Source organism: Malania oleifera, chromosome 9 (assembly GCF_029873635.1).
Source record: "Malania oleifera isolate guangnan ecotype guangnan chromosome 9, ASM2987363v1, whole genome shotgun sequence".
Lineage (NCBI taxonomy): Eukaryota > Viridiplantae > Streptophyta > Magnoliopsida > Santalales > Ximeniaceae > Malania > Malania oleifera.
Genome location: NC_080425.1, coordinates 23,511,497 through 23,655,675, shown reverse-complemented (window position 1 = coordinate 23,655,675; position 144,179 = coordinate 23,511,497). Strand labels below are relative to the sequence as shown.

The 144,179-nt window shown below is 35.4% G+C and overlaps 1 protein-coding gene and 1 long non-coding RNA gene across 3 annotated transcripts; one reads left to right on the top strand and one right to left on the bottom strand.

Annotated features, from left to right (window-relative positions):
* The first annotated feature begins 59,970 nt into the window (after positions 1-59,970).
* Positions 59,971-107,696, top strand: LOC131163644 (methylmalonate-semialdehyde dehydrogenase [acylating], mitochondrial). 2 transcript variants are annotated; one of them, XM_058120279.1, is made up of 19 exons: positions 59,971-60,137; positions 60,227-60,324; positions 61,620-61,691; positions 61,779-61,940; positions 62,028-62,106; positions 62,190-62,344; positions 71,337-71,400; positions 73,314-73,393; positions 73,842-73,907; positions 83,190-83,240; positions 83,351-83,502; positions 89,980-90,070; positions 90,275-90,355; positions 106,332-106,409; positions 106,536-106,571; positions 106,674-106,717; positions 106,799-106,877; positions 107,241-107,331; positions 107,454-107,696. In XM_058120279.1, the coding sequence occupies exons 1-19, from the start codon at positions 60,113-60,115 to the stop codon at positions 107,564-107,566; spliced, it is 1,617 nt and encodes a 538-aa protein (XP_057976262.1). In that variant the 5' UTR covers positions 59,971-60,112; the 3' UTR covers positions 107,567-107,696. The 2 variants fall into 2 exon arrangements, with proteins under 2 accessions (XP_057976262.1, XP_057976261.1); XM_058120278.1 differs by having other exon boundaries at positions 60,001-60,137; positions 107,241-107,696.
* A 2,951-nt stretch (positions 107,697-110,647) lies between these two features.
* On the bottom strand, positions 110,648-112,788 carry LOC131164264 (uncharacterized). The gene is made up of 2 exons (XR_009139236.1): positions 112,676-112,788; positions 110,648-111,023 (listed from the first exon to the last, which is right to left on the bottom strand). It is a non-coding gene; the product is annotated as an uncharacterized LOC131164264 (long non-coding RNA).
* Positions 112,789-144,179: the final 31,391 nt, after the last annotated feature.

Here is a 144,179-nt window from a genome sequence, read left to right as displayed (position 1 = left end):
TATATCATAATGTAAAAATCATGACACCGGCGCCGGTATAACATGACATACTTGTACATGAAATTTTTGCACTTGTTAACAAAATATTCTTAAAATCATAGTTCTTGTACTATTTTTAGGGTTTTCCTAAAAACTGCTATGACATGCTTATCTTGGAAAAATCATAATATTTTAATATAACATAATTTTCATGGAAATATTATACTCATGCCACAAAAATGTAAATAACCTCATAAACTCATAATTTATTCTGAAATCATATTTCCATATAAAATGTGTTAAAATCATTTCCCTATTCAACAACAGTATTCCCAAATATAGTTCTATATCATACATATTTTCTTGAAAATAAATGTTGTATAATAATAAATAATTCCATGAAAATGCTAACTTAATTTATCCCCTTACCTAACTTACTAAGAAGCCTGCAATTTAAACCAACCTACACCCGTGTGTTCCCCAGCTCAACACCCTAAAATTGCATTTTTCCCAACAAAACTTCAATATTATTCTATCTAAAGCATTTTCCTCAGTCCAAAAATACCAAATACCTTATAAAACTTAAAATACCCAATTTACCCAGATTTTGGGATGGTGCCCAAATTGGCCTAACCAACGAACTACTCCAACAGACTTGAAGAGAATCTTCCCAGGAGTAACGTGGTGGTTTTCGATCATCGAACCGGCGAAGGACAAAGCCAGAAATTTAGAGAGAAGGAGGAGGAGATGAAACTTAGAGAGATAAAGGGTTTCATGCAAAATTTTCACCCTGAAATCCTGAGGTTTGTATATTTATAAAACACAGATTCGTCGACGAGACACATCACCTCGTCGATGAGTCCATGAAGGGAGTTCATTGACGAACACTTACTCTTCGTCGACGAGTTTCAGACCCTGAAATCAACCCTCTCGATAATGTCTCGTCGATGAGCCCAAGAAACCTGTTCGCCGACGAGCACTCTGCACTCGTCAACAAGACCCTACTGAATCCCCTTTTTGAAAAAAAATTCTTTTCTCTTTTTTATTTTATTATTTAATTTCTAAAATTCTTCAAGTCTCTACATTCTCCTCCCCTTATAAAATTTCATCCTCAAAATTTACTATCTCTGCATTGAACACCATCCTTTGAGGAAAATGCCTACTTATTTTATTACTTACCTTTACTTATGGCGAAGGAATACCATGGTTACATTCAGGATTCTAGGAGATTACAAATACATAAAAGAAAAATTCTCCCAAGCCAAAATACTACCTACTATTAGAAAATTATTACATATACTAACTAACCTGCACAAAAGAAACTTAACATACTTACCTGCATCTTTTCCTGATTACTACTAATCCCCACTAAATAGATGCGGGTATTTCTATTGTACTTCTTCCTCAAGCTCCTATGAAACTTCTTCCACCACATGATTCCTCCATAGGACTTTTACTAATGAAATTCTCTTATTACACAATTCCTGTTCCTTCCTGTCTAAGATCTGCACTGGTGTCTCCTCATATGTCAGTGATTCTTTAAGTTCTATCTCTGCATAATTGACCACATGAGAGGGATCTGAGACGTATTTCCTCAATATAGAAACATAAACACGTCATGTATTTTGGATAAAACTGGTGGTAAATCTAGCCAGTAGACAACTGACCTCACCCTCTCAAGTATCTCAAAAAGCCCAATAAACTTAGGGCTCAGCTTATCCTTCCTCCCAAACCTCATAGTACCTTTTAGATATACTATTTTCAAAAATACATGGTCTCCCACTTCAAATTCCAACTTTCGACGATGATTATCAGTGCAACTTTTCTACCGACTCTGAGCTGCAATGATTCTATCTTTAATAAGCCAGACTTTACCATATGCCTGTTGTACTATTTCTAGTCCCAAAACTTGCCTCTCACCTATCTTATCCCAGTATAAAGGAGAACAACATCTCCTACCATATAGCGCCTTGTAAGGTGCCATACTGATGCTGGTTTGATAGTTGTTATTGTATGCAACTCTACCAACCGCAGATACTGGGTCCAACTACCCACAAAATCTAGCACACATGCCTGTAGCATATCCTCTAATATCTGAATCATTCTCTCTGACTGCCCATTCTCCTGAGGATGAAATGTCGTGCTAAATGATAACTGAGACCCCAGAGCCTCTTGCAGACTCCTCCAAAATCGTGACGTGAAACGAGGGTCTCAGTCTGATACTATAGACACTGGCACACCATGTGATCGTATTATCTCTTGAATATATATTTCTACCATTCTGTCCATGGAGTAGTTTACTTTAATAGGAATAAAGTGAGCGATCTTCGTTAGTTGATCTATGACCACCAAAATAGCATTCTATCCCTACCATATAGATGGTAAACCTGTCATGAAATCCATAGAAGTGTGATCCCATTTCCACTCTAGGATGTAAAGTATTTTTAGCTGGCCTGGCGCTCCACCAAAAATACTCTCACAGATCCCTATACATTTTAATGTTGCTCGGATGAACCATGTATAAGGATCTATGAGTCTCCTCAAGGATCATCCTTTTGATATCCACATCTGCAGGCACACACAGCCTGATATGGAACCTTAGAGCTCAGTCATCAAAAATACTAAACTCCTCTCCTTGCCCGTCTTGCACCTCTCTATCAACTCCGTCAACTCTACGTCATTCTTTTGGGCTGCTTTAATCTTTTCATATAGCATAAGCTGCACCACCAGGTTGGCAATCAATGCCTGAGGATCACTCTCTACTAACTCCATGCCAAGCCTCTCCAAGTCCATCTAGATTGGGCGCTGAATTTCTGCTGCTGACAATGCTGCTATTAAGGACATACAAAATTTACCGAAAAATCGAGAACCGGACCGAAACCGAACCGTTTGAAGCTTCGGTTCGATTTTTTAGTTTCGGTCATCGATTTCGGTTTTGAATTTATAAAAACTAGATTTTCAATTTCGATTTCGGTTTCACTCAAAAACCGAACCGTTAAAACCAAAAATCGATTATAATTTTAAAATAATTATTTTTAATACTACATATATATGTCCTGTGGAATATATTATTTTTTTAATTTGAATTGTTGTCTTCTTATACTTTCTTAGGGAGTGGGGAAGGATTTTATATAGGAGGCATTAGATTCATGCTTCCCATTTTGGCCATGTGGGATGAGTGCTATTGGGAAGAAGACTGAAGACTGAAGAGACGCTCAATCCTCCTGGTCTTGGAATCCTGGTAACCTGTCGACTGCCATGCCCTCTGACGCTCATGCCCACACCAATGTCGAGTTGCCCAAGCCTTTCATCCTCGACCCCCCATAGCACCTCCCACTTCCTCCAAAGTCCCACCCCATACCAATGCAGCGACGCTCACGTCCACGCCAGTCACCAACGCCCACATCTCCACGCCGACGCAGTCACACACAGCAACGCAGCTCACGCCCACATTATCTCTAGTGCTAAATGTGTTTCTAGTTGTCCCACATCTGTTGGAAATGGGAAGAAAAAAGTTTCCCCACCCTATTTATTGAAGTTGGATCTACTCATCCTCTTCTGTGCTGGGCTTTGCAATCAAAGCCTTGGTCCAGTTAGAATAATATAGGAGGCTGTGGGCTGTGGCCTGACTTGGCTTTAAGTAATGATTTTTTTGTTTTGTTAGTTTAAAATTTGGTAAAACCGAATTAACTGAATCGAATCATAAAATAAACGGTTTGGTTTGGTTTTAAACCGATGGTATACGGTTCGGTTGCGGTTCAGTAGTTTTAAAAACTAAGAGCTTTGGTTCAGTTGACGGTTTTGGCAATAATCGAACCAAACTGAACCGTGTACACCCCTAGCTGCTATCATGGACTTTCGGTTCAACGCATCAGCCACCACATTTGCTTTACGTGGATGGTAGATGATGGTACAATTATAATCCTTAATGAGCTTTAACCATCTTCTTTGCCACATATTCAACTCCTTCTATGTGAAAAAGTACTTTAAATTTTTATGATCTAAAAATATAGATAATGCCCCAAAATCTTCAGTGCATGAACCACTACAGCCAATTCTAGATCATGAGTGGGATAATTCTTTTCATATTCTTTCAATTGTCTAGAGGTATATGCTTCTACTCTGCCCTGTTGCATCAATACACATCGAGCTCCCTCAAATACGCGTCATAGTAGATCACGTAACCATCACCTCTCAATGGAATAGTCAATACTAGTGCTGTGATGAGCCTCTACTTCAAATCCTGGAAACTCTGCTTACAACTATCATCCTATTCAAACCTGGCATTCTTTCTGGTCAGTCGTGTTAGAGACTTTGATAATGCTGAGAATCCTTCTACAAACCGACAGTAATAACCTGTTAGTCCTAAGAAACTCCTGACTTCCTGTACATTTCTCGGCCTGACCCAATTCACTGTTGCCTCTATCTTGCTGGGATCTACTGAAATTCCATCCTCCGATATAACATATCCTAGAAATGCAACTTTCTCTAACCAAAATTCACATTTGTTAAACTTGGCATACAATTTCTTTTCCCTGAGCATCTGAAGTACTAGCCTTAGGTGCATCTCACGCTCCTCAAAACTCCTCGAGTAGACCAATATGTTATCAATGAAAACCACAATGAATTGGTCTAAATACTAGTGAAAGATTCTATTCATCAAATTCATGAATACAGCAAGAGCATTCATCAGACCAAAAGGCATAACTAAAAATTCATAATACCCATACCTGGTCCTAAAAGTTGTCTTCAAAATATCTTCGATTTTTACTTTCACCTAGTGATAAATTGACCTGAGGTCGATCTTGGAATAGACTCATGTACCCTGAAGCTAATCAAATAAGTCGTAAATAAGTGTAGAGGATATCTTTTCTTAATTGTTACTTTGTTTATTTCTCTGTAATCTATGCACATTCTTATAGACCCGTCCTTCTTCTTCACAAATAACACTGGAGCTCCCTAGGGTGATACATTAGGTCTGATAAACCCTTTATTCAATAAATCATAATCTAATCCTTTAATTCTCCCAATTCTTCTAGAGCCATTCGGTGAGGAGCTTTAGAGATCGATGTTGTTCCTGGAAATAAGTTGATAGTAAAATCTATCTCACGGTCGAGAGGCAACCCAGGTAGTTCCCTTGGAAAAACATCTGAAAACTCCTTAACCACTGGAATAACCTACACTAATTGTGGTAGGGTGCACACATGTGATCTTATAAATCTGAATTTCTACTCACTCAAGGGGTCTAAAGATTACTTCTTTTTAATAGCAGCAAGGCTGGCATAATCAGCTGTCTGCAATCCATGCCCCAATATCACGTCGAACCCTCCCACAAGCCTAACACCACAAGGTCAGCCAGTGATACTTTTGTCCTAAATACCCACTGCATAATAATAATAATAATAATAATAATAATAATAATAATAATAATAATAATAATAATAATAATAATAATAATAATAATAAGTATCCTTTAACAACCCATTGCTAATCATGTCGATGTAATTACTAACAACTCTACATCTAACAACCGTGTCCCAATCCCAAATAATTAAACATATTCCAATAATACAAACAAATGAGTGGTACCCGAGTCAAATTAAAAACGATGGTTTATATGGTAAAACAATAAGAGTACCTGCCACAATGTCTCCGACAGCCTCATCATCTCTCAGTGCCAACGGGTAAACCCACACCTGATCAATATTTCGCTGCTGACCTTAATGGGGTGCCAGGGCATTACCCCAAAGTTATCTGGGAACGAATGCTATAATATGCTGCGCACAACAGACTTGTGCTATATGACCCAATCTACCACATCGATAGCAGACATTCTTCCCTGCTCGGCATTCTCCTGTATGGCTTTTCCAACATGTAAGACAAACAGGATAGGTCTGCCCGCCCTGAACCTCACAGCTCCCTGTCTCCTGCCTCTGGCTACCGCTAGGTCCACCTCTCCTCCTTCGACCTCAACTAGGCCCTGACTGAAACCTAAGAGGCGTAGGCCTCTTCCTCTGATCAATTCCATAAACTCCTCTTCCCGAGCATCTCGAATAAAAGGGAAAATGTATTGCTCACAGAAAATTTCTTTAAAACAATTCCATGTCAAGGTCACTGGTACCAGCTTTTGCTTCTCAAGTATCTTTGCTGACATCCACCAACGCTTGGCCTCCCCAGTCATCTTAAAAACAACATACAACACCTTCTGTTCGTCTGCATAGCAAAGACTTGCCAATATACCCTCCATCTCTTGGATTCACTCATTTGCAGTAATTGCATCAGCCCTTTTTATAAAAGTCGAGGGATTCATATAAGTAAATTGCTCGATAGAGCAGCTTGGATCAGTTGGTGACCAATATTGTCTCCCAGGACTTCGTACAATTCCAACCTGTACTACGCAGCATCTGTTCAGAGTAGCTGCCACCAATCCTGAAAGTCCCTACGTTGGCACTACCTCCAGCATTCATGTTGCTGCTACTAGGGTCCATCCTGAAAAGATAATAAACATGACTTACAAACCCTATCCCTATAATTTTCATATCTAACAAAAACTCTTAATATCCCTCTACCCTAACATCCCTATCTTTATTCAAGATTCAATCCTACACTTTAGAAACATAACTCGGTAATAGTTTACTATGGCTTTCTGGAAATCGTCACCCAAGAAAAACACAAAAACCACCAAGGAAGTCATGCCTCCAAACTGCATAACAAAACCTCAAATCGTTTCTCCTATACACTGGTATTGTTTCCACTGCACTCTAGAGTTTACAGAACCTAACAACTTAGGCTCTGATACCAAACTGTAATAGCCTGCCTATTTTTTTATATTTATTTTTTTTTCATATAAAAATATTTATAATAATTCTAATAACTTGCTAAACTGCCAAGGTCATGATCAACCTGGACCCATGGGTACTAGGGATATACTTGTCATACAACTTTAATACCTAAGCAACAGAAAACATAATTTATATACATGCCATACAACACCAGAAATCATACCAGAGCTTTACTAAATCTGCCATATACATATACATACATCCCAAAAAGACCAAAAAATATCCTAAGGTCATAACCCAAAAATCCATCTAACTCACCCACTTACCGTACAGATAGGGTAGCTCAGTCCACTTCTACTGCTGGGGGGCTCTATTCGCCCTCCTACCTAGATTTCTTGAAATGTTTGTATTACTAGGGTGAGACACCTCTCAGTAAGGGAGACAAATTAATATCAGTGTATGGCAACATGAGTATTTTTTCATGATATACATATAAACAATACATAATTTATATCAGGTATAAACAGTTGTATCATATTTGAATAACACATGATTTAGCATAACTAGTTTAACATACTAAATTCCTATACTAAAAAATCATCTTATATAAACATATTGTAGACACCTCATTTTTACCCAGACCCAATATTATTATTATTATTATTTTTAATATTATTCTTATTTTGCTATTATTATTTTTATTACTATCATTATTATTATTACCTTATTTTTATTATTATTATTATTTTATTTTTATTATTAGTATTTTCATTATTACTTTCTTATAATTATTTTTTATTTATTATTATTTATTACCAGTAGTATTATTAGTATTACTTTACTATTATTATTTTGGATATATTTATTATTATTATTATTATTATTATTATTATCATTATTATTATTATTATTATTATTGTCATTATTTTTAGTATTTTTTACTATTACTATTAGTATTATTATTATTATTAGTATTATTATTATTATTTTGCTGATAGTATCTTTATTATAATTATTTATTATTATTATTATTATTATTATTATTATTATTATTACCTTATTGATCCTTATATTATTATTATAATTATTATTATTATTATCATTACTATTTTCATTATTACCATAATAGTAAAAGCAGAAAAAGAAAAGAAAAAGAAAAAGAAAATAAAAAAGAAAGTTTTTTTTTAGGGTTTACAAAATTTTTTTTATATAAGGGGGCACAGCCAAGCCGAAGGGGGGCGCACGAAGCCAAAGCAAAAGGCAAAAAAAAAAAATCTGCTCCTACTTCTTCTTCTTCTCCCGGGGGAACACCTCCTACCTCCCTTTATCCTATTCTTTCACGCACACTTTCTCCCATCTCCCTCAATCTCCCGGCTTCACCTCACCTCATGCGCAGACAGCCTTGCCCATCTTTGGCCATCATATCTCCATTCCCGCAGCAACACAGCGGCGTCGTCTCCAGCAGTCACCCCGAAAGCCAAGTTCCAGCAAGCCGAAGCTTTCATCCTTCCACGCACCAGCAAATTTCTTGCGCACCAGCATATTTCTCATGGCCACAGCTGCTCATCTCAACCATCAGGCCAGCGCAGCAATTCTGGCCACAAGTCCCGACGTCGCTGGTTCCACACGCTGTCTCTGTCGCCGTTGCCGCTCCCTACACCGCAGACCAGCCTCGTCTCTGTGACCGTCACCCCAGCGCCGTCGTCGTCACCCCATCACTATCGCCGTCACCCTCCGCCACACACCGCACAGCCGGTAGCCTTCGTCCTCACCAGCTCCGGCGGCACCCGTCGTGAGTTCTCTGCTTGTGAACAAAACACACACAGCACATACAACGACACACACGCAGCACACACTGCAAAACACACACACAGCAACACACACACACAGCACACACATACTTATTTGGCACATCATTGGTTTATATATTTGTTTATTATTTACATATGATTTATTGTGGTTTTGCGCATATTGATTGCTTATGTTTATTTAGGTTTCCTTCTTCAGATTATTCTTATGTTACCATGAATTTTAGGGTATTGTTCTTTATTTTTTTTTATTGTGTTATTCTAATACTCAAGATGTTTATATTTAATATTTAGGTCATACATTTGATTTTTATCGTTTGTATATTTATTAAACGTCATGATATTATTTATGATTGTAAATTCTGGTTTATTGTATAGATTATTGTTATTGTGTAAGTTTAAGTTTTTATCATGTTCATTGCATATATAAGTTTTGGATTTATTGTCATTGTACTGATAATATATTTAGGGTTGTTGATTATTGTATTCACATCATTAGGTTAGTCTTATTGCTGTTACATTATTTATATTTATTGTTTACATTTAAGTAGGGTTCTTGATTAGTTAATTTTGAATATTATTTACATACTTATACAACTATTGTTATTAATCGCATTTTATCTTATTTCATATTAATGTTAAGGTTAATTTATTATCATACTTATCCTTGCATATCTATATACTAATTCTAAAATTGATTTGTTTCCATATTGTATAGTTTACATGTTAATTGTGGGATTGATTTGTTTCTTTACTTTCATTAATTATTTCCATATTATATGTATCATCATTAATCACATGTTAATATTAAGGCAGATATTGTATTATTTAGGTATGCCCATTATTACTAATATTATTATTGTTATAATTATATATATACATAGGTATTTTTTTTTTTTTTTAAATGTGTGTTAACATTGTATTCCCTAGTACGCGGTATTATTAGTATTATCATTTTTGTGCAAGTACATATATAGGTAAGTAAATGGTGTTATTACTATTAGTGTATGTGCATATATTTGAATTACATGTTATTTATTATTGTTATACATATGTATACATATGTCGGGATAGTGTTATTATAACCATATATTATTATTATTATTATTATTAGCTTATAATTATTATGCCATAATTATTTACCTAGTGTAATTGTGATATTATTGTATGCTATTATTATATTATAGCGTTGTACTAGTGATATGATAATATTAGAATAGGGTTATGATTATAGTAACTTGTTTTTGTAATTGTTTTTATTCTTGTTACTTCCTATTATTACTAATATTAAATATTCTTAGTATTTTTATTTCTTAGGTATATTTATATTTTATATCATATGTAAGATATTAATATTTATTTTAAATTATTACTTATTTTCGTATACGTATATCCCTATGATTTTAATGCTAGGATATTAGCCTTCTGGCTTCATATACCTTTAAGCTCTGAGGGAATATATATATGTATATATTATATTTATTTAGTTATTTATTTTCCATGTGTATTTATAAATTCATAAAAGGAGTAATTTAATGACTTTTTAAATTAACTTAGGGATAATTCTAAATTAATTAGGTACCGTTCGTAAGAACAGGCGCGTAGGGGGTGCTCGTACCTTCCCCTCGCGTAACCGAACTCCCGACCCCAACTCTGGTAACATAGACCCATTCTACCCTTAACAGGGTAGTAATCACGTGTTCTAACCACACTAAAGGTTAGCAGCGACTCCAATATTCCCTATTTTTCCTTGAAAATTAAAAGTGATTTTTATTTAGCCGCCCGGGGCACATTGCGCGCCGGGATGTCACGACACATATCATACTTGAATTATTACCCAAGATAGATAAATAGTTAGCTATCATCATGTCTTACCCCTCCCCTACATGATAGAGTTGTGCGGCCCGAAGGTGAGACCTATTAATGGTTGGTCGACCATGTTAAGTCAAATATCGGTTACAGTGTAAGTATGATGGGTCTTTTCCACCTGTTCCGAAATACCAAGGGAACTACAACACTCCCATAAAGCCACATCGACTGTCATCTCCCACGCTCTACATAAGATGTGTGGTAGCACTAACATAAACGTAAGCGTGAACATGAACATACAGCTACGGTACCGTGCTTCATGAAACTAAACTAAGCTATCCGGGTTGTGATAACATATAATACATTCCATGATATTGAACATAGCAGTTTCATATTTTAGGGTAAAACACGACATAATAATATTTTCTTGAAACTTGACATAATATGCATAAATACGACATTTTATGTCGTCATATCATAACATAAAAATAATGACACCTGTGCCAACATAACATGACGTACTTGTACATGAATTTTTTGCACTTGTTAACAAAATATTCTTAAAATCATAGTTCTTGTACTGGTTTTAGGGTTTTTCTGAAAACTGCTATGACATGCTTATCTTGGAAAAATCATAATATTTCAATATTACATAATTTTAATGAAAATATTATACTCATGCCACACAAATGTAAATAACCTCATAAACTCATAATTTATTCTGAAATCATATTTCCTTATAAAATGTGTAAAAATCATTTCTCTGTTCAACAGCAGTATTCTCAAACATAGTTCCATATCATATATATTTTCTTGAAAATAAATGTTGTATAAAAATAAATAATTCCATGAAAATACTGACTTAATTTATCCCCTTACCTGACTTGCTGAGAAGCTCACAATTTAAACCAACCTACACCCGTGTGTTCCCCAGCTCAACACTCTGAAATTGCATTTTTCCCAACAAAACTTTAGTATTATTTTATTTAAAGCATTTTCCTCAGTCCACAAACACCAAATACCTTATGGAATTTAAAATACCCAACTTATCCAGATTTTGGGATGGTGCCCAAATTGGCCTAACTAACGAACTACTCCAGTAGACTTGAAGAAAATCTTTCCAGGAGTAGCGTGGTGGTTTCTGATGGTCAAATCGATGAAGGACGAAGCTAGAAATTTAGAGAAAAGGAGGGGGAGATGAAACTTAGAGAGAGAAAGGGTTTCATGCAAAATTTTCACATTGAAATCTCGAGGTTGGTATATTTATAAAACATAGATTCGTCAATGAGGCACGTCACCTCGTCAATGAGGCACGTCACCTCGTCGACGAGTCCATGAAGGGAGTTCGTCGATGAACACTTACTCCTCATCGACGAGTTTCAAGTCCTGAAATCAACCCTCTCGGTAATGTCTCGTTGACAAAACACGCGTCCACGTCGACGAGCACAAGAAACCTGTTCATCGACAAGCACTCTGCAGTCGTTAATGAGCCTTTGCTGAATCCCCTTTTTGAAAAAAAAAAATTATTTTCTCTCTTTTCTTTAATATTTAATTTCTAAAATTCTTCGGGTCTCTACAATTACTGAAAAAATAAATTTAAATTCTTCAAAATGTATAATATCTGCCTTCAATTTGCAAACATTATTCCTTGCAATATGCTTTCTCTCCATCCCATTTAAACCCTATCGTTTCACAATATTAATTGTATTCTCTTTGTGGTAACAATTTTTCAAATAAAAAATTTCACCTATTCTCCATCCGCTCCATCTCTATTCAATTTACACACAACCCCTAAATTTCCTATCATAATTACTAAAAAAAATAATTTACTCAGCTCACTCATGTCTTTCAACATAGCTTTCAATTAAAGGTGATCTTATGATTTAGAGTTAATATTTTTTTGAATAGCCATCAACCACTTGGTTAATTAGAACTCACATTGTTGTTGATATAAATTATTTTTGACCCTATCTCACTTTAGGAAGAAGTTAATTTTCGAAATTTCTTCCAAAACTAGTTTTAGGTCAATGATAATTTCCCAAACCACAGCATGATAGTATAGAAGTAAAATTATAGTGTCAAATCATCTGCATTCTAAGGTCACCCAATCTGACTTCTAGTTTTTCTTTCTTTATTAGAACGATCTTCCCATTATTTGCACTTGCATCCCATTGCAGCAAACCCAATGTTTAGGAATAAAGAATGCAGCTTATCTCTAAACTATTTTAAAATATGGTTCTAGTTTCCAACACTTCTCAAATGTTGTTTTAGACATACAAATGTCAGACTGGGCCCTAAATTTTTATTTTATTACAAAAAAAATACAATAATAATAATAATCATAATAATAATAATAATAATAATAATAATAATAATAATAATAACGACAATAATAGTCCAGATTGAATATATTAGCAAACCAGTCTACTCAAGGCATTCAAGCTCCCACACCAAAAATAATAATAATAATAATAATAATAATAATAATAATAATAATAATAATAATAATAATAATAATAATAATAATATTACCTTTCTCAACCAACTCCATAAATAAAGACTAGACCAAAGAGGAAAAAAAAAACTCCCTAAAGCTTCAATTTACGAATCATAGCATCTTGTTGCTTCAATTTGGCGCTATTACAACAGCATAAAGCATTGGATAAGCCTCACAGCCTCCTTTTCTTCTCTTAGTTAAGCATCATAATCATATAAGAAGTAGGATTTTAATAATTAATTGACTTCTCCCTCAGTAATATAGTAGTATATCATCGACCTTACCTCCTAATTGGTAGGCAATCCAAATATGAGAGGGAACTAGAAGAATGAGGATCCCACCAACAATCACTTCAAAAAGAAACCGAGGAACCTTCCTCTATATCTATTGTGTAGCACACCTTCAGATTATATCTGCAACATTCAAAATGCCTCCCTAGAAAATAGCAAGATGAGATCTTATCAAAAAAATGCAAGCCTCTTACACCTAAATCCAAGGGTAGTCACTAATATTCTTTTAGTTGCTCTCAATTTTAGGCGCACTAAATCGTAAGGAACCTTAGAGAACTAGGAGTACACTCTAATGTGTAAAGGTGCGCACATTCCAAATATGCAAAAAATTCTATTTCAAATTTTCTAGTATTGCAAATGGTATCTCATTCCTTGCAGTGACTATTTACACAAGAAAATATCATAATGCAGCATTCCTGGAGAAAAATGTCAATGGTTTACCATGACTTTTCTAGAACCGTCGACTGTTTTAGAAAAATCATAGAAAACCCTCGATGAATTTATGCTTTCGAATGCGAAACAAAACTCTAAAATTCCAATTTACTTGTAATAGTCATCCCTAGAGTCTATAGAACCTATTTCTTAAGCTCTAATACCACTCTAAAACGCCCCAAACTTGAAACTGGGGTCCAGAGTGTTATAAAAAAATAAATCTCTAATACCAAATAATTACACAACGGAAGACCTAAATATTCATATACCAAAGTACTAAAAACCTTTTATTACAAGAATATCTCCAATAACAAATTTAATATATCCTTGGAAATTCTAAGATAAACCACAAATAACAAATTTAACAATTAATCTAAACCTCTCTATCTAGTCCCACCCACGCTTGCACTGCACTACTCAGATTCCTGTCATACTTCATAGGGCATCTGAAAAATATTTGATAATGATAGGGTGAGACACTTCTCAGTAAGGATGGAGTAAATTATCATCAGTGCGTGGCCAATAAGTTTAGTGTATACAAAATATAATCATTTGTTAATCAACAATAACAATTGTTAATGCATTTATAAACTATACTCACACATACATCATTATTTATAAGTGAGAGTTCCCGAGAATTGGGGAGATTACAAGCTTATAACATGTAGTGCCCCTTTTCTATGATACCTTATATAACCTTAACCATTTAGCTTGGGCGTGGCTACAACTGATACCTATCAGAGCACTCGCCTTACTCAGCAAACCCTCGGGCAGAGAGTTTACTTTGCCCCAATCACAGGTAATGCTATAATATAAAATACATATAATACTTTTCTGAAAATAACTTTCATATGCAAACTATAACTCACACCTATACAGTTGAAAATACGTATTTTCTGCGTAATATAATCAGTTCAGTAAATAATATCATTAATATAAATTTACATATAAGCATAGAAAAAGCCCCATTTTGGACATACAACATCATCATGTATAAACCCCCATGATCGGATTGTGCGGTTCGAAGACTGGACCTAGCCCTGGCTAGCCTACCGCTAGGCTAAGTCAAACCTCATGTCTACAAGTCCGATTTGCCTACCCAGCCTGGTCTAGACTCCAGGGGGGGTACACAACCCTTCTGTGGCCAAATCGACTTTTCATTACCAATACTTCTATCTAGAATAGTGCGGTTGCATTATCTCAAATACTAGCTACAGTACCGTACTCTCATCACAATTGGTCTTTAGGGTTCTTAAACCATATAATGCAATTTAAGTAATAAAAATTGTTATATAAACTCATTTCGTAATTCCGTATAAAACCTGTCATATAAAAACCTAACATTTAGTCATCATAGCAAACCCCGACATACATCTATCACATCAAACCCGGCATATAAGCGTCATACCAAAACCCGGCACATAATTGTCATATCAATCTCGGCATTTAGCCGTCATTTCAAATTTTCACCATTTTCACCATATTTCTAGTATTTCCATCAAATAGTCCAAATCACATTTTCACGATAATACCACAAAAATATTCAGATTCAATTATACAGTAAAATATAATTAAATCTCATGTCACACAATTTATTCAATAATTATAATTATATAAACTATTGGAAAACATGTCATTTTATACCAAATGTCTGTTTTACTGAAAAAACCTGTTTAATTATCTCTACCATTTATTTAACTCAAAATATGTATTTAAAGGAAAAACGGAGATAACCAACCCTACTCACTTTAATTCTTTACAAAATACGTATAATAAATCAAACCAATAATTTTAACCGGTCAAATCATTCAAAAAATTTACTACAATAATCCAAAAATTAAATACTTTAATTCAATTGGTTCAACTTTAAAATAACAATTATTATAAAATCCCTAGGCTCACAAACACCAATTTAATTAACTCATAATAATAATAATAATAATAATAATAATAATAATAATAATAATCCAAAATCCAATTCCCATATACTAGAATATTCAGAAAAACGTGTATATAATTCATGTAATCTCATATTACAATTTAATCAGTTAAATTATAAAAATTCCTGATATAATTTATTTCCCTTACCTTATCCTAGGAGAAGTCCCTACAATTCCCAAATCACGAATTTGCTCCAATTAAAATGACAAGGATTGAAGCTAGGACCTTGGGGTGGTGTCCGATAGTCAATTTGGCTAAAGATTTGAGAGAAATTAAGGGGAGAGAGAGAGAGAGAGAGAGAGAGAGAGAGAGAGAGAGAGAGAGAGAGTTTACCTTATCTTAGGAGTAGTACCTACGACGCCCTAATCACGAATCCACTAAGGTCAAAATGTTGGTGGCCGGAATGAAACCCAGTGGTATTTTCTATTCTTCAATTGACTGAGAATTCGTCGAGAAAATGAGGAGAGAGAGAGAGAGAGAGAGTGCCTAAGAACTCTCAAGATTGCAATTTTCTTCACTTTTCTTACATTATAATATATTATATTATATTATTTAATTAATAATAATAATTTAATTAATTATTATTTTAGTTTAATTTTTAATTTCAATTTTAATTTTAATTTTTTTTTTTTTTTTGGAATCACTACTTATTCACTTAATGCACAAATGAGATGCTTGTGATTTGTCATTATTAAAATGGAATAGGACTCATGAAGTCAACAATCTACTTTTTTTTATGATGACAAACAGAGGAGCAAAATGAGGTTAGCCTAACAAGACTCCCCTTTATAATATGCATAAGTTCAATACAATAGTCAATGTAATACAAGCATATTCAAATTAAAGACTTCTAAATTTTTAAGTTGAACAATTTGAGTTCAGTTTGGTTCAATTTGCATTTTGCATTGAAACTGACTTTGAAAGAATATTTAGGTAAAACAAAGTTACATGATAGTAATATTTTATGTGTATCATTTCTGTATTTTAGCATTTACTGCGAGTTTTAAAAAATAAAGTTAAGAGCAAATAGTCACAGTAACTTCTTGCTTAAAATCATTTCCAATTTTGAAATACAAAAGGCAGTAGGATACAAGTTATGAATTATAAGAATTTTCCTCAAAAACTTCTCCCCCTTTTGTCATCAACAACATGACTAAACTTTTCCCATGTCAATAATAGCATTTAAACAACAAAGTCCTTGAGATTTTTTAACTTCATGACAAAAATTTGAGTTTTATAACATTCCTAATATCACATGTCATAAATGTCTTTAATATTACAACTTGTGCAAGAGAAAAATAAATTATATTTGTGCTTTAAGTTGGTTTCTTGCCATAACAAAGTACATTTTGTTGTAAAAATTTCCCCCTTTTGATATCAGCAAAAGGTGCTAGGAGCAATATAAACAGTTTATTTCAAAAATAATTTTAATACAAAGTTCAATCAGGCTTCATTTTTCTGGTAAGCATTTAAACATAGATCAAATCAATTTGATACTTCAACTAGAATGAACAACCATTTTGATCCTAAATATCAGAAAATTTAATGCTAGATCATATGGCGAAGTTTAGAACAATTGTGCCTAAGCAACATATTTTCACCTAAGATTATTGTGAGTAAAAAGAAAAATCATTATGCTTAACAACACATGCCACGGTAAGCTCTAAAAGGAATCAAAGCCAAAAGATGGGTGAGCATAAAAAATGGAATTCTATTCAAAATCTCCCCTTTTTAATCTAAAGGCTAGCCTAGATATAATTAATCACTTATACTCATCAAGGATCGATTTCATGAAGTGTGTCAATCAATATAAGCAACCAGTTTAAGTCTTTAAAACAATTCTACTGGATATTGATTAAGTCATTTTTATCACCCAGTTAGTATAATTATTCCTAAAGAACACACATGCACCAGAAAACTAATATTAAGTCATGTATAGTGTTCATAAATCCTAAAAACAATCCATATCTATTCATAGATCCATAAAGACAGGATATGATGTTCATGATTTTCGAAAGAGCCTCCATACTCAAAAAAAAAACGATAATGATATGATGCATATGAATCCACATGAGAAACAATTTAAAACTTTTTCTCCTAGGATGTAGCTCATGCTCTCCTGTATGTTCTCATGCACACATATATGCATTTTCAATCAAGGATGAAGTTCATTTATTAATCCATTCATCATGCAACCATCATTCATAGTAAAGTTCAACATGCAGTGAATTATTAACATTTAGCACATAGTCACCTGCATATTACTTTCCATCCAGCATACGATAGCCAACAAGGCTATACTCAATCATTATGCATGCAATAACTATGTAGTTGGGGTTCACTATGAGAACGACCCCACTCAAATGACTCAATGATTGTGTGTCAAATGAAACTTCCCCTATGTTATGCACTTACTCATAGTTTATGGACTATAATCAAGGTATGTGATATTGAATTTAAATCAAGATGAATAACCATTTAGGTCCTAAATGAAGTTCAGAATCTAAAGCTTAGACCAAATGGTGTCCATGAACTAGATTTTCCTAAGATCGGAGAACATGTATATGATTTAAAGTGTTTTAAGAAAAAATCAATGAATTTGGATACTGCAATGATTATACATAAGACTTTTAAAGATATTCGTTTATGAAGAAGAAGGCTTATGTAGTGTTGTGTGTCGGTATGTGTACATGTTTTCAATTTATGCCAAGCATTTAGTATTTAGGAATCACATGCAAAAGCCTAATTATTTATACAGTATGCAATTCACAGAGTTTTGCATCAACCATGCAGATGACATTAAATTTAGTCAGCATGCAATCACACATTCTGCATCAGCCATGCAGATGACATTCAATTCAATTAGCATACAAATATCTTAATCTACTACTAGAATACAATTTCAAGTTCTACATCAGCCATGGAGATGGCATCAATCACTTCAGTATAGCCCAAAAATAGTTCATGCTATAATCAAAAGATAAACCATCCATCAAATGAATTTAGCAAGTTATGGATAGTGATTTTCAATGCTATACAAAGGCATAAAACATACACAAAAAAATAATGTTTTGAAAATAAGTACAATACCATAAAGTGTTTATCAAATGAATTTTAAAATTGCTGCTCCCCCCTCAGTTATGTAGCATACTCATCACCATCATAATGTTCTTCTTTTTCACCTTCTTTATGCATTACATTCTTAGCCAAGAGTTTTAAATTTTCAATAACTTAATTTTGGCTTTGAATGCTTAGACTTAAATGACCAAAAAGTCTAAACAATATCCCTTCAAAGAAGAAAGCCTATTTTGCCTCTTTTATTATAAATTGCAACATATGAAAGGCTTAAGTTTGAATGACTGTCCATTTTAATTGCTTGTACATAGGTCTCTTGGAATTGAAACTTATTACAACCATCCTAGCTCAGTCAACACAATTCTAAAGCTCTAATTGATTTGATTTATAGTCAAGAGCTTATGAAAGGAGTATGCATAAATCCTCTTAAAGAATAATTCAATAATGAATTCAGAAGAGTATTTAGAAGTGATTATGAAAATCAATGCTTATGATTAAGAAGGATTAACCAATAGATCTTGAATTCTAGTGATGACTAAATTATCCAATCATGGTGATGAGATTCGAATGCCCTTGAATATGATAAAGCATTAAAGCTCCAAGATGAGTTTTAGGGGTGGATGATATATAGTATAATGATGAATTCCCTAAAGCTCAAACTTGTGCAATGGATAGAGTATGCTTAACTTTAGATTTTCATATTTAAGCATGAATTAAGCATTAAGAAACATTTACCAAGTAAAGATACCTTTGTCCATTTGGAAGTGGATTAACTCAAGCATGCTTCTCAGATTTTTATTCAAGAGTTGATGATTTATGTTTTTCATCTCAAAAATATAAGATTCCAAATATTGTAACCAGTTATGTCCTTAACCTTTACTTAGAACAATTCAGAGGAATGAAATGGATTGTGTGGAGACCAATATCCCATTCGAGCATATATTAACTCATTCCTTTTCAGTTCAAGGTTAGCATGCAATAGCCAATATTTTCATATTTTAACCAATCATTATGATATATATATATGTTAAGCGATCAAATTGGATATGTCACATGAATTTTCATATTGGCTTGTTTCTCTAAGGTTCTTAGTATAGTAAATGTGTATACAAAGATTTGACATTTTAAGCACAAACCACCTCCCAAGCATTTTGTCATCACTGTCCCTTTTTCATTTAGTTCTCAATCCTAAGATCTAAGGAAGGGTCATTGTGGTTCATTTTGGTAACCATTTTTCTTTGAGTCTCGATGGGTTAGAACCCAAGGATTTTTTGACTCTTCAAATTTTTTTGATTTTCACACCTTTCTTTTTAAATGAGCAATCAAATTTGATGTGGCCCTTCTTTTTACACAAGATGCACGTAGTGTGAGCATATGCACTTGAGAAGGTACTAGCATAGAATTTGGAAGCTTTTACAAAGTACTCCATGTAGAGTTTCTTATTCTTCTTATTTTCAATTCCATTAAATTATATGCCCTCCTTGTCTAAGGTCATCTTTTGTGAGCCTATTAGCTTATCAAAGTTTTCTTTACCTTTTGTGAATGTATATATGATCTTAGATTGGTCTTCTATTTTACTTTCGAAGCTAAGTATTTCTGGATTTTTTATATCTTTGCAATTGGCTTGTAACCTCACTAGTTCTTTGGCCATCTTGTTAATTTTACTATCAAGTTTAGAAGTATACAGATCCTTCTCATTTTCAATAGAAGTTTGGGATCTTAGATCTTCCAGTTCTTTCATCACCTTTTCATTCTTGCTTTCTCATCTCTTAATTGTTAAGTCCTTTCTTTATCAACAATAATTTAGGGTTCTAATTCTTTCATTAAGGCTTCATTCTTGTTTTTCAATGAAGTATATCGTTTATTCATTTTAATAAGAACCTTATAACTCCTAATATATTCATTTTGAAGTTCCTTATAGGATGACATGTTTTCATCACATGATTCACCACTAGATTTATCATAGGATATATCACAAGAATCATTACATGAATCATTAATTGAAGTGGAAAGAGAAGAATGTACCTCTTTGTTAGTTAAAGCTATAAAGCAACAATTTTCTCCTTCTTGATCACTTGAACTCGAATCATCCCAAGTAGTAGCTTTCTTTTCCTCAGTTTCTCCATACCTTTTATCAAGTTCTTCCTAAATTTCCTTAGTACTTCGACATGCCAAGATTTTATAAAAAACATTAGTATCTAAAGCACAATATAACATGTTCATGGCTCTAGAATTTATTTGCATTAAATTTATATCATGCTCATTCATTTCATTTTCTAGTTTGGGAAACTCTTTACTATGAATGATTTTCATAGGGATATAGTCCCCTTGAACAATCACTTTCCAAGCCCTCCAATCAATTGTTTTCGATAAAAATGCTTATTCTTTGTTTCCAAGAGGTGTAATCTATTTGTTGGGTTTTTGTGGAGCCTAGTTGTGTTTTAATTTGGATGACAACCCGACCTCTATTAAATTAGAGATTTCTATCCTAAGGCTTAGTCCATGAGTGTTGTGGCTTGCTGCACTCGTGGGGGTCTGGGGGCAACGCCCCCGGGAAAATTTTGGAGCCCATTCAAAACGAAACCCTAGGTGCAACATATAGAAAAGGATTGCTTTCGAGTGATGTGGGTTCGCGTGGTTGTACCTGCGAGAGAGCGAGAGGGAGAGCATTGTATCGCCACACTCTCTATGTTTTCTTCCTAATAATATTGAAATCCCTACAACTCCGTGGACGTAGGCAAAATTGCTGAACCACGTAAATATTGTCTTGTGCGTGTGATTGATTTTTCTTTGGTATTATTTTTTTTCTCTATTCTGTTTCTCACACGTTTCGGGAATTTGTTCTTTATTCCCAACAATCTACACCACAAAACATTGAAGGCTTTGTAAAGGATTTACCCTTACAAAACGGTGATACAGCAATATGAGCCAAGCGATCTTTATACAAATACAGTTAAGATTATTGCATCTAGGCTCTGATACCAATTGTGATGATTGGTGTTATCCCAAGAGGAGGGGGGGATGAATTGGATATTTAAATATTTTGGTCAATATTTAGCCGATTCACAAATGATATTATCATCAAAATTAAAGTGTGTATGTAAAACAATCACAACAACATATATACATCCATACACGAGCGGAAATATAAAAGGTGTTGGGTTAGAGAGAATGACACCAAGATTTATAAGGTTCGGCTCTACCCGCCTACATCCTTGCCTCAAGCAAATCACTCAAGGATTTCCATTATCTTGCTCCTTTAAACCAGGGCGAAGCTGCCACTACAATCCCTCTTTACAGGCGAAGAAGCCTCTCCAAGTGATATCCCCTCGCTCGGTACGGTACACGCCGTAATCCCTCCTTATAGGCGAAGACACCTCTCCAAGTTATATACTCTCACTTGGCACAGTTCAAAACCCGAACCATAAAGAATACGAATGAGAATAAACTTTTTGTGTGTATAAAGAATGCCCCTTAAAAAGCTGACAAGTATAATGAAAATCTTTCTAAAAGGAACTCTCAAATGATTTGAAATATGAAACTCAATAGAGTGTGGTGGAAATGATTTTCTCAAAATGAACCTTTGAAATATCAAATGTAAGAAGCCTTTGATGCAATATATGTGAGTGTGAAAATGTGCTCAAAGCTTTCAAGAATGCCTCAAAATATTTTCTCCAAAAATGTTTTCAAAAAAAGAGTAGGAGAATTTTGAATTTGATGTTCAAAAAGAGTATAAAATATGTTTAAGAATCCAAAGGATAATCAAATAAGCTTTCAAGATGTTTTTCTAACCTTCTCCAAGTGTTTAAGCTTGATATATATAAGCAAAACCAAGATATATCCGTTATACGACCGTTGGGGCTTTAAAATATATGTTTATTTTGAAAATTAGCCATTTTTCTGACTGTTACGGAGCTTTTTAGAGAGGTTTGATCAACTGGGGCGTAGATCCGGTCGACCAGATGTCAAATTCACGAGCTTCAGTCAACTAGAGTGAAGATCAGGTCGACAAGATTCTAGGTTTTTGCTGTGGACACCCTTTAGTTGTTCGGGCATAACATTTTATATGCAACTCTAAATTGGACGTTCTTGATATCAAAATAAAGCTAAGATAAAATCTCACAACTTTCATGTTGAACACCATTTAATATGAGAAGTGATTAATTGAGAAAATCGCTTATCAATGCGACGACAAAAACATGAAGGAAATTTTCTACTAAGGACACCTTTTAGTATTTTGGGCATTACGTTTTCTAGGAAACTCCAAATGGGACTTTATTGGTATCAAAAGAAAGCTAGGAGAGAATCCCACAATTTTCATGGTGAATATATTTTACGATGAGAACTGATTGATCAAGAAAATTACTCATCAATGAGACAACAGAAACATGAAGGGGATCTTCAAAATCTTGTTTTGGAATTTTTCATTCCAAAAATGATTTTTACACTTGAAATAATTTTTGCACATTTGTAAAATGATTTTCCATGAAATATAAAGTGCTTAGGGTCAGTCGAAGGTCATATGAGAGCTTCACATCAAATCAAATGATATATGCATGCACAATTGAAACATAAGTATATTACAACTGAAAAATACAAGTCTTCAAGCTTTGCTCTTCAAATTTCTATGGAATGTGCCAAGATATGTGCTCGTTTAAGTGTTTCATGACTTCCATTTTACATCGGTCATTTGTGCTTTCTAGAACTTAAACCTGTTCATTCACTTAACGCACAAATGAGATGCTTGTGATTTGTCATTATCAAAACGGGATAGGACTCAAAAAGTCAACAAATACCTCCAAAACGAAAGAATATTGCAAGATAAACCCCCCTCAGAGCTAATACAGATGAGGTCTGAAATATCTCTTTACCCTTTTTAAAATCATTGGGACGCATGCACACACAAAAATCAAGTAAATTTATCAAATTTTAAGCAAAAAGAATCTTTAAAAACATTCCCATATTTCTAAAAAATTTTGTAGAATTCTTCTAAAATTTTTCAACATTTTTCTAAAACTTTCTAGGTTTTTTTAAAGACTTTTCATTATTTTTTGGTATTTTTATTTTTCAATTTGAGCCAAAATACCTAAAATATTTTTCCCCTGATTTTTACAATATTTTCCCTGATTTTTTGGTATTTTTATTATTTTTATTAATTTTTAAAAATTAAAAATCAATTAAAAAAACAACGGTTCTAGAAAATGGATCGTTCAGCCAGTTTGAAACGAGTCAATCAGTTCAATTTAGTGGGTTTAGGTTCGGCCCATAGTTGGGCTAAAGAATTGGGTCTAACATTTTATTTAAAACAAATTTGGGCTTGGCCCATAATTCGCATAAGGATTTGGGTTGGACCTTTTACTTAAGACAAATTTTGGCCTTAAACAAATTCTAGGTTAACGGACATGGGTCTCGAGTCTTTGGGTTCGCAAGTCAAATGGGTTTAGTCAACCGCGTTCAATGGGTCAGGTCAACAGACCCATTTTAATGGGTCGAATCCACCAATCGGATCCGAATCATCAGTTCATTTTCAGAACAATTTCCTTTACTAGATTGAATATGAATACATAACAAAAAGTGTATAAACAACCTTTGGTCTTCAACTCCTCCAATCTTCAATCTAGGTGTTGGTGAAGCTTTCTAATTTCTCCCACCGTATGCTTTTCCCTACGTGTGACTTCCCTTTCTGTGTTTGCTTCAGAATGTCTGAAACTCTTTCAGGTTTTCCTAAATTCCCTCTTTAGATCCTCAATTCCTCAATTCCTCAATTCTTCAGCAAATCAAACTCGCAGCCCACTTAGAATTATTGAAACCATAACTCTCTAGCTGTCGTCACGATTGCCTTCTGTGTCATTTCCTCTCATCCTAGCCCACTATTTATAGGCTTGAAGAATCAATCTAGATTAAATTTGATTTGATCAATCAATTTTTTAACTGATCAATCAAACTTAACACAAATTGATAATTTAATCAATAATGTCAATCAATTTTATTTTTGTTTTTTAACACATGTTAAACCCTCTTTTTTTCCTTTCTACTAAATAATATCCTATATATTATAATATTTTAGTTAAGAGGTACTTTAGTCTTTGTATCATCATTAAGGTTAGGTTCAATGGAATTCAATTCATATATATGTAATGTATAAAGGCAAAGGCTCTCTTTTTGGCCTCTTGTGTGGCCACTCTATCTCTCTCTCTCTCTCTCTCTCTCTCTCTCTCTCTCTCTCTCTCTCTCTCTCTCTCTCTCTCTTCATTGGATCATGAATGTTTTCACTTTCTTTTCAAGTTCAAAATTGTTGCATATTTAAAAATTATTGGGTCCCCCACTCTTTTATTCTTTTTTTTTTTTTGTGTAAAATTTAAATCTCTGCATTTCCCTTTTTTATTTTTATGTATTTTTTTTTTGTATTTGTATTTTTTTCATAAAATAAATAAACATTTTTATTAAGGTCTGTTTTGGGTGTTTACACTATTCTATTATATTATTGTAACTATATTCCAACTTATTATTTTATTATATTATTTTCCTACTTTTTTTAAAATATTAATATAAAATCATAAATGCGTTAATCACATTTCTTGAAATATATCCATTTTAATTATTTTAAACATTTTTTATCTATCACACTTAGATTTGACTTTTTCTTTCCAACAACATTTTTTTTTTTGGCAGGCAACAATTTTTACATTCCTTTCCATAGGTTTTTTTTTTTTTTTTAAAAGAAAGTTATAGAAGGTCAAACTAAACTTTAATTTGTTCATAAAATTATTTAATCACTTGTTTAAAGTAGCTAGGTACCAAAAAAGTAATCATAGGTAACTATATATAAATTAATTATAGATATTTATGAGTTAAATATAAATACATAGCTAGAAATTAATATAAAATATATACATTTTTTATATTGCCACATGGGGTCCCTTTATTAAATTAGTACTTTTACATAGATAATTTAGGAAAATAATGAGTGGATAGTAGAAATTTATTAATATTTTTATAATACTAGTAAACAAAATTTTAGGATTTAAATGTGGCCGCAACTTTAAAAAATAAATTCTAACAAATTATATATATATATATATATATATATATATATATATTGTAACGACATACTTTCTTTACTACATAATCAACCATATTAAATATCATTAGCTTAAAATGTATATTCAAGTTTAAACAATTGGCAAGCAAAAGACATAATCATCATAAATTTGTTAAACAATAAGCTTTCTTAGATTTAAAGGATGACTAATAGTCCGCTGGAGGGACGTGCTACTATGTTAGAATAACTGGCCGAGCCAGGCTTGACTGATAACCCTTGAACAATCTTGAGAAATGAATAAATACTAATTAAAACAGTTTTCTGATGCACAAGATCAATCGAAGTCGCAAGTGCAAAGCATACTTAAGAAATGATATACGCAAATACACCAACACTTTTATTGAAAGCTTGATTAAATATTTTACATAAGAGAAATGACTCACAGAAAAGAGGGATAGAATAGGGAGAAGAGAGAAGTTGAGTGGAGCTCGAGGACTCAGGCTTTCCCTAATGGAAATTAAACCCTCAACTTGGTGCGAGTTGTGAAGAAGGCAGACTACCTTATTTATAGATAGAAGGGCTCGGACATGAAAATGTTTGGAATCCGGGGAAATTAGTGTGGGTGCTCAATGGGCCCCATCGACCACTAAAGACCTCATAGGTTCCTTACAGAACACTCGAGCCGACACAAACGACAACAGAAAAGTAGGGTTACTGTAGATGGACGGCAGCAATTCTGAGGCAGAGCGACAACCCCAACTTTAAAAAAAAAAATAATAATAATAATAATTACAACCCTAGCCAAAAGGTGGATAGGTGTAAAAGGAAATACAAAGCTGGGCCAAGTGGCTAGACAGATGTAAAACTAACATGATAAGCTTTGAGAAGATGACAGAAAGATATTTGACAATCTTGAATAAACCGCAACTTTTGACAAGTTTGCAAACAGACAATCTTTATGCTTCTTTTGAGGAGCTTTCAGCTGGATCATGAATAAATTTATACTAGGCGTCAGAATCTAAACCTAGTAGATTGAACTTTGGGGCGATTGGTGAGTCAGGCTCGGAACCAGAACCATCCGAGTTGAGCTGACCAATCATCTTGAGTAATTTCAATTTTATTGGAGATTTTGAATTTCTTGATGATAGTGTTGACAAAGTATCATTCTCTTCAAAAGTTTTCTTCTTATCCTTTTGAGCTTGACAAGGAACATCTGGACTGAGGGACTGAGAAAGCCATGCACGGACTTTTCCTTTCGGCATAGAGAATTTATCCCACCATCGGAATTTAAAAATTCTTCGTAATGTTCTCGAGTGTCTGAAAGAACTTTCAGGTGGAGAAACCAGAACATAGTCCCAACAGAAGATCCAAGTAATCATAAAAATTGAACAGAAGAAGAGAAGACTGGTTGAATCTTCTACTCCTTTTGAAAAACCAAGAGGAAGCTTGAAATTCTTTTTGAATAAATCAAAATCATTTCGAATTTGTTTCTGGGAACAAATCAACTTCAGGTCCGAAGAAATTGAACCATGTAACAAACCATTTTGAAAAATGTTTGATAATTTTTTGATCAAAGTGAATAAACCATGAGTGGGTAAAGTTTCTTACAAAAAAAGCATAAAACCAGGCCTTTTGAGAATCTTGATAATCATAGGTTTGAGGAACATAAACTCCTTTAAATTCTTTTGAAGTTCGAGGATGTTGACCCCATTCAGAAGGAGAAATAATTTTTAAAATCTTAATTTTTGAGAAATTAATTTTCGTGGCATCTTGAAGATCATAAGTATGATCAATGGCAACAGAATGAGTTTCAATAAGAATTAATTCATAAAAACGTCTATCTTTGAGAATGTCAGGAGTATCAAAATGATATCCCCTGAAAAAGCATTTTTTGATAATTTCAAAAGATTGAGATGCCTCCCATTCAGGTTCAACGGGGAACAAATCTTCATATAGATTTTTGGTAAAGTATCCTTTTGATGTAGGTTTTGAAGGATGAGGAGAAGAAACTTGTCCTTCCATAATCTTTCTGAAACTAGGGGTTTAAGGTCTTGAAGGTCTAGTAAGGGGAGAATACCTGTTTGAAACAGGAATTCCTTCTAAAGGTTTTGAAGAAGGAGCTTTTGAATAAAAGTCACTGGTGGTTTGTCTTCTGGCCATGATAACCCTGTAAGAATTCTCTTGTTAAAAAATCTGGGATTGAATTTGATGTTACTTTTAAAAATTCAATTTGAAAATCGAAAACTGAAAGGATTGCTTGCCATCTTGCAAAAATCTGTTTTGAAACAAGATTTTTAACATCTTTTTTAATAATATTTTTCGCACTTGCACAATCAATTCGAAGTAAAAATTCTTTATTAATTAAATCATCTTGAAATTTTTGAATGCATAAAACAATTGAAAGCATTTCTTTTTTAATAGTTGAATAATTAATTTGAGGGCCAAACCATGCTCCTGAATGAAACCTAATCAGGGTTTCTTTTGAATCAATTCTTTGTTTAAGGATGCCTCCAAATCCAACATCAGAAGCATCTGTTTCTACTATCATAAAGGCTTTAGGATCTGGAGGACTAAGGCAAGGAAGAGTCTTGACTAAAGCTTTGATTTTAATGATAATTTGAGTACATTCATCATTCCAGGCTGGAGGATTCTTTCTAAGTCTTTTAAATAATGGTTTGATTAAAATTCTGATGTTTGGAATAAAATCTGCAACATAGTTGAGACATCCCAAAAATCTTTGTAATTGAATTTTATTGATAATTTCATTTGGGAATTTATCAGCGAATTCAATAGATCTTTGTATTAGGGTAATCTTGTTTTGATAAATTTGATGACCAAGAAATCTGATATTCGTTTGAAACAATTTAATTTTGGGTTTAGAAACAACCAAACCATTTTTCTTTACAATATTGTAAAAAATATTAAGATGTTTAAAATGTTGACTAATTGACTCAAAGTATACAAGGACATAGTCAATGTATACAATGGTAAAGTTTGTATAATTATTAAAAATTTCATTCATAATATTTTGAAATTCTGAAGGGGCATTTTTAAGTCCAAAAGGCATTACATTCCATTCGTAGTGACCAAATGGTACTGTAAAAGCAGTTTTGTACTTATCCTCTTCAGCAATCTGTATTTGCCAAAATCTAAATTTTATATCAAATTTTGAATATATTGAGGCAGTATTAAGTCTGTTGAGTAAATCTCTTTTGTTTGGTATTGGATACCTAATCCATTGCAAAGTTTTATTTAAAGGTTTGTCATTGATAACAAGTCTTGGAGCACCTCTTTTTATTTCAACTTGATTTTGAACATAAAAAGTAGCACAACTCCAGGGAGATTTACTTTTCCTAATAAGCTTTTTATTGAGTAATTCTTGAATTTCTTTTTTACAATATTCAAGTAGTTCTTTATTCATTTGTATTGGCCTTGCTTTTGTGGGTATTTTTTTTTCATTAAATTCTTTTGTATAAGGTAATTTAACAAAATGTCTTTTTCTATCCCAAAAGGCATTTGGTAGGTCTGAGCAAACTTCCTTTTCAAGTTTTTCTTTGAATAAATATATTTGTTTTTGGATTTCTGAAGTTTGAATTTGTTCTTCTATTTTCTTATGATAAATTTCTCTTGATAAAGATTTAATATGTTTTTGTTTATTTTGGATAAGATTTATTTTACTTATTCCAAGATTTTTGAGTAAATTAATTTCTTTTTCTTGCATTTTATCAATAAATTCAAACGTAATATCTTGACTACCGATTGAGGTATGAACACTACTTTCATTGACTGTGAATGGGTAGATCATTGTAAAGAAGGGTGTACCAGGTATGATTTCTTGTTGCATATTTTTAACGAGTACAAAAGTAGTTTTGAAATAGATATCTTGTTTGCAAATATGAGCATTTGAAATTTTGTATTGTATTTTGAGCGCAGAATTTGTTGCACTAAATAATTGTACTTTGGTTTTTTCGTAATAACAGGAGGGTATGAGACCTTCTTGGATACAATTAAGATCTGCTCCTGTGTCAAGAAGAGCACAGGCTTTGAGAACAAAGTCTTTATTGATAACAATCTTGATTTCTAAATACCATTTATGGATGTTTACTTTGGATAAATAATGAAGAAATCCTTAATTAATTTGAAAATCATCTTCATTATCAGAATTAATTTTCTCCTTTCCTTTATAATTAATTTTATCAATTTTTGAATTTAATTGAAACATCCCTTGCTTAAATTCTTCACTTTGTTCCTTTAATTTTTTGATTTCTTCTTTAGTTTGATTAACTTCTCTTTGTATATCTTGAATACTTAATTCTTCTTTTGGTAAAGATTCTTTATCTTTAAATCTATTAAAGATTTCTTCAAGATTGTAACCTTTGTTAATTTTGGGAAAATTTTCTTTTTCTAAATTCTTTTTTAATTTTTGCAAGTATTTATTTTTAATTTCTGGTTCTTGAATATGTTCGATCATTTCGAACATAATTTTATTTTCTTTCGAGATAACATTAATAGTTTTCAAACATTTATTGCATGAACAAAATCCTAAGTCTTTTTGGCAAGATTCTTCTGAAGAAATACTTTGTTCTGAAGATTCAGAGTTTGAATCAATTTTATTGATAAATTCTTTATCAAAAGATGAAGATAAGTTTGAATCTTCAGACTCTTCTGATTCACTATTTATGATTAAATTAAGCATTTGCTTTTTTAATTTCTTTCCAATATTAAGTTCTTTAATTTCTTGCTTAACTCTGCATTCTCTTATATAATGACCTTTCTTTCCACATTTGAAGCAAGTTTTTTGATTTTTAAATTTTTTAGGTTTTGAGGTTTCTTCAGATTTCTTTTTCTTATAATGTTTTTTGTTATATTTTTTGTAATAACCTTTCAAAGGTTTATGTTTTTTATAAATTTTCTTTTGATGTTTTCTTGATGGTGCTTGAATTTTTTCATAATCATATTGGGCACAAAAGTCACCAAGTTCGCCTTTATTTTTCTTAAATTCAGCTTTCATTTGAGATTGAATCTTAAGTTCATTGCATAATTTTAATCCTTCATGATTAATTGTACAAACAATTTGACCATATGTGATAGATTCATAATTTGTTCCTAATGTTTCCTTAACATGATCTCTAACTCTTTGAGCAAAAAGTTTAGGTAATCCGCTAATAAATTTTTCTTTCCAAAAGCCAGATCTTTCATCTGGTCTGCTCATAACTTTAGTAATAAAAACTTCTTTGTACCATTGAAAATCTGATAATTTTGGACAAGTAAGATTAAGAAGGATAACACTATTTTTCTCGCGTTGACTACTTTGTTCTCCAATAAATTGTCTAAAGATTGACCAAATAAGTGCTGCAACAGCATCACTTTCTTGAGTAGGAATTCCATTTTCATCTTTAACTTTCTTGGATTCGTAAACTTGTCTTTTTTCAAAGGGAGTGAGGTAATGATCCCACCATTCTCTTAGAGTTCCAGTAAACCCATGAACAAGAAGAGAAACAATCTGATCTTCACTAACTTTGTTTGAATGAAGTCTATAGGCAGTTGCTGCCATAACCATTTGATGTAGAAATGAATGAAGTTGGTGTTCGGTTAAACTGTCAATTCTCCATTCATGAATTTCATTACCTTGAAAATTTCTTTGTGGAAGTAAATCATATGATTCTTCTTATAAAAGGCTTAGAGGTGTGGGTTTCTGGTAATAAGTTCTTTGGCTCTGACTTTTCCAATCCTTAATCTTGTTAATATCAAAACTTTCTTCTATAAAGTTTGACTCAAGGGTATTAATTGCTTCTTTTGTTATTGTGTTAATTTTGAGATTTGAAGTTTCACTAACTAATTCATCAATTTTCATTATGAGTAAATCATTTTGTTTGTCAAAATTAAAATTCTTTAAGTTATGATCCAATATGTTAAATCTGATAGGTTCTTCAAGTCTTTCTTTAGACTTACTTGATTCTCCTTTTTCATAAGTACTATTCTTTTTTTTTTTTCAAGAAGATTCTCAAGTTGTTCTTCAATCCTTGTTGACTGAGTGGCCATTGATCTTAACATTGGATTTGTATAATTATTTTGGCTAATTAATTGATCAATATCTGTCTTTCCTTTTGATTCTTTGAAGGGAGAAACTAAGATTTATGTTCCTTTGTAATTAAATTTTATTGAATTTTCTGGAGGATGAACTGATTTGATAAAATATTTATCAATAGTTTTCAAGTTTTTAGAAGGGTCTTGAATAACATTAACCGTTCTTCTTTCTTTGATAAATTTGAAGAGAGGAATATTTTCTTGTATTTGTTCCATCTTGTTAAACCATTCCAATTTAATTTGTTCTCTTTCTTCGTGATTATATTTTTTGAAAAATAACTTCCTATTTTTTTCGTTAAGTTCATGATAATAATCTCTTTTGATCATTTCCATATTTGGCTTAAATTCTTTATTGATTACCATGATATTCTTTCTTTGATTTTCTTCGTAAAGAAATTCTTTTTGTTCTTCTGTTAAAATTTGTGATTCAGTTAGAGAGTTTGATTCAGGAATTTCTTGATAATATCCCTGAGGTATTTTAGGACCAAAATCAACTCTTTTAAGCTTAAGATTTGTTTGATTTGGCTCAATATAAGTGTATAGACTTGAAATACTTTTTCTTCCTAAATCAATTGTTTGTTTTGAAGTCTGTCCTAGACTATGACTTCTTGTGAGTAAAGGTTGAAAGTTAATTTTAACATTTCCTTCTTGATCTTGAATAACTTTTGTGGCAACTGTTTTTTGTGTTTCAGGAATAATTTGATGATCTGTTTCGTTTAAATTTGTGAATTCCCAATCTCCCCCGGCCTGAATCTCATGCCATAGAAGTTTCTTGGGATGAGAGGCAAAAGATTTTCTATTATAATTGGCTTGCAACAGAAGAGTTTCTCCTTTTTCACTTGTTTGAATTGAATTTGGTAAGATTGTTGAAGTTGTTGCTTTATAATAAACTTGATAAATTAGTTCAAGATTTGAACTTCTCGAGTCCATATTGTATCCTTTAGTTTGAATATCAAGTGTTAATAATTTGTATAATGATTCATCGTTAAGATTTGCTCTAATATTTGGATAACATTCAAAATAAATTGGGCCTTCAGCAATGTTTGATTCTAACATTCCTAAAAGGGAATCATTGAATTCATGATGCCTGGCATCACAAAAGACAACACAAACTTGTTTGTTGAGTTCTGCTCTTGTTAAAGGAAATAATCCTACTTGGACCTTTCCAATATGAAGTCTATCATATTTTGATCTAAGGGACTCTAGATCTTCTAGACTAAAGAGTCTTTTCTGTTGTCTTGCTTCATTAGTTGTTAATGAAACTGATTTGTTAATAATTTTGATAAAATATTCTTCATCTTTTCCAATTGATCCTTTATATTTAATAACTTGACTTTCATATCTGCTCATCTTCCAAATCTTATTTGAATCTTGACTTGGTAGACTCTTACTATTCCAATTTGATAATCTTCTTTCAATTTTGCCAAGTGATATTTGTAACTCTTTCTTATCAGATCTTTTGCTTGTTTCTTCTTGTTTATTCCTAACTTCTTTTAAGAATTTTCCTTTGTTCATGATACTTTGAACTAACTTATCCATCTTCTTTCTAAGTTTTCGCAATGTTATGTTTTTAGATTTTCCTAATCGGGAACGGCACCGGGACCACCCTATACGCTCTCCTCGCTTCGATGGGCTAACCAACTGATTTTCACTGCCTTACCAACGCTTAGCAAAAATCAAAAACATATAATTAAATGAAAACTGTTGAAAGAGCAATGAATAAAACTGGCTCTGATACCATTCACGCCCAAATCCTTCTTAGAACAAGGAAAGTTTAAACAAATGGCAAGCAAAAGACATAATCATCATAAATTTGTTAAACAATAAGGTTTCTCATATTTAAGGGATGACTAATAGTCTGCTGGAGGGACGTGCTATTATGTCAGAATAACTGGCCGAGTCAGGCTTGACAGACAACCCTTTAGTCTTTGTATCATCATTAAGGTTAGGTTCAATGGAATTCAATATATATATATATATATATATATATATATATATATGTAATGTATAAAGGCAAAGGCTCTCTTTTTGGCCTCTTGTGTGGCAACTCTCTCTCTCTCTCTCTCTCTCTCTCTCTCTCTCTCTCTCTCTCTCTCTTTCTCTCTTTCTTTGTCTCTTCATGGGATCATGAATGTTTTCACTTTCTTTTCAGGTTCAAAATTGTTGCAGATTTAAAAATTATTGGGTCCCCCACTCTTTTATTCTTTTTATTTTTATATTTTATTTTTTTTGTTGTGTAAAATTTAAATCTCTGCATTTCCCTTTTTTATTTTTATGTATTTCTTTTTTTTGTATTTGTATTTTTTTCATAAAAAAATAAAATGTTTTTATTAAGGTCTATTTTGGGTGTTTACACTATTCTATTATATTATTGTAACTATATTCCAACTTATTATTTTATTATATTATTTTCCTACTTTTTTTAAAATATTAATATAAAATCATAAATGCGTTAATCACATTTCTTGAAATATATCCATTTTAATTATTTTAAAAATTTTTTATCTATCACACTTAAAATTGACTTTTTCTTTCCAACAACATTTTTTTTTGGCACGGAGGGCAACAATTTTTACATTCCTTTCCATAGGATTTTTTTTTTTTTAAAAGAAAGTTATAGAAGGTCAAACTAAACTTTAATTTGTTCATAAAATTATTTAATCACTTGTTTAAAGTAGCTAGGTACCAAAAATGTAATCATAGGTAACTATATATAAATTAATTATAGATATTTATGAGTTAAATATAAATACATAGCTAGAAATTAATATAAAATATATACATTTTTTATATCGCCACATGAGGTCCCTTTATTAAATTAGTACTTTTACATAGATAATTTAGGAAAATAATGAGTGGATAGTAGAAATTTATTAATATTTTTGTAATACTAATAAACAAAATTTTAGGATTTAAATGTGGCCGCAACTTTAAAAAATAAATTCTAACAAATTATATATATATATATATATATATATATATATATTGTAACGACCTGCTTACTTTACTACATAATCAACCATATTAAATATCATTAGCTTAAAACGTAGTAAAGTCAACCCGAACCTGTGGTATCGGGGACACACCTGTCATATATAGCGGAAACCTAAGCAGCAGTAAACATAAATTCCATTTACCAAACCATAAAAATACAATATACCAAAGTTATCTACATTCCACCACAATATTGTATATGTACATTCCCCAAAACATCGCAAGATATATCTAACATCCTCCAACAAAAATTTACTGATCCTAGTTCAAAAAGTCACCCTCTTAACGGGGTAGCAATAACTGTTTCAATAGCGGGCTCGGTCCGCCTGTCTTTTTGGGTCCCCTAAAATGGTTTAAGTTAGGGTGAGACACTTCTAAGTAAGCGAAATAAACTAAATACAGCTGTGTGACAATATGAATATTGATGTGCTATAATAAATACATAGTACATGTCATAGGTTTGAAATACTGATAATAACATAACTGAGTAAACATACACTTTCATAGAATTAATAAATCATACTGCATCACACTGTTTATAAAACCATCTAATATAACTAATAATTCTAAAATTTACCCAAGATGAATAGTTAGTTGATGTCATGTATTACCTCCCATGATGGATTGTGTAACCCGAAAGCGGGACCCGACAATGGCTGGCCAACCACTGCCGAGTCAAAAATGTCAGTAAGTACAATGGGCCTGCCACACCCGGGTCCGGACTATCAGGTGGACGTCTACAACTCTACACTGAAAGCCACATTGACTATCCATCTCCCACCCCCTCTACTAGCAAGGGCAGTTAGCACAAGTCTGAACTGAACTAAACTGTATAGCTACGGTACCGTGCTCCTGGAATTGATCTGAATTATCATTTGGGTTCTGAAAACATATAGTACATGATAATATATTGTTTGAACATAAATAGATTGATAGCATTTTTCTAAATTCTGTAATAACATAAATAATTACGACCTTACGCCGAATACATTCAAAACTGCAGCCTCCCACCAAAAACATGCATAACTACGGCCTTACGCCAGCTGTCAATCACAGCCTTGCACTGAGCATAACATACATACTGATCTGAATAAATGTATTGTTTATCATATATTCTGAAATCATAGTTTAGTATATTATCAAGTTATTCTTAAAATAACTGCAAATATGTTTTTCTTCTAAAATTGACTTAACATAATACAATTTGTGTAAAATAATATTCATGTCATACAATGTGACGACGTGCTTATTTTCCACATTTTTTTTAAAACATAATAATAATAAAATCAATATCTCATATTCCAGCTCAGCAGATCATAATCCACCTGGACCCGTGTGTACTAGGGATACATCAGACCACAATACGAAATCCTAAGCAGCAGAAAACAAACAATCATACACATCTCAATACCATATATCACAATATACCAGAGTTACTACAATCACTGTATCTCAGTATATACATCCCAAAAATCATATCTAGGGACATTTCCCCTAAAATCTAACTGTCCCTACAAAAACTTACTCTTCACAGAGGGCAGATAAACAACTCTAGATCAGCGGGGCTTTTCCCGCTCTCTTATCAGGGGCTCCTGAAAAGTTTATAAAATTTAGGGGTGAGACACCTCTCAGTAAGGGAAATAAATTAATATCAGTGTGTGAATACATGAGTATTCTGTGTTTTACATATACCATACATAACATATTCAGTAACTATTTGTCAAAATCTAGGAAACATATATATATATATATATATATATATATCAAAACATGGCAGAACATACTACATTTTCATAATCATATCTCATCTCATATCATAATAATAATAACACAAAATATTCCTGGTAGGTTAGCTGGTTGTTGTCATGTATTACCCCCACATGACTGGGTTGTGTGGCCCAAAAGCGGGACCTGACAATGGTTGGTCGACCACTGTCAAGTCAAACATACAATCTGTAAGTCCGATGGGTCTGCCTGACCTGGTCCATACACTAGGGGCGATCACACACACTTCTTAATAACCACATCGACCATCCAATCTCACACCACTCCGTACAGCGGCGTTAACACAAATATCATGATCACGAAGACCATGCACACATAGCAACGGTATCGTGCAAGTGTTAGCTTAGACTAAGCCAACCAGGTTCTGATATCATATAACATATACTAAAACTGTGATACGTAGATATCTTATATCATTTATTTTCACATCAATCATATCATTTTGTATATATACATGTATCATGAAAATCATCGACCCATACGCCAGTATTACACATTTTATCATAGCTCGGCCCGTACGCTGGCAAATCATACCATAGCTCAGCCCATACGCTGGAAAATCACATCCATAGCATGGCTCGTACGCCGGCAAATCATATCATAGCCCAGCTCGTACACTGGAAAATCATACACATAGCACGGCCCGTAGGCCGGCAAAATATATGTATATAAAATCTCGGCCCATACGCCGGTTTTCCATCATAAAAATCTGTATCATAATCACATTTCCATAAAACAGTATCTTATACATTTAATACTCATTCCACACTAACAGATTTGCCGCATATTCAATCATACGATCATTTTCACAGTATTTTTCCCAAATATAAATCATATATAAATATATTTATTTTCCTGAAACCAAATGTTATACATATGTACATACATTTTCTCAAAAAGAACTAGCTTAGTTTATCCCCTTACCTGGCTATTGAGAAAGCCCTCAAAACAATCTAGTCTAACTCCCATAGGATTTCCTGACCAATACCCTAAAAATGAAAACTTCAGTATTAAATTTCAGTATTTTCATGCGTACATCATTTCTTATAACTACCCTGAGGCCAAATTTGGCTTAAAAAGTCTTACCACAACTCTGGGATGATTCCCAACTTGCTTCAACCAACGATCCGCTCTAGTAGATTTGGAGAGAACTTTCCTAAGAGCATCATGGTGGCTTCAAACTGTCGATCCGGCGAAGATTTGGCCTAGAATCGAAGAGAGAGAGAGAGAGAGAAAACTGAAGAGGAGAGAGAAAGGGAAAACTTAGCTTCTTTAAAAAGTCAAAATCCAAATTTCCATATTTATAGAACAGGGGAATTCATCGACGAGCCACGTCGTTGACGAATCCTTCAATAATCTCATCGACGAAATTCAGTCTTCGTCGATGAAATTTAGTTGGCTCAAACCCCCTCTTGGTATTTCTTCGTCAACAAGTCCCCTGTATTTGTCGATGAATTCTCTTATACCTTCGTCGACGAGTCCTCTATATTCGTCAACGAGGAGCTAAGAATTCCTTAGGATTTTTCCTTTCCAAAATGCAATATCGTCGACGAAGTCGACTTCCTCTTTTTGTTTCCAGTTTCCATTCCCCTTTCTTTTATTATTTAAATACCATTACTCTTCAGGTCGTTACATTCTCCCCTCCTTATAAAATTTCATCATCAAAATTTACTATTCACTTAACTCGTCATCCCTTAACAAGAAAAAAAAAAAGGGTCTACTTATTTTATTACTTACCCTCACTTATGGCGGAAGAATACCATGGTTACATTCCGAGTCTTGGGAGATTACATATACAAAAGAAAACTTCTCCCAATACTAAAATGCTATACTATTTAAACCATTACATGTACCTGCAAAAGAAAATATTACCTAACTACTTACATTTTACCCAATCAAACTTCTTGGAATAGATGTGGGTACCTCTGTTTCATCTGTTCCTCAGATTCCCATGAAGCTTCTTTAATTGCATGATTCTTTCACAAAACTTTTACCTGAGGAATCTTCTTGTTACGTAGCTCCTGTACCTTCCTGTCCAGAATCTGTACTGGTACCTCCGTATACCCCAGTGAATCACTAAGCTCCAACTCATCATAACTGATAATATGAGAAGGATCTAGGACATATTTCCTCAACATAGCAACATGGAATACGTCGTGAATCCTGGATAACACAGGTGGTAAAGTTATCCTGTAGGCTATCGGCCCCACCTTATCTAGAATCTCAAATGGACTGATAAACCTAGGACTAAGTTTACCCTTCTTCCCAAATCGCATAACACCTTTCATCGGAGCTATCTTCAAAAACACATGATTACCCACATCAAATTCCAGATTCCTGCAGCAATTATCAGCATAACTTTTCTGTCAGCTCTGAGTTGCACTGATCCTGTCTCTGATAAGCCGAACCTTATCACAGGCATGTTGTACCAGTTCTAGCCCCACTACTTGCCGCTCACCCACTTCATCCCAAAACAAAGGAGATCAACATATCCTACCATATAGAGCCTCAAATGGTGTCATGCCAATGCTGGACTGGTAACTATTATTATACGCGAACTCTATCAATGGTATGAATTGATTCCAACTACCCCCAAAGTCTAATACACACGCTCAGAGCATATCCTCTAGTATCTATATCGTTCTCTTAGTCTGCCTGTCTGACTGGGGATGGAATGTCATACTAAACGATAACTGAGACCCCAGAGCCTCCTGCAAAGTCCTTCAAAATCGTGACATGAAACGCGGGTCTCAATCTGACACAATCGATACTGGCACCCCATGAAAACGAACTATCTACTAAATATAGATCTCCACTAAACGGTTGAGGGAGTAGCTGATTTTGATAGGTATAAAGTGCGCGGTCTTAGTCAAATGGTCAACAATCACCCAAATGGCATTTTGGCCATGTAATGTCGTTGGCAGTCCTGACACGAAGTCCATAGATATATAATCCCACTTCCACTCCGGGATAAATAACGGTTGCAACTGCCCTACCAACCTCTGGTGCTCAGCTTTTACCTACTGACACGTCAAACACTAGACTACATACTCGGCGATTTCTTTCTTCATGCCACTCCACCAGTATGAATCTCGCAGATCTCTGTACATCTTTGTATTACCGGGATGAACTGTATACAAAGATATGTGAGCCTCCTCTAAAATAGTCTTCCTGATCTCAGTATCGGCAGGAACGCATAATCTGGAACGGAATCGCAAAGTTCCGTCGCTCCGTCATCTACAATACTGAACTCCTCCCCTTGACCACTATGTACTCTATTCATCACCTCTTCTAATTCTGGGTCTTCCTTCTGGGCAGCTTTATTTCTTTCTTGCAGAGTAGGCTATACTACTAAGGTGGCAATACACACTAGAAGATCACTCTCCACCAATTCTATACCAAGCCTCTCCAGATCCATTATGATTGGATGCTGGATTTCCATAGCTGCCAACACTAGTTCTTTGGATTTCCTACTCAACGCATCAACTACCACGTTTGCTTTCCCCGGGTGATAACTGATGGTACAATCAAAATCCTTTATCAGTTCCAACCACCTTCTTTGCCTCATATTCAGTTCCTTCTACGTGAAGAAATACTTTAAACTCTTGTGGTCAGAGAAAATCTCACACTGCTCACTGTACAAGTAATGCCTCCAAATTTTTAATGCATGTACCACTGCAGCCAATTCAAGATCATGTGTAGGATAGTTCTTTTCATATTCTTTCAACTGCCTGGACGCATACGCCACTACCCTGCCATACTGCATTAATACACAGCCAAGTCCCTTCAAGGACACATCACTGTAAATGACATACCCCTCACCCCCTGATGGGATAACCAATATTGGTGTTGTGACCAATCTTTGCTTCAGTTCTTGAAAACTCTGCTCACAGCTGTCATCCCACTCAAATCTGACATTCTTCCTCGTCAGTCATGTCAAAGGTCCTGACAAGGCTGAGAATCCCTCAACGAAATGGCAATAATAGCCAGCTAGCCCCAAGAAACTCCTGATCTCCTAGACATTTCTTGGTCTAGCCTAATTTACTACCACCTCAATCTTGCTAGGATCCACAGAAATACCATCTCCAAATACAACATGCCCCAATAACACGACCTTCTCAAGCCAAAATTCACATTTACTGAACTTGGCGTACAACTTTTTTTCCCGAAGTGTCTGCAAAACCTGCCTCAGATGCGTCTCATGCTCCTCATAACTCTTCGAACCAGTACATCATCAATAAAAACAACAACAAACTGGTCTAGGTATTGGTGAAAGGCTCTGTTCATCAAATCCAATACAGCAGGAGCATTCGTCAGACCAAATGGCATAATAAGAAACTCGTAATGCCCGTACCTAATCCTAAAGGCCGTCTTCGAGACGTCTTATGCGTTCACTTTTATTTGATGGTAGCCGAATTTGAGGTCAATCTTCAAATATACCCGTGTACCCTGAAGCTGGTCAAACAAATCGTCAATACAGGGTAGAAGATACTTGTTCTTGATTGTCGCTTTATTAATCTCCCTATAGTCTATACACAACCTCATAGTCCCATCTTTCTTCTTTATAAATAAAATTGGAGCTCCCCACGGAGATACACTGGGTCGTATGAAGCTTTTATCAAGTAGATCTTGTAACTGATTCTTTAATTCTGCCAATTCTGCGGGCACCATCCGGTATGGTACTTTAGAAATCGGCGCTATACTTGGAAGTAGATCAATAGGGAAATCTACCTCACAATCGGGTGGCAAGCCTGGTAACTCATCTGGGAAAACATCTGTAAACTCCTTTACTACAGGCGTGCTAGCAAGTTTCAATTCATTCCCTGACATCTCCTTCACAATAGCCACGAACCCTTGACAACCACTCAACAGTAGTCTTCCGGCCTGGATAGTTGAAACTAGCTTAGGCGGGGATCGCACCCGTGACCCTACGAACTTGAATTCTGTTTTCCACGGAGGTCTAAATATCAATTCTCATGCTCGGCAATCTATGCTGGAAAAATTAGCTGCTAGCCAATCCATGCCAAAGATAACATCAAACCCGTGCATGTCCAGCACTATCAAATCAACCAACAAAGTCTTTCCTTGAATATCAACTGGACAACCCTGGAGCACCATATTACACCTCACTGCTAACCCAGTTGGTGTAGATACCAACAATTTAACATTCAATGATCGTGTTTCAGCCCCACATAATTTAACACACCTCGAAGACACGAACGAGTTCGTAGCTCCTGAATCAAACAATGCTATAATTTTAAAAGAAAACATAACAACCATACCTATCACCACGTCACCCGCCGTCTCAACCTCACCTGGCGTCAAAGTAAACAATCTGGCTGTAGTCGTATTTCTCTACTGGCCCCCACATGGCACCTGATAACCTCCCCGGTATGGTCTGGGAGCTGGAACTGCATCTAGTGGGGTAGGGCAATCTCGCACCATGTGCCCCGATCTACCGCAGCGATAACACACCATACCACCATCTGGTGAGGTAGGACAGTCTCGCACCATATGCCCCGATCTACAGCAGTGATAGCACACCATACCACCAGCTCGACACTCTCCTCAGTGCCTCCTACCACAAGTCTGACAGACTGTAGGACCCTGCTCTACCTGCACCTCACGTCCTCTTGTCTCCTGCCTCCGTCCCCTGCCATGATTTCCTCTCCTCCATTGACCTGGTCTATGACCCTGCTGGTAACTGGTAGATGCAGATCTCTTCCTCTGTCACTGCTCCTCTGCATCAAGACGCTCACCAATCTCTGCCAAGGCTGCCCTGTCAACTAACTCAGCAAAGTCTTGGATCCGCAGCACTACCACCTGCGTGAATATACTCCGCCTCAAGCCTCTCTCAAACTGCCTCGCCTTCTTTACCTCATCAGGACCAATGTATGGGGCAAAAAAGGAGAGCTCAATGAAACGCGCCGCATACTACTAGACAGATAGTTGTCCCTGCTTCAGACTCAAGAACTCTTCTACCTTAGTCTCCCTGACAGTAGCTGGAAAATACCTATCAAAGAACAATTTTTTAAACCGATCCCATGTCATGGCTATAAGGGTCGCCCTCTACTGCTCCAATAGTCTCATTGCAGTCCACCACCTCTCGGCCTCTCCTGCCAATCTATAGGTGGCGAAGAGGACCCTCTGTTCCTCAGTACACTGCAACACGGCCAAGACTTTCTCGGTCTCCTACATCCAATTCTCAGTGACTACAGGATCAACTCCACCCAAGAATGTCGGAGGATTCATCTTCGTAAACTTCTCTATAGTGCACCCATGGCCTGTAGATGGACCACTCTACTCCCTCGAGCTCCTAGCGATCTCAACCATAACCTGCTGAGCTACGCTACGTAATACCGTGTCAGAGTCGGTCCCAGCTGCACCTGATGGTCCTACCCCATCACTGCCACTCGCATGGGCACTATTTCCTTCTAGATCCATCTTGAAAACAACAACTGCAACTTAGGAATTCTATCTTTATAATTTACCCACCTATCCTCACCACTTATCTCAACATTTCTAGCTCATTTCTAATCCCCTATTCTACATTCTAGGGACACAACCCGACAATAGCTTACTATGGTTTTCCTGAAATTGTTACCCTAGGAAAAACATAGAAACTACCACGGAAGTCCTACCTCTAGACTGTAGAACAATCCTAAATCTTTTCCGAAACTCTGATATCATTTCCGCTGCATTCTAACCTTGCAACCTAGGCTTTAATACCACACTGTGATGACCTGCTTATTTTTCACATTTTTTTTAAAACATAATAATAATAAAATCAATATCTCATATTCTAGCTCAGCAGATCATAATCCACCTGGACCCATGCGTACCAGGGATACATCAGACCATAATACAAAAGTCTAAACAGCAGAAAACATACAATCATACACATCTCAATACCATATATCACAATATACCAGAGTTACTACAATCACTGTATCTTAGTATATACATCCCAAAAATCATATCTAGGGACATTTCCCCCAAAATCTAATTGTCCCTACAAAAACTTACCCTTCACAGAGGGCAGATAAACAACTCTAGATCAGCGGGGCTTTTCTCGCTCTCTTATCAGGGGCTCTTGAAAAGTTTATAAAATTTAGGGGTGAGACACCTCTCAGTAAGAGAAATAAACTAATACCAGTGTATGACAACATGAGTATTCCGTGTTCTACATATACCATACATAACATATTCAGTAACTATTTGTCAAAATCTGGGAAACATATATATATCAAAACATGGCAGAACATACTACATTTTTATAATCATATCTCATCTCATGTCATAATAATAATAACACAAAACATCCCTGGTAGGTTAGCTAGCTGCTGTCATGTATTACCCCCATATGACTAGGTTGTGTGGCCCGAAGGCGGGACCTGACAATGGTTGGCCGACCACTGCCAAGTCAAACATACAGTCTGTAAATCCGATAAGTCTGCCTGACCTGGTCCGTACACCAGGGCCGATCACGCACACTTCTTAATAACCACATCGACCATCCAATCTCACACCACTCCGTACAGCGACGTTAACACAAATATCATGATCACGAAGACCATGGACACATAGCAACGGTACCGTGCAAGTGCTAGCCTAGACCAAGCCAACCATGTTCTGATATCATATAACATATACTAAAATTGTGATACATAGATATCTCATATCATTTATTTTCACATCAATCATATCATTTTGCATATATACGTGTATCATGAAAATCATCGGCCCATACGCCGGTATTACACATTTTATTATAGCTCGGCCCGTATGCCGGTAAATCATAGCACAGCCTGTACGCTGGAAAATCACATCCATAGCTCGGCTCATACGCCATAAAATCATACCATAGCCCAGGCCGTACGCTGGCAAATCACATCTATAGCACGGCCCATACGCCGGCAAATCATATCATAGCCCAACCCGTACGCTGGCAAATCATACATATAGCACGGCCCGAACGCCTGCAATATATATATATAAAATCTCGGCCCATACGCCGGTTTTCCATCATAAAAATCTGTATCATAATCACATTTCCAGAAAACAGTATCTCATACATTTAATACTTATGCCACACTAACATATTTTCCGCATATTCAATCATACGATCATTTTCACAGTATTTTCCCAAGTATAAATCATATATAAATATATTTATTTTCCTGAAACCAAATGTTATACATATATACATACATTTTCTCAAAAAGAACTAACTTAGTTTATCCCCTTACAAGACTACTGAGAAAGCCCCCAAAACAATCTAGTCTAACTCCCGTAGGATTTCCTGACCAATACCCTGAAAATGAAAACTGCCAGTATTAAACTTCAGTATTTTCATGCGTACATCATTTCTTATAACTACCCTGAGGCCAAATTTGGCTTAAAAAGCCTTACCTCAACTCTAGGATGATTCCCAACTTGCTTCCACCAACGATCCGCTTCGACAGATTTGGAGAGAACTTCCCCAAGAGCGTCGTAGTGGCTTCAAACTTTGATCCGGCGAAGATTTGGCCTGAAATCGAAGAGAGAGAGAATCAAATAGGAGAGAGAGAGAGAGGGAAAACTTAGCTTCTTTAGGAAGTCAAAATCCGGATTTCCATAATTATAGAACAGGGGAATTCATCGACGAGCCGTCATTCGTCGACGAATCCTTCAATAATCTCATCGACGAAATTCAGTCGGCTCAAACCCCCTTTTGGTATTTCTTCATTGACAAGTCCCCTGTATTCGTCGACGAATTCTCTCATACCTTCGTCGACGAGTCCCCTGTATTTGTCGATGAATTATCTTATACCTTCGTCAACGAGTCCCCTATATTCGTCGACGAGGAGCTGAGAATTCCTTGGGATTTTTCCTTTCAAAAATGCAATGTCGTTGACGAAGTCGACTTCCTTCTTTTGTTTCTAGTTTCCATTCCCCTTTCTTTTATTATTTAAATATCGTTACTCTTTCGGTCGTTACATACAAACTCAATAAAATCATGAATTCTGTTCTGAAATCATATTTCCTAACATTTCATATTAAAAATACATATTTCTGTGTAACAGCAGTATTTTCCCAAATATGCATTTTCTTAGATATACTCATATATAATACATGTTTTCTAAACATAATTCTACTATTAAATAATAATAGTTTTCATAGAAAATTACTGTTTTAGTTTACTCCCTTACCTGACTTTTGAAAGGCCCCTACAATGTCTAGTCCTACACCCGCAGGGTTCCCCATTCAATACCCTGAAAATAATATCTCCCTGCACAAAACTTCAACATTTCTTCGAGTATTACATTTCCTACAACTGTAGGAAAGCCAAATACTAAATAAAAAGTCTTACCTTGAATTTGGGATGCCACCAACGATCCACTCCAACAAACTTGAAGAGAACTTTCTCAGGAGTATCTTGGTGGCCTCGGATCGTCGAACCGACAAGAATTTGGCCCAAAATCCTAGAGAGAAGGGGGAAGGGACAAATAGGAGAGAGAGAGAGAGAGAGAGAGAGAGAGAGAGAGAGAGTTTCTACGCATAATTCTGCAAAAAAATTTGAGTTTAGGCTATTTATAAACCTGCACTCATCGACGAGCCACGTCACTTCGTTGACAAGGCCACGAAGGAAGTTTGTCGACGAATGGCTATTCCTTGTCGACAAAATTCAGAGCTGAAAATAGCCTCTCGGTAACTTCTTATCCACGAGATGCATGTCCCCGTCAATGATCCCAATAAGCGGCTTCATCGACAAACGCTGCACGTTCGTCAACGAGGACCTGCTGTAATCCCCTTTACAATTTTCTTTTTCTCCCACTTTATTATTTAATCATTATAATTTCTTCAAGTCTCTACATTCTCCCCTCCTTATAAAATTTCGTCCTCGAAATTTACTATCCATATGATTCCCCATCCCTGAAAGATAACCAGTCTACTTATCTTATTACTTATCCTCACTTATGGCGGAGGAATACCATGGTTACGTTCAAAGTTCTGGGAGATTACATATACAAAATAAAATTCTCCCAAAACTAAAGTACTACTTATTATAAACTACTACATATACTGACTAACCTGCAAAAGAAACATTACACAATTATCTACACTTTATCTGATTATAATTGAACTTCATGGAACAATTGTGGGTATTTCTATCTTATCTGTTTCTCAAGCTCCCAAGAAGCTTCTTCTATTGCTTGATTCCTCCACAGGACTTCTACTAGAGAAATCTTCTTATTACGTAATTCCTATTCTTTCTTGTCCAAAATCTGTACCGGTACCTCCTCATAAACTAGTGAATCACTGAACTCTGATTCACCATAACTAATTGCATGAGAAGGGTCTGGGACGTATTTCCTTAACATGAAAACATGAAATACTTCATATATCCTGGACAACACAGGTGGTAAAGCTAACCTGTAGGCAACTGGCCCCACTTTCTCTAGAATCTCAAATGGGCCAATAAACCTAGGGCTAAGTTTACCTTTCCTTCTAAATCTCATAACCCCTTTCAACAAAACTATTTTCAAAAACACATGATCACCGATATCAAACTCTAATTTCCTGCGGCGGTTATCGGCGTAACTTTTTTGTCGACTCTGAGCTGCACTAATTCTATCTCTGATGAGCTGAACCTTATCATATGCTTGTTGTACTAATTCTGGTCCCACAACTCGCCACTCACCCATATCGTCCAAATATAAAGGAGAACGATATCTCCTACTGTAAAGTGCCTCAAACGATGTCATGCCAATGCTGCCCTAATAATTGTTATTATACGTAAACTCCACCAGCGGCATGAATGGAGTCCAACTACCCCCAAAATTCAGCATGCATGCTTGAAACATATTCTAATATCTGAATCATCCTCTCAGTCTACCCATTTGATTGAGAATGGAATGTTGTGCTAAAAGATAACTGAGACCTTAGAGCTTTCTACAAGCTTCTCCAAAATCGTGACGTGAAATGTGGGTCTCGATCTGACACTATAGACACTGACACTCCATAAGAACAGACTATTTTCTGAATATAAATCTTTGCCAGGTGGTTAAGGGAGTAGCTGATCTTGATAAGAAGGAAATGGGCGGTCTTAGTCAAATGATCTACAATCACCTAGATTGCATTCTAGCTATGCAATGCTGATGGCAACCCTGAAACAAATCCCATAGATATATGATCCTATTTCCACTCTGGGATAAAAAGTGGCTGCAACTAACCTACAAACCTCTAGTGCTTAGCTTTGACTTCCTGGCATGTCAAACACTGTGCTACATACTCAGCAATCTCCTTCTTCATACCACTCCACCAATAAGACTCTTGTAAATCCCTATACATTTTCGTGCTACCAGGATGAACCTTGTACAAAGATTTGTGAGCCTCTTCCAAATGGTCTTTTTGATATTAGTATCTGCACGAATACATAATCTAGAACGGAATCACAGAGCTCTATCATCTGTAATACAAAATTCCTCTCCCTAACCATTCTGTACTCTGACCATTACTTCTGCTAACTCTGGATCCTCCTTCTAAGCAGCTTTAATCCTTCCCTACAGAGTAGGCCGCACCACTAAACTAATAATACATACCTAAGGATCACTCTCGATCAACTCTATGCCGAATCTTTCCAGATCCACATGATCGGATACTGAATCTCCATAGCTGCCAGCACTGTCCCACAAACTTCCTACTCAATACGTCAGCTACCACGTTTGCTTTTCCTAGGTGGTAACTGATAGTACAATCAAAATCTTTTATGAACTCCAACCACCTTCTCTGCCTCATGTTCAATTCCTTTTAAGTGAAGAAATACTTTAAACTCTTATAGTCGGAGAAGATTTCACATCGCTCGTCATACAGGTAATGCTTCCAAATCTTCAGTGCATGTACTACTACATCCAATTCAAAATCATGGGTAGGGTAGTTCTTTTCATATTCTTTCAACTTCCTGGAAGCATACGCTACCACCCTATCATGCCGCATCAATATACAGCCAAGTTCCTTTAAGGATGTATCACTGTAGATAACATAACCTTCACCCCCTGACAGGATGATCAACACTGGTGCCATGACAAGCCTTTACTTTAATTCATGGAAACTCTACTCACAAATGTCGTCCCATTCAAATATGACGTTCTTCCTAGTCAGTCGCGTCAGAGGCCCTGATAACGTTAAGAATCCGTCAACAAAACGACTGTAATAACCATCCAACCCCAAGAAACTCGTGATCTCTTAGACGTTCCTTGGTCTAGCCCAATTCACTACCCCGCCAATTTTACTAGGATTTATAGAAATTCCATCCCCTGAGATAACATGCTAAAAAAAAACAACCTTCTCAAGCCAGAATTCACATTTACTGAACTTGGCGTACAACTTCTTTTCCCTGAGCGTCTGTAAGACCTGCCTCAAATGCATCTCATGCTCCTCATAGCTCCTCGAATAGACCATTACATCATCAATAAAAACAGCAACAAACTGGTCTAAATATTGTTGGAAGATTCTATTCATCAAATCCAAAAATATTGCAGAAGCATTCGTTAGACCAAAAGGCATAACAAGAAATTCATAATATCCATACCTAGTCCGAAAAGCCGTCTTCGATACATCTTCTGCCTTTACCTTTACTTGATGGTAGCCTGATCTGAGATCAATCTTAGAATACACCCGTGTACCCTGGAGCTGATCAAATAAATCATTTATATGGGGTAGAGGATACTTGTTCTTGATTGTCACCTAATTAATTTCCCTATAATCTATACACATCCTCATGGTCCCGTATTTCTTTTTCACAAATAACACTGGAGCTCCCCACGGAGATACATTAGGTTGTATAAAACCCTTATTAAGCAAATCTTACAACTGATTCTTTAATTATGCCAACTCTGCTGGCACCATTCGGTAAGGTGCCTTAGAGATCGGCGCTGTACCTAGAAGCAGATTAATAGGAAAATCTACCTTACGATTAGGTGGTAAGCCTAGTAGCTCATCTGGAAACACATCTATAAACTCTTTTACTACTAGCATACTATTGAGCTTCAATTCATTCCCTGACATTTCTTTCACAAAGGCCACGAATCCTTGAAAACCACTCAGGAGCAGTCTCCTTGCTTGAATAGCTGAAACTAACTAAGGCGGTGATTGCACTCATGACCCTATAAACTTGAATTCTAATATTCCCGAAGGTCTGAATATCACTTCTCTTTAACGACAATCTATACTGGCAAAGTTAGCTACTAGCCAATTAATGCCGAATATGACATCAAACCCATGCATGTCTTGCACTATCAAATCAGCAGGCAAAATTTTCCCCTATATATCCATTGGACAGCCCCGAAGCACCCTACTACACCTCACTGCTGACCCAGTTGGTATAGTCACTAACAGTTCAATGTCTAATAACTGTTTTTTTGCCCCACATAATTTGATACATCCCATAGACACGAACTAGTGTGTGACCCCTGAATCAAATAATACAATAACTTTAAAGGAAAGCATGCTAACCATACTTATCACCACGTCGTCAGCTGTCTCAACATCACTCGGTGTCAAAGCAAAAACTCTAGCTGGAGTCATATTCCTCTGCTGGCCTCCACGTGGTGCTTGATAGCCTCCCTGAGCAGGTTTAGGAGCAGGAGCAGCACCAATCTGAGCCTAAAAGTCTCTCATCATATGCCCTAACTCCCCACAGTGGTAGTAGATACCTCGCCCGGCATGACACTCGCCCGGATGTCTCTTTCCACAAGTCAAGGAAGCTGGAAATGGCTGCATAGCTTGAAACCCACGACTCCCCGACTCCTGCCTCCAATATCTGTAGTAGCCACCTCTTTTCCATGAACCCCGACTGGACCCCTACTGGGAACAAAACTACGTGGATCTCTTCCTCTGTCTCTGCTCCTCAGCCTCCAACCACTCTCCAACTTCTGCTATAGTTGCTCTATCTACTAGTTTGGCGAAATCTTGCAACTTCAGTATCAACACTTGCTTATATAATTCTCTCCTCATACCTTTTTCAAACTATCTTACCTTTTTTGTCTCATCTACAATAATGTACGAGGCAAAGCAAGATAACTCAATGAACCTCGCCGCGTACTGCTGCACTGTCTGTTGTCCTTGCTTCAAATTTAGGAACTTCTCAATCTTGGCTTCCCTGGATGAGGCTAGAAAATATCTATCAAAAAATATCTCCTTAAATCACTCCCATGTCATCTCTATAGGCACTGTCGTCTACTGCTCTAAGAGTTTCACTACCGTCCACTATCTCTCAGCCTCTTCAGTCAGTTTATACATAGCGAACAGCACCCTCTGCTCCTCAGTACACTGTAGAACTGCAAATACTTTTTCAATCTCTTACACCCAGTTTTCAGCGACTGCAGAATCAATTCCTCCCGAGAAGGCCTGAAGATTCATCTTGATAAACTTCTCAATCGAACTGCCGTGGCCTGCAGACGGACCACTCTGCTCTCTGGAGTTCCTTGCAATTTCAAACATGACTTGCTAAGTCACGCTACGCAATACTGCATCTGAATCACCACCTACAGTGCCTGAGGGCCCAACACCCTCATTACCACTAACATGGGCGCTATTACCTCCAAATCTATCCTAAAAAGACAATAAACTTAACTTAGGACCCTACTACCATAACATATCATCTAACTAGTATATTATATCCGTAACTAATTCATCATCCCTGATCTTAATTCAAGGTTCAATCTTGCAACCTAGATACCCAACCCGACGATAGTTTACTATGACTTTCCTGAAATCGTCACCCCTGGAAAGACACACAAATCATCACAGAAGTCCTGTATCTAGACTACAAAACCAGACCTCAAATTCCCCTATCCTATACTTTGGTATTGTTACTGTAACAACCTAAAAATATATATATATTAATTAATTAATTTAAAAAAATTAATAATAATAATAATTAATTAAATTAAGAAATTTAAGGATTTTGGATATACATATATATATATATATATATAAGTATATATAAAAGTAAAGTATGGATAAAGGAGAACAAAAAAAAGGACTTAGTGGTTAAGTCTTTGATGGAAGCACCTGGAACAAGCAGAAGCAGGAACTCACGCTGGAGCAGATAGAAAGAGAAAAAAAAAAATTCTCTCAGCTCACGTTCTCCACTCCTCTTCTCTCTATAATTTTGCGGCAGATTCTCGCCCAATTAAAAATCTGAAAATACCACTAGACTTCATTCTTCGCCACCAACATATCTACCGAAGTGGATTTGTCGTAGGAATAACGTGGGCATATCTCTTAGGGTAAGGCAAATTTTTATTCTTACCTCAATTTTTCTTAAATTTTAAGCCAAATTGACGATCAAACACCACCACGAGAGTCTAGGGATGATTCTCTACAAATCTAGCGGAGGAGATTTCTCGTGGGGTCATTATGGAAATAGCCCCAAAACTAGAATAAATGGGTTATTTAGAAATTAATTGGTATTTAATTATTGTAAATTAGGAAATGTTAAAATAATATTTTATTGGGGTTGATTTGATTGAATCAGGGTTCGGGTGAGTGCTGCGGGTATAATTTTGGGAACCCTATAGGCGTGGTTCAGGAAATTAGGTAAGGGGGTGTAACAACCCGGAGAATAATGGTATTTATATAATAAAGAGAAGGGGAAATGGAAATCAGAAGTAGAAGGAAGCAGTTGACTTCGTCGACGAATATAGGGGATTCATCGACGAAGGCTTAAGAGAATTCGTCAACAAATACATGGGATTCGTCGACGAAGAAATACCGAGAGTAGTTTCTGAGCCGCCTGAATTTCATTGACGAGGAATGAATTTCGTCGATGAAATTAATGAAGGATTTGTCGATGAAGGACGTGGCTCGTCGACGAATCCAGTTATATATATATATATATATATATATATATACATATATGTAAAAATCCATATTTTTAACTTACAAACGAAGCTACCTCTTCTCTCTCTCTCTCTCCCCTTCGGTTTTCTTTCTCTCTCTCTCTCTCTCTCTCTCTCTCTCTCTCTCTTTCTCTCTCTCTCTCTCTTTGATTCTAGGCCAAATTTACGCCGGATCGACAATCCGAAGTCACCACGACTCTCCTGGGGAAGTTCTCTCCAAATCTGTCAGAGCGGATCATTGGTGGAAGTAAGTTGGAAACCATCCCAAATCCAGGGTAAGGCTTTTTACTCAATATTTGGACTTTTGACAATTGAAGGAATTGTTATACGCGTAGAAATACTGAACTTTAATACTGGGTATTTTCATTTTCAAGGTATTGGTCAGGAAATCCTACGGGGGTTAAACCAGATTGTTTTGGAGGCTTTCTCAGTAGTTAGGTAAGGGGATAAACTAAGTTAGTACTTTTTGAAAAATGTTTGTATATTATTATAGAACTCGATTTCAGGGAAATGAATATATATTTATATATGAATTATATTTGGGAAAATTCTGTTAAAATGACGGTATGTTGAATATGTGAAAATTTGTTAGTGTGATATGAGTATAGAATGCTATGAAATACTGTTTTTGGAATTGTGTTTATGATATGGATTGTTATAATGGGAAAACCGGTGTACGAGCTGAGATTTTTATATGTGATATGTTTGTCGGCGTACGAGCCGTGCTATGATGTGATTCGTCAGCGTACGGGCTGTGCTGTGATGTGTTTGCCGACGTACGGGCTGTACTATGATGTGATTTGCCAGCGTACGAGCCATGCTATGATATGATTTTCTGGCATACGGGCTATGCTATGATGTGGTTTGCCAGTATACGGGCCATACTATGATGTGATTTGCCAGCTTACAGGCTGTGCTATGATGTGGTTTGCCGGCGTATGCGCCGTGCTATGATAAAATGTGTAATACCGACGTACGGGCCAATGATTTTCATAATATACGTATATATGCGAAATGATATGATTAATGTGAAAATATATGATATGAGATATCTATGTATCACGGTTTCAGTATATATTATATGATATCAGAACCTGGTTGGCTTGGTTTAGGCTAGCACTTGCACGGTACTGTTGCTATGTGTCCATGGTCTTCGTGATCATGATATTTGTGTTAACGCCGCTGTACGGAGTGGTGTGAGATTGGATGGTCGATGTGGCTTTTAAGAAGTGTGTGTGATCGCCCCTAGTGTACGGACCAGGTCAGGCAGGCCCATCGGACTTACAGGCTGTATGTTTGACTTGGCAGTGGTCAGCCAACCATTGTCAGCTCCCGCCTTCGGGCCACATAACCCAGTCATGTGGGGGTAATACATGACAACAGCCAGCTAACCTACCAGGAATGTTTTTGTGATATTATTATTGTATGAGATGAGATATGTTTATAAAATGTAGTATGTTCTGCCATGTGTTGATATATATATATATATATATATATGTTTTCTAGACTTGACGAAACAGTACTAAATATGATATGTATGGTATATGTAGAACACAAAATACTTATGTTACCACACACTGTTATTAGTTTATTTCCCTTACTGAGAGGTGTCTCACCCCTGAATTTTATAAACTTTTCAGGAGCCCCGGATAGGAGAGCGGGAAAAGCCCCGCAAAATTAGTGTTGTTTATTTGCCCTCTGTGAAGGGTAAGTTTTTGTAGGGACAGTTAAATTTTGGGGAAAATGTCTCTAGATATGATTTTTGGGATGTATATTATGAGATACAATGATTGTAGTAACTCTGGTATATTGTGATGTATGACATGATGATATGTATATGATTGTATAATTTCTGCTGCTTAGGCTTTCGTTTTGTATTCTGATGTATCCTTAGTACCCACGGGTCCAGGTGGATTGTGATCTGCTGAGCTGGAATGTATGATGTTGATATTATTATATATAAAAAAATGAGGAAAATAAGCAGGTCGTCACAGGGGGAATAAAATTATATCAGTATTTTATTAAGGTGAACCGGTTATTTACGAGCGTATGAAATTTATTATTTATCGATGTGATTTTTAGAACCGCCTGAGTACTAAAAAATGATAATTTTGTTTAAGGTTTATATTTGGGATAATTGCATATGATATTAAATTTGTGTGACATGGGAGTAATTTTTCTTAATAAATTGAATATGAATTACTATGGTATTTGGGTTTGCATGTGGGGATGTTTGGAATGATTATGACATGATGAATGAATTGTTATACTTGACTCTTGTGTGGAAATGTATTGATCTGTTGGGATACTGTGTGGGAAATGAATTGATCTATTGGATTCCTGTGTGAAAATGCATTGATGCATCTGTGTGAACTAACTGGTTTAGTTATTCGTATGCGTCTCAATATAACATTGGCATGAAGAGGTTGTTATATTGCTTAGATATAAATCATGATATGGCGTTGGCAGGTCGAGGAGCTTGTCATATTATCATTTATATGGGGTAGGACATTGGCAGGTCGAGGAGCTTGTTCTATTGATATATGACGGGTAAATCATAGGGATTGGATACTAGTAAATAGTGGTGGCTGTGTGGGCCACATTATATCCTATGTGGATAATGACACCTGTGTGGGCCATGTTTTGTATCCTGTGTGGGTAGTGGTGCTTATGTGGGCCACATTATATCCTGTGTGGATAATGACGCCTATATGGGCCATGTTTTGTATCCTGTGTGGGTAGTGGTGCCTGTGTGGGCCATGTTATATCCTGTGTGGATAATGGCGCTTATGTGGGCTATGTTATGTACCTTGTGTGGGTAGTGGTGCCTGTGTGGATAGTGGCGCTTGTGTGGGTCATGTTATGTACCCTGTGTGGGTAGTGGTGCCTATGTGGGCGACGTTATATCTTGTGTGGATAATGGCGCATGTGTGAGCCATGTTATGTACCCTGTGTGGATAGTGGAGCCTGTATGGGCCACGTTATATCTTGTGTGGATGATGGCGCCTGTGTGGGCCATGTTATATACCCTGTATGGGTAGTGGTGCCTGTGTGGGCCATGTTATATCCTGTGTGGATAGTGACGCCTGTGTGGGCCATGTTATGTACCCTGTGTGGGTAGTGGTGCCTGTGTGGACCACGTTATATCTTGTGTGGATAATGCGCCTATGTGGGCCATGTTATGTACCTTGTGTGGGTAGTGGTGCCTGTGTGGGCCACGTTATATTCTGTGTGGATAATGGCGCCTGTGTGGGCCATGTTATATACCTTGTGTGGGTGGTGGTGTTTGTGTGGGCCACGTGTAGATAAAAAGTACTTAGGTGCCTGTGTGGGCCACGTATTGACATGTACGCAGTTGCTCTGTGTGGGCCACGTACTAAGGACATTGGAAGATGAAGTATGAGATGCATGATTCCTGTGTGAATGTGTTGTGCGCATGTGAATTTAATTATAACATAAAAATAATGGTATATCATATTGTGAATGCATATGTGTGCATACGGTGAGGTAAACATACCACCGGGGACTTGCTGAGAAAGGCGAGTGCTCTACTAGGTAGTTTTTTTGTATCAGTGCAAAGGGATGCTACTTGTATGGGCGGATAGACATCTCGATCCTCGGAAACCTTCGCCTTTAAAATAATAAAGATGTGTGTACTGACGGCGAGGTAATACTTCACTTGAGGGCTTACTGAGTAAAGTGAGTGTTCTGGTAGGTAGTTTTTAGTACTAGAGCAGAGGGAAGTTACTTGTATGGGCGGGTAATCTTCCCTATCCTTGGGAACTTTTTCCTGCATAAAAATTATGTACTTATGCATATTGGATGTGTGTATGATATTAGATGTCGGGGATGTTATTAATGGTACATTTTCTCAGTTATTATTGATACTATGTGAGAAACAGTTTATTTTGATATGTAGATATTAAAACTCATGTGTCACACACTGTTATAATTTATTCCACCCTTACTGAGAAGTGTCTCACCCTAGTGGATTAACAATTTTTTAGGTTCTTCTGGAGATTGGGTTTGAAGGCCTAAGCTGGGACTGTTTTTGCTAGTTTCTTTTTGGGGTATTGTGAGATACTGATATATGTATAGATATATTTGTACGAGATTATGTTTTAAATACTGGTTGTGGATATAGATATCTGGATGTTGTAGTGTTTGTTTTTGAGTTGTTATATGGAACTCTGGTATTTATTTGAGACTATTTATTTATGTTTCACTACGTGCATGATAATTATGGTATCAGATGCAGGTGATTGGAATATGTGGCACCCGGGCCCCACTTGGTGGGTTCGGGGCGTCACAGTTACTGCTGCATTTTAGAGTCTACAAAACCTAACAATCTAGGCTCTGATACTAAATTGTAACGACTTGCTTACTTTACTACATAATCAACTATATTAAATATCATTAGCTTAAAACGTAGTAAAGTCAACCCGAACCCGTGGTATCGGGGACACACTTGTCATACACAGTGGAAACCTAAGCAGCAGTAAACATAAATTCCATTTACCAAACCATAAAAATACAATATACCAGAGTTATCTACATTCCACCACAATACTGTATATGTATATTCCCCAAAACATCAAAAGATATATCTAGGATCTTACAACAAAAATCTACTGATCTTAGTTCATAAACTCACCCTCCTAGCGGGGTAGCAATAACTATTTCAACGGTGGGCTCGGTTCACCTATCTTTCTAGGTCCCCTGAAATGGTTTAAGTTGGGGTGAGACACTTCTTAGTAAGGGAAATAAACTAAATACAATTGTGTGGTAACATGAATATTTATGTGCTATAATAAATACACAGTACATGTCATAGGTTTGAAATACTGATAATAACATAACTGAGTAAACATACACTTTCATAGTATTACTAAATCATACTGCATTACACTGTTCATAAAACCATCTGATATAACTAATAATTCTGAAATTTACCTAGGATGAATAGCTAACTGATGTCATGTATTACCCCCCATAATGGTTGTGTAGCTCGAAAGCGGGACTCGACAATGGTTGGCTGACCACTGTCGAGTCAAAAATGTCTATAAGTACGATGGGTCCGCCACACCCTGATCCAGATTGTTAGGTGGATGTCTACAACTCTACACTGAAAGCCACATCAACTATCCATCTCCCACCCCCTCTACTAGTAGGGGCAGTTAGCACAAGTCTGAACTGAACTAAACTGTATAGCTACGGTACCGTGCTTTTAGAACTGATCTGAACTATCATTCGGGTTCTGATAACATATAGTACATGATAATATACTATTTGAACATAAATAGATTGATAGCATTTTTTTGAATTTTGTAATAACATAAATAATTACGGTCTTGCGTCGAATACATTCATAACTGCGACCTTGCGCCGAAAACATGCATAACTACGACCTTGCGCCGAATATCAATCACGTCCTTGCACCGAGCATAACATACATACTGATCTGAATAAATGTATTGTTTATCATATATTCTGAAATCATAGTTTACTATATTATCAAGTTATTCTTGCAATAACTGCAAATATGTTTTTCTTGTTAAATTGACTTAACATAATACAGTTTGTATAAAATAATATTCATGCCACACATGCTGAATAAAATCATGAATTCTGTTCTGAAATCATATTTCCTGACATTTCATATTAAAAATACATATTCATGAGTACCAACAGTATTTTCCCAAATATACATTTTCTCAGATATACTGATGTATAATACATGCTTTCTAAACATATTTATGCTATTAAATAATAATAGTTTTCATGAAAAATTATTGCCTTAGTTTACTCCCTTACCTGACTACTGAAAAGCCCTTACAATGTCTAATCTTACACCCATAGGGTTTCCCATTCAACATCTTGAAAATAATATCTCCCTGAACAAAATTTCAGTATTTTTTCGAGTACTATATTTCCTACAACTGTAGGAAAACCAAATACTAAATAAAAAACCTTACTTTGAATTTGGGATGGAGTTTAAGTCAGCCATACTAACGATTCACTCCAGCAACCTTGAAGAAAACTTTCCCAGGAGTGTCGTGGTGGCCTTGGATCGTCGAACCGGCAAGAATCCGGCCCAGAATCTTAGAGAGAAGAGGGAAGGGACGAACAGGAGAGAGAGAGAGAGAGAGAGAGAGAGAGAGAGAGAGAGAGAGAGAGAGAGAGAGAGAGAGAGAGAGTTTCTGTGCGTAATTCTGCAGAAAAATTCGAGTTCAGGCTATTTATAAACCTGCACTCGTCGACCAGTCACGTCACTTTGTCGATAAGGCCATGAAGGAAGTTTGTCGACGAATGACTATTCCTCGTTGACGAAATTTAGAACTGAAAATAGCCTCTTGGTAATTTTTCGTCGACGAGACACGTGTCCCCGTCGACGATCTCATTTACAATTTTCTTTTTCTCCCTCTTTATTATTTAATCATTATAATTTCTTCGGGTCTCTACATATATATATAGAAGTATATATATATACAATATACATGACTAAATATAATATTGTAACGAGTTATATGATGCTAGCAATCTAGTTTTTAATTTATAGGGTTTATGACGATAAATACATATTGCGAAGGCATGTGGAAATAACATATCATACCAAGCAATAATTGTTAAGTTTAATGAATTACCATAGGCTTAATAATAATTTAAACCATAAAAAAATGCAATAAGATAGAGGAGCAAAATTTGGAATGAAAGGATCTTATTATTATTATAATTATTAAATTTTTTTTTTTGAAAAAAGAAGAATGGTAATGAGAAACAGATGGTTTAAGGTTGTAGAAAAAAAATATATATATAACGATGTATGCGAAAATTATACACAAAACAACTTATACTTTATTTTTTTAGGCTTCTCTGTATTTGATACTATATTTTATATCTTGTTATATGTTACCGAACACAATGGAGCATAAAAAATAGAATTGTTTGATCCATCTTCCAATTATTTTGCTCTAAATAGTAAGTAAGGTGAATTAATACTAACTTTAGTATAAAAACCAATAAAAATATAAAAAATAGAAATATACCAATCTTTAAAAAAAAAAAAAAAAGGAGCTTTAGGAACCGTAGAAGGCAAAAAATTCACAACTATATCAAATAAGAAGCTAAAATGGGTAATTAAAATTATAAAAAAAATTGTTTCTTTCTGCCATCTAAAAGTAATCAATAAAATAATTTACATGTAATGTTAATATCAAATAGGTACCTTGGATAAATTTGTTTGGATGTGGATTGAAATTTGACTAATTAGGTCTAAATTCTATTATATTTATTATATCTTATAAATTTTTACTATTAATTAGGAAAAGTTTAAGTAATTTTTTTAATTTTTTTCCTTCAATCATCTCTCTAAAAATATCCTGTATTTTAAGTAATATTGTAATTACGATATTTGCAAATCATGAAATATAAATGATTTAATAAGATATTTTTATTTTAAAATTTTAATAAATTTTTATTAAAGATAATAATAAAATTTTAAAATGCGGGCCATACCAGAAGGATAAACTTGATGAGCTGTAAATACAAATCCCATACGTCTATACATATATATATTTTCTGGACTTACGTGCCAGATTAATAAGTTGTTCCAATCGCAGACCCACGATGCTTGCCAGAAATTAATATACCTCCTCACCTCCAGCTCCACTAGAAGACACTCGGGGGCTTGCAGAGCGAGGAAGGATGATCCAGGTCGCACTGCAGCAAGGTGAAGATGTTAATTCTCAAAATCACTAGAAGTTCAAGCTCAAACTCTAACTTGATTTCTTCTTCTTTTGTTTTCTATCGCGTTTGCAGGAAAACGCTTTCAGAATTTCAGGCTACAGATCTTTGCTTTGCGTGGTGCTTTGTTCTCAACTGCTGCCGAGCCGTCCTCCAAGCAGCAGAAGCCTCTGGTGGGCTTCTTCTTCCTTGGTTATCGTGATGCAAAATGATTCCAAAGAAAATGATGGGAATAGACTGATATTGGATACACGAATTTTCTGCGAATAGTTATGAACTGTTTGGACGCCGAGAAAACTGAGGGAAAGAAAGAAACGTTAAAATTTTCAAGTTTGCAGATTCTAAATTTTTTATGGCCGGCGGGCATAGTTTGTGGATGCGTGGGCCGTGAAAGTTAAAAGTACTTTTGAAACGAAAGCAACATTTTGATTTTGAAAGATTGGAATTTCAAAGCTGCTCCCAGAAGCAAAAGCTACTTCCAAAGTAGTTGCTAATTTCACTAGCGACGTTTAATTTGAAACTTGCTTTTGATTTGTCATTATTGTCATTCCAGTAACTTGTGCTCATGAATCATGCTCCTTCCTCCATTAATGATGTGGTCGCCAGTAAACATTATTTGCAAGACCATCCGAGTTTTGCAGATGATTTTTATTGAATCCAGTTCCATCTTTAAAATAACAAGTTGTTATCCCCATTTCCAATATGTACTTTGTGCTGGAAGCAACGAGAATGTTAATCATCTGTCTTTTGTTTTTGCATATGGTTTTTCAAATAAAAGTCTGGAAGAAATTCTCAGTTCTGTATTATTTATAGAAATATGGGTGAATAAGAGCTAGAGAGGATTTGGCGTCCAGAATCTTAATGGTTAGAGCATTGATGCATTATTGAAAAATCCGGCTATTGCAGCTGTAATCTATAGCGTTTGGCAGGAGAGGAATGGCAAGATTATCTGGCCAAGTAGTAACCAGTAATGCTGTTCAACAGTTTGTGCTCCTAATAAAAAGGGATGTTCAAGTAAATTTTCTGGGTTCATTAGATTTTAAAGAGCTAATGGCATGCAGATCTTGATTGATAGGAAGTTATCTGTGAAGAATGAGTGCTTGTATAGCTGGTAGTAGAATTGTTAGCAACTGTGAGTTTCTGCCTGCCATGTTCTTTTAGCTGTATTTTCTCTGTTAGATGTATGAGTGTTGTATTCTATTGGTTATCTCCTCAGGGGAGATTATTTCTGTTTGACCTGATTTGTCTAACATATTTACCTATTGCCAAAAAATTTTGTTTTGAGAAGTGGAAAGCATTGTTAAATAAGTGATAGCCTTGAACATGGAATTTTGAATGTTTACTTTCTTTATCTTCTTTTATTTCCTTGGTGGCTATATAGGACGTGCTGATTATGGGTTTTAGAGTTTGGCTATTTTTTTTTGGTTGTTGAAGTTGACTGAAGCACTCCATTGTTGAATTGTATCAGAGGGTTCCCAATCTCATTGGTGGTAGCTTTGTAGATTCACACTCAGTTGAATCTATTAATGTTATAAACCCTGTAAGTTCAGATAAGACCCTTCACTGATTGTAATAAATTGAGCCATTCATTTATCTTGTGGTGATTTATTTCTCCTTTTGATCGTAGGCAACACAAGAAGTTGTTTCCCAAGTTCCTTTAACTACCAATGATGAGTTTAAAGCTGCAGTGTCTGCAGCAAAACTAGCTTTTCCATTGTGGCGTAACACACCAATTCCTACCCGCCAACATGTTATGTTCAAGCTCCAAGAGCTTATTCGGAGAGACATTGTAAGTGTGTCTAGTCTTTAATTATATGAACTTTTCAATTCAACATATAACTTTGCTTAATGAACAGTCATTGTAATCTTGTTTCAGGATAAGCTTGCGTTGAACATTTCTATTGAGCAAGGAAAAACATTGAAGGATGCACAAGGCGATGTATTCCGTGGATTAGGTTAGTATTATCTTCACTTTTCTGCATCTTCAAGGAGTTTTGGTTGATTATTAGGTATGCAAATACCTGGGTTTTTCTTTTAGAGGTGGTGGAACTTGCTTGCGGTATGGCAACTCTGCAAATGGGAGAGTTCGTTCCCAATGTATCTACTGGAATTGATACATACAGCATTAGAGAGCCACTCGGTGTTTGCGCTGGGATATGCCCTTTTAACTTTCCAGCCATGATTCCCTTATGGGTAATCAGCTTTTCTCCATTTCTTTAGTGGTCCTTCCTTCATTTGGTTTTTTTGCAAGTTGTATTAGCAGAGTGCTGTTTGATATTTTAATGTTTGCTTGAGTGTTGAGTCACTGATTATATTTTTTAAAAAGCCCATATAGAAGCCTGTAGGGTTAATGCTTCACTTTTCTTATAGTCTTGCCATTAACAGATCCAATGCAATATATGAGGGAGAAAAAATCAAGAATATGTTAAAGAAAAACTGAGTCAATCAAAGTCCCAATTTCAGGAATTGAGAATTGAATCAAATTGCAAGATTCAGTGGAAATTTTTAATTCGATTCCACAATATATGCATTTACTGAAATTAATGATAAAAAAATCATTTTTCATGCATGTGTATGCTTTCTCTAACAATAGAAGTAGCAGAAGGAATAAAGAAAAAGTAATAGAAAAACTAAACCTTACTTTGTTTGAGGGAAGAAATCAAGAAAAAATAATTAAAAAAATTAAATTTTTTGTGTTTGTCAACAATAAAGAAAATCATATTTCATGCATACACTTTCTTTAAAAGAAAAGAGGAAAAAAAGAAGTAACTTTAAACAAAATTGATAAATAATTGAACAAATCATTTGAAAAACCAATCTTTGAATCTTAACAACACAACCACCTCAGCAATTCTGCCCGTCTTCTCAATACCAGAACACTATACTCCTCTAACAGTGAAGAATGGTTTTGTAAGGTAGTAGAAGGCCTACAGTTATGTTTTTTTTTTGGCTCAGTTTTAGCATAAAACTGGTGCAGAGAAGGAATGGAACGCGATTCTAAAAAAAGCAATAAAAAGGCTCTTTTAGGGTTTCAAACCAGTCAGGTTTTACTCGATCTGACTGATAGGTTCAGAATTATATGTATTGATTGATCAGATAGATGAAATTATAGTTTTGTTGAATAATTCAGTTGTTTTTTGATTCTCTAGCTATATTTGAATCTATTTCATGTGGAGTTGATTTGAATAATTCAGTTCGTGATTCTAACTATGTGTACATGTATGTAGAGCACTGCTGGTCTGCTGCCTCAAGGAATCACATTAGACGTTTTGACTTTCAACTCTGAAGCATGCGTATGATATAATAAATTTTTTTTTTTCAATGGAAAAAGAAAAAATATTAAGAAAAGGGAGAGATACAAAGAGGAGGATAATAAATCTTCCTAGGGAAAACAAAACAAAAGAAAAAACAATGAAGAAGCAATGAAAAAGATACAACAGACACTCAGCCTAGCAAAGCCATCCTATCCTGCTGAAAATCCTAGAAGTAAATTCCAAAGCAACTTGTTCATAGAGAAGGAAAATGATTATGTCGTAAAGCAACTGTTAAGTTATAGAATGACCACTTGAAATACAAGCACTTTCTGAACCAAATGCCCCATAACACTGAGTGTGCAACCATAACCTGCTATAATCCTTATGCCTCCCAAGCCTACAAAGAAGTCAACAGAATGGTCTCCAAGGAGCTTGAATGAACCCAACATTCACCCAAGAAGCCCAAAAACTTATTACATAAGTTCATAGCTAAGTAGAGATGAGAATCTGACTCCACTGTTAGTGTTGACTCTATTAACTATTGGTGTTCAGAGGTCTCCTAATCTGCAGCAGATTGTTGGTGTTAATTCTATTAACGGCTGGTGTTTGCACTACTAACTATTGGTGTTGCCCTTACAATTAGTCAAGAAAGCAGCGGCATTCACGTTCTCAGAGATCGAACAACTGGGGACTCTTCCCACCAGGAATTTAATATGGGGAATGAAGACGGGATAACTCTGAGTGATAGCTTTCTACAGACCCTATGAAGAACATGTAAATCTCAAATTGTTATCCATACTTACTTTTAACAACTAAATGCCACAAGGAAGAATTCTCTAGTAGAAACAGCCAAAGCCATTTAGCCAAAAGAGCTGTGTTTTTAGACACCAAATTTCCAATTCCCAAACCACCCTCCTGTTTAGACTTCCCCACCACTCAAATTATCAAATGATCCCTAAGACGCCCTACCCTTGACCATGAGAAATCCCTCATGATCTTCTCAATCTTATTAGCAACCTCGACTAGAATCTTGAAAAATGAAAGAAAATATAAAGGGATACTTGAAAGACAAGCCTGGATAAGCGTTATTCCACCACCAAGAGAAAAAAAGGTGGCTTTCCACCCATCTAGTTTCTTGGAAACCCTTTCTACTACAGGATCCCAAAAGCTAATAGATCTAGGGTTACCCCCCAAAGGAACCCCAGCATAGGACAGCAGCCAATCCAAAACACTGCATCCCACCTTTGCAGAGAACTCCCTAACACTCTCAACAGGCATATTGATAGCTGTGATACCGCCTCTTCCCCATATTAATCTTAAGCCTAGATACCTTCTCGAAAATGTGGAGACCCAAAATATTCATAGAGGTTTTATGATCCTCTAAACAGAAGATAGTTTCATTGAAAAAATAAGGGTGCAACAACCTAACCCCCTCTCTCCCTACCTCCAGACTTTTCACCAAAACTCTAACCACTGCTCTATCCACCTTACTACTCGAAGTATTAGCCACAAAACCAAACAAAAATAGGGAGAGAGGGTCACCTTGCCTAATCCCTCTCATTGCCTTAAACCATGGTTTAGGCTCGCTGTTCACTAAAACCGAGTAATTCACATTATGCAAACAGCTTGTAATCCAACGCCTCCATCTCTCACCAAACCCCTTCCTCTCAAAAATCCTATCCAGGAATTTCTAGTTCACTCTATCATAAGCTTTCTTAAAACCCAACCTAAAGATGATTCCCCCCTTCTTTGTTCTCTAAATAGTCTTTTTTATTTTTATTATTTTTTTGATATTCTTTTGATTTAAAAGCAAAAGTGAGCATTTGTTCAATCAAATTTTTAATTTGCTTTTGTTTTAGAAATATTAACATAACAAGTTGTTGGTTTCGAGTTTTTAGGGTCTATTTGGTATCATTTGTTGAGAATTTCACTTGTGAGTTTGTCGCACATTGGAAAAATTGAGTGGATGGTGGGTGTTTATATACATGGTTGGGCCCAAGACCCAATAGGCTTAAGCTTTTGGGTTAGGTTGGTGCTCACCCATGTGTATCAAGTTCACCCATGAACTTCTCTGGTACTAACAAGTGGTATCAAAGCCAATGGTTCGTAACTCTAGGTAAGCGACATCGTAAAAATAAAAGTCAAGGATTGAAGCTAATTCTCCTGATGTGTTAACAGTTGGATGACCAAGTGTGTGACTGAGACCAATAAGGATCATTTTGGCTAGGAAGATGAATCCGAATAGGGTCAAGACGTGGGAGATATGATTGGTTCGGAGGCACGTGGAATGCAATCCGAGGCACGTAAGTCACCAGTGGTAAGGCTCACTTGAGCAACTGTTGGAGAATTGTGCTTACTCCCATAAGGGAGATGGATTCTGTTCAAGGGGGAGCAGTTGGAACTCACAAGTGAATGAGAGATTGTTGAGAATTTCACTTGTGAGTTTGTCCCACATTGGAAAAATTGAGTGGATGGTGGGTGCTTATATGTATGGTTGGGCTGAAGACTCAATAGGCTTAAACTTTTGGGTCAGGTTGGTACTCACCCATGTGTATCAAGCTTACCCATGGACTCCTTCGGTGCTAACATCATTTCTGTTTTCTGTTTCTTGTTTTCATTTTTGGAGATAGATTATGAAAATAAGTTTGTTTACATTCTCAATTTTTTGTTTTTGTTGTCGGTTTTCAGCTATTCTTGAAAAAATTGAAAACTAGATTTGTGATTTTCAGCTGTCATAGCAACTAGCTACTATAATAACTTAATATCTAGAATTATCTTTTGTGTATTAAATCATTTATTTCATACATAATTTTTAATTAAAAATAAAATAAAATGATTAGATGAATTTAAAATATAATTAAAGTAAAAATACCAATAAATTTTAAAAAATATCAAAACTAATAAAAGATATTTAAAAAATGTTATCACTAGTTCTCAATTGTCATGTACAATAAGATTATTTTTTAAAGTGAATTTTGAAATATAATAATTAACTAGAATAATTATAATAAGTTTTATTTCTATTATAATATTTTTTTTTCGTGAATTAAGTTCCATTACATTAATAAAAGAGGCAAAATAGGCTAAATAATCGAAGGAGAAATCAAAAGAACATATCAAATGGCCGGATTAGTAAAAACAAAACTCTAACCCCCTGATTGGTTTGTTGAACCAGAACAGGAATGGAATCACATTCTTGTATTTGGTTTGTGGAATCTATGATTCCACCTGGAATACTAATTCCTTCATTTGAGGGAATTGTGATTCCTGTCCAAATGGGCTTGAATCATTTCTCATTCCATGGAATCAACCCATTTCCCATAATACCCTCCCATCTCCATTTCTTCTTCTTCTTCTTCTTCTTCTTCTTTTGCAGTGAGTAACCAAAACAATGACAACATCTCCAGCGATGTTGCTCCCCAAATACCCTTACCCATTTGGACTCCATTCCCCTCCTCATTACAAACCTTCAATCCTCAGCTGTGGTCGGAAATGGTAGCCATGATCTGCAGCCGGCAGCCATGGTCGGAGCAACAGGCTTCTCAAACAGATTACCTGAAGAAATTTTGAAGCAAAAAATGAATCCAAAATAAAAAAAGTCATTTTAAAACTTGAAAGGGTATTTTTGGAAAATATTTTATTCTTTAGTCCATTCCCATCTCTATTCTATGTGAGAATCCAAATGCAGTAATGGAATTTTTATGTTGATTCCATTCCCATCTCTATTCTATGTGAGAAACCAAATGCAGTAATGAAATTTTTATGTTGATTCCATTCTAGTCCTGATTCCATTCCCATTCTCATTCCATTCCTATGTATTTTCATTTGCAAACCAAACGGGGGGTAAAGATCAGGCAGGGAGTCAAAACTTTTAAGGCTTATGCATCTACCTTTAACATAAAAAAGTACTTGGCTAATGACTCCATCAGTATTTACAGCCCCCCCTTAAAAAATGAGTAAGTTTCTTGCTTTCCAACTGTAGTATATGGAAGTAGTCCATGTTAGTCTGCAAAGATCATCAAAACATGAGCAACTTAAAGAAGTAATCCAATTTAGGCTAACTTCCTAGAATTGTGAAGCCGCAAGCTTATTAAACTCAGCAGTAGCAGCCATATAAAATTTCCCAAAACATTGACATCTGAAAAATATATGATCTTTTGTTTCTTTATCAACTGAACAAGCTCTGTAATTTGAAATTGTTCCATCCCACTATTAAGTCTATTGGGCACTGCCAACCTGGAAATGAATGAGAATCTGGGAACATAATATTTAAACCATGTAGACTTAGACCAAATAACAGTGTTACCTCCCAAGCATATGTAATTGAAAACTTTTCACTTGAAGTTAGGTTCCAACTGATTCTATCCTCAACCCCTATGTTAGGAGGAAAACCAATATTCATATTGAGGTTGTCACATTAGCTGAGGATCTTCTAGGCCATTTCCGTAAGCCTTCAGTTATTATAGAACTAACAGTGGCATTAGTTGAAAGGCCAAGTTCAACTAACAAATGCTCACCATAATGATGAATGAGAGGACTGAAGGAGTGCCAGTTATCAAAGAATAAATATGTAGATCTGCCATTGCCAATTTTATGTTTAATATGTGGGTAAATCTGGAGGGCGGGCCTTGGATCAATGGTAAGGTTGCTCCTTTGTCACTGGTTGAACACTGGTTCGAGTCGAAGCAAACAGCCTCTCTGCATTGAAGCAGGGGTGAGGTTGCATACACTGTGACAACACTCCCCCTACCCTTGCAAAGCGGGGAACCTTGTGGCTCAGGGACACCCTTTATGTGGGTAAATCTGGATCCTGCCTTTCAGAGTTTGCTTACATGACCAAGAACTCCCAGCTGTAGCCTTAATAACACATGAAGTTCTGCCTTTTAATTTATACTTTTGAGCTGCATATATGTCATAGCATTTTCATTACTGAAACTGTTCTCTGTATATTATTATTATTTGAGTCAAGGACAAAATGGACATTTGTTCAATCAAATTTAAAATTTGTTTTAGTTTTAGAAATATTAACCAAACAGGTTTGTTTTTAGTTTTCGCTTTTAGTTTTTGTTTTCATAATTTATAGCAGTGATACCAAATGACCGCTTAGTTTATGTTTCTGGTTTTTTCATAATTTTTGACAGCAAGCAGACCCTAAGACTTTAAAGGGTACCCTCGAATCCTAGTAATATTATGCTTGAAAAGTTCAAAATCATGCAGTTGGCCATCAACCTTGACAGAAATTATTAGAAGATGAGAGGTCCTTATTTGAACCCTCCTCATGGATGGATTATGCATAATGGTGAAGGGCATGCTAATGGCAACCTGGCCCAGCGGGAACTGGAGGGCATTTCAGAAATAAAGAAGGGTAATGGGTGTTTGGTTTCATGTCCCATGCGATGTGCCTGTCATAATGACCAAGTGGAGTTGTGGGCCCTTTGTAATGGTCCAAATATTGCATGGGGTTTTGGTCTTAAACATTTGATTTTAGAATCTGATGCTGCTACTATCCTTTATTTTCTAGCCAACAGCCAACTGAGTTACTGATATGGCAATACCCATCTAGTTTCAGTCTAATCTCAGAGTGCCAGCGCAATATCAGCAGAGGTTGGTGTTGCTGACTTCAATACATGTGCAGAGAAGGCAGCAGAAGCGCCGACTGGCTAGCGAATCTCAGTATTCACACTGCCTTGCATCCTTTTCCTTTTCACAAAACCCGTCCTGATTAAACCCTAGAATCTTTTCTGGAAGAAGGCTGAAACGATACATGCAAACTGAGTAACAAAGAATGCTCACCGGCCTCCATATCATTGAAGTTTCTATGAAAATGAAAAATCTTGAGAAAAAATTCCCTGTCAAGAACCAAGAAAAAGATATGGGCATATTTTTCCTTTTTTGATAAACGAAGATATTTGTTAGAGAGAGAGAGAGGGGGGGGGGGGAGAGGGTACAATAATAAAAAGAAGGAAAACAGGGAGGATAAGATATCCTCCAGAAACAACAGAAAAAGAACAAACTAGAAAACCATAGAACAAAGGTTACATATCAGCTTTACTCGAGCGAAGCAACTCAGCCCTGCTGTAAATCTTCCAGAGGTAAGAACATTGCTTTTGTGAGACAGTGGTTGTCACACTTTCCCTTGGAAGCTAAATTTTTTGGCATAAGGTGATCAAGAATAAATATGGTGTGTGGGAGAATGGTGGGACTCAGGATGCTAATATTCTTATAAAGGTACCTCGAAAGCCCTTGGAAATTCATTTTGCAAGCTTCATCCAAATTCTTTTCATTTGTTAATAATAAAGTGAGAGATGGTTTCTCAGGTAAGGTTTTATTTTGGGAGGTTTTATGGTTATGGGGGCATCCTTTTGGTAGTTGCATTCCCCTGCCTTCCATAGCCGCAAGGCCTACAAATAATCCTCCCAACTCACTAAGTGATTCCTCAACCAACACAAAAGCAATGGAATTCCCAAATCACAAGTACTAACACGGACATAGGGACACTTCAAATTCTGAAAATGGACGATGTGAGATGGCAAGGGCATGACAATATACGCCCTTCGACTGATAGATGAGTTTTGAGGACTATTAATGTCCATCACTCAGATGTGCCTGGCATGGACATGGTGGTCAACTAAGAGATGAGAAAAGCACTTGAGATATCAAAAAATAAGTAAAAGAAATAATCTTTAATATTCAGCTTAACTAACACCTAAAGAACTGTACGAGCCACCTAAAAAATTGTAATGTTGTGTAGCTTGTTGAGGACGTGCCAGAAGTCCAGTTCACACGATTCTTAAAATGGATATGCAAGTAAACTCATTCTTTCTCGACCTGCCCTTTCAATTGTCCTTCTAGATGGGCAGTATAGCGGCTAAACATGTTCAATCAGTACTAAAGCTGCTGACCTACAAATCCAAAGCTCCCTTGGAGAAAACCCAAGCAGTTCCTGCCTCACAGATTACAAAGTGCGTGCGCTAAAGAAATTGTAGAAAATATTTTCCATTGTCTCTTCTACATGCACACAGAAAATTTCAAGGAAAATGGCTTTATTTTCTTCTGAGACGAGGTAGAAGGTATTGATCTTAGTAAGAATATCAGTCCTGGTGGAAGTCTTTGCTTTGGGAGGACTCTTGGGTGCTAGCTTAGATGGTGAAGTTAATGTTATGGGAATTGGAAAACATAAAATCATGATGTGAGATTTTGTTTATCCTCGGAAGCGAATGCCAAAATTAGTGACCTGGAGAAAGCACATTATCATGCTTAAAGCCACTTGGCAGGACAAATGAAATAACATCAACCAAGGATGCAAGCAGAAGGATGATGGTTTAATCTAAGTGAATGGGATGGTTCAAGTTAAGCGTTTGATGTACACTGAAGTCTGGTCAGTTTGGACAGAGGGAGAATAAGAGACTGACTATTACTGTTAATACTGGCTAAAGTGACTTGAATCCCATTTGAAGAAAAAAAAGGCTAGTTGGGTAATGTCGAGTTGTTCACAAGCCCATGGAAAGGCTAGAAAGGAAGGCAGACCGGTGGCAGCATAAATGTTAAGAAATTACTTACTGCTGTGACTAGTTGCATGTTTTGAGTAGTTACTAGAGGAAGTGGAAGCATCTAAGTGGTCTAAGGAAAATTGAAAAAACTCACCAAACTGAATGGAGGCATTTTTTAATTGTTTTTTTTTTGATTTGGACGAACCATAGAGGGCAAACTGAACTGAAACTGTATTATATTATTTAAAAGTGCTTTCATCTACATAAAATAACTGACAACCATGGACTTGGAAAATTTATAGGAGTGACATCTAGAGGGGCTCTCTGTATGCCATATTGTTGAATAATGTTACTGTACCAACTGTCTTGGTCTTTATAGTACTTGACCAACTTTCGTTTTGCTCAATGTTAGACACTTATTTATTTATTTATTTTCTGCAGATGTTCCCGCTTGCAGTAACATGTGGTAATACCTTCATTCTAAAACCATCAGAGAAAGATCCAGGTGATGCATATCTCGTACCCTGTAATTTAATGTGTAAAATTCTAGATCATTAGCTTCATTCTTCTTTTCGATGCTTAAAACTCTGGAACAAAAAAAAGAGAAAATTTTTTTTTTTTTCTGTTATTTTGGTCAAGGATAACAAGTTAATACCTCAGTGTGTCTATCCATAAAGTTGTGCCATCGCAACAGGTCACACCAGTTGTGACAATTTTCATATTTCAAAAGGGCTTATTCTGTTTATTTTTTATATTTTAAAACTAGACCATCTAGTTCTTAATTTGAACTTAACCGGCCAGGCATAATTTTAACAAGTTGTTGTGAACAAATGTTGGTTATGTGGAAGAAGCAAATCAATAATTTGTTGGGCTTTTGTGGAGCCTAGTTATGTTTTGATTTGGATGACGACCCGACCTCTATTTAATTAGAGATTTCTATCCTAAGGCTTAGTCCATGGAGCGAAGGCTTGGGCCGTGAGGTACAAGCTGTACTTGTGGGGGTCCGGGGGCAACGTCCCCAGGGAAAATTTTTGGAGCCCATTTGGAACGGAACCCTAGGCGCAACATATAAAAGGGTGCTTTCGGATGATTAGGGTTTCGGTGGTTGTATCCGCGAGAGAGAACGAGAGCGAGAGAATTGTATCGCCACACTCTCTGTGCTTTCTTCCTGATAATATTGAAATCCCTGCAACTCCGTGGACGTAGGCAAAGTTGCCGAACCACGTAAATATTGTCTTGTGCGTGTGATTGAATTTTTCTTTGGCGTTATTCTTTCTCTATTTGTTTCTCACAGGTTTCAGGAATTTGTTCGTATATTCCTAACATAATTTGCACATCTTTTCTCTTTTAGTGGTAAAGAGTCTTTTTCTGTAAGTCTTTTTTCTTTTTGGGTTTTATTTTTGGTTTATTTTTCTTTTTCAGATTGCTGATTTCCAAATTGATTTATTAGAGATTTTCCAATGCTGACTTTAAGTTAGCTTTCTAGTTAAAGGGTTTTGATGTTACTAAAGATTCTGTTTCGTAATATATTGGTCAGAATGTTTAAAAGGATTCTTTGACCAAAGCAAGAGACATTTTAGTTTTCTACCACAACCTCTTGCGTAAACTCTATATATATTTAGGTTATGTTTGGTTTGTGTAACACCTATTCCTAAGAATAGACATTCCATCAACCAAATGTTACCCAGTTTTTAATCTGCAACAAGTGGTTGATCGAGTGATTCACCTGCGCCTGCATTTCTTAATCCAAATTCTCAGAGTCAGACATGCTAAAGTGTGAAGTTACAGAGCCTGGTTGCTGTAATCCTGCAATAGGCTGACTTATATTGCTTGTCAGGTTCTGAAAAATAGAACTACTGAAATTTTAAACTGCCTGCTAGTGTTAATGTAATTCTACACTGTTTAGACGTGATTTTTGGTACCCAGTTGCAAGCTCACTCTCCCCTAATTGCATATCAGCCATTGGGTGGATTATCTTTGTTTTTGGTATTTTGAGCATGTGTTTTTTTTTTTTTTTTCCCTCCTATTTAGTTGGCTGCGGAGGCATTCTTTGATTTTTCAAGGTGATTTGAAGGATGCAATGTTTTTGCATTTTTGTGATTGCTTGGAATATCATGAGGATGCTTTTAAACGAAGACTTTGTGTTCTATCAAAAAATGAAGACCTTGTGTACAACATTGAGATGAAATGTTTATTCAAACGTCAGTCTGCCTTTCATTTATTCCTTGAAGGCCATCTCACAAATGGTTGCTTGCTGGGTTCCTCTGTTCTATGTAGATGCTGTGCATTCTGTTTTAAGATCCAGTTTTTATTCCTTTTTTTTAATTGTTTATGCCAAGCTGTTACAACTTACATGTGGATAAGACATTGAAATTTCATAATTGCAATTAGGAGTGATAATCTGTTTTTTGTGTTCAGGTGCTTCTATGATGCTTGCAGAGTTGGCATTGGAAGCTGGTTTGCCAAATGGTGTCTTAAATATAGTTCATGGGACCAATGTATTGTAGCTATAATAACTGTTTATGATTTTTTCTTTTAATATCTTACCTAATTCCATTTAATGGACACAAGGATAGTGCGTGAATTTTATTGAACTTCACTTGTAACCTGTGAAGTCTTTATTTAAATTTGTTACCATTAACCTAGGAGCTTGTAGTTCCAACCTTGGATTTGGATTTGTATGGATTTAGACTAAAAACTTAGTTAAGTATATAATTAATTTTGTCCCAACCTGTCCCAACTCCAAATCTGAGGCTTAAAACCCATGCACCCAGACACTTCTGGAAGTATTTCCACTGGACTGTGCAGCCGTAGCTTATGCATATGCACATTTTGTCATGGTCTACAATCTACAGTTTAATTCTCTTTAATTGTTTGATCAAATATATAAACTTGTGAGGTTTTTTGATACTTTGAAGTTACTAACTTGTGCATCAACTGGGGCAGGACATAGTTAATGCTATTTGTGATGATGAGGACATCAGAGCCATATCATTTGTTGGTTCAAATACAGTAAGTTTACTTAGTTTATATTCTTCTTCTTTCAATATATATATATATATATATATATATATATATATTATAACACTTGCATGCGAAGTTAAGATATCCATAATCTTTGGTTACTTTTTAAGCAATAGGAATAAATTTTTTTTCACAAGTTGTTTCTTGTTGTGTGATGCATCTGCTTTCACGAAAGTTTATTGTGGTATAAGTTACTGCAGTGAATGATAAATTATCTTCATGATCTATACCTGAAAACTGAAATTTTTAGAAGTTAAATTCACAGATTTAATTGATTCATGTCTTAGAACATCCATTTTTTTTTTATTATGATTTATGAATTTATTTTTTTGCATGTTTTGTTGCAATAGATTTATTTTTTACTAGTTTAGGATGCAAATTTGAGTTGGTCAGTTAAGAAGTATTAGTTGGAGGGAATGGGATGTTAAAATGGTGAACTGATACTGGAGTGTGATGTGGTTGTAGAGTAATGTTAGGTTGTAAAATTCAATGTGATGGTTGTAAGGCCCATTATTTTATATGGATTCAAATATTTTGCAATTACCAGAAAAATGACATTCAGATGAGTTTAGTTGAATCAGATGTTGAGATGGATGGTTCTAATATGAGTAAATATTGAATAAGGAATGGTTGCATATGTGAGAATTTAGGGTTGCATTAGTTGGGGATAGGATGAGAGAACTGGTTAAAGATGGTTCACACATAATGAAGACAGGATGAGAAAAACTGGTGAAGATGGGCAGCAAAGACACTACACAGGAAGAGTGATTTGATTGAGATATAAAATCCCACTAGCACGACAGGATGATTAAGAAGAATGTGTGTTGAGGTGGTTTAAAAAAATTATTTAGTTTCTATTCGTGCTCGAGAAAAATCCTTCTTGGAATAGATGTGGATTAAACTTCCGAAAGAGGTAGTTCTCTGGTTTGCCAATGGTCTGCCAGATTTTGTTCTATTGGTTAGGGGTTCTCGAATGGTCTGAATAAGGAATATGCTGTTTTGGAGTTCAATTAAGTGGACTAGGGTGGGAATTTTTTGGACTTAGTGTTGGGTTGGAATGGTAAGATGTTCTCTGTGTTTATCCCTGGTGGAGCAAAAGGGGTTGGTTGGTACAACTTCGCAAGAAAGTTCTGCGAATTAGCCAAAGAGGTTGGGTTTCAATTGTGAGGTGCAGGCGTGGGTAGACCTTCAGAGCCCAGATATGTGGAGTCACGTATGAAAAGGAAGGCAGGTGAAGGAGAAGTCTGTGAAAGCAAGTACCAACAAGGAAAGCAGGATGCTGCGAATGGGATAGATGATAAGTGCATTTGATGTGGGGCTAACCTCGAGTTGAACATTGCAGGGTAGCCGATGCTAGAAGATTCCCGACCAAAGGCGCATGTTCATATTGCTCAGGCAGTTGGGCGTGCTGATAGGGCAATGGCGGCTAGGGTTTTGGATGAGGGTGCAGCTCCAGTTGAGGTGGCTAGGGTTACAGTAGGGGAAGAGGAAGATAAAAAATCTGGGCTGGGCTTGGCTATTGTATTGGACCTGGGCAAGTTAATGGAAATAGGAGGGGCCTCATTTTTATATAAAATGGGCTTATTAATTGGACAAGCCCATAATTTGGAAGGCCCTATTTTGGATGGCCAGTCTAAGGGAAAGGATGATTGGGCCATTCATAAGGGGCTGGCCGAAGATTTTCAGGGGCCTATTTTGGATAGCCAGTCTAAGAGAATATACAGGTGGAGAATATAGGGAAGAAGGATTGTCACCCATCTGTAATTGAAGGCCTAAATCTCTCTCCAATTCCCTAAGATTCAAGTGGAACTGATCATCTCATGGAGTAATCACAGGAAATCGGCAGTTCGATTTCGGAAAAGTTTCTTGACAACAATAAGGGAATAACTAAAAGTGTTAAAAAGTGGTTGAAGATTCTGGTTTTGCAGAGGGACAAGCGGATGCTGCAGCAAAGGTTTATAAAGATGATGGTGTTTTGGGTAGTTTATCTGATGCCTAAGACATTAAGGCAAAGCCGCAAAAGGATCTAAGGTCCCAACATTTATACTTGTTGGAAGTTTGTGCAGATGGGTGTGGAAATGAAAAAAATGTTCAAAGATAAGAGAAGGCACTCTGGTGAGGTTGTGCCAAAGATTTTAAAGAGGAATTTAGGAGAGTTAGGTATTGTGGAAGGCAAAAATGCTAAGAAAAAATGGAAATTCTTGTAATAGGGTTAACAAAGGAAAGAAGGTAATGAAATGGGGGGATTTATTAGATAATGAAAGTGATGGTCTCAATGAGTTTGATTGTGGGGGTTTACTGTTGGATGAAATTAGGCAAAAATGTGGATATGTTTCTGATTCCAGTGACGTTTTAGGGGACTGATCATACGTACATCCATTCCCTTTGGAAGGATTGGAGGGGGTTTCTATATTTGAAAATGATGATTTGGTTAATGAGATGCAGTGCAAGGACGGTGTTTGACCAACACCTGTGGAGGAGATTTCAAGGAAGGATTTAGAAGTTCTAGATCTCATGGATAAATTGAATCTAAAGTTTTGTCGTCTTGGGAGAAATGAAGCATGTATTGATGGGTGTAAAAATAGAAGCTAAAAAAGGGTCAAAGGGAATTAGCTAACTTGAAATGTTTGGTGAATTATGAAGGAAAAGGATTGGAGAGTGGGTTCCTTGTTTAATTATTAATTTTATTTATTATTTTTTCATTTTATTTTATTTTATTTTTATGAGGTGGACTTGTCCTCTTTCGTGGTAATTTCTCTCTCTATCTAATGTACCTTCCTTTATTATCCGAAAGAACGGACAAATAATTTATTTTAAGTTTTAACTGAAAGGGTAGACTTGAATTATGCTGAATGGAGAAAAAGGAGTCATGTGGCCAACCCCAAATAATCGGGAATTAGGCTTTATTCTTGTATTTAATTTCAATATAGATTTATTCGGCCATCAAAACAGGATGTGGTGCAAAGAGGAGTTATTCTCTTCTCAGACCTGGTCTTAGCTTTATAACAAGTTTCTCACTTTTGACATCCACCCTTAGATGTATAATCCCCTGTACATCATGTACATATAAGCTTACTTTTCTGTGGTAATTTCTATATCTGAGGGGCTTCAATTTATTTAATGCTTATTTCACAGTCAGTCTCAATTTGAAGGCTGTACTTGTCAAATGTTAATTTAAATGTCTTTTTTAGTCATCTTGCATCATCATTATCATTTAACCTGCTTGTAATTTTAGCAAATAAAATTTATCAGGTTTCCTGCATGAATGATTCTCTATCAGTTATTATATAAACAATATCAACAGCTAGAGGCGGATCTACATCGTGTGAGCTATAGCCCTCACTCATCTTATAGAAAACCACCAATATATATATATATATGTATAATGTGATAGGCTTAGAAAAAAGGTTTAGGGGGATTGCACCCACTCAGCATGGGATCTAAGTCCAAATGAACAAGATTTGGGGGCTGATTTAATTTTGTTCAGTTTATTTTATTTTATTTGGGATCTAATTCAAAAATAAACAAGTTTAGATTCCTAAATTCTAGCAATATCTTCTAAAAATTTCATTAGAAAATTTAGAGCATTGAGTGAACCCTAAATTGTTATTTTTTCCATATGGACCCCAAATTGTTGGATGAATGATTGCTAGCCAGTTAAATTGAGAGAGAGATTTTCAATAGCACTACAATTTACGAATAAGTTGATTATGGAGCGATTCAAAAACATGAAACCTATTGAGGGTATAAGGTGTATGTTTTTTCAAAATGAATGTGAAAAATTGACCCTTTTTTTTAAAAAAAAAATAAAAAATAATAATTAGTACTTCAATGCTATGTCAAAATTAATAATGTAATAATTTACGATTAAAGGGCATCCCTTGGCCACAAGGCCTCACGCTTTGCGAGGGTAGGGAGAGGGTCATCATAGTGTAGATAGTCTTATCTTGTTTTTTATTTTATTTTATTTATTTATTTAATGTAGAGAGGTTGCCCCCTTGGACTCAAATCCATGATCAGCTGGTCACAAAGGACCATTATTCCAAGTAGGGGTGTACTCGGTTCTTATCGGTTCGGTTTTGACTGAAATCGATAGCCGAACCGAAAAAATCCTTTTTCAAAATCTAAAACCGAAACCGAACTGTACACCAATGGTTTAGTGTAACCGTAAACCGAATTTTTATGGTTCTGTTCGGTTTCACTCGGTTTTAAATATAAAATTTATATTTGAAAAAACAATGAAAAAGATTTGCAAGCCCAAAATAGCCCAAACCGAAATCAAGCCCTTCTGAATGTAGACAAGGCCCAAGGGTAGCCCACCCACACAACTAGAGTGAAGGGCCTTACTCAATGCAATGATAGGAAGGCTAGATGGGCTTTTATATGGGAAGGGAGGGAGCTTCTATTCTTCCTCCAACCAATGTGGACAAAGGTTCCCCTAGGCCAAGTCCCCAACCCAACTTCCACTCCACTACACTTGTCCCACATCGCCAAAATGAGAATTTTGAGAGTCATGCATCTTGTATAAATCCCTTTCCCACTCCTTCTTTATCCTTGAGCAAGGTCAACAACCCAGATTTAATTAGTTAAAAAAATTAATTAATTAAATAATTTATTAAATGGTTTCAATTATATAATTAAAGAAATAATATATTTTATAGTGCACATATATACAATATTAAAAATAATCATTTTAAAATTTTGTACACCCCTACATAGTCCCCCACTCCTTAGCTAGATATATGATATATATATCAAGTAATTATATTAATTTATATATTTATTTTTTATTTAAATCAGTTTTGTGGTTTGGTTATGTTTTGAAACTGAAACCGAAATTGAAAATTTATTTTTTGAGAACCGAAACCGAAATGGAAACTGGGAACCGAAAAACCGAACTGCTTTTGATTTCGGTCCGGTTTTTGATTTTTCTGTAATTTTTATACGCCCCTAATTCCAAGGCCTGCTCTTAATAGTTAATGATTATGAAGAGTAATTGTAAAAACATAAATCTTATAAAATAAATAAAAATATTTTAAAAGGTGAGCTTTCACACACTAAAACTTACCACCTTGCTCTCTCTCTCTCTCCCGTGGTATTCTTTTTTCTCATTGGCCATGAAATTGTTCGACAATTTCATTCGACAACCATGATGGAGAAGAATCTCTAGCAATTAGTACAAGTCGAAGGTAAATCCTTTGATTTGAGAATAGGAAAAGTCAAGGATAGGATATTTCGTGGTTTCAATTGAAAGGAACATGAAAAGAAATTGATGGGTGAGGGCCCCTATGTCGTTGATGCAATGGATTTGCAGAATGTGACTTCGGTGTGGTCTCGATTGAGTAGGTTCGTTGAAAGAAAGAGATTTGGATGCTTCAAGTGTGGTGGCGATTAGGCTGACTTGGCTTGGCATATTTCTTGAGTTAGAGGTCTAGAAATCTTCGATTTTTGTTCCTAAAGGGTTGAAAGGTGGTAGTTGGAGAAGCTCTGTAGGAGGGCTACATGATTTGGTTGGGAGAATTGTATTGATTGATTCTAAGCTTGAGAGGTTGATATGGAAGAGGCAAAAACAAAGGAAGATTTTGTGGAGCAAGGTCGTTAAGGGAAAATCTCCTTTGGAGTCGTTAGCGCATGGATGGAGGTGTGCAAATTGTGGGAACAAAGAAGGCTTCCTCGGTGAAGGTAGTCTAGTAGCCACGGTATAGTGTGATTGAGAAGAAAAGATGATGACAGCAGTTTGGTGAGATACGAAACTAGGGTTTCCCATGAGTGAACAATCAACCAAGGATGTGAAGATTGGGTCAGAGAGTAGTGGACCTTCTCTTCCTTGTACTATTGATTTAGTGGGTAATGGATCTCATCAAGTTACTGGGCCTAAGAATGATGGGCTTCAAATTAGTGGATTTTTGAGCACATGTCGCTTCATGGGCTTGTTGGGAGAGAGTACAACATGTTTTAAAGATTTCAATAGATTTGGCCAATGATTGTGGTCTTTTTACTAAAGGGGCCCAGGTTAATTTGATGGATGTGATTAAAGAGGTAGCTTTCTCTTTTATCAAAACAAGCGGAGAGTCCCAGACACGACTTGTAGGGGACTCGCATATAGATAAAGTGGTTTTCCCCCATGATAATATGGATGCCATGCAAGTGGATAAGAGGAGAAATTATGAATAGAAACTTCTTATTCAATTGTTACTAGTCTTTTTCTAGAAACATGGGATAAACAAATTGTCAAGAATTCTCATGAGAAGCGGAAGATGCAATCAGATGGAAGACTGAATGAAGAAAGCTTGGGCAATGGGTCATGCGCAGAGGTGGCAAGTGCTTCTGGGGATAGAAAGAATGAAAAAAAATGTTCAAAGGCAGTGGAAATGAAGGTGTATAAGCATCGATCAGCGAGGAAGGAATGGAAAGGTATTGAAAATTTGTTTGATAACAGTTGTAATAACTCAAGTTTGCAGGGAGGAAAATATTTAAAAAATGATGATGCCAGAAAGTTTTGTCTTCAGGAATCTCAGAATTGTTGGTAGTCTGTCTTAGACAATGGAGGTAATTATTCTCATTGCATGGGCCATTCACACCTAGGCCCTTGTGTGACCACTTTTTATAAATGATTTCAATGAGATGGCATATTGGAGCATAGGAAACTCAATGGCAATGGCAGTGAACAAGAATTTGTGGAAGACAAAGGTCAAGGACTGGTTGAGGCAGGGAGGATGGCATAGGGTGGTGGTTTGTGGTGGCGCATTGGAGAGACAATAAGGTTTGGTGCATTGTGTTTGGGCCAAACAAGGGATTCTGATTTTTATGGTGACAGTGGTTGAAGCACAAGCAATCAGATGTGGTGTAACAGGAAGCAGTAATGAAAGATGCTCTATGGCAGTGTGGCCACTTTGACTGAGGTTTGGTTTCGAGGGATTTTGAAAGATGAATGGACCTGACCACAAATAATAACTCATGGGGAGAAAAACTGAAATTTAGGAAACTAGGACCAAACATCTTACTAATCAAAATAGAACCCCTAAAACTAACTGACTAAAAATAAACCACCTTACAAAAATAATCCCAACTACTTAATTATGCCTAAATTTATAGGCACAGAACCCAACTAGATGTTGACCTTATTCTTTAGAGATGGCCTACAAAGAGGGTTGACTCCATTTCTGGATTTCTATCCTACATTGTTGGGGTATTTTTGTGTTTTAGGAAATATGTCAAGGGCATTACACAAAGAACAGAAGAAATGTTGATTTCCATAATCACTTTTTGTCAAAGTAGCATTGGAGTTCTGAAACATGATTTTGGCTATTTTTCATGATTGAAATTTTGGTTTCATAATCAATTATTTCTAATTAAATAGTCCGCAGAAGCGATTTTGGGTCTCACTAGGACATCAATCATGGTTCCCAAAACACCCCTGTTAGATATCACTTCACGTAAAAGCTTAATTTGTTAGATTGTAGGCAAACAATATATATTAAGCCTTTAATTCTCCCCTGCATGTGCAGCCTGATAGCACGTCGAGAGACAAAACAAATGATAAATTACACCTATTACAGGGAATACAATAGTTTTTAGACACCACAAAATAAATGCGGTCAACAAGACTAGACCCATACCTAACAGCTTAAGCTTTTAGGTAAAAAATGAATTTGTGTTGGAATCATTCCCGTTTGATCAAATGCAAAGTTTGGTCAGATTGAATTATTCTGTGATTTGCAACGTCCATCAATTCCATTGCCTCTGGTTGAATTTCTCTGGGGCTTATCCTTCATTATATCAACCACTTTATGGCATCCTATGTCTTGTGGTCACATAATCAGTTACTTTAATTTTTATCTCCAAAATGGAGGGAGATTCGAACCTGGAAGAAAAATAAATAAAAAACCTCATTGAGGAAAATAAAATAGATCAAAAGTGCTTCCGCTGGCTTGGCTGCCATTGTAAAATTCAGTGACTCACCACTAGCAGCAGATGTGTTTCTGTTTGTTAGATTGGTTGTTTGTTTATATGGTCTCTATTGGTTTTGATTTTGTGTAGATGCTCCTTCAAGCAGCAATTTTGAATGCCGGTGAATCTGTGTAAATGGTGGATTTTGTTGGTGTTGTTCTGTTGAATTGGGTGGTGATATCAGGAGTATAGTTGTTGGAACCAGCTAAAGATGGCAATGTTGGTGGCGAGGAAAGATTGAACCAGTGGAGGACAAGTATTTTTTTCTGAGAGGTGAACATTAGAGTAATCAAAGACCAAAATCTTTTATGGCTATGGCCTAATCAGAGTTGAATAGTGGTTGGAGACCAAAATCTTAGTTTAGAAGTGGTTGGAGATTGAATAGTGGTTAGGCAAGGGCTAGCTTTTGCTCACTTTGGATGCTGTTTTTTTCAGCTGAGTTGCAAACCTGATTGCATGTTTTTAGGATGCTGTATATTTGGGATTTATGGATTGTCCCTACTGAAATTTAACTTCTATGCAATACTAAAAATTGGTGCGTGTCTAGATGGATGCAGGCTGATGGTAATTTGAAACAGTTAAAAGGGACATTTTTGTTTGCAGTTCGACATTAATATATGTAGACCTGTTATTGCCATGTGTCACGATCCCACATCGTATGTGTACTAGAGAGATCTTGGGCTTATAAGAATGATTCAGTCTCCAACTATGTGAAGCGCCTTTTATTGGACGAACCTATGAAGGCAGTGGGCCAATGCAGAAAATACTTCATTGGAGTTGGGTCCAAAACTGTTACATTTGGTATCAGAGCTACCCTTGAAGTACTATCATGTGGGTGGATCCTACACTGAGGTGTAAACCACTCTAAAGAGGGTGTCGAAGATCGGACTGGAGAGCATGTCACGATTTCACATCGGATGTGTATTAGGGAGATCTTAGGCTTATAAGGATGGTTTGGGCTCCAACTATGTGAGACATCTTTTCTAAGACAAACCCATGAGGCCAATGGGCTAAAGCAGACAATGCCTCACTAGAGTTGGGCCCAAGACCCTTACACCATGCTTCAAGTTTATTCTCTTTCTTCTATGGTTGCTTGGTAATGTTTCAACTAGCTTCATTTTATAAAACTACATGTGTGCACATGCATACTTTTCCACACAAGTCTTGGCAACATAATTGTTGCTAAACAACTTTGATTTTCTTATCATTAAACTTCTCATTGGAATTATTATCCATTTAATTATTGGTATTTCTTTTCATATGTTGATTATACATGACATGCTCAATTGATTTATATATTTTATTTGTTTAATTTTAAAGGCTGGCATGCATATATATTCGAGGGCATCGTCCAAAGGGAAACGCGTTCAGGTTAAGTTCAGTCTGTTTCTGTTTGCAGCAAAATGCAGATTAATCTATGAGCAGTATTTTTATTTTATGCACACTAGTTGAAATAACTGCCAATGGCTTTCTGTATCCAGTCCAATATGGGAGCGAAAAATCATGCAATTGTCATGCCTGATGCAGATGTGGGTGCTACTTTGAATGCTTTAGTTGCCGCTGGTTTTGGTGCTGCCGGACAACGATGCATGGCTCTTAGCACAGTAGTTTTTGTTGGAGATTCAAAATCTTGGTACCATTTTTCTTCCTTGTTTACCATATTTTATTTGTAGTTCTATACTTTCTATCTCTATTGTTTTTGCTGAGTTCTTTTTATCCTTTGTTCGTTGATAAAAAACTTTTAGATCTTTAATATGATTTAAAGCGTGAGTAGTCTTGACCATAACTAAGTGCATCTTATTAATATGAGCTATTTGAAGAACTTCATTTACTAGATTTTATTTCCTGTCTGCGTGGAAGTCTTCACATGTTATGTGTTGTAAGTGCCGCTTATTGCATATATTTTTACATTTCCTTTTTAACCAACGTGGATAAACAGTCAAATCATGTTGCATTATAATATCATTTTTTATTTGGTGTTAGAGTTTTTACTCTTTTTGTTGCATTGGCCTTTGGCTGGCCCCCTGAAGTTGATGGATGTATAGCATGTTACCATGTATTTAATCAGCAGTTGCTTAAAAACATTTCATTAATTATTTAGTGCTTAAAATTAATGAACTTAGTATGATTTCTATGTCAAAATGTTGGATTCTATGCTTCATGAAAAGTTTTACATTTCATCTCCTTTATATGAACCAAAATTGCATCAGGACTAGCTTCTTATTAAGGGTGAATCTCTGCAGGATATTCATACGGTTAATTTGAATAATTTGAGTTCAATCTGGGAAATAGAAGAATAATGAATCAAAAAGTTGTGCAAGTCTCAACTGCAGCTTTACACTTTGCACACTTGATGGTAGTCATCCATCCTGCACAATTTCCTTTGTTATTATCCTATTCAAAGAATATTACCATTGAGAAAGCATTCTTCATGGTGACTAGAGTCTCACAAGTTCCTTTCATGTGTTTGAGATATTAAAATCCATTCCACCTAGCAGCTTAAGCTTTTTGGTGATGTCAGAGCCTCTCTGGCTAAAAGCTCTAGAGGTTGATCGTCGCTAACCTCATTTTTATTAATTAGAATTGAAAATTTTAGCACATGGTATAGTGGGCCTATGCTTTCTTACTCTTAAAGCCCATTGGCTAGCATGTGTGAGGTTGTCTAGAAGGTGTTAAAAACTATGCCTAGGAATGATCAATTTTTATCATTGACACATAAAATAACCCTATATTTATTTACTGGAGTAGCCATACCCTCATATTCACTTTGCCAAGGCCATTAGGCTATTTAGTAGTCAATTTCCTAACTTGGCATGTTTCCGAGTTACATAAGGACTAGAAGTGTGACAAATAATTTTTTCCTTCTTGTATTTTTTCAATAAATTATATGGGTTGGCCAAGAAATGGTAATGATGAGAGAGTCTTTTATGGAGAAGTGGGTCTACTTGAAAGCCATATGCTCCTCCATTCACCACTCAATTGCTACTTTCAACCATTGCTAATATTTGCATGCCAACTCCCTTCACATGAATGCATAGTTTCTTCACTTGCTTTCTGTAGTGCCTTAACATTGATGACCTTGAGTCACTCTTCCTCCTAGATTCAAAGATTTATTTTGACCTTGAGGCCCCTTTTTTGAGTCTTCACCTTTCTATTTTTGAGTCTTTTGAGTTCTGTTGACCTTGATGAGTCCTTTTCTTTGCCTAGCCCTCCAAATCCTAACCTATTTTCATCTAGGTTGGCCTTTCTTGTTGCTTGGATTAATCCCAATTTACAGGTGTGCACATGGTGACTTAAAGGAGGAGAGCCTCTAACTTCTACTTCCACCTCTTGTTCCCTCATCTAACGGTCTTATTTCACAAGATGTTGATCCTCCTATTGATGTTTGGAAAATTAAGCACATTTGTACATGACATCCAATCCTTATTTTTGTTTGTAATGATTTCTTGTCACCCTTATATTACTATTTTTTCAATACTCTTATCTTCTGTTGCTATTTTAAAATATATTTATAAAGCCCTATCCCATCTTGTGTGGAGCATCGCAATGGTTGAAGAGTTGTGTGCACTATAGGATAATGATACTTGGGAGTTGCCTTGTCCTCTTGATAAGTCTGTGATTGGTTGTTGCTAGGTTTATACCATGAAGATCAATCCAAATGGTTTGTGGCTCATTTGATGACTTGTCTTGTTGCTAAGGGATATACTTTGGTGTATGGTTTGGATTATTCAAACACATTCTCCCTAGTTGCTAGCTTATATTCTTAGCCACCCCTAGTCACTTGCCTCTACATCAGTTAGATATAAAGAATGCTTTCCTACATGGCGATCTTTAAGAAATCATTATATGGTTTAAAACAGTCACTCAGAGCATGGTTTGGTTGATTCATTCTTGTAGTATTTGAGTTTGGCTTCTGATGGTGTGTAGTAGATCACTTTATATTTTATCATCATACTCCATTCAACATAAATTTTCTTATTGTGCTTTTGGATGATATTGTGATTACTAGTGATGATCATATGTGCTAGCAGTAGGGGAGGGTTTAAGAGAGGAATTCGTTTAGATAGCTTCTTAGGTACAATCGATGGTGTTGAAGGTGATGTTGTTGGCTAAGCAGTTGGAGTCAAAGGTGGCTAGGGTTCTTCGTGTGGACCATGGGAAGACAAAAACAAAGGTGGGTAGGGTTCCTTGTGTGAAGATGGGATGACGAAGTTTGAGTGGGTAGGGCCTGCTTATTGTGTATTAACATTGATTTGGGCTAGTTGTTCGAAAATAATAAGAGTTCAGTAAACTCTTTGTTGCGCTTTTGGGTTAAGGAGGCCCAAAAGCAGTCTTTTGAGTTAAAAATGGGCTTGGGCAGTGGGGAAACTTCTACAGAAGAGCAAATGGGTCACTTATTTGGGAAGGCCCAAGAGTCTTTACAGCCCCTTGAACATAAGAGAGCCTCTTTGTCCATGATGTGGGATTATATGGGGGTTTACCATCCTTCAGAGCAGCAACAAGTTGAATAATGTCCATTTTCAAATGAAGTGCAAGGAGATTCGATTATGTGCTCTTCTTCGAATAACATATTTGATGGTCATGATGAGGGATGCTCTAATAACAGTAAGATGCAAGAGACAAAAAGAGGAGGAAGGCCTGATTGGTCTTATGCTTCTCGGCTGGACGAAATTGACATTAGGGGGAGCTTAAGAAATGTTAGGGGGGAGTCTGGTTTTATAATTTTATTTCTTGTGAGTTGTAAAATCAAGATTTCATCTATGGTTCGGCGGTAACTCAAGTAGGAGAGGGAGTCTATTCTAATAATAGAGGAGTAGTAAGGTGTATGCCCGTCGGAAGAAAATGTAGGCATGTTTTGAAGGGAGGAAACTCAATGAAAATAAGCAAAAATTATGTTGTGAAAAAACACATAAAATTATAAAGAGGGATTCCAAAGGTGTATTAAGTATAGTGGAAGAGCCAATCGTTGAGAGGGCAAAGTTGAGTAAGGAAAGCAATAGATGGGGAGATGTTTCGAATGAGGACAACATGGGGAGTAGTGATTTTGAATGTGAGAAAAGGTATACTTTTGGACCATATTTGGGAACAGTGTGGATATTCCTCCAATTCTGCTATTGATCGTCTCGGGGATCTATCTTATGTGCTGCCACCTCCCCTAGAAGGTTTAGAAGGTATTAGTATGTTTGAAGATGAGGTCCCCAAAAATGATGAAAAGGTTAAATATGGAAATTTTCCTACTCCTATTCAAAAAAAATTCCTAGGAAGGACATTGATACTCATAGGTTGTTGGATGACTTGGGTCTCGTGTATCAAGGAAGTAATGAAGTTAGACTTGATGGTGGCAAATCCCAGGTGAAGAAGTGTTAGAAAGAATTAGCTAATTTGAAGTGTTTGGCGAACTATGATGAGAAGGGCTCAAAGAGGCGATTTCTTGGCTGATCATAGTAGTTTTTGTTTTTTTTTGTTATTCTTTTATTTCTTTTTTATTTTTTCATTTTGAGTTTTCTTTTGATTTTATTTTTAATTTCTTTTTTGAGGATTTAGTGTCCTTGATTTGATTGTACATTTTCTACCTTAATACATTTTATTTTATTATAAAAAAAGGTGTCCATGTCCTAGAGCATTTCCTACAAACTAAGTTTCAGACCAAAGATTTGGGGACCATTTTAAGTGCTTTTAGTATCTAAATCTCATATGAGAGCTGTCTTGTCATAGCTGAAGTATGTTCTTAATCTTTTAGATGAGACTGGGCTCTTGGGAACCAAATCTGTTGATACATCCATGGATCCTAATAATAAGTTAGTGCAAATATGGGTGATTTGTTGCCCGACTTAGTAAGGTACTAGAGCCTTGTTGGAAAATTGACTTATCTCATAGTCACTTGATCGGATATATGTTTCACAAGCGTTGTGAGTTAGTTTCTTGGTTCATTGAAAACAAGTCATTAGGGTGCAATATTCACATCTTAAGATCTCTCAAAGGTGTACTTGGAGATATGACTTTGAGCATTCAGTCGGTACGGATAATTCCGTTAACTGAATTAACCAAAAAATTTTAATTAAATAACTTGTCTCAACAAACTGAACCAAATTGTGGATGGTACCAAATGGTTAACCAATCAAATTAAAATTCAGTTGAATAAGTTAACTGATTTTAACTGAACTAAACTAGACTTAGAATTCCTTTTGCAATTATTTAATTAGCTAATTTCCCAAACATTCATTGCCAAGGCATGTCGGCAGTGATTGGCAACAACTGTGATGGCAAGGAGGGTGTCCCCAGCAAGAACTGTGACGTCCATGCTGAAAATCTGTTGGTTGCTGGACTTTCCTTGCCGGAGATTGTCATTGTCTGTGTAGGAGCAATGCGTGGATTCATGCTGCCACTTCTGGTGAATGTATGCAATCCATTCACTGGATTCCTGTGTAGTACTGAAGGAGGGGAGCTGGGGATTGGGTAATAGCATAATACATGTATGTATACATACATGTATATTGGAAGTTAACTTTTAAATATTTTATGCATGCATATTTATTCGGTTAATTTGGTTAACCAAATACATTAAGGCCTATACTGAACTGAAAGTCAAACAATTGAAAATTCACAAAATTCATACCATACTGACCAAATTAAAAAAAAAAAAAAAAAACCCGAATTGGTTTAACTAAATTCAGTTGGTTTGGCCAGTTATTTGGTTTTTACTGAATAGTGCTCAACTCAATGTTACCTAGAAAATGAAATGTTTTGGTTTGTGGAATGAGAACAGGATTGTGGTACGACACATGCTCTAAAATGCGGAACGCTAGGGGTATACTTAATTTGATATATTGGTGAAAAAGTGTAATGGTACTTGTATATGTTGAAGAGGATGTTGAGCTGTTTCTAAATCTAGAAGAGATTTTTTTTTTTTTTTTTGCTGTGGGATAGATTAGAAGTAATAAAAATAGAATTAAAATGTGATGATTCCCCACTTAGGTACCTAACAAAAAGTGTGTTAGCGTGTTAGCGTACCAATATGTGGTTCACTAGGGTGTTAGCATTTTCTAGTAACTGTGGCTCAGCCCTACCTAGAGAGGTCTCTTATATTAGGATCAGGGTCACACTTGTATTCAGGGATATACAGATGTAGATTGGGCTGGATACCTTACGATAGAAGATCCACAACCGGATATTGTATCTTTATTGGGGTAATTTAGTTTTTGGAAGAGCAAGAAGCAAACTGTGGTAGCTCGGTGTTACATGTAAACTTGTTTAATTGAAGAACATAGATGAACTGGGTTTTACACATTCTTAGTCTATGGAGTTGATGTGTGATAATTTATTTTGCTATTTGTATTGCCTCCAACCCAGCCTTCCATGAGTGGACAAAACACATTGAAGTTGATTGCCACTTTGTATAGGAGAAACTTGTGCAGAAGCTCATTACAGCCACTCATGTGAAGTCTGATTTGTAGCTTGCTGATTTACTTACTAAGGCCTCGGGGGGATGCTCGTGTTAAGTTCATTTGTAACAAGTTAGGACATGTGATATCTTTGCTCCAGCTTGGGGGGGGGGGGGGGAGTGTTAATGGTTAGTTTGGTCATTTAGCATTGTTAGCATGTGCTAATGTTCTGTTGGTAAGCGTGAGTCAGTAAGGGTACTTGACATATATTATAAATAGAGGGAGAGACCTATTGTTGTGATTAGGCTTTCCATTTTACGCAATTATTCAACGGTGAAAAAGTTCCTGATTCTTCAACAGTGAAAAAGTTTACAGAAGAATGATTGAACAATGTCATTCTGTTAGGGAATCCAATTTGAAGTTATTGATGCTGTTACTTCACCACTGTATTCTCTCTAAGATTCTTTATCATACACTGAGGATGTCAATGTAGATTCACAATCACAACAGATTATGCTCAATAGTTTTTTCTAGACTTTGAGGAACAGCTGTTTTCTCCAAGCTCATGCCATATCAGGATGCGAGACTGGAGTGTGGCATTTTATTTTTTGGATGCCTTTTTATAAGTGGACGTATAATTTACAAGCTACTTAATAAGTCATGTTAGTGCATTGAAATTGGATTTTATGATGAATATGAAGTACACCTGGTCTGGTAATCTTTCTCAGGGAAAATAAATTAGTGGAGCGTGCTAAATCACTCAAAGTAAATGCTGGAACAGAACCAGATGCTGACCTTGGCCCAGTTATTAGCAAACAGGTGCATACAATTACCTAAATTCTAATATTTTTTTTAATAGAAAATATGATAAAATATACTTAAAGAAAAAGCATTTCATGCGATTTGACATATCCACAGAAACCAGTGAAGAATTCATTTTACTTCTATGAGAGTATTCATGTAGCTGTGTCTCAAGACCTTCATATGATCTTGTGTGAATTAAGATTCTTCCTTCATTCACAGGCAAAGGAAAGGATATTAAGGTTGATTCAAACTGGTATTGAAAGTGGTGCTGGACTTTTGCTTGATGGGAGAACCATAACGGTACCTGTTCATAATTTCCTGTTTTACTGCAAACTAGTAATGGATTTGTCTCATTATTTTGTACTTTGTTTATGCCATTTCCTCATCTATCTTAGATGGCCTAGTCTCTGTAGATCCACTTGATTCAACATGTTTTTGACTGGTCAGGGTTGCTGTATTTTTTTTAAAGAAATTTATTTATAGAAAAAGGAATTCATTACAGAAAAGGAAAGAATTGGAAATGGTGGAGAACAAGACATCCTCCCAATGCACAGCTAAAAGCAGTTACAGAAGGATGGCCATCCAATTGCTTTGGCTATTAGACCATGAAGTCCCCAAAAAAATCCAAAAAAGTGTGTCCAAATGATGAGAGGAAAACAACTCTATCCCATAACTAGTGGGACAGTGCTGTTTTGGAATGGAAAATCCTTGCATTCATAAGACATAAAGTCCAAAAAACAGCATACACTGAACAACTCCATCCAGCCATCCTGTTTTTATTCCTTCCCAAAACTGCACCAGTATAAAGTCATAAATGGTTTGTGGTGTTTGCCACACACTACCTAAAACCAAGAAAAGATCAGTCTAAAGCTGTCTAGCTGACGATGTAGAAAGAGATGCACATTGATCTAATTGGATTCTAGACATCACTTAAAAAAATTTAGATACATCACTCTCCATACCAAGTTATGAGTATCACAATACCCTTTAAAAGTCTAGCATTCATAAACAGCCAAATAAACAATAGCAAGGACGCTAAATCACGACAAAGCTTTCCTCTCCTCCCCCCTCCCAGAACCCCTGAAAAGAATAACATAGAAATCCTCCAAGATGGGGGACAGACCCAATTCTCACCAAGAATACCAAACAAATTATTCCAAAGAATCCTTTTGAAAGGGCATTGTGAGAACAATTGAGAGCAAGTCTCTCAATTCATAAAGCAGAGGACAGAAACACCAAGAGACTGAGCATAAGAATGGAGTAGGAATTGTTATAGACAAAAACTTAAAAGATAGCATTGTTGATATAAATAAAGTAGGGGATATAATTATAAAAATCAAGATGGTATTAGGACGAGATAATAAATATCATTAGTTCTTATGCTCCTCAAGTCGACTTAGCAGAAAATCTTAAGAGACAATTTTGGGAAGATATGGATAGTATTATACAAGGCATATCAGGGACTGAGAAAATATTTATATGAGGAGATCTGAATGCATATGTTGGAAGGGATAATAAAAATTATGAGAGGATACATAGAGGATATGGATATGGAGACAAAAATGAGCTTGGGGAGATGATCTTAGACTTCACTATGTCATATGATTTTAGTATAATGAATACTTGCTTTAAGAAGTAAGAAGAACACTTAATAACCTTTAAAAGTGAACAAATAGAAGTCAAATAGGAGGGTAGATCGTTTATCATGCAAGGATTGTAAAGTTATTCTAGGTGAAAGCCTAACCACACAACTTAAAGTCTTAGTGTTAGATATATGTATTAAAAAATGGAAGAAAAATGGTAAAATAAACCAGTATAAGAGAACTAGGTGGTGGAACCTAAAAGGAGAAAATATAATAAAATTTGAAGATAAAATGATCAAAGATGGGGATTGGACTATAGAGGATGTGATAGATACAAATACTCTTTAGAGTAGATTTTCTAGCTCTATTAAAATAATAGCAAAATAGATTTTAGGTGAATCAAGGGAAAGATTCTCAAATAGAAAATAAAGTTGGTGGTGGGATAAAATGTACAAAAATCTATAAAGACAGAAGAATTTGGTATAAAACGTGGCAAAAATGTAGAAACATGGATAACTTTGAAAAGTATAAGGAGACAAGAAAAGATGCAAAAAAGGCCATTAGTGAAGCTAAATACAGATCATTTAATAGTTTGTATGATAGATTAGATACAAAAGAAGGCGAAAAAGATATATTTAAACTTGCTAAAACTAGTGAAAGGAAGAATAAGAACTTAGGAAATGTAAAATGTATAAAAAGTGAGGATGATATTGTCTTGGTTAAGGACGAAGAAATTAAAAAAAGATGACGAAGTTACTTTAGTAAGTTGTTTAATGAAAACCAAATAGAAGACTTAAATTTAGAATTGTCAAATGAGGAAAAGACTAAAAATATGATATTTATACGCAAAATTAGAGTTAATGAAGTTAAGTTTGCACTGAAAAAATGAAAAATGGGAAAGTTATGGGACCAGATAACATCTCAATTGAAATTTGGAAATGCTTAGGTGATAACGGAATTCTGTGGTTAACTAATTTATTTAATACAATTATAAAAACTAAGAAAATGCTAGATGAATAGAGGAAAAACACTTTAATACCTATATACAAAAATAAAGAAGATATTCAAAATTGTAATAACTATTGTGGAATTAAACTTATGAGTCATATGATGAAACTATGGGAGAGGGTAGTTGAACAAAGATTAAGGTTAGAACGAAGGTCTCAGAAAATGAATTTGGTTTTATGTTTGGGAGATCTACCACAGAAGCTATATATCTTTTAAGAAGATTAATGGAAAAGTTTAGGGAAAAGAAGAGGAACTTGCATATGATATTTATTGACCTTGAGAAAGCATATGATAGGATACCCTAGGGAAGTTCTAAGGTGGGTTTTAGAAAAAAAGGGTGCATGTAGTGGGTATATTGATGTCATTAAGGATATGTACGATGGAGTAATGACTAGTGTAAGAACTATAGATGGAGAAACTAGAGAATTTCCAATCACCATAGGTGTATATAAAGGATCTGCTTTGAGTCTTTATCTTTTTGATTTAGTGATGGACCAATTGACTAAGAGTATTCAAAAGGAGATTTCATGATGTATGTTGTTTGCAGATGATATTGTATTAATTGATAAAACTAGGGATGGACTAAAGGCTGAGTTAGAATTATGAAGAGAAGTTTTGAAATCTAGAGGCTTTAGGATTAGTAATAATAAGACAGAATATATGAAATGTAATTTTAGAAATTATAGGAGGAATATGAGAGACAAAGTTAAACTTGATGATGAAGAAATAAATAGCACTTGTAGATTTTGATACCTTGGATCTATTATGCAAGCTGAAGGAGGAATTGAAGATGATGTAATGCATAGAGTCAAAGCAAGTTGGGTAAAATGGAGGAGTGCTTCAAGTGTGCTCTGTGATCGTAGAATATCCTTAAAATTGAAAGGGAATTTTTATAGGACAGCTATAAGACCAGCTATGCTATATGGATCAGAATGTTGGGCAACGAAGAAACATAATATCCAAAAAGTAAAAGTTGTTGAGATGAGAATGCTTAGATGGATGAATGGTATAACATTGAAAGATAAATTAAGGAATGAACATATTCGCGGTAAGTTAGGTGTAACTCCTGTAGAAGATAAGATAAGAGAGGGACGACTCAGATGGTATGAACACTTGCAACTTAGGCTGCATAGTGCACCAATGAGGAATAGTGAGTTAGTTACTGTGGGGGGTAGTAGAAGGGGTAGGGGTAGACCTAAAATAACTTGGGAGGAGATAGTGAATAAGGATTTAATATCCCTGAATATGTCAAAAGAAATGGTCTATGATCGCAAAATTGGCGGAAAATGATTTTATAGCCGACCCCACCTAGTGGAACTTAAGGCTTGATTTTGTTGTTGTTGCTGTTGTTGTCTTTTCAGACATTGAACCCATTCAACAGTTGTCAGAGAATTCTAATTCATGACTGAGACTTCTTGGATGTTTTAAATGCTAATTAGCGGGTATTTACCCATGTCTTACAAAAATCATTTTCCTTTTTCCATTTACTTTGTGATGAGCGCAGTCCTTGTATGAATAGTTGTTTCTTATATTGACATCCTTTTAAAATCTATGAGGCCTGGACTGTTAAAGTGAACTGTTGTTCCTGGTCTCTAACATGATTTGATCATGGGTATGGTCCATCTTAGATTTATTTCTAAACATTTAAACTTTGCCCTTTTTATGGTATGGAATTCTTCTTACTATTAATTATGCAAAGATATGACCATCATTAAGTTTCCAGTATAAAGATTGAACTTGTATTTCGCTGTATAACTTATGCATACCTCTCTCTAAACCTTGATTTTTTTTTTTGTTGGGATAAACAAATAACTGTATTAAAGAAAGAAACTATGAAAAAAGAAAAAAAAAAACGAGAAGAAAAAGCCAGGGAGAACAAGATATCCTCCCATAACAAAAGGAAAGCAACTAAACAAAAAAGTAATACAAGACAAATCAATAGAGGAACACCAACCAATCCTGCTGCATGTTTTGTAAAGAAACATGCTAAAAGAATCTATTTTCTGAACACCAAGGGATTCCAAGAAGAATGCTTAGCTCCAAACTCCAAAGTATATCACTAGAAGTGGCTACCCCTTTAAGGATTCAAGCGCTTCTTTCCAACCAAATGCACCAAATAATAGTCAGAACAATACACTGCCACTTAACTTTCCTCTCTTTCCTCTTACCAATACCTCCATACATAATACACAAAAGCGCTCCAAAGAAGTTGGGCGCTCCCAATTTTCCAAATATCCTCTGCAAATTATTCCAGTCCCCAAGAGAAGGGACAGTATAAAAACAAGTGAGAGCAAGTTTCCCCATGCCTAAAGCAAAGACACACAAACATTGAGAGATTATTTGTTAAGTCTTTTCTTCTCAAATAAATCATTAGTATTGATTTTCTCTGGAATGGCAGTCCAAGAAAAGGCCTTGATCTATGAAGGAACTTCATCTTTCCAAATTAGAGAATAAAGGCCAAAGGGGCTGACGTTAGGTGCATCAATCAAATGATAGAAGAAAGATTTGCATGAGAAATCTCAAGAAGAATCAACATTCAAACATGTTTATCACTTCCCACCTAGACACAAAAAGAATCAAGTACAATAGTCAAAGAAGAAAGCTCATTGGTTTCTCTCTCATTGAGATTCCTTCCAAAATGAAAATCTCAAGAAAGGCCACCCTCTTGCAAAATGAAGAAGGCAGCAATAGAGGACTCATGAAGATTAGATAAATGAAAGAAATGCAGAAAATCAATAGCCAAAGGCACATTCCTAGTCCAATTGTCCTCCTGTAATGGTCTAAAAAATAATAATAGTAGAGTTATAATTTATACAATGAGAATTTTTTTAATTAACAAAAGTAATGTAGCATAGTAGTATTGACTTATGAGCTAAAGATTTACATAAACGGGTTCTCTCCCCATTATCCACTTTATAACTGACGTTATGAAAGAAAGACCAATAGATTTGAGACACAAATTTCCAAGGGCTTAATTAATATTAACTCCTGTGATAGCATCCTGCCCATTTTGTGAAGATCAAATTTACTATGAATAACCTTCTGCTAGAGAGAATTAGGTTTTGAAGGGTAACTCCATAACTGCTTCCCCACCTAGGAAATGTTTTAAGAAACCAAATTACCTAGACTCAAGCCTCCCTCCCTTTTAGACATACTCATAGTTTCCCGCCCTACTAAATGATCTCTTTCCTCCTCCACGTTGCTCGACTACAAGAAATCCCTCGTCAATTTCTATAGTCTCTTGGAAACTGTCACAAGAGTTCTAATAAGGGATAAATAATACAAGGGGATAGAGAAATGACAAGCATGATATGAGTAATGTGACCCCTTAAAGTGAAAAACGCTCCTTTCTTCCCATCCAACCTCCTAGCGATTTTCTTAAATTCTAGGTTCCATAATGAATTGGAGGATTGCCCTGGAATAGGCCAACTCAAAACACCGAAATCACCTAGCAAAGAGGCTCAAGTCCTTGCCTAATCTCACCAAACCACTTTTAAAAAAAGTTAATTTTTAGGCCTGATACCTCAAAAACTTGTAGGGTTAGAACATTAGAGAAGTTGTTCCCATCATTTGAAAGAAAGAGAATGGTATTGTTCGCAAACTAAAGGTGAGAGACAATTACGCACCTTAATCCCTTCCACAAAATCTCTTTCAACCCCTCTATCAATCAACTTGCTTAAAGCACCGACCACAATAGCAAAAAGGGCAGGGGATCACCCTGCCTCAGACCCCTAGAAATTCAAAACCAAGACTTGGCCTCCCCGTTAACTTAAGATAGAAAAGTCCATAGGGGAGAGACACCCATGGATCCACTTCTCCAAAACCTTATTTTATGATAACTCCATCCAAGAAACACCAACTAACTCAATCATGACCTTTATTAAAGTCCAATATGAAAACTAAGCCCCTCTTCTTTCTACTATCCATGTTCTCAACCACCTCATTAGCCATGAACGTGAACCTAAAGTCTTTCATTTACCAATAAAAAACTTTGATTATATTAGATGGTATCCACCAAAACTGTTGCTAATCTCTTATATAAGACTTGAAAAATCTTATAAACGCGTGCAACCAAACTAACTGGTCCAAAGTCAATTAACTTTAGTAGCAGTCTTTTTAGGGGCTGGAGTAATAAATGTTAAGGCTCCTGCCCATCACCCCACTATCAAAAAAATCATCAAAGACTCCGTAAAGATTAACTTTCATAGAATCCCAATAATCTTGAAAACAAGCCATTGTAGAACCACTTGGACTTGGTGCTTTCTCTCTATCCATCTCAAACAAAGAACCTCTACTCTCCTCCTCTTTGAAAGGCGTCACAGGCCACTTTGCATTGTCACTTGAGATAGGACCTCTATCCAACTACTCAATTACAGCTCTTCCTAGATCCTCCTCTAGAATACGTTCTTGTAGAAGTTTGTAATCATACATGCAATGCGAATAGGATTGCTAGTAACCAACATTTTATCATCCTCAAGTTTAATGAAATTCCTTTTCCTCTTGTCACTCACCATCCTATGAGACAATCTTGTGTTGCAATCCCCATCTTTACCCTCTTCATTCTAGATTTTTGCCTTCAACTTTTATTTTCCTTGAGAAGAAGTTGTTCAAACTCATTAGTCAACTAAATTCTTCTTCTAAGACATACACCCCTTCTGTTGGACTTGTATTCTTAGATTTAATTGATATGATTTTCCTTGGATCTAATCAACTAAATTATTCTTCTGAGACATGCAACCCTTATGTTGGACTTGTATTCTTAGATTTAATTGATATGATTTTCCTTGGATCTCTCACTCCAATCCTTTGCCTCCCAGCCACGCCTTAGGAGCCTAATGTGAGAAACTTGAATCCTTCATGTGTGAAGAATTTTGCAATTATAACCATTGGGCTACATATTATTATTTATTTTCTGTTGGAAAGGACTTAAATAAGAATGCACAGACACAAATTATACGAGTTGTCGGTATAGTTGTCAAATTTTATTTTGAATCGTGAAATGAAATCCCAATTTCATGAATTAGGAGTCGAATCGAATCACAAGATTTGGTACAAAATTTGAAAAATCGATTACAACAAATAAATTAGTAAAATATATTGAAATTTAAAATATGGATCAATCATGTTGATAATTGGAATGACCTTTGCCTTTGAAGCAAGTTGTCGGTCTAAATCCGACCATGACCAATTTAACTTGTACATATATCGGTATAAAAGGAAAATTATAGCATTTTATCTTTATCAAGTATCAAGTTAAGCTAGTTTCTATGAAACTATAGCACGTGTTATGGGACTCAAAACTAAAGCACTAACTGTAAGAGTTCAAGATACACCAAAATGTAAGATAGGGACCACAAAAAAAATTCTAAAAAATTAAACTTCATGTTTATGGTGTAAGTTTACGTGTTTAACAATAAAAAATTCACGTTTATGCTTTCTTTAAAAAAAAAAATAAGGAGAGGAATCAAGAAAAATTTAATAAAAAATTGAACGTTATGATTTTTAAGGGAATGAATCAATAAAGCAATAAAAATTGAACTGTATGGTGTTTAATAAATATAGTCATTTTTAATTCACGGGCTTGCTCTAACAGATATAAAAAAAAGAAAAAGAAAAGAAAAAGTAAACAAAAAGGAAAGTATATGATGTGAAGAGAGTCTTCTGGTGAGATAAGGTCAAAAAATTTAAGAAGAGATTTTGTAGGTGATTTGAGTATTGTGGAAGATGCACTTGCTATGAAGGATATAGGAAATATGGAATTAGCAAAGCAAATGAGGTAAAGAAATGGGGAGATTTTCAGATAATGACAGTGATGACATTAGTGAGTTTGAGTGTGATGGGGGTTTGCTGTTAGATGATATTCGGGAACAATATGCTTATGTTTCTGAATCATGTGATGATCTTGGGGACCTTCATATGTTCATATTGCACCATTGGAAGGATTGGAGGGGGTTTCTATTTTTGATAATGAGGGGTTGGAGAACAAAATGCAGTGCAATGATGGTATTTTACCTACACCAAAGGTGATTTCTAGGAAGGTTTTAGAAGCCCAAGAGAAACCCTTTTGAAACATCCTGCTGCAAAAGCTCACAAGGAGGCCAGATGCTAATTGGATTCCAAAATATAATTAAATATATCCTCTTTCCTGTAAAAATACGAACATTCTGCTCCAACCAAATCCTGCACAAAATTGCAAAAACTGCACACCTACACAACACCAAACCATCTTTACCCCTGCTAAAACCTGAAAATGATATAGCCTAAAATCCTCCATCGACTCTGGAGACACCCAACTCTCTCCAAAAAAAAGATTATTCTACACCCTCCATGAAAAGGAGCAAATGAAGGAATAGGTGGGAAACTGTTGGAAAGTTTCAAATCTGTTTAGTCAACTTTCCTATTTTTCCAAGAGAATATCGGCTGTAAATGTGTGAATATCCTAGAATATTTAGTTTTCTTAGAAGTTAGCATCTTTGGTTCTTTCCTTCTTGGTTCTTTCCTTCTATTCTTCTGCTGTACTTCTATTTATACAGACCTGTACCTATATTACGATTAATGAGAATTATTTCCACAAGAAGCTATCTCATTCTAGATGGTATTAGAGCCTGGTCCGGCTCTTGGCCTTGTGTAAACCCTAGTTTCTCTTGGCGGCTCCCATCTGACCCTAATCTGTATAGGGTTTTCTTCCCTTTTCAACTCTACTCTAATCTCTTCCGTTGCTACAATGAGAAGATTGTCGAAGGAGTGTGATGATGAAGAAAAAGGAGGATGAGACTGGAAAATCCTGCTCTGCTTGCTACCAATAATCCTGCTCCTCATGCTACTAGTAACACAGATTTGGCTACTGCCAATATTTCTGCACAGCAGCTTTACTCTAATCAAAGGAGATTGGAAGATAAGCCTTGAGTATGGTGTGACTATTGCAATAAGCCACGCCACACTTGAGAAAATTGCTAGAAACTCCATGGAAAGCCAGCAAACTGGAAGAGCAACAAATCTGGACCCTCTGGTAGCAATCATGCAGTCCCTAAAGCCAATGAAGTTAATTTCCTAAGTGTTGAGAAGGTGGATCATCTTCTTCAACTGCTGAAATCTACTTCGACCTCTTCTCTTCCTACTGGTTCATTGGCCCAAACAGGCGATAACTCTAGTGCTTGCCTTTGTTGCTTAAATCTTGCACCATGGATTATTGATTTTAGTGCATCTGATCACATGACCAGTACCTCACAATTGTTTCAATTTTATTCTCCTTGTTCTGGTAATAAAAAGATTAGAATTGCAGATGGAAGTTTTTCATCCATTGCTGGAACAGGTTCTGTCCAAATCTCTGAAAAAATAGAACTCAAATCTGTCCTTCACGTCCCTAAACTTGCTCGTAACTTGCTGTCTGTTAGTAAACTCTTACGGGATTCTAATTGTTACGTCATTTTCTTTGATTCCCATTGTGAATTTCAGGACCAACTCTCGGGGAGGATGATTGGCAATGCTAAGATGATGGATGGACTCTACTACTTCGATGAGACTTTATTCAACAATAAACAAGCTTAGGGTTTGAGTAGTAGTACTAGTTCTATTTTTGTACGTGAACAAATACTGCTTTGGCATCTTAGACTAGGACATCCTAGTTTTCTCTATTTAAGACATTTGTTTCCTAGCTTATTTAAAAAATTGGATTGCAATTCTTTTCATTGTGATGTTTGCCATATATCCAAGTCACCAGAGCACCTATCAATCAAAAGATTATCATTCTTCCAAACCTTTTTATTTAATTCATAGTGATGTTTGGGGTCCCTCAAAAATCACTTCTACTTCTGGTAAGAAATGGTTTGTTACGTTTATTGATGATCATACACGTTTGTGTTGGGTGTACTTATTGAGTGACAAATCTGAGGTTGCAAAATATTTTCAGGATTTTTATAATATTGTTGAAACCCAATTCCAAACGAAAATCAGTATCCTTAGAATTGATAATGGTACTGAATATTTTAACAAATGTTTAGGAACGTTTATTTCAACAAAGGGTATTCAACATCAATCTACTTGTCGTGATACCCCATAACAAAATGGCATTGCCGAGGGGAAAAATCGCCATTTGTTAGAGGTTGCACGGGCCCTAATGTTTTCAATGCAAGTTCCTAAATATCTATGGGGTGATGCTTTTTTAACTGCATGTTATCTTATTAATAGGATGCTTGCTCGAGTGCTAAAATTCATCACTCCCTTAGATTGCCTAAAAAAACTGTTTCCTACATGTCGGATAACATTAGACTTGCCACTAAAAGTGTTTGGATGCACTATTTTTGTTCATATACCTACCAATCTTCGATCCAAGCTTGATCTTAGGGCAGAGAAAATGTGTTTTCCTTGGATATGCTCCTAATAAAAAAGGATACAAATGTTTTAACCCTCTGACCAGAAAAATTCATATCAATATGAATGTTTTTTTTTTATTGAAAACCAGCCCTTTTTTGGCCATAACTATCTTCAGGGGGAGAAAAAGGAAACTGAAGATGAGTTCTGGAAAACCTGTAAGCCTCTTCCAAATGTTTTCCTTAACATTGACATTCACTCTTTAAAGGGTCAGGAAACCGATACATTAACTAGCGAAAATAATGGAAATCCTAGTCTACCTATACAAGGCATACATGATTCACAAACTGGGGGAGAAGTACTATCATATATTCCCTCATTTGAGCTTTGTATTTATACCAGTAGAAGAAATCATCAGAATAATAGAGCTCTTTCTTCAAATCCAGAGCAAGGCCATCATCACCTGCACAAGTTGATCCTCCTTCACATACTTCAAGTACTTTTTCTTCTTCAGATCCTTGTTTTGATAATTCTTCTGATCTTGACCTGTTCATTGCCCTTAGGAAAGGAGTTAGAACCTGTACCACACATTCTATTTCCAACCATCTATCCTATCATAGACTTTCCGATTCTCATAAGACCTTTACTTCAAATGTTTCTCATCTGTTTATTCCAAGAACCATTCAGGAAGCACTAGATCACCCGGAATGGAGATTGACTATTCAAGAAGAGATGGATGCACTAATTGCTAATGACACTTGGGAAATTGGTGACCTATCGGAGGGGAAGAAGACTGTTGGCTGTAAATGGGTATTTACACTAAAATTCAAGGCTGATGGGAGTATAGAAAGGTACAAAGTAAGACTTGTGGCGAAGGGGTTCACTCAAACATATGGAATTGACTACCAGGAAACTTTTGCTCCTGTAACCAAGATAAACTCAATCCGTGTGTTGCGCTCTCTAGCAACTCACTCTAATTGGTCCTTATATCAACTAGATGTGAAGAATGCCTTCTTAAATGGAGACTTAGAGGAGGAAGTCTTTATGGATCTACTGCCAGAATTTGAAGGGAAAGGTGGCAAAGGCAAGGTGTGCAGATTGAGGAAATCATTGTATGGACTCAAACAATCTCCTAGAGCTTGGTTTGAACGCTTTGGGAAGCTAGTAAAGAGTCATGGCTACAGCCAAGGTCAAGCTGATCATACTATGTTCTATAGACACACGAGTGAAGGTAAAATGGCTATCCTTATTATCTATGTAGATGATATAATTCTGATAGGTGATGATAGCAATGAGCTTAAGAGGTTAAAGAAGATCCTTGCTCCGGAATTTGAGATCAAAGACTTAGAAAACTTGAAGTAATTTCTTGGTATGGAATTTTCGAGGTCAAAGAAAGGAATTTTTGTTTCCCAACGCAAGTATGTGCTTGATTTACTTGGAGAAATAGGTCTGCTAGGGTGCAAAGCAGCAAAAACACCTATAGATCCGAACATAAAACTCCAGCCATCTAAGGCTGAAGAAGTGATCAATAGAGAGCAATACCAAAGATTGGTAGAGAAACTCCTTTATCTCTCTCATACACGTCCTAACAGCCTTTGCAACAAGTGTGGTAAGTCAATTTATGCACTCACCAGGACCCGAGCATTTTGATGCTCTGTACAAGATTCTAAGGTACCTAAAATGGACTCCAGGTAAAGGTTTATTATTTGAAGGACATGAGAATTTACAGGTTGAAGTATACACTGATGCAAATTGGCTTGGAAGTATCACTGATAGAAGATCAACTTCTGGCTATTACACCTTTGTTTTAGGAAACCTAGTAACATGGCGCAGCAAGAAACAAAATGTGGTGGCAAGGAGTAGTGTAGAGGCAGAATTTAGGGTTGTTGCTCATGGAATTTGTGAAGCACTATGGATCAAAAGGTTGCTAGAAGGATTAAAGATTACTAATTCACTACCAGTGAAACTCTATTCTGACAATAAAGCTGCAATAGCTATCACTCACAATCTAGTTCTTCATGATAGAACTAAACATGTGGAGGTAGACAAGCATTTTATCAAGGAGAAAATAGATGACTGAGTAATCTGTTTGCAATATTTTTCGACAATTGAGCAAGTAGCAAACATACTGACAAAGGGACTGCTAAAGAAACAATTTGAAAACTTCATTAGCAAGCTGGCCATGGAAGATATCTTCAAGCCAACTTGAGGGGGAGTGTTGGAAAGTTTCAAATATATGTTTAGTCAACTTTCCTATTTAGTTTCCTTAGAAGTTAGCATCTTTGGTTCTTTCCTTCTTGATTCTTTCCTTCTATTTATACAGACCTGTACTTGTGTTACGATTAATGGGAATTATTTCCACAAGAAGCTATCTCATTCTAGAGAAACATTCTAACCTTTCAAAGAAAAGAGAATAAATATTTGGAGATAAAACTTTAGAAGGCCACCTACTCTACAACAAATTGTTATTGTTAATTCTATGAAGACCAAATAAAAGGCTTAATCTTTAGGGGACAGAAGAATCAAGAACACACAAACCTACTCCCTCATTTAAAAAAGAAGCCTATCTTCCCACAAACTCAATAAGGAGGTGAGCTACAACATCTCCCTATCATTAGAAGCCCTATGAAAATGGAAATTCGAAGAGAATCCCACCCCATTTAACGCATACACACATGCATGATACATGTAAAAAAAGAGAGTATAAAATGCTGCAGAACCGAAAACGCTTCCAGGCACGTTACAATGTCGTTTTTATTAAAGCGTTATTTGCCCCCACTAGATTGGTGTATATTGGGGGAGCAAATGCGTTTCCAGGATATAGTGATGCCCAGAATATAATCTGATATCAGTTTGCATTATACACAAACGAAAAACTGATCACAACACCATTAGAAAAATCTGAACAAATTTCTGGAATTTTGTTTCTGCAGAAAACAGAACCTAGAATTGACGAAAAAATGATTTGTGAAAGCCTTATGTGAAAAAGAGAATGAGAGAATGATTGAATATTCTATGTAATTCTTGGAGTTAATTTTGTCTTTAAATAGACAGAATTATGCCTTTTCTGAAAAGTTACATCTGTTCAAATTTAAAATCTAACTGTTAGATTATTTATATGGTTCATATCGCACCACTTGATCTTATAAATAATATAAGATTAATTTTAAGCCATCCGATCATAATCAAACGATCACGATCAAGCAACGATGCAACCGTGCAAAGTGCTTGTGCGCCATCTAAATGCGCCACTGACACTCTAGAGCCCATGCCACGCGTGCGTGCGTGCGGACGGTGCAAAGCACCGTTCTAAGGTGCACTAGAGTACACACTAGCACCATCTCTTAACCAATTTTAAGAGAATTTTTCACATTATCATTTATTAATGACTTTTCTTTTTTCACTTTTTCCAATGTGGGACAATTTCACATAGCATTAAATGCTCCGCATGATTATTTTAGAAAATATTTCAAAAATACATTGCATATTGTTGTGTATTGTACAAAATACCGAGCAATCAATCAATCGAGTGAGCTTGTTTAGTATTTTGTACAATACACAACAATATACAGTGTATCATGCGAAAGAGTTCATCTTAGTCTAGATGGACCTGAAAGACTTTTGCTAAGTGACACTTTTTTTAATTTTTAATTTTTTAATTTTTGGTGTCATATACTTTTTCTTTCTTTGACATAAAGGTTTCTTAGAATTATTTTTTGACCTTGCAACTTTAAAGAATTATGTTTTGGAGTTTTTTTTTTTTTGTTTTTGTTTTTGTTTTTTTAAACCCATTTTAGTTTAACCATTTTACAGCCTTGTTTTATGCTTTGAAGCTTCCAAATCCAATCCAGTTTTCTTCGTCATGTTTCTATATTGATGTTTTACGACTTTCTTTTACTAGGTTTAATATCTTTTGCAGGATTTCTTCATATTGAGTTTCTACATAGCAGGGTTTTGTAACTTCTTCCTCTTTTATTCAAGGACAGGAAAAAGAAAGGAAAATTTCCCCCTTTTTTTTGTTTGGGGGGGGGGGGGGGGGGGGGTGTTCGGGGAGGAAGTGAGGGGGTACTAGTTTCTGTACTTTATGGGACAATGTGTGTTGTCAATTACATGTTCCAAGTCCATATAAGGGTATTGTTAAATGTGTACATGCTTAGTGGTTTCTTTTCATTATGTTGGTAGGAACTATGTAGAACTTTTAGGTTTGCAGAATGTGTATTCCTAGGAAATCAATGATCATATATACGGATGTGATAACTTATAAAAGAAGACTTAGCATGTTATTTTAAGGCAGATGACAATGCAAAATTTTTTATTAAACTATTACTTGGAATAGACAAGGAATGACCATTTCAAATTTCATGATGGGAATTTCTATTCCTATCTTTTTCTAGCGCAACAACAACCACACTTTTAAGTCACACTAGGTGCTTTCGGCCGCATGAATCCTTTTTCCTCAAATCTATATTTTCCTTTGACAAATGGAGGGCTGAAAAATCTATGTTTACTATTTCATTCCAAGTTATTCTAGGTCTATCCCTACTCCTCCTATTGCCACTAACATAACTAGCTCACTCCTCACTAGGTGCATTTTTGGCCTATGTTGCAGGTGGCCAGACTTCCTTAGCTGCCTTTTTTCTTATATTCTACAAGCACTATGCCAAGTTTACTATGAATTTGTACATTCTTAATTTATCTTTTAGAGTACCATTCATCCACCTTAGCATTCTTATGTTTGATAACTTTTGCCTTTTGGATATGTTTCTTGGTTGCCTGACACTCTAATTTATAAAGCATAACTGTACTTTTAATTTTAGGGGTATCCTTTTCCTTTTAATTTTAATTTTACATTAATGACTTTTTTTTAAAAAATAAATTATAAATCCCTATATCATTTTTATTACATTTTCATTTTATTCGATTATATTCCTTGGAGTAGGCATTCCATGAACCAAATGTGGCCTGACTGCTTCTATTGGAATATTAAATTACTTTTTTTAAATATATATATATATATATATATTTATTTATTTATTTATAGTGATGAGGGTTGCATTCTGAACATTCAAGCATCTTGGAGATGGCTACTTTTGAACAGATATTTGTTTTGCAATATACTAATGCTTTCTTCTTACACCATCTATATTCTATACCTATTTTATTCTATATATGTATTTATTCTAAATGTATCTCAACAATGCTTATCGCGTCATAGAAGGTGGAAGTACTATGATTAAAATTTTACGCAGGATTTATGGTTAATACTGCCTTACACAAGCATTTATAGGGAGTGTGTTGGTTGCGTGTTTAAGTCTTCTACTCAGAAATCCAAATGGACTCACTAACCTTAGTTTTTTTTCATTGATCCCAAATAGGTTCCAGGATATGAGCATGGCAACTTCATTGGTCCCACCATCTTAACTGACGTCACAGCCAACATGGAGTGCTACAAGGTATATCCCATTTCATGTTCCCAGAAAGTTTGGCTCATTTCTGGGGCAGACATGGATATTTTATAATTAAAGTGGAAGAACGTTTTTATGCATAAACTTGATAACATCCATCTTGGTTTTGCATAGGAGGAAATTTTTGGTCCAGTTCTTCTTTGCATGCAGGTATGTTGAACATCCACACTCCTGTTTCTCTTGTTATTATGTTGGTCCTTTACATGGGGTTCTTTTAACATACCCTTCTTTCATTACCCATGTTTAGTTCAGGCTGATAGCTTAGAAGAGGGCATAAGCATCATCAACAGGAACAAGTAATGTCGGCAGCTATGGTCCTATATGATAGTTATCTAATTATCTTGATGTTTTACATTTGAGTTATCCTATTGTGGCAGATACGGAAATGGAGCTTGTATATTTACCTCTTCTGGTGTAGCTGCAAGGAAGTTCCAGACTGAGATCGAAGCTGGGCAGGTACAACAAAATTTCTGTCTTTGGGTTGTTGTGGAGCAAGATTTCTTGAGTCAATAGAAACTAGTTCATAACCTTGGTCTGAAAATGTGTTATTAACTAACTCAACAGGCCCACTTTTAGGGATGTGTTCTTGTCCACAGCCTGTTGAAATTTGAGAATTGGTTCATTTGGCGGACCTTGGCTCAGTAGTTTCATGAACAGATTGTATATTCTTGTTTTTGTTCCAAATGATTTGCCTGCTGTACCTTTTGAATTCCTATACTGTTACTGTGCATGAGACTAAATCATCTGCGCTTGGAACTGACTGTATAACACTATCTAACCGACTATACCCTAACATATACTGTGTTATACAATACCCAGGTTGGAATCAATGTGCCCATTCCAGTTCCTTTACCCTTCTTCTCATTTACTGGATCCAAGGCATCATTTGCTGGCGATCTAAATTTCTACGGTATGAGCTACACATCAAAAGCTCTGTTTAGTTCCATCTTTTTAATTTTTTGGCTTCACAATTATATAGAACAGACCGGGAGTAGATTTCTGGATTGTAAATTGGTTATTTCTGATTTTCAGGTAAGGCCGGAGTTAATTTCTACACCCAGATAAAGACGGTGACTCAACAGTGGAAATATGCTCATGGTGGCAAGACAGTTTCCCTGGCTATGCCAACTTCTCAGAAGTCATAATGTATGCATACAAAATGTCTGAAGCCTTTGGGCAGAATGTTATGACCTTCTGTAGCCCCAATGGGTCAAAATAATAATGATAATAATAAAATAATTATAATTATAATAATATCAAGGTTTTTCCCCTGCATTCTACTTTTGTCATCAACATCTTTTGATAATGGTGTCATCCTTCAGGTGTGTTGTAACGATTTATTAACATTGGGTGCTGTGCTAACCAAAATTTTACAATTTTTTTTTAAATGGAAAGAGTGTAGTCTGATCATGTTAGTTTTTTTTTTCCTGAGGCAGTTTAAATGTAAAATATCTTGATTGGGTATTTGCAAGAATTTTTACTAAAGTAATTACTTTGCATGAAATGGAACCCAGAAATCTTTATTTTATTAGTTCAATTGAAATTGAAATTTTCGGTTTCATGGTTCTTTTGAACAACAAATTCGAACTTTCCAATTTTTACTTTGAGATGAACTCAAATTTCGATTTTGCTGAAGTTAAAAGAAGTTTTAGCCCTTAAAATAAAATATTTTACATTTATTTTTAAATAAAATTGAATTTTTTAAGTCCAATTCATATTAAATTAGACACCCTTCTCGTTTCAAACTTCAAAGCTGGCACGAAGGGAATGAGACCAAAGCCCTTTCTAGAGCGCATCTCCAGCTAATTTTTCAATTTTGGTCAACGAATGTTAGACATAAATTTGTATGTTGACACTGAAATAGAATCAAATGAAAATGAAATGTAATAAAAATTTATATGGTGAATGGATAAAAGTATAAACATTAATTTCATTTTATTTCATTTAATTTTTAAGTGCTAAATAAATTGTGTAGTGTGTTGATGGTCCTAGGAGCATGGTTTCTAAGATTCTTAAAAATATAAGATGCTAGAATATAATTTGGGCATTCTAAAATCAATTCAATAGTAATACTAGAATAATCCTAAAGCTCTAATGATAATAATACTAAACCAAGAAGTCTGGTAACTGAGGTTGAGCATAGGAGAGGTCTGTGAGCAAGATGGAGAGACCAAGGAAAAATAGAAGGTAGTCGAGGTCTAAATCTACTGGCGTAAGAACATTGAATGCTTCATAAGTGTAAGCAAAATGAACATTGGACACATGATTATTCTCTCTAGAAGAAAGAGGAAGACGAGAAGGTGTGACCATTAGACTTAGGGTGTGGTCACATGTAGTTTAAATGATAAGAACTTTACTTTAAATGCTTTAAGTAACTAGAATAAACAATAGAACAAAAACTTGTATTGATTATTAAGTTTAGTGTAGTCATGGACAAAATAGTCCGAGATGCCAAATTTCGGCCTCTTTAGGCAAATTCTCCTTTTTCTTTTATGGGTCTCGGTATAATTTTACCATAATGAAGAGACTTTATTGCAAAATGATATGGTGGTAATTTTCAAGGAATAATATGGATTTTTTTTGGAGCAAGGCATTTAATGACTGAAGCCTGACCATACTTGGCTTAAACCTTAAATAGTAAGAGCGAGGGGAAAAATAAACCAAAAAATTTACCTTTGATGACAACACCACATAAGATTTGAAATTTACTAATAACAAGATTCTACATTACAATTTGTACTTGCATAATTAGAGACATGGTTTGGTGTGAGTCCCAATGGTGCAAGCTCAACATGAGTTTAATGGGTCCAAATATTAATACAATATATTATGATTAGTAAGTTTCAAATTTGTGTACCCCTTACAAATATTTCTTCACTTGACAATACCCATATGGTACCTTTGGTAACTTTTTCTCATTTCTAAGGCCTTACTTCCTTTCCTACCTTTTCTTCCTTGAAGGCCTAGAAACAAGACCCTTGGAGCCAAAAAAATAAAAATAAAGGAGAAAATTCTGCCGTAAGGTCAACTCAAGGAGTGTAGTGCCCTTGGAATATTAAAGAAAAGTTGGAACATTGGAAATCAATCAACAATTCTCGTGGCGGGATTGAAAAATTCTCTAAGTGAGATTTTAGGCAAGGTAAGTCTTCCTAAACCTCATCTAACCTAATTTTATGTAATGTAGTCCCGCACAATAATACAATAATTACAAATTTGCAATAATGTGAATTGTTCTTTGTATCAGGTTGTGTTCATACTATAAAACATTACTTTCACGAGAGGACAAATTACTTTGGATTTGATTCCCAATTCTAAATCGGAATTAGTGGGAAACACAAGGCTTAATCCCTAATCCCAAATTCATAAGCAAATGAGTCTTTAGGGTGATTTCTTAATCTAATTTATTCTCATTGTATCCTCCTCATGACTAGCTAAATTAACTCAAGTGCTCATAGGTTGGAGGGTCATGGTCCAAAACATATAATTTTAGTCTCGTGTTTTTGAATTGCAATGTCCTGTTTTACTATGAAATGTGCTTCCTGTTGAAATATTGGGTTGATCTTGTAATTGACTTAATTTGGAATTCTTTCCTGAAATTAGGAATAACTTCCCAAGAGGGGGGATGAATTGACTTTTTAAAACTTTCTCTTTAGTTCTTTTATAGTTCTTAAATTTTAATATTTAACAATTCTTTGACTTGTTTATTTATTTTGTCAATCAAACGAGAACTTGATTTCTTTTGAACAATCAATCAACAACACAATTAAAAATTCAATCTTCAACCACACTTCGAAAATAAAAACAATCAAACAATTAATCACAATTTCCAGACCAATACAACCACAATTTATTTACCAAATATAAGTTCACTGCACCATTATTAGATTGATGAAATCATTCAAGATTTAAGACTCTTGGAATATAAAACAAATCTTTATACCATCCAATCACAATCAATATAATATATGTAACTTTCAACTTTTGATGTTTTCAGCCTTGTGGTGAATGTGAGTTTTGAACAAAGTCTTGTATATATATATATGAAATTTCTTCTTCAATATGATGTTCAATATAAAATCCAATTACTTTTTTCAAACTTTGAAATTGAAATAAACTCTAAAGTTAATTTATCTTTGGAATGTTTAGCCAAGTAACGTACTTCCGTATGGTTTTCGCAAAGAATGGTTCAACCAACGTACTCCCTTTCGGATTCTGCAACCCAAATCAAAATCAAACTTTAAGATTTACTTGATTTCCAAATTCACGTAGTTTATATGATTTTAAATTTAATCCATCCACGTAATTTAAACATGTACTGAAAATAAAGAATAGGGAAAGAGAGAGTGAGATGGAGAATTTTACGAGGTTTGGCTTATACCCAGCCTACGTCCTTGCCTTTGGCAAACCACCAAAGGATTCACTAAACCTGTTCCTTTAACTAGCGGAACAAACCTTTACAACACTCCTTAGTTAAGGCTAGAGCTCGCCTTCTCTAAAAGATGTCCCCTCATTCGGTCACTCCTTAACTAGGATAGAGCCCGCCTCTCTAAGCAATATCCCCTTGCTTAGCCAACGATCCAAACAATCATTAGAATCGTCAATCTACAAGATACGAATCAAATATTTGTGTACAAAGAATTTGCTCCTAAAAGAGCTGATTAGTACAACAATTCAAAACTATAATATACTTCAAAGTAAATAACAATATGAAAATTAACTTGAAACTCAATGAAGTATATCACCGATTAATTCTTTCAATGATTGAAAGATTTAGAATTTGTAGCATAATTCCAGTGGAAGAAGATCAGCAAAATCTCAGTTGAATTCGTGCAAATTGAAAGCAAGATATAGCCTTGAGAATTTGAGAGCGATTGAGAGAGATTTTGAATTTTTGCTGAATTTGAATTCTTAGTGTCTTGATTCAATAATATTTGAGGCTTATTTATAGACTTTAAAAGGTATGTAACTTGGTCCCCAAGTGACTTGGAGTATCCCCCAAGTTCTCACAAAGTTTGAGCCCCAAGCAAACCATTTAAAAAATGTTTCCGTTGAGGTCCTTTTAAAAATTTGTTCGTGGCGGTTTGCCTGCCCCAACCCACTAGTCGCCTGCCACGTTATTTTTAAAGGAGCAGTAGGGGTAGTAGGGTGGCAGTCGCCTGCTAGGACATAGCCAGTCACCTGACTTGACCACCCAGGCGTCTGTCCTGGTTCAGGCAGTCTACTGGTTGTTGTCAGCTTCGAGTATCTTTCTATTTTTTAGTCATAAATTTTTTTGTGTAACTCCAAATTTGATGATCTTGGTGTCAAATGAAAGTTAAGAGAAAATCATACAACTTTCATGTTAAAAACTTTTTAAAATAAAGAGTTTTTGATAAATAAAAAAACACCTCAATGCAGATGTAGAAAAATTAACAGCATTTTGAAAATCTTCTTTTTGATGTTTTTCATTACAAAAATGATTCTAACTTTTTTGAAATAATTTTTGAACTTATAAAATATTTTCTAAGTATGTTAAAAGGTATTTAGGTCCAATAAATTAATCTAAGAGTTTCATGTATCCATATTAAAATTATTTGAAATACTTACATGAAATTTCCTATAGATTCTTTCAAATTTGCAATTTTTGAATTCCTTAAGGTCTTTATGCTTGCTTCATCTTTCTTTAAGCTTTCATCAAGTTTTATTTAATCCTCATGCTCTCATGATCTTCAAGCCTTATATTTAAATTCATTTTTGAATCCATACTTCAAACTTTATATAAATCATCATTCTTTGAAATATAAACTTTCTTGAATTTTTTAACTTTGCATTCATTATTGAGTCTTAAAAATATATCACTTAAACAAAACATGTTAAATTCTACTTGTTTGTTAGCATCAAAATAAGATGTTAAACTTTGTAAGACCAACATTTCCTATTCTAGAGATAATATAACTGTCCAGTCATTATATATATATATATATATATATATAGATGGGTCTCCTGTAATCAAGCTATAATGACTGGACAGCTATATATATTCATTGAGATATAAAAAACAAAAATATTGTTCTTACACTCTGATTTTCAAGTTGGTATCAGAGCCTTGTAAGACCAACATTTCCTATTATAGAGATAATATAGCTGGCCAGTCATTATAGCTTGATTACAGGAGACCCATCTATATATATATATATATATATATATATATATATATATATATATATATATATATATATTCATTGACATATAAAAAACAAAAATATTGTTCTTACACTCTGATTTTCAAGTTGGTATCAGAGCCTTGTGCATAAACAGCCCTCGTCGTCACCCAGTTCGTTGCTTGCCCTTTCCCTCCTCCCAATCCTCAGTTTTTTCTCGTTTTCCGAGGGCCATCAGGTGCCAAATCTCCAAGTGGCAACAACGGCCCTATGACAAACTGCACGGCTTTGAATCGAAATAACAGCACGACGACCCGGTCGATTTTATCGTCACCGGCAAGAAGCCCAGAAATTTTGCAATCCAACTCGATCTGCAAAATCTAAATCTGCAAAATCTGAAAAATCCATGAGGTTTGAATCTCTGCAAATCCAAGATCCCTATTTTTGAATCCACTAGGTTTGAATCTCGGCCTAGAACACGCTGATTCCTCCGAAACATTGATTGCCGATCGTTAATCACAAAGCCACCTGCGACTCTCTCTCTGTAATTGCAACCGCCGCGAACAGTTGTCGCGCTCTAGCGGCTCCCTCTTATTCCTCGTGCTCCGGCCCTTCTCTGCTCGAAGCCCCATTCGATACCTGATAGAAGGCCAGTACCAGCAGGTTCATCAGCTCATACGGACAACAACGTTACAACAGCATACCACCGCACACTCAACATATGTGGCGTATTCGAACCAACATTGGGTCGGTTTGCCACAACTTGGGTTGTCGAGATCTCGGCTAGAACCAGAGAATATGTATATATATAAAATATCCCATCAGACATCAAAGCCGGTTCCCAAAGGCTCTCTATTTCTTTTTTTATCTTGATAGTGTACATTGATGCTACACCAGAAAAAATATCAAAACTTGCTCATGTTATCATGAGCAAGTCAGATTCTTAAGCATCTTGGAACAAATATGCTCCTATCATTGTTCAAATCGAAGGTTCATCCTTCAACATGGTAGCTCAACACCAGCCTCCTTAAAAGCAATGGATTCGAATAAAGTCCAGCCATCACAAGACAAATAATGGAGCAGACAAATCCACCTATAAATTCACTCATTGTAATCAAATTGGTCATACCAAAATTCAATGCTTTGAACTTATGGGGTATCCAGAATGGTGGGATCATAGCCATGATCCACGGAAGAGGAATCCTAAGAAGACCACTATTACTGCGATTGTTGAAGCAAAGGCGGCGAATGAGGTTACTGAAAGGGTCTTAGCATTGGTAGCAGTTGCAAGTAATGGTGGTAAGGTTTTAAATATGTCTACACCTATTTCTAATAGTGCATGGATAATTGATTTTGGTGCTACAGATCATATGACATTTGATTCTAGATAGGTCTCAACCCTTAAACCGTCTTCACAAATGTCTGTTTCCACTTCCAATGGTACTTCGACCCCAATTATTAAGGAAGGATCCTTGCCCCTCACTGACACTTTGAATTTAGATTCTTTTTTAGTTGTTCCATCTTTGAATTATAATCTTTTATTAGTTTCCGAAATAACCACTGCCTTATTTTGTGTTGTAATTTTTTGGCCTGAATCTTGTGTGTTTAAGGACATCCGAATGTGGCAGACGATTGGTTGTGGTGTTAAGCGAGGGAAGTTGAATTACCTGGACTTGGTGTCAAAGGGTTTAGGCAGGTTGGGTCAAGCTAGGAAGGTGGATGGTTCTAAGGGGGGAAAGAAAAGATCTGACATCTGGTTATGACATCGACGTCTGGGGCATACTTATTTTGGTTACCTTAAGAAATTATTTCCTAATTTATTTGCAAAATTTGATGTTGCTAGCTTCAAATGTGATGTTTTTGAACTTGCAAAGAGTCGTCGTGCTTCATTTCCATTAACTTTGATTAATAGTTCAGTTCCTTTTAAAGTTATATAGTCTAATGTTTGGGATCCATCCAAAGACACTACCTTAGGTGGATAATGTTGGTTAGTTACTTTTATTGACGATTGTACCAGGATGATGTGGGTGTGCTTGATGAAGTCCAAAGGGGAAGTGAACTTGTTATTTCAAAATTTTCATAAAATGGTTCATACTCAATACAATGCACAAGTTAAAGTCCTCTATAGTGACAATAGAGGAGAATATCTAAGTTTTGAATTGTAGGAATATTTGGAAGCACACAGAATTATTCATCGAACTACTTGTTCCTATACACCCCAACAGAATAGGGTAGTTAAGCGAAAAAATCGTCACTTGTTGGAGGTTGTCCGTGCTTTATTGATAGAAGCTCAAATGTTGTTATCTTATTGGGGCGAAGTACTTACTTCTGCAATGTATTTGATCAATTGAGTACCTTTGAGCACTATTGATTTCCAAACACCATCCCGAGCTCTTTCTAAAGCGATTGTTGCTCCAACTGTTCCAAACCTACCTCCTCATGTCTTTGGTTGTGTAGCATTCATACATCTTCATACACATTAGCACACCAAGTTGACACCTCGAGCATTGATATGTGTCTTTCTTGGGTACGCTACTCATCAAAAGGGGTACCGATGTTATCATCCTCAAACTCAAAGAATGTTTATTACTTTGGATGTTGTTTTTCATGAAGACTCCATGTATTTTCCCTCTAAGCCTAAACTTCAGGGGGAGTATCAGGAGGATGTTCAAACTCTAGATCATGATGTTCATATTTATAAAGACGAGAAACTCCCTAAACATGACAACCATGATGTGGGTAACTTGGATACAAGTGGTATAAATTTGGACGCTAGTGGGGATGAACATCCACAACTTGGGTCGACCAATCAAGAAGTTGGTGAAATGGATTTAAGTGGTATAACTTTGGACCAAAGTGGTGATGCACACCTAGAAATTGAAGTTGTGGCTCCACCTTCATCCGAGTCCCTCTCACCATAGGCAGCTAATACACCAAACCAATCGCTAGCCGAGGATGTTTCCGAACTATTTAGAAAACAACTATCACAGCGTCACACAAGAGGTATTCCTAAATCCACATATGAATCCAATCCTTCTAGTAAAGTTAAATATCCTATGAGTCACTATATGTCTAACCATCGTTTGTCAGAATCAAATTAGTCATTTGTGAATCAATTATCTACTGTATCTATTGCTAACAGTATGCAGGAAGCCTTAGTTGACTGAAGGTGGAAAACTGCTATGAATGGGGAAATGAAATCCTTGCAGAAGAATAAAACTTGGAAATTTGTTGATTGTCCACTAGGAAAGAAACTAGTTGGATGCCAATGGATTTTTATTGTGAAGTACAAGGCATATGGTACAATTAAATGATTTAAAGTAAGATTGGTTGCAAAAGGATACACTCAAACCTATGGGATCGATTATACATATACTTTTGCACCCGTAGCTAAAATCAACATAGTTCGAGTATTGTTGTCTCTAGTTGCAAACTTGGATTGGACATTACAACAATTTGATGTGAAGAATGCCTTTCTACATGGCGAGTTCTTCGAAGAAGTCTACATGGATCTCCCACCAGGAAGCATGATACTACAAATACATAGTTAGAAGGTGTGCAAATTAAAGAAATCATTGTATGAGTTGAAACAATCTCCAAGAGCATGGTTTGGAATTTTTACAAAGGCTATGATAACCTTTAGCTACCATCAGAGCAATTCATACCACACTATATTCCTGAAGAAACAACAAGATAAAATCACTGCACTTATCGTATGTGTAGATGACATGGTAGTCACAAGAAATGATCCTGAAGAAAGGAAAATACTGCAGAGGTACTTGTCCAAAGAATTCGAAATGAAAGATCTTGAACCCTTGAAACTTTTTCTTGGAATTGAATTGTTCCGATCTGATAAAGGGATCTTTCTCTCTCAAAGGAAATATACCTTAGATTTGTTATAAGAAACTGGTATGTCAACATGTCAACCAACTAGTACACCAGTGGAAGAAGGTTTGAAATTATGTGCTGAGTCTAATCAGATACCAGTTGATAAAGGGAGATACCAGAGACTTGTAGGAAGATTGATGTACTTAGCACACACAAGGCCTGACCTTGCTTATGCATTGAGTATTGTCAGCCAATTTGTGCATGATCCTGGAGAACAACATATGAATGTTGTTATGCGTATTTTGAGATATCTAAAGTTGGCTCTTGGAAAGGGAATTTTGTTCACTAAAAATAGAGATTATCAAAGCATGGAAGCATATACTGATGCTGACTAGGCTGGAGCAGTTAGAGTTTGTGAAGTGTTATGGCTAAAGCTTCTCTTGAGGGATGTGGGCTATCCGCCTTGGCAATCAATTCAACTATATGTGACGATAAAGTAACGTATGATATTGCTCATAATCCGGTTCAACATGATCATATAAAGCATGTAGAGGTAGACAAATTTTTCGTTAAGGAGAAGTTGGATGAGCGAATTGATCAGCTGGCTGATATCCTCACCAAAGCAGTTTCAAATCGAGTTTTCTCAAAATTTTTGAGCAAGTTGGGCATGTGTGACATCTATGCACCAAGGGGGAGTGTTGAAATATTGGGTTGATTTGTAATTAACTCAATTTGGAATTCTTTCCTATTCTAGAGATAATATAGTTGTCCAGTCATTATAGCTTGACTATAGGAGACCCATCTATATATGTGTACATATGAATTCATTGAGATATACAAAACAAAAATATTATTCTTACACTTTGATTTTCAAGTCTTCCCACATTAAAAAAATGCAGTAAAAATTCCGAGGATATTGTCATTGCCAATTTTCAAAAAAGAAGACTGATAGGGTAGATTTCTACCATCCATGAAAAGGATGGAAGTCTAGTCCAAATACTAGGCTAAAAGAGTTTGTATTATCCAAAATTCTTGGTGGTGGCTTGAGACTCACAAATAGAAGTTCCCATCACTTGATTACTGTGACTAGAGTACGGTGGTTCACTTATCTCACAATATATATATACATACTTACATACATACATACATACATATATACATACATATGTGCATATATATATATATGAGAGGAATCCAAGAAATTTCCTCCCCCCCTAAATTCTACATTTCACAAAAAATTCTCATTTTCCTTAAAAAAAAAAAAAGCATTTCCTATTTTTATTTTTTAAAAAACATATAAAGGTGTAGTTTTCATGGGTATCTACCAAATTATTTTGAGTGAGTTTAATGGAATTCGACTAAAGGAAGTTGTTGACTTCTACAAGTACTTTATGCTAGTAAAATAGTGCAGGGTGATACAATGAGGTCTTGCAAAGGTACTGGCAAGGAATAGAGCTTGTAGACACCCCATTTTGTCCAACCCATGTAGAACAAAACTTTAAGGATTTTCAAAATTTATTTATACTTTTTAATTTAATTTTAATTCTTTCCAACCATCGGTACGTTAAAGGTGTCATCATAGGTCTTCACATAGTCAGATATCTCATTTTGACTCTCTTTCTCTTACATCTTTGAAATAAGATTTCATCCATTAGGATTTTTGTGCAAAATTATTTTTACATTCATTCATATGCATTACAAGTACAACATTCAAAAGGAAAAGGAAAATTTAAAACAGAAAAGAAAATTGATCTTCATCCTTAGGGATGCTTGCATTGGGTTTTCTTCATCCATGATCACCTGTCAAAGCATTTTGGGCTGATTTTAGGTCAGTTTTGTGATTAAAGGCCCATTGAGGGGCTTGATGTGAAATAGTGGGCCCATTTCTTGCATTGTAGCCCAATTTGGGCTAATTGAGTGATTAAGGCCCATTGTGGGTCTTTCTTTTAAATTGCATCCTTATTTGGGCTAAGAGCATTCAAAGGCCCAATTGAGGGCCTTTTGTTGGAATTAGCAACCAGTCTCACATGACTATTCCACATGAGTAGCCTTGCCTTGCCTTCCCCTTCCCTATGCAGCATTTTCCCATATGGCTAGTTCCCATAGCTAGCTATAATCTGCATTTCCTATTGGCTGGTTCCCATGCCAACTTTGCCCATAAAAGAAGGATTGGGATTGACACAGAGGAGGAGACTTTAGAGACTTTTGGGATTGTAGAAGTTAGAGAAAGCAAGAGAGGAAGGACTTTATAGAAGGTTATTGAGGGGGATTATGGCTCAAAATATTCAGAGAGATTGAGGAGAGAATGCTTGGCTAGAGTAATTTAGAAGAGACCAAGGAATGAATCATATGAAGAGAACATATAGGAAACACATAGAATAAATAGAGAAAAGGGAAAACAAAATTTAGAGAGTTGAAGTAAATAATTCAGAGGAGTCGTAGAGGTAGAAGCAAGAAAAGAAAATCCCAAGATGTAAGTACCCTAATGTTCTCTCTTTTTCAACTAGTGCATAATTTGTTTTGATTGTATGATTGGGATGAATGCTATAGTATGTTAGGATTTGATGCACGATTGGGTAGAAATTATGACTTAATTAAATGAACATTTCAATTTGAAAAGTGAAGCTAATTTTTCAATTCAACTTTGTATTTTTTTAAGACAGCCCTAACATGTAATAAACCCTAAAATCCGTCAGAACTTGAGCCCAAAACCAAAATTCGAAGGCTCCCTAAAATCAAAATAGGCATTCAAACCTAAAACTATAACCCAAAATCAAACTCATATCCACCAAAATTCAACCAAAAACCTTGCAAAAATTTCAAAGAATCCAAATAAAATGATTCTGAAATTTAGATTAACTTGACCTAAACACTTGGGTCAAACCACGCATGACCTTGGTCAAAGACCTGAAAACCCCATACCCAAATGCTTAGGTTCAATGACCCACTCTAACCCAAGCTAACACAACCCGTTAACCTAGGTCAGTTTGAATTGAGTCAAGCTAAGCCCAACCTAACATGATTTAATACCCAATAAGCCCATTCCTAGCCCAGTTTAGGCCCATCCTAAACAAACCTAAGGCCCAACTAACTCAAGTCCAAATCCCCTAAAAGAGCCCAAACCTAGGCCAAGCCTAATCCTAACCCAATCTAGCCCTCTACCCACAACCCAAAGCAACCCAAATTGAAAACCTACCCATTTACTTGATGTAATATCCCGTGGAAGAAATGCTTAAAAAGGATTTGATGTTACTACCCATATCAACAAGGTGCACATTTCTTTTCCGGAGCCTTCCCATAAGAACTCCATTGTTAAGCGTGCTTGACTTGGAGTAATCTTGGGATGGGTGACATTTTGTGACGTTTTCTAAGGAAGTGTGTGAGTGAGGACAAAACACACTGAAAGCCTTCCCATAAGAACTCCATGGTTAAGCGTGCTTAACTTGGAGTAATCCTGGGATGGGTGACCTTCTGTAAAGTTTTCTAAGGAAGTGTGTGAGTGGGGACAAAACACACTGAAAAAGACATATGTTGATCTATGGGGCTAGTCATTAGTCCAATAAGGCCCGCCCCCTGTTGTTCTTTTCAGGTGGAGGAGGAGAGACGTGGTGCTCCTTGGCAGACCTAGGTTGGGGGTGTTACACCTGAGCCCAAAACCTAACCCTCACTCGAGCCTAAACCTAGCCTTGGTTAACCAATCCTAATCTCCACGTTTGGCTCACAAAAATATGTGAGAAAATCCAAGAAAATGAAAAGAAAATAAACGAAATAGGGAAAAAAGATTGAGAAGGGGAGAGATCAAAGGGAGCAAGGTGGATAGAGAAAGGGAAGAGGGGTATACTTGGATCTAAGCTTGGTAAACAAAAAGCATAGGGCTCTTTGTTCTTATGTCCCAAAATCAAAACCTGTAAAAGAAATAAAAAACAGGATCATAGAGAGATGTGAGATTGAGAGAGAGTAATTAAGAAAGAGATAAAATAAAGAAATTTTTGATAAAGAGAAAATGAGGGTTTACCTAGGGAAAGTGCCTCCAGTTGCGGCAGCCATGGTAGTAGTGGCAATTGTTGCTGTTGTGGTGCGGCAAAAGAGACAGAGGAGAAAGGAGGAGGATGAATAGTGTTTGAGAAAGAATGAGGAAGAAGAAAGAAATAAAAATAATAAATATATATATTTAAGATTTTTTTTTTTAAAAATTCATAGTGGGCCATGTCTCATAATCGGTGGTGACACGAAGTGTGCTCTAGTCCTCGCGTTCTAAGGCATTGCACATCAACAATCCATATGTAATTGTGTTAGGTCACTAGCATGGTGTCATGTGGTAGATGACATGCCATTAACGCCACCCTATCGCTTGTAGCTTCCTATTTTCCTAAGAAAAAAAAAAAACTCAAGTAGTTGATGAGTGGCCATATGTCACTATGGGCAAGTAACACATGGCAAGACCCATCGTCTGTCTCTCTCTCCCTTGATCAAATTTACTCGATTTGACTTAGGTTAACGTGGTTGACCCTAGTTGACTTGGTCAAATTGGTTTAGTCTTTTGAACTGCTATCCTCATGTTCTTAATTAAAAAATTAATTTTAAAATTAATTTTTAATTTATTAAAAATCCAAAAAATTGAGAAACAAATACAGAAAAATCACTAAAAAACAAGGACAAATAGGAAAAATTCGCCAATTATTTTTTGACTTAGAGAGACCAAAAAGTAAATAAAGTAAATAAAAAATGGAAAATTACTCAAAATTTTTTAAAAAATTGTAGAAAAATCCTAGAAAATAGAGAAAAATAGTGGGAAAATTCTAGGACCCTTTATGCTCACTTATGATCATTCCCTAGTAGTTTGCATTGTGTGGCTTGCTTATTATGAGTTTTCCTTGTCACACGAATGCATGCTTTCTTCTTTTTTTATGCGTGTGTGTGCCGACTTACTTGTGTTCATGTGTGCACTACCCGTATGAGGAATGTATATAAATTGGTTTTCTTTGGTCCTCAATAATCTTCTAAGTATGAGATATTCTAATAAAATCACTTTGAATCTTGACATTAGTGATTCTATTGGAATCTATGAATTTTGAGTGCACACCTTGCATGTAATTTTTGCATGAATTTTAATATTAGTTGTGTGTTGTAATTTTCTTATTTATATATCTTTTCCTTGCCTATGTTTATATAGTATTGAATAAAAGCTATAAGGAATTTTTTTCCTCTAGTCTTGAAGGCTATTTTTTTATATGCCTTTGAGGATTGGAGGTGGGAGGTCTTTGTCTTATACAAGTCCTCCTAGCTAGTAAAGGTTAGGAAAATTGCACTTTAAAAGTAAGGAAAAATATATTAAGTAAATAATCCTTGAAAGGATCATTAGGAGTTGTGTCTTTTGCACGCTTTTGAGGATCCTTAGGTGTGGATAGTCTATGTCTTTCACAGGGCTATCCAATATTTAAAGGTCTAGTAAATGAATAAATAGAAGAATTGATGTCTTAATCTATAAAATTTAAAGGTATTAAGTTAATCAAGTATTATTTGATGGATGGGTGTGAAGGGGCGCTAATACCTTCCATTTGCATAACTGCACTCTCGAATCCAACATGGTGACGAGGACCATGGGCTATTGGTTTCCTTGGACCAAGATGCGGTTTAGTGCTCAATGAACTAGTGGTATGTTAAATAGGTGTTCTAACTGCACGTAGAATAAATAGATTGGTGGTGACTCCATTGGATTTTAAATAACCCATTTCTTAGTCGCATAATTTACACCAAGCTTTATATAATATCAAGTTCGCCACTTAGTTGAAGTGAGCCATAGATTCGATCCCATCCCTTTTAGGAGTTAGCCCTACGATATGTCGTGACAATTTGGTGACTTTGCTGGGGAATGCAGAGAGTCGAGTGAGTGATTAGCCTTTGATTACCTTAGAATCAACCAATCAAGACTTGCTAGTTCTTCTTAATGGAAATTGTTTATGGTGCGCATAAATGAAGTAGTTGTGTGTTATTCTTTAATTGATTGACGGGTTTTTGGGGTTTTCCTAAGCTTTTCTTCACGCACATTTACATAAGCTCTGCAACTGAGTTATGGGATTAGTTCGGAATAAAGTATTGTTAGGCTTTGAAGCAGGATGTGTCCTATCCAATATTGCCTATATTGGGTAAGGATGGGAGTTCTACTAACCTTTTGGGTTCACAGGAGTAAATTGGGGACCTTTTTATCCTTGTGCTTATAGCTAGGCCTCATATAGTGTTGTATGAATTGTATTTGCACAGTGGAATATCAATGCAATAGTCAATGAAAAATCCAATTACAAAACACAACCATGTAGTAAATATCTGAAAGCAATAGAAACTGTTGACTCTACGAATCCAATCCAGTTTTGATAATGACAAATCACTTGGTATTTGATCTGTGCATTGAGTTTGTGAACAGGAATTATAGTAAGCATGCATGGAAGGATAACAAGTCATGGAAGCCTTAAAGTAAAGCATACATATCTGGGCAAGATCCATGGAACTCAAAGAGTACGAGAATCAAGATGCAAGCGGCAAAGTTCAAGCACATCTTGGGAATGGGTTCTTAGACCTCATGTATTTACATTTTCGTATAATTTAATTTGAGGCTCAACATATACCTTAGAATGACTTTAGGACTCATGCATTACATGAACATCATTAGGGGACATTAATGGACTTAGAATTAATGTCAAAACCTTGAAAAATGTTTTTATAAAAGAGCCAAGAAAGAAAGCAAAACAGATTTTTGAACTGGAAAGTAAATATGCAAAAATTGGGAACTTCAGATGACTGAACCTTAAGTTTTGTTGACTGAAGAATTTCCTCAGACGTATGAAGAATAAGCTTAGTCGTCTGAAAATTTTTGGATAAAAAATAGAATATGGCAGAAGCACCTCAGATGACTAAACCTTGACCTTGGTCGTTTGAACTCGACACTTCGGTCATTTGACCCTTGACCTCGGTCATCTGACCCTGTGTCAAGGCTATTTTTTCAAAGGATAAAAATGACTTCAGTCATTTGGGCCCTTGACCTCAGTCGTCTGACCTTGCGGGAAAGATTAAAAATGTAATTTTTATTGGGCAAAGACGCGAGCTATCTTATGATCCAACAGTTGAGATCAATTCTAAAGGTAAGACACTATATATACTGAATATCTAAATCCTAGTTCATATGCCAAGAAAAACAAGAAGAAAAGAGAACACCTTTTGAAAGCGAATTGAGAACGTTGTGCACTTTGCTATACCATTGCCTGCACTTCAACTTACGATTATCAAGCTTAGGCAAATCTACTCCGGAAATCAAAGGGGTTTCATTCACACAATTTTATTTCCTCTTGGTATTGAGGTTTGGTTGATTCTTTTAGCTTTTTCAAGAGACTCTCATATCAACTTCTATCATTGAATATCGTTAGAGAAATTTGACTTCGAGTATTTTTTTCATATTCATATAATGATTGTTTTTGACTAGTTGAATACTTGAGAAAGTTTTTATTTGGCCATTGTTTAAAGAGTAATCATTCAAGTGTTTTCAAAGTTAAAGACGCGATATTTTGATTACTTCTAAACTAGTTGATTAGATATCCTAAGAAGTGCATAACTAGATCTATACATATTGAAGGATATTTTATGAAAATCATATATTAAGTATTTGAAACTTGGTATTCTCATCACATAGATTCATATATATATATTAGGTCAAATACTACCAATATCACATTGAGATTGAACTTTTGAGAGAAATATTGTTTTCACAAAGTGTGAGTCAAATCTTTGCAATCATCAAAGCTATTTTTGTATTCAAAGATTTAACCTAAGTTTCTCCAAAGTATTGATTCATACAAACATTTTTGGAGATTTGATAGAAATAGAATTGTGTATTGAAGCATATCATACATAAATGATTGTATCGTTTCATTCATTCTGAGCTTCAAGTTATATCATATGGTAAATGTATTAGGAATTTGAATTGTACTCACAAGATTTTGTTTGGAAGCATTTTTGAGTGTTTTTATAGATTCTATTGTATTCACGGTTCGGTGTGTGAACCAGTGTTTGAGGAGAGAGATGTATCTCTTGTAAGTAGCGGAGTAGGAGGGAGTTGTACCTCTTGTAAGAGTGGATTGTAAGGGAAGATCCGTCCCAATTTAAGGAGCAGGGATTTTAGTGAAATCCTTGAACGTTCAAGGCGAGGACGTTGGACGAGTCAGCTGAACCTCATAAAAACTGCGTTTATCTTCTCTCTTCCATTTACTCTTTACTTTCAGCACTCATTTAAATTATTCGTATTGAATGTGTAGGTTGAATAACATTGCATACAAGTAATTAGGTAATAAGAACTCATTGGTAAATTGAATTCGTAGGGATTAAATATACAAGTAGGGATCAAGTGGTAAATAGATTCAAAGAATTTTAAAATACCCAATTCACCCCCCATTTTGGGATTACACCTAATTCAACAATTAGTATTAGAGCTGGTATACATAGGCTTAATAGTTTATTTGTAAAAAGATCACATGACACATATTGGTGTAACTCCGTTCGGTGAGGGACACTCATCCATTAGACCACCAATTTTCTGTGGTGTAAACTACACCTATTGGAATGTAGGATGAGCATATATTTATTGAACGTAGATTGGAAGGTTTGGAAAATAGTGACTAAGGGAAATCATATTCCCATGAGAGTAATTGATAAGATAAATGTACCTAAAACTGAAAATGAGTATATAGGGGAAGACTGGAAATTAGTACAAATCAATGCTACTGCCATGAACTTGTTTTTCTGTGCATTAGATGTAAATGAATTTAATAGGGTAATGACATGTAATTCGACTAAAGAAATTTGGGAAAAATTAGAAGTTACATATGAAGGTACTAAGGAAGTCAAGGATAGTAGGATAGACATGCTCATCAGTGAATATGAAGCATTTAAAATGACAGTTGATGAATTTATACAATCCTTGTACACGAGATTTACACACATTATTAATTCCTTAAATGCACTTGGAAAGACTTACCCTACTTATGAGTTGATCAGGAAAATACTCAGGGGATTACCACCAGTGTGGGAAGCGAAAGCTACTGCAATAGCAGAAGGGAGGAATCTCAAGGAGATGTCAGTGGACGAACTCATTGGATCACTCATCACCTATGAGCTGGCAATAAACAAGAGGAAGATTGAGCAAAGCAAAGTAAAGAAGGTTACTGCACTTAAGGCATCATAAAGCTACTCAAGTGAAGGAAGTGATTTCGAAATGGATGATGACATGGCCTTGCTAACAAAGAAGTTCAGAAAGTTCTTGAAGAAGAACAAGAAGTTCAATAGAAAATTCCGGAACTCTAAATCAGAAAGAGGAGAGTCTAGCATGAAGAAAAAGAACGAGGATCCACCAACATGCTACAACTGCTGACAAGTTGGACACATCAAGCCTGAGTGCCCCAAACTAGTGAAAGCCTCAAAGAAAAAGAAGAAGGTGCTGAAATTTGGTTGGGATACTCACAGCACTAGCGGGTCAGAATCTGAATCCAGTGACGACGAAATTGCAAATCTGTGTCTAGTGGCACATGAATACCTTGAGGTACAATCATCATTTTCATCATCTTCGTATTATTCTAGTGATTCTAAAAATGAAAATGATATGATTTCATATGATGAATTGAAACAAGAATACCTATATTCTATTAAAATGCTTGAGAAGAAAACAAAGAAAATCTCTAAGTTGAAAAGAAAAGTCAAAGAACTTTTTAAATTTGGTTGAACGCCAAAATGAATCTCATGCATCTTTCATAAAAGATAAAGATTTGAAAATTGAGGAGTTAGAAAAGGATTTGAAAGATAAATATGAAATTATTTATAAATTTACTGAGGGACAAAACAATTTTGAAAAACTCCTAAGATCTCAAAGAAATTTCCTAGAAAAGGAAGGACTTGACTTTAATGGGAAGGAAAATCTAAAGAATAGACATATTTACTGGGTTATTTTATAAGAGAGTCAAAGTCATATGTTCCAACTAAGAATTGTTATAGAAATACTACATGCTTTAAATGTAGAAGGTTAGGTCACATACAATTCGACTGTCCTTTCAAAAATAAAGACGTAAAAATTAAGAAAGTATGGAAGGTCAAAGGTCAATCTAGCACTAACTCCCCTAGACCCAAGAAAATTTGGATACCAAAGCTAGTTGTTTGATTGTGTTTTGCAGATATACTTAAGATTAACATCCTCAAAAGACAAATGGTATATGGATAGCGGATGCTCACGTCACATGACCAGGGATAAAACGAAGTTCACATCCATCACATCCAAGGATGAAGGGTTTGTTACTTTTGAAGATAATGCTAAGGAAATGATCACAGATGTAGATAAAGTTGGTAAGGACTCTTCATTAGTTATAGATGATATCTTATTGGTTGAAGGTTTTGCAAAGACCCGAAAAATTAAAATGATTGAAATAATAAAAATAACAAATAAATAAATAAAAGGAATGGCATGGGAAAAAGAAGAAAAAAATTAAAAAAAAAATTAAAATTAAAGAAATTAAATTAAATTAAGATAAATTAAATAATTAAATAATTAGTTATTAAATTAAACATTTTTAAATTGGATTTAAAAAAAACTAATTAAAATAAGAAATATATATATATATATATATAAATATGTATGTATAATAAGTATAAGTTAAGGTTTAATATATATATATATATATATATATATATATATATATATATAAAGTTAACTGAAGAAGAAGAGGTAGAGAGGAAGGTTCACGCCCCCTTGAATATATTTTTTTTTCTTGCGCCAGCTCCAGCTCCTTCTTTCTCCGTCTCTCTCTCTCTCTCTCTCTCTCTCTCTCTGTCAATTTCTTAGCGGATTTGCAGCGGATCGGGAAACGGAAGGTGCTGTTAGATTCCTGGTTCCGCTGCCGACATTTCTACTGGAGCAGATTTGTTGTGAGAATGGTTTAGACACTGCTCCTAAGGAAAGGTAATTTTTTCCTATATTTCTAATTTCTTTGTAAATATGCAGTTAAATCAACGATCGGGCACTACCACATGGTCCTAATCACGGTTGTCGTCATTTTGGCGTAGGTAAACTTCCAATTGGGGTTTTCTAGGCCCCACTCCAAAGCGAAAGTGAGATTTGAAAAATTTGACAAATTGGGTATATTTGCGGGTATTACTATTTATTTGGGAATTATGGTCCTAGGAAATATATAAATAATATTTATTTAGGAATAATTTATTGGAATTAGGAATTTAATTTCAGAATCCGGGTGAGTGCCGTAAACATATTTTCGGGGTCCCTGTTGGCGTAGTGCAAGAAATGAGGTAAGGGAAAATTATATATTAAATCAGATTTTATGAAATTAAAGGTAATAATTTATGTTATATTATATGTATGTTTTGGTGTGAATTATTAAAATGCCAACCATGTAAAACTATGACTTCTGAACCTAAGACCACTTATTTAGTTATGTATTTGTGGAAATGAACTGAACAAAGTGGAAGGAATTTTCTGGATAATTATGTAAGAAATGGAAATTATATTTTCAGTAATTAAATGCTAAATGTGGGTTGACTTATTTTACAGGAATATGTATGAATTTTACTGTTAAATTGTGTGGCATGAGATTCTGTGCAAATATATGTTAAATGTATTAGATGGAGGCTAAGTAAGTAAGACATTATGAATAAAATGTGATGTGAACAATGTTGCCTGTGTATGTTAAATGCAACAATGTAAACGTAAGACAGCTGAAAGACAACTATGTTAGCAGATTCTAGCGCATTTCTATGTGGACTAACAAATGATGGCTAAAGAGCAGCTGTAGTACGAATGAATGAAATGAAAATATTATGCAACGAAATGACAATAGAATAACAATGTAATGAAATGAAATGTGAAATGTGAATGATACAAATGCGAAAGAGTTACTTAAAGTGCAACACAATGAAATGTTAAGTTATGAACATGAAAGGATGTGAATGATTGAATAATGATAGAAAGAATGATGTATTATAATATTGGAAATATGTATGTACGTAGAACATGTTATGATTGGGCAAGGCTTACCTTTCGTCTGAGGGCTTGCTGAGTAAGGTAAGTACACTAGTAGCTACAGATGTGGCAGTAACCGCATAACGTACTAGGACAGAGGGAACTTACTTGTATGGGTGGGTAGATTTCCCTATCCTTAGGGCCTTTGCCGGTAAACTATTGTTGAACTATGTGAGTATGAGTTAATCTTACACTTGAGGGCTTACCGAGTGAGGTGAGTGCTCTGGTATGTTTTAATTGTGACCTTAGTGTTGACCTTATTGGTCACGCCTGATTTTGATTATGACAAATACTCATTGTATCTAATGGGTGTTTGAAGTTTTGTGCAGGAACTAAAATTTTTGAGATCAAGATGGGCACAAAGCTTAAAGCTTGAAGACCAATTCATGTTTTTCAGTTGTAATATATATATATATATATATATATATATATATATATATATATATTCAGTAGGGAAATTGGTCTGTAATAGTAAATAGGTCTTTGGTTTGAAAAAAGCTCACACACATCACATGCATGGTTTATTTTGTAAGCTCAAACCAAATATGGACTAACAGTGACCGTAGAAAGACCTTAGGGTTTACCCTTCGGTCGACCGACACCGAACTTTTTCGGTGTCTTAATTTTGGACATAAATGACCCTAGGACACACACATTTGCACATAAGCTTATTAGGCACTTGAATAGGGTTTGTATGCTTCAAGACAGGATCGAAATGCACACTTGGTGCACTTTCGGTCGACCAGCAAACTCAGTTCATTTTGGCCTGATCGACCGAAACAGGTCTGGGTCAACAGTAGACCAAGGCCCTGGTCGACCGAACCATTACGGTTCAAAACTTCTGGTCGATTGAAACCCCCTGGGGTCAAATGTTTGACCATTTGGTCGACCGAGGAAAAAATGTACTCCAACTACCTGGTCGACCGAGGGTCCTTGGGAGAAATCCTAACAGTTTGGTCGACCAAACCAACCAGTTCAAAATGGCTCGGTCGACCGAATCTCAAAAATTTGAAAAATTGCCCTCTCCTGGTCGACCGAGCCTTTAGTTCAAAATCCCCCTAGTCGACCGAACCATATGAGACCTGTTCGACCAAACATTTTTGGTCAATTGGACCTTTTGGGTTGCCCTAATTTTTACCACGGTTAAATATTTTTTAAACAGGGTTAAAATATTTTAAATGTCATTAAACTTTCTTAATAATACCCAATAGGTCCCCAACCGTCATATTTCCTCTCATGTCTATATATATGAGATCATTTTTGAAAGTTAGGATTGATTAGCTACTTTGATTAGGGAAGAATTCTCTAAAAACCTAAAAGCCTATACTATTCATTTTTGAGCCTCATTCACTTATGCTTACCTTCTATTAGTGCCTACATCATTTGTAAGTGGATTGAGTGTTTGTTTCCATAGGTTTGCTCTCCTTGTCTTGCTTAGTTGATACGATTTTATTGAGAGCAAAACCTAAGTACTCTTAGGGGATTTCGTTAATAAGTCTCTCCTAAGAAAACTTTCATTTGATCTTCTGAGATTGTATATTCATTGTAATATCTTGAGAAGATCATGTAGTATTTTGGTTGCAAAATCCTTTCATAATCACTTTCAAATATCTATTGTGCTCTATACTGAAAAATATATTTGAAGAGATATTTGTTCGTGTGATAGTGATCTTTGGTGCAATATTCACTCACTCACATATTACTTGCTGAATACAAAGATTTCACATATTTTGCATACCAAGCATACACTTCATTTGATACTTACATGCTTGAGATATCCTGCTGATTGAAAGATTGAGATTTGACATCTTTGTGTGAACTTATTGGGTGAATATCTTGTGATACAAGGATTTCTTGTTTGACACTCTCACGTACGCATTACATTGATAGAAAATACCTTTGAGAGTTGAACTATCCAGACCACACTGAGCTTACATATTGAATCATATTGTGGTGTATGTGATTGCGTGTGTCTGGGTACATATCTACTTTACATGAAAGCACTATCACTGTACCATTCCAGTGTATTTCAAATACTGTTGTATTTCCAGGCACGGGCCTGAAGAGGGAGACTAGCCCTGGAATAGTTCCGGATTGGTTTAAACCTGGTTAGGAAAATTAGGTGCGTCATCCTGTTAAGGCGTGTAGGTTGAGATTAGTCCCGCTAATTGACTTGGTTAAGGTTGAGGTTAGCCATGTGTTAATTTGACCTGGTTGTAAATGGCGCCGCTCCACCCTTAAGTGAGCTTTTAGTGGAATCCTCGGGCTTGCGAACTAGAGGCGGGGACATAGGCACAGTTGGCCGAACCCTGATAACATATCGTGTGTTTGTTTATATTTCTGCATTTTATATTATCGCACATATGTGTTATGGGTGAATGATGCGTATGACTTAATTTCCACATTATATTTATCTACGCATTTGAAAATTGCATAAAATGACCCTAGGTTGTGTATATACTATTGTTGGATAGATTAACCTAGGTGAAAAAGTTTTTAAATTCTAATTCACCCCCCTATTGGGAATACACCAATTCTAACACTTAGGGTTACCTAAGTATCAGAGCAAAGGGGTCCTACTTGTATGGGCGGGTAATCACCCATATCCTTGGGTAATCTCGTGGGTAAATCTTTGCATGTGATTGTTTAGGTTCAGAAAATGGTTTTAATGTTATGATAATGATTTGCAAATATATTTAAAATGATATCTATATACCTCATGTTAGCTACAAGCTGTGTTTAATATATTGTTTCTTCCCTTACCGAGATATGCCTCACCCGAATATGAATTCATCTTTTTCAGGATTTTTTCAAGATCGAGCTTTGAGAGCTCGAGATTTTATAGTACTTTTGGAGGAAAAAAGGGTATATTTCTATGTTAATTTTGGGGAATGTAAATGTTTATGTTTTACGTCCTTTTGTTTTAAGTATGTGGAGAAAAGAATGTTTGTGAACATACTGAAATATTTTGGAGATATATGTAATTATGGAAACGCAGGTGTTGAAGGATATTACGGTCTATGGATAGAACTAGGAAACTCTGGTATTATTTGTATGATTGAGGTTCATAGTTGTGTTTTCTGCTGCGTATCTATGGTTTAATTATGGAATATCAAGGATTTTATCAAGTATAATGCGTCGGACCCAGGTTTAAGGGTTCGGGGAGTTATAGACGGTATTAGAGCAGTGTCCAACCAGAAGTGTAATTAATTTCACATCGCCTGGATATAGAAATGTTAGAGTATTAGGTTAGAGATGATTTATACCAGAGTATGGGAAACAGTTAGGTTTAGGATGCTAGATGGATAGGTCAAGTTAGGTGTTGAGAAGTAGGTATGAAGTAGCGAAGTATAAGATTTTGTCTTATAGCTTGGAGGTAGAAATCTCTTGGTGGACTTCTATAATTTTCTGATTCAGTCGACGGTTTCAGAAAACCACGGTAAATCCATTGATGGTGATGTTTCTTAGCCGTGAGACTGGTCCTTATATGGAGAACTTGGATGTGTATTGGATTTAAAGTATATAATTGTGATGTTGAGATTATGGTGTGGGATATATAGTAAATCATAGAATTATGAAAATGAAAGACCGGGTAACAAATTTCGAGGAAGAAATTTCTTAAGGAGGGGAGAATGTAAAGACCCAAAAAATTAAAATGATTAAAATAATAAAAAAATAGATAAAATAATAAATAAATAAATAAATAAATAAAAGGAATGGCGTGAGAAAAAGAAGAAAAAAATTAAAATTAAAGAAATTAAATTAAATTAAGATAAATTAAATAATTAAATAATTAGTTATTAAATTAAACATTTTTACATTGGATTTAAAAATAAAAATTAATTGAAATAATATATATATATATATATATATATATATATATAAAGTTAATTGAAGAAGAAGAAGTATAGAAGAAGGTTTATGCCCCCTTGAATATTTTTTTTTTCCTGCGCCAGCTCCAGCTCCTCTCTCTCTCTCTCTCTCTCTCTCTCTCTCTCAATATCTCGGTAGATTTGCAGCGAATCAGGAAATGAAAGATGCCGTTGGATTTCTGGTTCCGCTGCCGACATTTCTACTGGAGCAGATTTGTTGTGGGAATGACTTAGGCACTGCTCCTGGAGAAAGGTAATTTTTCCCTATATTCCTAATTTCTTTATAAATATGCAGTTAAATCGACGATCGGGCACCACCACATGGTCTTAATCACGATTGTCGTCATTTTGGCATAGGTAAACTTCCAATTGGGGTTTTCTAGGCCCCACTCCAAAGTGAAAGTGAGATTTGGAAAATTTGGCAAATTGGGTATATTTGCGGGTATTACTATTTATTTGGAAAATATAGCCCTAGGAAATATTTAAATAGTATTTTATTCAGGAATAATTTATTGAAATTAGGAATTTAATTTCAGAATCCGGGTGAGCACTGCAGACATCTTTTTGGAGTCCCTGTTGGCGTAGTGTAAGAAATGAGGTAAGGGGAAATTATATATTAAATCAGATTTTATGAAATTAAAGGTAATAATTTATGTTATATTATATGTATGTTTTGGTGTAAATTATTAAAATACCAACCATGTAAAATTATGATTTTTGAGCCTAGGACCACTTATTTAGTTATGTATTTGTGGAAATGAACTGAACAAAGTGGAAGGAATTTTCTGGATAATTATGTAAGAAATGGAAATTATATTTTCAGTAATTAAATGCTAAATGTGGGTTGACCTATTTTACAGTAATATGTATGAATTTTACTGTTAAATTGTGTGGCATGAGATTCTGTGCAAATATATGTTAAATGTATGAGATGCAGGCTAAGTAAGTAAGACATTATGAATAAAATGTGATATAGACAATGTTACCTGTGTATGTTAAATGCAATCATTTAAACGTAAGATAGTTGAAAGGCAACCATGTTAGCAGATTCTAACGTATTTCTATGTGGACTAACAAATGATGGCTAAAGAGCAGTTGTAGTACAAAGGAATGAAATGAAAATGTTATGCAATGAAATGATAATGGAATGACAACGCAATGAAATGAAATGTGAAACGTGAATGATACAAATGGGAAAGAGTTACTTAAAGTGAAATACAATGAAATGTTAAGTTATGAACATGAAAGGATGTGAATGATTAAATAATGATAGAAAGAATGGTGTATTATGATATTAGAAATATGTATGTACGTAAAACATGTTATGATTGGGCGAGGCATACCTTTCGCCTAAGGGCTTGCTGAGTACAGAAAGTGCACTAGTAGCTACAGATGTGGCAGTAGCCGCATAACGTACTAGGGCAGAGGGAACCTACTTGTATGGGCGGGTAGATTTCCTTATCCTTAGGGCCTTTTCCGATAAACTATTGTTGAATTATGTGAGTACGAGATTAGTCTTACACTTGAGGGTTTACCGAGTGAGGTGAGTGCTGTAGTATGTTTTAATTGTGACCTTAGGGTTACCTAAGTATCAGAGCAGAGAGGTGCTACTTGTATGGGCGGGTAATCACCCATATCCTTGGGTAATCTCGTGAGTAAATCTCTGCATGTGATTGTTTAGGTTTAGAAAATGGTTTTAATGTTATGATAATGATTTGCAAATGTATTTAAAATGATATCTATATACATCATGTTAGTCACAAGCTATATTTAATATATTATTTTTTCCCATACTGAGATGTGTCTCATCTGAATATGAATTCATTTTTTTCAGGATTTTTTCGAGATCAAACTTTGAGAGCTTGAGATTTTATAGTACTTTTGGAGGAAAAAGGGTATATTTCTATGTTAATTTTGGGGAATGTAAATGTTTATGTTTTACGTCCTTATGTTTTAAGTTTGTGGAGAAAAGAATGTTTGTGAACATACTGAAATGTTTTGGAGATATATGTAATTATGGAAATGCAGGTGTTGAAGGATATTACGGTCTATGGATAGAACTAGGAAACTCTGGTATTGTTTGTATGATTGAGGTTCATAGTTGTATTTTCTATTGTGTATCTATGGTTTAATTATGAAATATCAGGGATTTTATCAGGTATAACGTGTTGGACCTAGGTTTAAGGGTTTGGGGAGTTATAGATGGTATCAGAGTAATGTCCAACCGGAAGTGTGATTAATTTCACATCGCCTGGATATAAAAATGTTAGAGTATTAGGTTAGAAATGATTTATACCAGAGTATAGGAAACAACTAGGATTAGGATGCTAGATGGATAGGTCAGGTTAGGTGTTGAGAAGTAGGTATGGAGTAGCGAAGTATAAGATTTCATCTTATAGGATTTTATCTTATAGCTTGGAGGTAGAAATCTCTTGGTGGACTTCTATGATTTTCTGATTCAGTCGACGGTTTCAGAAAACCACGGTAAATCCATCGATGGTGATGTTTCTTAGCTGTGAGACTGGTCCTTATATGGAGAGCTTGGATGTGTATTGGATTTAAAGTATATAATTGTGATGTTGAGATTATGGTGTGGGATATAGTAAATCATAGAATTATGGAAATGAAAGACCAGATAACAAATTTTGAGGACGAAATTTCTTAAGGAGAGGAGAATGTAAAGACCTGAAAAATTAAAATGATTGAAATAATAATAAAATAGATAAAATAATAAATAAATAAATAAAAGGAATGGCGTGGGAAAAAGAAGAAAAAAATTTAAAAAAAATTAAAATTAAAGAAATTAAATTAAATTAAGATAAATTAAATAATTAGTTATTAAATTAAACATTTTTACATTGGATTTAAAGAAAAAACTAATTTAAATATATATATATATATATGTATAATAAGTATAAGTTAAAGTTTAATATATATATATATATATATATATATAAAGTTAACTGAAGAAGAAGAAGTACCGAGGAAGGTTCACGCCCCCCTGAATATATTTTTTTTTCTTGCGCCAGCTTCAGCTCCTTCCGTCTCTCTCTCTCTCTCTCTCTCTCTCTCTCTCTTAATTTCTCGGCGGATTTGCAACGGATCAGGAAATGGAATGTGCCGTTGGATTTCTGCTTCCGCTGTCGACATTTCTATTAGAGCAGATTTGTCGTGAGAACGACTTAGGCACTGCTCCTGGGGAAAGATAATTTTTCCCTATATTCGTAATTTCTTTGTAAATATGCAGTTAAATTGACGATTGCGCACCACCACGTGGTCTTAATCATAGTTGTCATTTTGGCATAAGTAAACTTCCAATTGGGGTTTTCTAGGCCCACTCCAAAGCGAAAGTGAGATTGGAAAAATTTGGCAAATTGGGTATATTTGCCGGGTATTACTATTTATTTGGAAATTATAACCCTAGGAAATATTTAAATAGTAGTTTATTCAGGAATAATTTATTGGAATTAGGAATTTAATTTCAGAATCCGGGTGAGCGCTGCAGACATCTTTTTGGGGTCCCTGTTGGCGTAGTGCAAGAAATGAGGTAAGGGGAAATTATATATTAAATCAGATTTTATGAAATTAAAGGTAATAATTTATGTTATATTATATGTATGTTTTGGTGTGAATTATTAAAATGCCAACCATGTAAGACTATGATTTCTGAGCTTAGGACCACTTATTTAGTTATGTATTTGTGGAAATGAACTAAACAAAGTGAAAGGAATTTTCTGGATAATTATGTAAGAAATGAAAATTATATTTTCAGTAATTAAATGCTAAATGTGAGTTGACCTATTTTACAGTAATATGTATGAATTTTACTGTTAAATTGTGTGGCTTGAGATTCTGTGCAAATATATGTTAAATGTATGAGATGCAGGTTAAGTAAGTAAGACATTATAAATAAAATGTGATATGGATAATGTTGCCTGTGTATGTTAAATGCAACCATGTAAACGTAAGACAGCTGAAAGACAACCATGTTAGCAGATTCTAGCACATTTCTATGTCGGCTAACTGTAGCAGATTTTAGTGCATTTCTATGTGGACTAACAAATGATGGCTAAAGAGCAGCTATAGTATGAAGGAATAAAATGAAAATGTTATGCAATGAAATAACAATGTAATGAAATGAAATGTGAAACGTGAATGATACAAATGGGAAAGAGTCACTTAAAGTGAAACACAATGAAATGTTAAGTTATGAACATGAAAGGATGTGAATGATTGAATAATGGTAGAAAAAATGGTGTATTATGATATTAGAAATATGTACGTACGTAGAACATGTAATGATTGGGTGATGTATACCTTTTGCCTGAGGGCTTGCTGAGTAAGGCAAGTGCACTAGTAGCTACAGATGTGGCAGTAGCCGCATAACGTACTAGGGCAGAGGGAACCTACTTGTATGGGTGGGTAGATTTCCCTATCCTTAGGGCCTTTTCCGGTAAACTATTGTTGAATTATGTGAGTACGAGATTAATCTTACACTTGAGGGTTTACCGAGTGAGGTGAGTGCTTTGGTATGTTTTAATTGTGACCTTAGGGTTACCTAAGTATCAGAGCAAAGGGGTGCTACTTGTATGGGTGGGTAATCACCCCTATCCTTGGGTAATCTCGTGGGTAAATCTCTACATGTGATTGTTTAGGTTCAGAAAATGGTTTTAATATTATGATAATGATTTGCAAATGTATTTAAAATGATATCTATATACCTCATGTTAGCCACACGTTGTGTTTAATATATTGTTTCTTCACTTACTGAGATGTATCTCACCCGAATATGAATTCAACTTTTTCAGGATTTTTTCGAGATCGAGATTTGAGAGCTCGAGATTTTATAGTACTTTTGGAGGAAAAAAGGGTGTATTTCTATGTTAATTTTAGGGAATGTAAATGTTTATGTTTTACGTCCTTATGTTTTAAGTTCGTGGAGAAAAGAATGTTTGTGAACATATTGAAATATTTTGGAGATATATGTAATTATGGAAATGCAAGTGTTGATGGATATTATGGTCTATGGATAGAAGTAGGAAACTCTGTTATTATTTGTATGATTGAGGTTCATAGTTGTGTTTTCCTCTGCATATGTATGGTTTATTTATGGAATATCAGGGATTTTATCAGATATAACGCTCCAGTCCCAGGTTTAAGGGTTTGGGGAGTTACAGGTTTAAAGCATACCTTATTGAGTGTAAGCCAATTGTGTGATAAACGTTACAAAGTGTCTTTTGAACATGACAAGTGCATGGTTGAACACAAAGCTGATAATAAGATATTGTTCATTGCTAAGCGTCATGAAAACGTATATACCACAAGCTTTGATAACTTAACCTCACAAAGTGTGACATGCTTATCTGCTATGAATAAAATAAGTTGGATTTGGCATAGGAGACAAGGACACTCAAACATGGATTTAATCTCAAAACTAGTTAAGAAAGAATTAGTTAAGGGACTACCTAAGACTAAATTTTTGAAAGATAAAATTTGTGATACATGCCAACTAGGAAAACAAGCAAGAACAAACTTTAAGAAGAAGAAAGAAATCTCCACTACTAGGCCACTCCAAATGCTACACTTAGACTTATTTGGTCCAAACCCAATTCAGAGCTTAGGAGGAAAATCATACACCTTTGTCATTGTTGATGCTTTTTTAGGATATACATGGGTAATATTCTTTGGCCACAAAGATGAAGCATGTGAAAAATTCATAAACCTGTGCAAGAAAATCCAAAATGAAAAAGGATATACAATCACTAAAATTAGAAGTGATAGGGGTAGAGAATTCAAAAATCAAGGCATGGAAGACTATTGTAATTCATTAGGAATTGTCCATAATTTTTCAGCTCCTAGAACACCATAACAGAATGGTGTAATTGAAAGGAAGAATAGGTCTATACAAGAAATGACCAGAACTATGCTTAACGAACATAAATTACCTAAGTAATTCTGGGCCGAGGCAGTGAATACCTCCTGCTATGTTCTAAATAGAGTATTGATTAGACCATCTCTTGATAAGACTCCTTACAAATTATGGAATGACCATAGACCAAACATATCATATTTTCATGTCTTTGGCTATAAGTGTTTTGTGCTTAGAGACAATGAGCATTTAGGAAAATTTGATGTGAAATCAGATGAAGGTATCTTCCTAGGGTATGCCTTAGATAGTAAAGCCTATAGAGTATATAACAAACGAACATTGATGGTTATAGAATCTATTCATGTTGTGTTCGATGAGTCAAATCCCTTCTCCAAAAGAACTAATGAAGATGAACTTGAAATCAACAAAGAATTTGAAGACCTATCCATTGATAATGATTCAGAAAAGAAAAATGAACTTAAAAAACCATCCACTGAAACTATTCAAACTAAAAATGAGGTTAATGAACCACCTAGAGAATGGAAATACATAAAAAATCATCCCATAGATCAAATAATAGGTGAACCATTACGTGGAGTAGCCACTTGATCCTCACTTAGGAATATGATTTGTCACACTGCATTTCTATCTCAAGAAGAACCTAAGAATGTGAGTGAAGCTATAGAGGATGAATCATGGGTGTTGTCGATGCAAGAAGAATTAAATCAGTTTGAGAGGAATAAAGTGTGGACACTAGTTCCCAGACCTGAGGATAAATCATTCATTGGAACCAAATGGATGTATAAGAATAAGAAAGATAAACATGGAATAGTTGTGAGAAATAAGGCTAGATTAGTGGCTCAAGGATATAATCAAGAAGAAGGTATAGATTTTGAAAAAAACATTTGCACTTGTAGCCAGAATGGAAGCCATTCGAATGCTTTTAGCATATGCAGCTTTTAAGGATTTCAAGTTATATCAAATGGACGTCAAAAGCGCATTTTTAAATGACTACATAAATGAAGAAGTGTATGTAGAACAACCCCCAGGTTTTGAAAGCCATAAGAATCTAGATCATGTGTATAGACTGACAAAAGCCTTATACGGTTTAAAGAAAGCTCCTAGAGTTTGGTATGAAAGGCTAAGTGGTTTTATATTAGAAAATGGATTTATAAGAGGAAAGATAGATACAACCCTACTCATTAAGTCTAAGAAAGATGATATTCTCCTAGTGCAAGTATATGTAGATGACATCATATTTGGCACTACGAATAAAGAATTGTGTGATGAATTTGCCAATACCATGCAAAGTGAATTTGAGATGAGTATGATGGGTGAACTAAATTTCTTCCCAGGACTTCAGATCAAACAAGAAAAACATGTAATATTCATAAATTAATCGAAGTATATTAGAGACCTACTCAAAAAGTTCAATATGGAAGATGGAAAAAATACTAGGTACACCTATGAGCGCTTCATTGAAATTAGACAAAGATGAACAAGGTATACCAGTAGATGTCAAACTATATTGTGGAATGATAGGTAGCTAATTATATCTGATTGCCAGTAGACCTGATATAATGTTTAGCTTATGTTTGTGCGTAAGATTTCAGTCTGCACCAAAAGAGTCACATTTGTTAGCCGTTAAACGAATACTTAGATACCTAATAGGAACTGTGGAAATTGGATTATGGTATCCTAAGTACACATCATTTGAGATTATCAGCTATTCAGATGCTGATTTTGTCGGTAGCAAAGTGGATACGAAGAGCACTAGTGGTACTTGTCATTTCTTAGGACATTCCTTAGTCTCTTGGTTTTCCAAGAAACAAAACTCAGTAGCTCTTTCCATAGCTGAGGCTGAATACATAGCAGCAGGTAGTTGTTGTGTTCAAACGCTATAAACAATCCATATTAGATGCGATAATATGAGTGCGATAAATATTTCAAAGAATCCCATATTACATTCATGAACTAAGCATATAGAGATACAACATCATTTTCTTCGTGATCATGTACAAAAAGGGGATGTGACACTTGAGTTTGTATGCACAGATGAACAATGGGCAGATATATTCACGAAACCACTTGCGGAGGATAGGTTTATCCAAATTAGGCGTGAATTAGGCCTGATGCATAGTCGAGAAGTTGCTTAGAATTATATAAGATAATATAATTCAAGGAGAGCAATGTCACTTCAGATGTAATCACTTGGTGTCAAATCAATCATCTTTTAGTTTCGTATTAATTCACATTTGGTATCACATCAATCCATATTTGGAATCCTCACATAATCGTTGAAACTTATGCATTATGAAGGGGGATCGTTGATGTAATAAAAAAAGGGGTGGGGGAAGAAGTAAAATTTTTCCAAATCTAATGATTGAACAAGATTAAAATTTTGAAATTTCAAAGGGGAGAAGAACATAAGGTTATGTCCATTCATGTCTTATTATTATACACCTTTTTGTTGATGTCAAAAGGGGGAGAAAAATCGGGGGCAAAAATAATAAAAACAAATCAGAAGCAAAAAAGAATGAGCAAAAACTGTTATTGATACTATGCAAAGGGTGAGATATACAAAGGGGGAGAAATTGTTGTTGATGTCATGGTTGAAACATCATGAGCATATTCATGAGCATATTGATTATGAGCATATTTCATACTTCATTTGGATTCAAGCTAAACACTTTGTGTATGAACATGAGCATATTATCATTTATTGAATATTTGATGCTTTAATTGTGGGGGAGCCCTGTTAGGCGTACCTCATTATATATATATATATATATATATAGATATATATTTCTCGTGTATTTGTTATCATAAAAAAGGGGGAGATTGTTGACTCTACGAGTCCAATCCGGTTTTGATAATGACAAATCACTTGGTATTTGATCTGTGCATTGAGTTTGTGAACAGGAATTACAGTAAGCATGCATGGAAGGATATTAAGTCATGAAAGCCTTAAAGTAAAGCATACATATTTGGGCAAGATCCATGGAACTCAAAGAGTACGAGAATCAAGATGCAAGCGGCAAAGTTCAAGCACATCTTGGGAATGGGTTCTTAGACCTCATGTATTTACATTTTCGTATGATTTAATTTGAGGCTCAACATATACCTTAGAATGATTTTAGGACTCATGCATTTCATGAACATCATTAGGAGACATTAATGGACTTAGAAGTAATGTCAAAACCTTGAAAAATGTTTTTATAAAAGAGCCAAGAAAGAAAGCAAAACAGATTTTTGAACTGGAAAGTAAATATGCAAAATTGGGAACTTTAGATGACCGAACCTTAAGTTCGATTGACTAAAGAATTTCCTCAGACGTATGAAGAATAAGCTCAGTCGTTTGAAGATTTTTGGATAAAAAACAGAATCTAGCAGAAGCACCTCAGATGGTTGAACCTTGACCTCGGTCATTTGAACTCGACACTTCGGTCGTCTGACCCTTGAACTCGGTTGTCTGATCGTGTATCCAGGTTATTTTTTCGAAGGATAAAAATGACTTCAGTCGTCTGGGTCCTTGACCTCAGTCGTCTGAACTTGCGGGAAAGATTAAAAATGTAATTTTTATTGAGCAAACACGCGAGCTATCTTATGATCCAACGGTTGAGATCAATTCTAAGGGTAAGACACTATATATACTGAATATATAAACCCTAGTTCGTATGCCAAGAAAAACAAGAAGAAAAGAGAACACCTTTTGAAAGAGAATTGAGAACGTTGAGCACTTTGCTATACGATTGCCTACACTTCAACTTACACTTATCAAGCTTAGGCAAATCTACTCCGAAAATCAAAGGGGTTTCATTCACACAAATTTTATTTCCCCTTAGTATTGAGGTTTGGTTGATTCTTTTAGCTTTTTCAAGAGATTCTCATGTCAACTTCTACCATTGAATATCTTTAGAGAAATTTGATTTTGAGTTTTGTTTTCATATTCATATAAAGATTGTTTTTTGACTAGTTGAATACTTGAGAAAGTTTTTATTTTGCCATTGTTTAAAGAGTAATCATTCAAGTGTTTTCAAAGTTAAAGACATGATATTTTGATTACTTCTAAACTAGTTGATTAGATATCCTAAGAAATGCATAAATAGATCTATACATATTGAAGGATATTTTCTAAAAATCATATATTAAGTATTTGATACTTGGTATTCTCATCACATAGATTCATATATATATATAAGGTCATATACTACCAAGATCACATTGAGATTGAACTCTTGAGAGAAATATTGTTTTGACAAAGTGTGAGTCAAATCTTTGCAATTTTCAAAGTTATTTTTGTATTCAAAGATTTAATCTAAGTTTCTCCAAAGTATTGATTTATACAAACATTTTGGGAGATTTGATAAAAAGAGAATTGGGTGTTGAAGCATACCAAACATAAACGATTGTATCGTTTCATACATTCTGAGCTTCGAGTTATATCATATGGTAAATGTATTAGGAATTTGAATTGTACTCACAAGCTTTTGTTTGGAAGCATTTTTGAGTGTTTTTACAGATTCTATTGTATTCACGGTTCGCTGTGTGAACCGGTATTTGAGGAGAGAGCTATATCTCTTGTAAGTAGCGGAGTAGGAGGGAGTTGTACCTCTTGTAAGCAGTGTATTGTAAGGGAAGTTCCGTCCCAATTTAAGGAGCAGGGATTTTAGTGAAATCCTTGAGTGGTTGCTCAAGGCGAGGATGTAGGCCGAGTTGACTGAACCTCGTAAAAACTGCGTTTGTCTTCTCTCTTCCCTTTACTCTTTACTTTCAGCACTACATTTAAATTGTTCGTATTGAATATGTAGGTTGAATAACATTGCACACAAGTAATTGGGTTATAAGAAATGTGAGGTCCTAATGCTAGAGGGTTGTTCAAGTAGTAGAAGTTTAGGAAAGAGTAATAGGCACAATGAGAAGCCTTATGTTATATGCGAGAGGCAGTATAACACCTTAAATTGCTAAAACCCCAACAACAAGGGGACATCAATCTAAGTAGTCAAGCCAAGGAAATAAGAAAAAGGTACCTAGATAAAGAAAAAAAGATTAAGCATCAACTAATACCCATGACATAGGCAGAGCTATTTCCACAACTTCTCTAGGGAAGAATGGTTGTTTCAATCCCTATAAGTCCAATGCAGCCACCATTCCCAAAATGGTACAACCCAAACGTAAGATGTGAGTTTCATGTTGTGGCTATAGGGCATGATATCAAGAATTGTTGGACATCCAAATTAAAGGTGTAAGAGCTCAAAGATGTAAAGTGGTTAGACATTGACAACCATGAAGAGCCCAATGTGCATGTAAACCCATTGCCAAACCATGGTGGATGAGTAGTTAAATAAACGGAAAGCTGACCATATTTTGAATTTACCTAACAAAGGTGCCACAACAGAATTGGAAGGCTTGGGAATACCTAGTCGCTATCCCTGCAATGGAGAAGTAAAGTCTCTGAAGGTTTTGTGCATTGTATTTTCCTTTTAAAGAAAATGGGAAAAAGGGGAACTTCTTGGATAGGCTCTTTTTGGGAATATCTTGAAACCTTTTCAGTCATTTTAATTATTACTAAAATAAAGTGCATCATCATTCTCATTCTAATCTTCCTAGTTTATGTTGTTTTCCATTTGTTGTTTATGCAGGCTTGCAAGTAATGACTTTATCACAAAGGTTGGCATGAACTCAGAGCTAGATTTTTATAATCCCATGCGTAATGCAAAAGAAGGGGAGTTAGCAAAAGAAACAAAATTATTACCAAAAATTGAAGTTGAAAACAAGCAAGATATTTCAGGTTGGGAAACTAGTATTAAAGAAGATTTTTCCAATTCATAGTAACTCATGAGAAAGGTGGACTCCTAACTATGAAGGTCCATATGTAGTGAAGGAGACATTTTCAAAAGGAGCATTGGTTTTGGCATATATGGATGGCGATGATCCGTAAACTCTGATGCTATAAAAAAAAAAAAAATACTTTGCTTGAATGAG

Excerpts from the sequence above, each read along its gene's own strand:
- LOC131163644 (XM_058120278.1), top strand. The coding sequence starts at position 60,113 with ATGATCCAGGTCGCACTGCAGCAAG. Across the intron at positions 61,692-61,778 it reads CTATTAATGTTATAAACCCT|GCAACACAAGAAGTTGTTTC; the intron begins GTAAGTTCAGAT and ends TTTTGATCGTAG. Across the intron at positions 106,572-106,673 it reads CAGTTCTTCTTTGCATGCAG|GCTGATAGCTTAGAAGAGGG; the intron begins GTATGTTGAACA and ends TGTTTAGTTCAG.